Source organism: Microcaecilia unicolor, chromosome 5 (genome assembly GCF_901765095.1).
Source record: "Microcaecilia unicolor chromosome 5, aMicUni1.1, whole genome shotgun sequence".
NCBI classification, from domain to species: domain Eukaryota; kingdom Metazoa; phylum Chordata; class Amphibia; order Gymnophiona; family Siphonopidae; genus Microcaecilia; species Microcaecilia unicolor.
This window is the reverse complement of record NC_044035.1, coordinates 3341463-3466279: the sequence shown is the minus strand read 5'-3', so window position 1 is coordinate 3466279 and position 124817 is coordinate 3341463. Positions and strand designations below refer to the sequence as shown.

Genomic DNA, 124817 nt, shown 5'->3' with positions numbered 1-124817 from the left:
CTTACAGGACATTGCCTTCTGATAGCATTCCACCTAGGTCACTGCTAGTGGGATCCTGGAGCTTCACACAGTATTTTAACAGTTCATGCAGTGCAGTATAAATTGCAAAATTTACTTCATGCAGTGGTGGAAGTTTACTTTAAATAATTTGCAGTGCAGATTGTACATTGTAAAGGACTGAACCATTTGCAGTACTTAACCATAAATCCAGTTAATATTGGACCGGAAACTGGGAAGAGCACAGGTAATTCTTTAAACAGCTCACTCAGGTGTAAAGTCCATGGATTCTTTTGACAAATTTCACAGGGAAAGTAGACACATGCGATTTACAATTTATTTATTCTTATATACTGCTAATGCCACGGGTTCAAAGCAGTTTACAATATGAAAAGAATATCAAGATAATCTCTTGAGAAGTACTGTTAAAACAAATATCCAAAACCCCACTGTTAACAAGAAACATTTTTAAAAAGTGAGGTTTTTAGCAATTTCCGTAAATCTCTGAAAACCTATCAGGAGCTTAACCGAGATTGGATAGCAGAGCCGGTAGTGGGAGGCGGGGCTGGAGGTTGGGAGGCAGGGATAGCGCTGGGCAGACTTGTACGGTCTGTGCCAGAGCCGGTGGTTGGGAGGCGGGGCTAGTGCTGGGCAGACTTATACGGTCTGTGCCCTGAAGAGCACAGGTACAAATCAAAGTAGGGTATACACAAAAAGTAGCACATATGAGTTGGTCTTGTTGGGCAGACTGGATGGACCGTGCAGGTCTTTTTCTGCCGTCATCTACTATGTATGTTACTATCTATTCAAACAAGTATTCCATAATGAGCAATAATTTAAGTATAACACATCACCACTTCAACTATACTCTGATCACTTTCTCGTTATATCTGTTTGCTCAATTTCCACATTGCCATCCATGTATTCCATGCTACACCAATTGTATTTTCTTACTCTGGAATGGCGAATGTCATAATGGAATCATGTAAGCCACATTGAGCCTGCAAATAGGTGGGAAAATGTGGGGTACAAATGCAATAAATAAAATAAAATAAATAAATATTCCTAAAAAGAGAATAGTTAGGGCTATTAATAAAACATAAAGCATAAACAAGCCAAATTTTAGGTGCTTGATATGCAAGAATTCTTTCACAGATCTTAAAAAACATTTAATACCCTTAACCGAAGGAAAAGCAAAAGGGGAGATAGTGAGTCCTCCTTTTTCTAGAGGGAACCAAAAATTTCAAATGAGATAAGAAGTATTCAGCACAGTCGCCAGTTAGAACTCGATATAGAACACAGGAAAAATTAAACGGAAGCCAGTGAAGCTCTGTATAGAACTTAGAGATTTTAAGAGAAAATCAGTCTTACTGCAGTGTTCTGGATAGTCTGCAATTGCTGAAGAATGTGCCTTGGGGGGTGTTAAGATATATCAGATTGTAGTAATCAAGTTTAGACAAAACCAGAGACTGAACAAGCAGTCTAAACTGTTTGAATTCAACGAACTTTGTAATGCTTCTCAATTTTCTTAATATGAAGAAAGAGCTCTTGATCAAAGAATGAACCTGAGGTTGGAGCAAAAACATTTGGACTAGATGGAGAAAATGAATACTTGATCTGATATAGAAGAATATGATCAATCAATGGATCAGGATTATTATCCAAAAGTAAAAATTTAGTTTTATCAGAGTTTAATTTGAGCTCCTAATTCGCCATCCATTCGCCTATAGTTGAAAACCAACGCTGAATGACTGGTGATATTTGCATCAATTGGGATCAAAACAGAAATGTTCTCCACATAACTATGAATAAAAAAAAGCCCTCTTCAGCCAGTTTCCACCCCAAGGTATGTAAAAAAAAAAACATTAAAAAGGGTGGGTGAAAGCGGAGACCTTGTGGAACACCACGGGGATTTTTTCATCTGTCAGATAGAATCACATTTTGCTTCACTCTGTATGATCTGGAGGACAAAAAAACCCTCTGAACCATTCTAAAACCTTATCAGTAATACCAATTTTATCTAATTCGGAGAGTAAGATGTCATGGTCCACCAGGTCGAATGCAGAGGGAAGATTGAACTACAGCATGAGGTCTCTATAATTCGTACACCACAAAGATCTTGTTTTATTACAAATTGACGCCAAGACCGATTCTGTACTGTGCCAAAACCTAAATCCTGACTGAGATGAATGCAAAACATTATGCCTCATTAAACAGTCATTCAATTGTACACAAACCAAGGCCTCCAATAATTTAGTAAACAAAGAAATTGACGCAACCAGTCTATTATAAATTGATCACAGTGTAACAAGATTCCTTCAAATCTTTCCCCTTGAAAACTGCCCTGGATTGCAGACTGCTGAGTTAAATTTGACTCTGTGGTAGCATGCTGACATTTGAAAATGTCATGTACCTGAGCTTTTTCCTAATCCCACCCAAAACGCAACCCCCAGGAATGCTGTGCAACACCAGAGGGGGGAAGGATGGTATATGACACAACAATGAAGGAATTGGGAGAGTAGGTGTAGCCAACAAGACACTTCCCAAGACACGAAGGAGGTGATGAATTGTCACGCACAAGATTTATTCATAAAAAGAGTCGACATGGCCATTGTCAGCATTTACCATTTAGCGATAATGCCAGTATTTGGCTGTTTTACATTTGCTTTTTTTAAAGACTGCGCAATCTCATTGCTTTGTCACATATCAAGATGTCACTTGTAAGGTTCTTTGCAATTATAATCAGACTGCTGAGGCAGGCTCTTTAGCCGAAATGCCGTGCAGTGTCAAGTCTTTTTATGAATAAGCCTTGTGTGTGACAATTCATCATTTTCTTTGAGTCTTTGGAAGTATTGGCCATACTACTCTCCCGATTCCTCCCTTCATTTGCAGTGTTTCACGTTCCTCCACCTTGGTGGCTGACCATGACAGAACAATGGAAATGAAGCAGAGGAAATAGGAAACTTAAGTATAGCACAGCGATAGCGTTCCAAACGCATCAAGATCAAAAAAAGAAAACAGAACAAAAAAAAGGAAGTGGAGGGGAAGATCCTGAAAAGTGACACAAGATTTGCCCAGAGTTTAACCAATAGGAAAAGCCTGGTGAAAGTAAACCAGCTTTAATACCAGTTCTCTCAGAGCAAACATCAACAAGTGAGAAATTCCACAGTGCAGGAGTCTGTGTTGTATTTTGAAGTGTAAAGTTGTGGTGTTCTTGCCAGTAGCATAGCTACTTGGGGCCTGGGGGGCTGGGCCCCCGTAGATTTGGCCCTGCCCCCCCTGCCGACGACCCGCCGTCGCCTACCTTTGCTGGCGAGGGACCCCAACTCCCCACCAGCCGAGGTCCTCCTCGCAAAAGGCTTCCTTCTGTTTCTGACGTCCTGCACGTTGTATGTGCAGGACGTCAGATTCACAGAACGGAGCCTCTATGCAGGTCCCTGGAGTAGTCTAGTGGTGGGTGCAGTGCACTGCAGACAGGTGGACCCAGGCCCAAACCTCCTCCTACCTGTTACACTTGTTGTGGAAACTGTGAGTCCTCCATAACTCACCAGAAACCCACTGTACCCAGATATAGGAGCCCCCATAAGGGCTAATGTAGTATTGTACAATTGGAGGTAGTGGGTTTTGGGGGGGCTCAGCAGACAAGATAAGGGAGCAACAGTGAGATGTGTACCTGGGAGCATTTATTTGAAGTCTACTGTGGTACCCCTAGGGTGCCCCATTGCTCTCCTGGGATGTCTGTGTGGCCAGTCTACTAACAATTCTGGCTCCACCTACATCCCAATGGCTGAATTTTGTGCATTTTTCACTTGGACTTTTTTTTTTTCGAAAATGGATCAAAAAGATAAATGCACAAAGCAGAAAAACATCTACCAAATAGCCAGGGAAGCAGAATGGCCCTTAAGCTAATATCTCCAGAGCAGTGGCATAACAAGGACGGGGTGGTTCCTGTTCCGGGGCAGAGGGAGCAGGGACCCAGTGGAGCCGACAGGCGCGCGGCTGCTCTCCGCACCCTCCAGCAGCCAAGAATGCACCCGGGGGGGCTTGATGCGCCGGGGAGGGGCATGTCATTGCACCAGGGGGGGTGTCGTGCTGCACCCTGGGGGGGACGGACACTGCTGCACCGGGGGGGGGGGGGGGGTGCGCAGTGGCGATCCGCCCCGGGTGGCAGCCGATCTAGGATCGCCACTGTTCCAGAGTCTATGTGGGAAAGACAATCAAGATAGGAAGTTCTGCAATTACCTTGAAGACTCAGAGATTCAAGATGGCGCCCAAGCAGGACGTGTAGCAAAGACGCTCCCCAAAAAATCTTTCTTTTGGATGATTTTTTTCTTCTAAACATGCCGAAAAGGAAAGGAAAGCTAAGGGGACCACCCCTCCCGAAGCAAATCCCTACCTTGCCTGGGCAGCAGTCTCTGACTACATTTCTGGCATCGACCCGGACTCCGGACATATCCGATAGTGGGGCAGGGAAGAGCCCCACTCAGGAGAGCGAATTCTCGCTCAGTCCGTTAGGACCTGCAACCCCGACGCTTTCGCATGCACCCGGAAGGGCTGTACCGAATCCCGGTACTAGCGAGGACTCGAAGGAGTGGCGCTCCCCGGAAGCGATAGCGAAACCCGGAGAGAACTTGGGGCCAGCTGAGGGAGCCCAGCCAACGCTAGAAATGACAACAGGGGAGACGATGGAGGTATTGCCTGTAACAACTACGCCAGAAGAAATCTCTGCTTGCGTATTGGCGATACAACCTCTAGTTAAGCCCCAAGTAGTGTCGCTGGAGTCGATTTGGACAGCATTGGAATCTCTTCACAAGGTCTGTACCTCTTTCATAACGTTATCCTTGAATAATTCTTCCCAGATAAACTCTTTTAAAGGACAAATGGAGGGGGTAATAACAAAGCAAACTAACCTAGAGACACAAATGGGAAAAATATCTCAACAACAAGCCCATATTGTAGGAGATTGCGTTTCTATACAAAGGAAAATTCTCTAATATGGAGAACTTATCAAGAAATCTGAACCTACGATTATTAAACTTTCCGAAATCTCAATTTGTTGCTCCAAAGGATATGTTTGCTAAATTTCTTAAAGAAATATATAATTATTCAGATCAAACACTCCCTCCTCTTCAAAAGATCTATTATTTGGAAATGAAACTTCCCCTATCTCAAGCTAATTCTAAACAGGACATTTCTCCTGAACCGTTGGATTTGACAAACCTTTTGGAGCAGTCTGTGGACAATACAGAGATTAGAGCGACTTTAATTGTGTCTTTTGTTTTTCTACAAGATAAGGAATCTTTATTGAGACTTTATTTCAAAAAAAAAAATTCATCCTGAGTTTAAAGGAAGCAAGGTCTCTGTGTTCCCAGACATTGCTCGTTGGACTCAGCAAAGGCGAAAAAAGTTCCTGGAAATGAGGCAGGAATCTTTGAATGTTGGGGCAGTTTTCCAATTACGATTTCCTTGCAAGTGTATTTTGATATTCAAGGATAAAAAATATATATTCTTCGAGCCTGAACAACTAAGGTCTTTCCTTGTTATGAAGAAAGACCAATGTTAATTCCATTTTGGTTTATGGTTCTGTAAATTAAGGAGTACCACTGTTTGTTTTTCTTAAAACTTTAAGTTAATAGTACCAAACTTCCTTTGGTTTATCAATCTTGAATCCTACTTTTAGTGGACTGTTGTAACCAGACTGAAGAGAACCTTGTATGTTTAGTATATTTTCTTAGTGCATTTGTATTCATATCTGGTGTATCTTTTCAAAGATGTATTCTTTGTATTATCACTTAAAACAATAAACAAATATTAACATACCTTGAAGACTCAGATGTTGTGTGTCCAGGCTGAAGGCAATGTTTGTTTGGAACAGTAACCTTGTATTTAGGGTTTAGAACACAGTTAATAAAAAAATTCTCCTGTTTATCTTCCCCCTTTGTCTGTCAGTGTCTGTGAAATCCTGTAGCCAACCGTCAGTCATACCTTATACTTCCCCAGACTAATACTGACCAGTACGTGCTGTCTTTTTAGAGACTGAATCCCACAGTTCCAAATTTGCCTTTTTGCACCAATCATCGAAGCTGTTGTAGCCTGGAACGAGAACGAGAAGTTTCCTACGAAATCCAAGTATTGGTGCGGGAGGATGGACTATGGCAGGAGTACAAAACAGGACTCCTAACGCAGAACTTTGGACTTTCAAACAGATCCTGCAAAAGCAAGGTAATACTTTATTTCATATGATATGCACTGGGTGAAGGCATAATTGAAAGCATCTAATGCTCATTGCAGCTTTTTTGATTAATCCTGGGTCCAATAAATGTTGTGCATTAGGAGAAACCTAATGATTAGTTCAGTGGACTGAGAACTCAGATGTCCAGGTGAAATTCCCACTGTGGCTCCTTGTAACCCTCCATCTGCCCAAGTAGATATAAAAACTTAGGAGTCCTTTAATTAAGGAGCACTAACGATGACCATGTTAGGAGTCACAGACCAAGAAAGGGATGGAGGTGTCATTGTTGATGATACGTTGCTGCTACGGCTAAGAAAGCAAATAGAATGTTAGGAAAGGAATGGAAAACAAAAATGAGGACGTTATAATGCCTTTGTATCGCTCCATGGTGCGACCGCACCTCGAATATTGTGTTCAATTCTGGTCGCCGCATCTCAAAAAAGATATAGTGGAACTAGAAAACGATCTATGAACAAACCACCTTCCGCAAACTATTGAAGACCCATCTTTTTGAGAAAATTTACAGAAAGAACCAAAACACATAAAGCCCACACTCACTGTTCAGTTATGCATCAATACAACCACTCCTGAATTCTCATCCCCCGGAATCTTACCACACTCATACCGTTACTCACAGAAAATGTATACCAAGTGTTTTCCTGTTATTATATATTGCCCCTTTTTGTCTCCCTTGTTTCCTTCCAATGTTTCAGTGCTTTTTCCATGATTATACTCCTTAACGATACTTTAACTTTGACTCAAACAACTCATCTCAATGTAATCCATAACCAAGTTGTAACAAATTGTATTTCCACGATTCATAATGTATTGTAAGCCACACTGAGCCCGCAAAAAGGTGGGAAAATGTAGGATACAAATGCAATAAATAAATAAATACAGAGAAGGGCAACGAAAATAATAAAGGGGATGGGACGACTTCCCAATGAGGAAAGGCTAAAACAGCTAGGGCTCTTCAGCTTGGAGAAAAGGCAGCTGAGGGGAGATATGATAGAGGTCTATAAAATAATGAGTGGAGTTGAACGGATAGATGTGAAGCGTCTGTTTCCAAAAATACTAGGACTAGGGGGCATGTGATGAAGCTACAATGTAGTAAATTTAAAACAAATCGGAGAAAAGTTTTCTTTACTCAACGTGTAATTAAACTCTGGAATTCGTTGCCAGAGAATGTGGTAAAGGTGGTTAGCTTAGTGGAGTTTAAAAAAGGTTTGGACGTATCAAATGTTTTGTACTTTTTTGGGATCTTGCCAGGTATTTGTGACCTGGATTGGCCACTGTTGGAAACAGGATGTTGGGCTTGATGGACCTTTGGTCTGTCCCAGTGTGGCAATACTTATGTACTTATTATTCCTATGGACGTCTTATCATTTAGTGCATACTACTTGTTAATGCGCACTAAATCTCTTATGGACCCTTTTACTAAGGTACGTGGATGCCTTCACTCATACAATGCACATCAAATTAGAACTACTGTCCAGCTACTCCGGTCACCAGGCGCTAATTCAAATTTTTATGCGTGTCTGATACACACGCCAGAAAATATTTATTTTCTGGCGTGCGGCGCTAACTGGGCGGTAATCGGCAGTGTACGTGCGCTGACTTTTACCACCCAGTTAACGCATGAGACCTTACCCCTAAGTCAATGGGTGGCAGTAAGGTCTCAGACCCAAAATGGATGTGCACCAATTTTAATTTTGCTGCACGTCCATTTTCGGCCTTTTTTGCAGGCACGTTGAAAAATGGAATTGCGCTCATCCAAAACACGCGCCTACACTTGCAAAGACCATTTTTTCAGTGCAGCTTAGCAAAAGGACCCCTTAGCTTGTGAGCCCACCAGGGCCAGAAAACATTTATTTAAAAAAATGTAAAACTGCTTAGTTTGTATCGCAGAAAGGCAGTATATCAAATCCATAAGCCTTTACATAATATGTAAACCAGTTTAGATGTACCACAAAAAAAGGGGATATCAAGAATCTAATAAAACCTAGAAAGAGCTTCTAGCAGGAAGCTGGTTGCAGGGGAGACTTTGGAGAAACTTCTCTGTATCTCAGCCATCCACCCCAGCTGTATGACCCAACTGCCATTTTGCCTTTTAATAAGACATATTGATCTAGTTATGTCACTGTTCCCCCCAGTCTCCGGCTATGTGTTATGGGATCTTTCAGATTTCCAGTGTAACTGGTCTCTGCATGGACCTTGGTGGCATCTCCAAGTGCCTCAGATTGTGGAGGATGAGATCTTTCCTTTCCTTCTTTTGGGGATCTCAACCTGCAGGGGGTAGATCACTTTTCAGCGTAGGTGGTTAGTGACTCAGCTGTTTGGGGAGGCTAAGATAGGGTTGGGATAGCATGGGGCGAGGGTGGAAATAGGGCAGGTTAGGATAGAGTAGGTTGGGGCAAGTAAAAATCCTTAGGGTGAGGAGCCAACGTCTATGTTAGCAGTTTTAAGCAGATGGGTGAATAGGTAAGTTTATAGTTCAGTTTTTGAACACTGATAAGGACTCCTGTAATTGCAAAGACAAAGGGAGAGTGTTCCAGAGAGAGGGGCCTTGAATACTGAAGAAAGCACTCCAGCTTTATCTTCCTGAAAGTAGGGATGTCAAGAAGATGCTGTTGACTAGAACGAAGTGATCGTCTTGGAGAATAAGCTCGCAACAACTGAACTATGCAGGACCTGATGGACTAGGTGCAGAATTTTATAAGAAATTCGGAACATAAGAGGAAACCAATGTGCCTCTCACACTAGTGGTGTTACATGGTCATATTTTCGTGCACCCATAATAAGTTTGATCTCTGCATTTTGTATAATTTGATGAATATCGATAGTTCTTAAGCCCTTAGAAAGAGCATTACAGTTGTCCAGTAGTACAGTATTGAGAAAAGCATGGACAAGGATTTGACAACAATTTGGACTGCAAATAAAATACCCCAGACTGTGACAAGGTTATGCAGCTGTAACCAGGACAATCCTTAGATAATTGATGACAAGGGACATGGCATGAGGTGGAAAGTCATAATTCCCATCCTACATTCCACATTGGGGGTGAGAGCCAAATTAAGGGGGTTGTTTACTAAAGCTTAGCTCGAGTTATCTGCAGCAGGACACAGTAATAAAGTAAATGACGCAAATAAAGACCTGCATGGTCCATCCAGTCTGCCCAACAAGGTGGTGAGAGTTGAATCTTTCACTCTGCTCAGGTTCCACTTCTTCATTCTTTAACACTGGGATACTTAATCTCTGTCTCTCCCTGACAATTTTGGAGCACGGACCCTAGAAGTCTGCCCTGCATTGGTCATACTTCTCAACCTCTGAAGCTGCCATCAAAACTCACTCCAGTTATAAGCTAAAGGAAAAGTCCATAGACAGTTATTAAATGAACTTGGGGAATTTTGTTCACAAATATAACTTTTTATGTGTTAATATTTGACTTTTGGTACACTGGGGTCACTTAAAATTGTCTCTTGGAACGTGGGGGGAGTTTCATCCCCCATAAAGAGGACGAAAGTGATCCAGGCGCTGAAGCGGCAGAAAGTAGATATTGCCCTGCTGCAGGAGACGCATCTATCATCAAAGGAACATATAAAGTTTAAGACAGACTGGGTAGGTTCATTGTTAGAGGCCCCAGCAGTGGGGAGGAAGGCTGGGGTGTTAATTCTCTTCAGGAAAGGTTTACAAATCAAGACTATATCTACAATAAAAAGTTCGGAGGGGCGATATATTGTGGCCTCAATGGAAGTTGAAGGTCAAAATCTGGTGCTCTGTAATGTGTATGCCCCAAATGTGTTTGACAAAAAATTTTTTCAGGGGTTAATTACTCAGTTAACTAAGTTTAAAGGGGGGAACTTTATAGTGGGAGGCGATTTCAACCTCGTGGTTGATCCCCTGCTTGATAGATCTGGTTCTGGTGCTGGGAGTTCGGGAGGGGGTGCCCGGGCCTTGACTCTGCTTTGTGAAGCACTAGACTTAGTGGATGCGTGGCGTGTCTTACATCCGTCAGACAAAGATTTCACCCATCTCTCCAGAGCTCATGCGTCACAGTCTCGAATTGATTATTTATTTGTCTCGAGCTCTCTTTTTTCACAGATAGCACAGGCGGAGATTGGTCCTTATGCAGTCTCGGACCATGCTTTGATCTGGCTGAGATGGGTGGGGCCCATAAAGGGGGGTGGTATGCGTCTCTGGAGATATCCCTTAGAATTGGTGGGGGATCAGAAATTTCAGGCATTCTTAACAGAGAGGATGGCGGATTATGCATTTCACAATGATAGACATAGGCAGCAGCCGCCCTTATTTTGGGAAGCACAAAAAGCTGTATTGCGGGGGGACATTATTTCCTACTGTGCTCGAGCGAGGAAGATTCGGGACAAGGCGATTTTGCGTTTAGACTTGCAGATTCGCAACTATAGGAGGCAATATGGCCGACATGCTACTGATGAGAATAGGACACTACTCTTGGGCGCACAAAAAGAACTGAATGAACTACTACACCAGAGGGCAGTAAAAACCCAATTTTATTATAAATATAAATTATTTCAATATGGTAATAAGGCCGGGAAGTTGCTGGCAAATATGGTGCGGGGCAGGAGTGGAGTTTCTAGAGTTCTACAGTTGAAGGCCTTAAACGGGCAGATGCTGAGAACAGATCAGGAAATAGCGGACTGTTTTGGCCAGTTTTATGAGGCTCTTTATGCTAAGCCGGAAGATGAGGGGCTGAGCGCAGAAATGTTTTTAGATTCTGTAGAGTTACCTAAACTGTCTCCCCAGCAGGTGCAAGGGCTGGATGGCCCAATTGTGGAAGGCGATCTTATGCTAGCATTGCAACAAAGTGCATCTCATAAAACGCCGGGTCCAGATGGCTATCGAATGGAATTTTACAAGCAATTTTATGAAAACATTAAAGACCCGCTTCTGGCACTGTTCAATTTTATGGTGGAGGAGAGGATTATTCCGGATACGATGAAAGAAGCCCAGATTGTAGTTATCCCGAAGGCCGGTAAGAATGTAACAGACCCTGGATCGTATAGGCCAATTTCTCTTCTCAATGCGGATGTCAAGTTGTACGCTAAAATATTGGCAAATAGGTTGGCCAGGGTGCTTCCAGATCTGGTAGAGGAGGCTCAAGTAGGATTCGTGAAAGGGAGAACAGCAGTTCGGAATATCCGTGCCATATTGGCCTCCCTGGAGACAGTGAAATATCAACGTTTGGCTTCTCTGTTAATCAGCTTTGATGCAGAGAAAGCTTTTGACATGGTGAGGTGGCCCTTCTTGTTTGAGACGTTGAAGCAATATGGTATTCAGGGGTCCTTTTTAGATGCCATTAGGGTGCTATATTTGGAGCCTTCAGCTTATGTCTGGGTAAATGGAGTGCACTCCCGTTCATTTAATATCTTTCGAGGTACACGGCAAGGTTGCCCGCTTTCTCCCTTATTATTTGTCCTGTCCCTAGATCCCCTGGTTAGAGCAATACAATCCCATCCAGAGATAAAAGGGGTACCGATAGGACTTTCGCAATTTTTATTGTCTGCCTTTGCGGATGACCTGCTGGTACACCTGACACAGCCCCTAAAGTCACTCCCGGCTCTGTTAGAACTTTTTCAAGAATTTGGTGACTATGCAGGATTTAAGCTTAATTACACAAAATCTTTGGCATTGGCCTCTCAAGAGGAGCAGAAAAGGGAATGGGGACGGGCCTTTCCTCTTAAATGGGCGCAGGAATCTTTTTGCTATTTGGGAATTTGGTTGTCTATGAATTCATTAGATATATATCGCCTAAATGTCAACAGACTGATAGGTGCAACGGAGGTGCGCTTGAATAGCTGGGTGACTCTGCCCCTCACATTATATGGCCGCATTCAGTTGTTTCGGATGGTAGAGTTCCCCAGATGGCTGTATTGTTTGAGATTATTGCCCGTCCTCATACATCAACGAGACCTTAAATTACTATATCGTTTGTTTAGACGGTACTGCTGGGGAAGGAAAAAGGCTAAGTTGCCATTACCCTTGTTGATGGGTCACTAGAAAGAGGGGGGGCTAGGGTTACCAGATTTGAGACGTTATAATAGGGCATGTTTACTGAGGTATTTTGGGGATTGGTTTCTTGACCGAGAAGATTACACGCCTAAAGAAATAGAAGGACAGTTCTTTGCCCCTTGTCATTTCTACTTTCTATTACAGGCACCTAGAGCTTTCGTTCCAGAGCATTTGAGGAATAGCTTGTTGCTGGCATCTTTGCGAACCCTTTGGAAAGATCTGATGGGCATTTGGGGTTTGCACACAGAAACGTCGGACATGTTGCCAATTGGTGGGAATTTATGTTTCATGCCTGGGATAGATAATAAGACATTTCGAACTTGGGGGCAGTTAGGCATTAGCCGTTTGGAACATCTTTTGAATGAGCAGGGGACGTTGTTAAGCTTGGGAGCTTTGGGTATCGGTTATGATATGAACAATATATTTGCCTATAGTCAGGTAACACATTATGTGAGGTCCTTAGATCCGGAGGCTTTAAGATCCAGGCATTGTCACAAGGTGAGACAGTTTTTGGAAGGAGGGGGAACTGCTCGGCTTTCGGTCTCAAGGTTGTACCAGCTGTTGGGGAAACTGCCACTTATGAAGGATAGAGAGTTGATAAGAATGCGCTGGGCTCGAGATTTAGCAAGACCAGGACTGTCCTTAGACTTTGATAAAATGACATCTCGGATACCGGAAATGACAGGCAATGCGGGTCTCCGTGAATGCCAGTACCGAATTCTTCACAGAGCATACCTTACGAAAACTCAGCTTTTTAAGATGGGAGGAGTAGAAAATCCTTTGTGTGAAAAGTGTGGGAGGCTACCAGGATCTTTAATCCATTGTTTGTGGGAGTGTTACCAGGTACAGCATTTTTGGAAGGCGGTCTTGCGTTATTTGTCTTTGTTGCTAGGTTCAAAAATTGTATGTTCACCGGTAGGAATACTGCTGGACAAGTATGAGATCTTTGCCTTGCAGGATACGTCTGGGAAGCATTTGGTTCGTAAAGCCTGCTTGGTTGGTAAGCGACTGCTTCTCAGTCAGTGGGTGGGTAGTTCTCTCCCGGATTTCTGGCACTGGAGAAACAGGTTCCATGAGCTGATGCTTTTTGAGCGCCGGGGTGTAAGGGGCTCTTCTAGGAGGAGGAAGTCATTTTTGGGCATTTGGGGCCCATACATTCAGTCACTACATACAAGAGGTAGAAGTATGGTGCTCAATTCCCTTTGATTCTGGGAGGTGGGAACAGATTGTATGTTAACTTTTGGAGGTCTCCTTAGTTTTGGAGGGGAGGGGTGGGAAGAAAGAGGAGGTAGATAGTAAGGGGAGAGGGGTGGGGGTAGGATAGTAATAGGGGCAATAAAGGGATGGATGAGCTTCTCCTGCTCGGTGGCCAATAAAAATGTTGCTTTGCTGAATCATAATATAAGGTGGGGTGGAGTTGGAGCTTAATGTAGCAGGGTAGTACCAAATAATGCCTAAAGTGTTTGGTTCACTATTCATACTTTTTTTGGGAATGTTGCCAAACAATACATATGTAGTAATTGGGTATATAGGTATATTGGCTGTTGTAATACACTGTATTTCTAAAGGTACAAGAATGGGTCTACCCATAAGTAAGAGGGGGGGAAGGAAGGAATTTAGATACAATATCAATAAATACCCCACAATATGAGTATAAGTTGAATTCACCATTTTATTTTACTGCTCATTTAACAATACAAAAGTAAATATTTTGGTTACAGCGAAATGGTTGGAGAGGAGGGGGGGGGGGGGAAAGGATTAAATATAGAAGAGAGGGTAGGGGGTAGGTTGTTCGGGGATAAAAGATGAAAAAATGATTTGACGTTTGAAGAAAGATCGATAGTTGTCTGTTGTACTAGTAATGTTATTTGTTGAAACACTATGAATGTATATCTCACATAATACGTCAATAAACAGATTTAAAGTAAATGAACTTGGGGAAAATCCACTATTTCTGGGATAAACAGTATAAAATGTTTTGTACATTTTTGGGATCTTGCTGGGTATTTGTGACCTGGATTGGCCACTGTTGGAAACAGGATGCTGGGCTCGATGGACCTTTGGTCTTTCCCAGTATGGCAATACTTATGTACTTATGAGCTAATTTAAGTTTTGCTTTAATTGGACTATCTTCAGTTTCATCAACAACAGTTTTGCAATTTCTCAGGAGATTAGCAAAGAAAATCTGCTCTTTGGACGTTTGCCCTGCTTTTTACTTGGAAACAATACCTCCTGTTAATTTACTGCAAATTGGTTAAATCCTTGCAAATCAACTCAAATAGCAAGCAAACAAAGCGAAGCTGACAACGAATCCACTACTGCCAACTCCAGACTTCGCGCCTTCTGTCTCGCTGCACCCTACGCCTGGAATAAACTTCCTGAGCCCCTACGTCTTGCCCCATCCTTGGCCACCTTTAAATCTAGACTGAAAGCCCACCTCTTTAACATTGCTTTTGACTCGTAACCACTTGTAACCACTCGCCTCCACCTACCCTCCTCTCTTCCTTCCCGTTCACATTAATTGATTTGATTTGCTTACTTTATTTATTTTTTTGTCTATTAGATTGTAAGCTCCTTGAGCAGGGACTGTCTTTCTTCTATGTTTGTGCAGCGCTGCGTATGCCTTGTAGCGCTATAGAAATGCTAAATAGTAGTAGTAGTAGTAGTGCTGAAAAACTTTAATCAAAGCAAGGCACAACTCTACACAGGCCTGTGTTTTGGCCACTTGGCCTGCGTCAGGAGTCCAATGCCACTGTAGTTGTCAAAACAAATACTCAATGCACCATTAATGCTATAGGTAAAAAAAAAGTTAGCGATCCTGTTTTAGGGTCACTTGTCTTGACTGTCGCTTATCGAGCCTCACAGGAACACCATTACTGACTGAGTGGCTTCGTTGCCATCTTTGCTGTGTTTGCTTGATATTTTAAATTGGTTAACTGGTCAACACTGCGTTATCAGAAGGTATTTATCCCAAAGATGTTGCTGGCATTGTACTGACCCCCAATCCTAAAAATATGGCTGTTGATTTCATTCGAGTAGATAATTATAGACTGGTGGGATACAAGTGAAATAAATATTCCATAGATTGCAAAACTTTTAGAATTGATAGTTAAATATTCAATTCTCAGGTTATTTAGCAATATCGATATTTTTGGATATCTCACAGCACAGATTCCGCTCAATGCACAGTACAGAAACTCTGCTGCTTACCCTAGTAACAGAGGTAAGGAGATTTGGGCTTTAGAGAGAGATGTGGTATTCCTCCAAGTTGACATTTCGGTGGCTTTTGAACTGTTGTTGTTAAGTGAAATGGGGATTGGAGGTTCAGTTTTTAGCTGGCTTATGGCTTTCTTGAAGAACCGTTATGAAAAAGGGCATTGAATCAATACGTTGGCAATGTAAATGTGGGGTCCCTCAGGGATTTCCTTTATCCCCTTCGTGAGTTCGTTCCCTCAGAGTCCCGCCTTTTCTGACATCATTTCCTCTTTCTGCGAGGGCGGGACTCTGAGGGAACGAACTCACGAAGGGAAAGCTTGATAGGCAGGGCTTTCAATGACGCAGCCGCTTCGACGGAGGTAAAAACGATTTAAACCAGAGGCTGGCCCCGGTGTAAGTGTTCTTTCTGCTAGGAGGAGATGTTCTGCTGACGAGGCTTGTGGATCCCCTGCCAGCTCAGGTATTTCTTTTGGTTGTATTGGGGGGAGGAGAGAACCAGAGGGGTGCTGAGGAGAGCAGGAGAGCACCGGAGGGGGAGAAGGAGGGCAGGGAGAACACTGGAGAGGGGCTGAGGAGGGCAGGGAAGAGATGAGTTTTCAGGCCCACCTTCTTTGGGCTCAGGCCCACCCTAAATTTGCCAGCTGGCTACGCTCCTGCTTAGGAGACTATGTAATAGATATGAATATTGTAAGAATGTTTGCAAGGGCAGCTCTTGGTCTCTCTCTGAAAGCCTGTTCTTCTGACAAGACTTCCTTTAGTTCCAACGCAGCCTCAACAGTTCCGCATGGGGTTCCCCTCCCCCCCAACGTATAAGCCCAGGACAAACACAGTTCCCAATAATCCTCTCTGGAGCACTTTTTGCCACTTCATAAAGTTTTCCCCTAAGGATTCCCCCCCCCCCAAGGGGCCCCTTAGAGGTCTTGTTAACAGTTCTCCACAATATGCTTGTGCATCAACAGTTCGGACACTTTAACTCAGAAAGTCCCTCTGTGCACTGAAATAGCGACAAAAATTTAAATCACCTTTCTTTCTCCAGTTCAGGTCAATTACCCCTCAGCAAGCAGGGCAGGCAGATCACCTCCCACTTCCACAGCAGGTTGGTTGCTAGCACCCAATTATTGATATTTAAGGGCTTCCTAATAATTTTAATTCCGCCTGGATCATCGGCACGTGCCCATATTTCAGCGCAGAATTCGAGGTGCCATATATAGAGCCAGTACATTTTCAAATAGGCTAATTTGTTAGCAGAACTCTCAAAATTAGGAGCAGAAATGCTCTGAATCTCAGGTCCTTAATTTCTATGGATCAACAGTAATGATGTTTTTTTGTGGGTACACCCTTCCCGACACACAGACCCTCTATGTCACAGTGCTGCAGAAACACTTTCCCAGAAGGAAGATCCAAATCAGTCTCCCATGAAACCACCTTCTCAAGGGGGGAGGGGGCCCCAGTCTTAAACCCACCCGAGTATATGTGCTGTACTGTGCTGGGCAGGGCTCATGTGTGATTTCAGAAATAACCATCTAGAATTCCTTGACGTTTCAGTTTCTTCTCTTTTGGGTTTTCAGGTCCTGAAAGCACACATAACAAACTTTCCCATCTATGTGACCTTCGCCATTCTCTTTCCGCCATCTTGAAAGAGTATAAAGCAGCAGCTGCTACAGAGAAAGAGAGGCCTGAAGACTGCTTAGCCACAATACTGTTTCACAAAGGAAGTCTCAGTGACGGGGCAGCCTGCGGTCCAAAGCACAAAGTTTGGTGTAGAACAGAGAACCGAGAATCTGTACTAATAAAGAGACTCACGTATCTCACAGCTTTAAATTAGCCACACAGTCTAGTACTGGATCTTTTCTTCTGACTCAGAGCAAGACAACAGGGATAGAGAGCCTGTCACCTCTAGGACTTGAGGGATCAGGAGATAGACACAGAGATACAGAACCTGTCACCTCTAGGACTGAAGGGTTTGGGGATGGACACAGGGATACAGAGCCTGTCACCTCTAGCACTAGAAGACTCTGGGGATGGACACAGGGATACAGAACCTGTCACCTCTAGGACTGAAGGGTTTGGGGATGGACACAAGGATACAGAGCCTGTCACCTCTAGGACTGAAGGGTTTGGGGATGGACACAGAGCCTGTCACCTCTAGGACTGGAGGAACCACAGGATGGGCACAGGGATATGGAGCATGTCACCTCTGGGACTGGAGGGCTCAGGGGATGGACACAGGGATACAGAACCTGTCATCTCTAGGACTGAAGGGTTTGGGGATGGACACAGAGTCTGTCACCTCTAGGACTGAAGGGTTTGGGGATGGATACAGGGATACAGAGGGGCTCATTTTCAAAGCATTTAGACTTACAAAGTTCCATAGGTTACTATAGAACTTTGTAAGTCTAAGTGCATTGAAAATGTGCCTCAGAGCCTGTCAGCTCTAGGACTGAAGGGTTTGAGGATGGACACAGGGATACAGAGCCTGTCAGCTCTAGGACTGAAGGGTTTGGGGATGGACACAGGGACACAGAGCCTGTCACCTCTAGGACTGAAGGGTTTGGGGATGGACACAGAGCCTGTCACCTCTAGGACTGAAGGGTTTGGGGATGGACACAGGGACACAGAGCCTGTCACCTCTGGGACTGGCGGGCTCAGGGGATGGGCACAGGGATAGAGAGTCTCTCAGCTCTAGGACTGGAGGACTTAGGATAGACACAGAGATATAGAATATTGACCAGGACCCATATAATTTCCAGGGCTAGTTGGGTAGTTGCCCACTGTGGTCAGCGTTTAAGAAAAATGCTGACCACCGCGGGCTGAATATCGACTGGATAATAAATGCATACAATGAACTTCTGTTTACTACCCTCCAACTTTTTCAACGTATTCAATCTACAGTGATCAAGCTAATGTGTTTTTTTATTTGGATTTAACTCACACCTTTTCAGTAGGAGCTCAAAGTGAGTTTATCTATAATGCCAGTGTTGTTCAAAGTACTGGACCAAAGTACTTAAGTAAAAGTACAGTGAAGAACACATTAAAAAATTTACTTAAGTAAAAGTAAAAAAGTAATTGCCTAATATAATACTTTTTGAGTAAAAAGAAAAAGTACCACACATACACGGAATGCAACAATTATTAACGTTTTTACCCAACAACTTTATTGTTCTACAATTCAATCCACTTTGCTTTTAGTAAAACTACATTTTTGAAAATGACTGTCACTTATGCGAGTGTGCTTGCGAGTCATTAATTCAGCACAGCTTAAAAGGTTCAAGAATTGCACTAGCAGAAAGTGGATTGTTCAGTCTGATAAAAAAGTTCCTTCAAATCAGGTCAGGCTCCAACATTACTGATGTCTTCTGACTGGTTCTGCTGGTTATGATCAAGGGAATCTCTGAAACACTTGACTTTCACATAGCAAAGAATACTTTATCATCAGCATTAGGATTAGTTCTGTCTAATTCATCACTTGCATCTTCATCTTCGTTATCATCCTCATGCTGTCCAATTACAAAGAAGGCTTTCACAAAGTTGGAATCATTGTCTGTTGTTGTTCTAAATTTTTCATCTGATGGCAAACTCAGGGGTCCTTTTACAAAGGGGTGCTGAAAAATGGTTTGCGGTAGTGTAGGCATGGGTTTTGGGCATGCGCAGAATCATTTTTCCGCGCACCTGTAAAAAAGGTCACTTTTTTCACGAAAATGGATGGGCGGCAAAATCAAAATTGCTGCATGTCTATTTTGGGTCTCAGACCTTACCACCAGCCGTAGACCTAGCGGTAAAGAATTTGTGCAGTAATGACCTACGCATGTCAGATGCCACTTGGCACGCGTCCACTACCCGCTCCAGAAAATAAAAAAATATTTTTCAGATGCGCGTACCGGACATGCACCAAAAATGAAATTACCACAAGAGCCACACGGTAGTCGGGCAGTAAGTCCATTTTGGTGCACGTTGAGCGTGCATAGGCACCTACACGGCTTAGTAAAAGGGGCCCTCTATTTGAATATTTTTGCAAGAACGTCAAATATGTGGAAACCCTTCAGTCTTAAGGCTAGACAAGCAAACTTCCTCCCTAAAGACTCCTAGTTATCCCAATGTAAAATTTCCCATGGGAGGACAAGCAGTCTGTTGTGGTAGAGGACAATATGTCTGTTGATCAAGAATTACTCCCAGCTTCAGCTTCATCTCCACGTTAAAGTAACCCAACTCATCACTGTTCTGTTTGGCTGGAGACCTCTAACCAGTTCAACAAACGCTGGCAACTCCACTGTGTGTATTCACTGAATAGCAAAATTTTAAGATGAGACGAGCCACTGTTTGCGTGACAAGGTTTGCTATATCAAAATCCTGTTCTCAGTTTTGCTGTCTCATTTGGAGGGGCATTTTTGAAAGAAACGTCCAAATTGCGATTTGGACGTCTTTGCAAAACGTCCAAATCCAGGGGTGGGGAAACCCGTATTTTCAAAACAAGATGGACGTCCATCTTTCGTTTTGAAAATTCCGTCAGAGACGTCCTTAGATTTGGATGTTTCTGTGACTCACACACAGAAAATGCTTTAAGAAATGACATTCAAAGTGGTTAAAGGGAAAATCCCTTTTTCAAAATTACAATAACAGTAAAATAAAGCTACAAGGCATAGAACGGGATTGTGCATTTACATATTCCAAGGCAATACATGCATGCGTGCATAAACAAGTGTAATACCGGAGACGCCCTTTACTGGGCTCGGGAACAGACGGGTTGGGGGGGGGGGCTCTCTCCACAGAGATATTCAAGGAAGGACGGGTCCTTTGCCCTCTCTCCAGGCAGCTCCCAGACAACCTCAACACAGGGATTCAAGGAGGAAGAAGCTGGTCCGAGATATCAATGTCTCCTAGGGGCTGATGCTCAAAACTAATACCAGTGTTAAAAAGCGGTTAGCGCCTGATTTTCACGCACATTATTGTGCGCAAAATGCTCAACGGGCTCGAGCACACTAAACATCGCTGAAAATACATTGAAACTGATGGAACTGAGGTCAGTTACGATTCCTTCCCAACGCACAAAGGAAAGTGCTGTAAAGCACAGAAGGAAATAATGGACAGTAATGCTGAAAATGTCCTGCCAGGTCAGGGGCAGTGTAGAAGGCTTTTCAGGAGATTTCTTGTCAGTTTCTCATCTTCTTGCCCTTGCAAGTTTGAGCACCGCTAATGAGAACCAAGCCCGACCAAAACCTGGTGCCTGTTTTTCTGCAGTTAAATATGAGCCTTTCAAAAACGTAAAGTGCAAATAATTTTTGAAAGCCTCATTTAAAAGCGCAGACGAACAGCGCCAATGCTGTCTAGGCATGCGTATAAGAGCCACGTTTCCTGCAATGCCTTTTACGGGCATGTCCCAGCCACGATCCTCCCCTTGCTTTCGGTTTGTTAGCACCAAGTAACCACACATATCATTTGCATAAGATTTCTCTTGAGCGTCACTTTGCTATTTTTCTGCGCTGTTGCGCTATGGGCTTTTTTTGCGGGCTTTAGAGCCCAGCTTTGAGCATCGGCCTCCTAGTGCAGCGACAGACAAACCAGAAGAAGCAGACACTCCCCTCCCACTCCGTCCCCATTTAGTATCTCTCCCTCTGTATCTCAAACCCAAATCCCCAGCCTCAATATAGCATCTCTCTTTCATTCTCAAACTCCCCACCCCTGTCCTACGTTCCAAGTAGCTGCACAGGGTGAGAAATCGCAGCCATCCCTGCCCGTCCCCACAAGTAATCTCCATCCCCACCTGGACCCAAAAACTTCAGAGGTAGTTATTTCCTTTAATTATGTTACTGAAATACGTTAGAGGCTCTGGCAGAGACCATTTACAAAGTATGTATTCTTTCTAATTCATGTTTCCAAATAAGCAAAATCCCATTATTAATTTGCAAATATTAACCGGGAAGAATACATACTTCGTAAATGGGTGTCTGCTAGAGCCTGTAATGTATTTTGTACATTAAAGGCATTGGTGTGCTGGTAAATGTTTAACAACAGGCTCTTTCCCCTGTCCACCTCTGCGCCCCCCCAAAAAAATTACAGAGCTGGCTCTAGCCGGGGAGAGAGCCTGGGGGGGGGGGGGGGGCAGCAATGCATTACTCTCTCTAGGAAAAAAAATTTAAATGCTCCCAGGTTCCAATTGAATTCATAAAATGCCATAAATAAGTAAATAAATATAAAGTTTTAATGCTCAGAACCTGATTTTCATAACATGATGTCTGTTTTAGAAGCCCTTTACCAGGAAAAAAAAAAATCTCTATGGTATATCCAAAATGACACAAACCAAATTAGCATACAGACCAGGAATTAGGAGAACAGACAGTCTTGCCAACTCTGAAAAACAATGTGTTATCAAAATTTCAGAACCTAACAAACAGATCCCTATTCAGACACTTGGCCTTGCAGTCACACATGCAGAACAGAGATAGCCCCTCTTCAAATTCTTCAAAAATTAACCTGAAATCCTAAGAAGTTAGACTCTGCATGCAGCACAATACCAGACAAACAGAAAGAAACACATTGCTATACATTGCAAAATAAGACAGCAGATGTAGCAGATGTAAATTCTCAAAGTGGACATATTACAAACACTAAAATGAAAATAAAATGATTTTTTCTACCTTTGTTGTCTGGTGACTTTGTTTTTCTGATCATGCTGGCCCAGTATCTGATTCTGCTGCTCTTTATCTGTCCTCTTAACTCCGTTTCCAGGGCTTCCTTTCCATTTATTTCTTTCCTTTCCTCCTTTCTTCTTCATTTCTTGTCCTACATCTGTAAGTAAAAGCTGGGTCCTCCGCAGACTTGACTGTCCAGTGGATCCAGCATCTGCCTATTTTCTCCATCCATGTGCAGTTTTTCTCCTCTTTTCCTTTTCCCTCATCTCATCTCCTTCTTCTCTCTTCCCTCCCCTCTATCCATGCCCAGCATTTCTTCCCTCTCTCTTCCCTCTCCTTCATCCATGCCCAGCATTTCTTCCCTCTCTCTTCCCTCTCCTTCATCCATGTCCAGTATTTCTCCTCTCCCCTCCATTCGTGTTCATTTTACTTCCTCTCTTCCCTCCCCTCCATCCATGTCCAGCATTTCTTCTCTCTCCTTTTCCCTCAATCCATGTGCATCTCCTTCCTGTCTTCCCTCCCCTCCATCCATGTCCAGAATTTCTCCTGCCCTCCCCTCCATCCATGTCCTGAAACTCTCCTCTCTCCCCTGCCCTGCCCTCCCCTCCATCCATCCATGTCCAGCAACCCTCCTCTCTCCCCTGCCCTTCCCTCCATCCACCCATGTCCAGCAACTCTCCTCTCCCCTCCCCTCCATCCACCTATGTCCAGCAACTCTCCTCTCCCCTGCCCTCCATCCATCTATTCATCCATATCCAGCAATTCTCCTCTCTCCCCTGGCCCCCTCCATCCATCCATACCCAGCAATTCTCCTCTCTCCCCTGCCCTCCTCTCCATGTCCAGCAATTTCTCCTCTCTCCTTTGGCCCTGCCCTCCCTTCCAGTGATTTCTCTTCTCTCTCCTGCCCTCCCCTCCATGTCCAGTGATTCTCCTTTGCCCCTATCATCCACTCCCATCCATGTCCTCTCTCCCCTGCCTTCCCGCTCCCATGTCCACCTGCCCGTCCTCTTCTCCCCCCAACATCCCACTTTTTGTTCTTGCCGCCCTGGGGGGGGGGGGGGTTTAAATCCTTTATTTACCTCCGTCGCAGCGGCCGCAGTGAAATCACTGCCCGTCTCTAGCCTTCCCTTCGTTCTCTGTCAGTGTCCTGCCCTCGCGGAAAGAGGAAATGATGTCAGAAGAAGGCGGGACACTGACAGGGAACGAAGGGAAGGCTAGAGACGGGCAGGGCTTTCAACCCCCAGGGCGGCGCGGGCGCAGGCAAACGAGGGCTGTGGGAGGTGAGGTAAGCAGCGGTAAGCATGGCTTGTGGCACCCTCCTGCCATGCTTACCTCACTTAGCGCCAGGTTGCGCCGCCTCTGGAGAGCCAGTTCGCCTGCCAGAACAACCGGCTTGCAAGATGTTAAAAAATTTAACAACCGGCTCTTGCGAGCCGGTGCGAGCCGGCTCCAGCACACCACTGGGGTAGACCAGATGTATATCCAAACAGAAGGTTTATTCTCACATAAATATCCAAACACTTGACGCAGTCCTGCATTTTGGTGCTTACCACAACTGCTTTTTCTCTCACATCTTCTATGTCAAATGCATGACAGTACCTTGGGGTTATCTTTCTGAATCTGAAGGTTTACCAAGGATTTTCCACGCCTGTCTTTACAGACATATGTTTTATAAGCTAAATACCCAATAGCAGCTGCTCCAGCAGGCGCAGAGATTGCAATGATTCATTCACAATTAGATGATATCCAATGACACTGGGATGAAAAGCTCTCCCAGAGTTCAGAACTAAGTGTATAGTTCTCTGTTTACTGATGTAGAGCTGCCAAGGGGTCCCAATTTTTGAGAGGGAGATTTTAGTACACGCCCCAGCCCCACCCACTCTGCCTTGGCTCCACCCACTCCACATGGCTTCACCCCCTGACACACCTCAATCCCAGGCCATTTCAGAAACTATTTTATTTAATAGCCTAATATCCTTTTTAATTAGCTTTCAGAGGCCAAAACCTCCTGCCTCCGGTCAGGACAGTAGAATGCTGTTATGGTATCCTCTCATGACCTGAAGGAAGTGCTGATCTCTGAAGGCTAATCAAAAATGTTTTAAAATCAGTGAAGCTATCACCTTATTTTCTATTTTGTGTTATATTTGCATTTATTAACCTTTACTAACACAACTACCACATTATCCTAAATTAAACATAAAATTCTTTTTTGTACCTTTGTTGTCTGGCCATTTACTTTTTCTAGTTGTGTTGGTCCCAGTCTCTTGATTCTGTTTTCCTTCGTCTTCTCTTAACTCTTTTGCCAGGGCTTCCTGTCCATTTGTCATTTTTCTCTCCTTTTTGTTTTCTTCTATTTATGTTTCTGCCTCTCTCTCTCTGTCCAGATTTAATTCATTTTTACTATTCATTCTTTAATTTCCCTCTTTTTACTTCATCTACCTATGGCTTTTCATCTATTCTTCACTTTTGTTCTCCCCATGCCCCTTCCACTTATTCTCCAGTCTTTCACTAACTCTATTCTCTCCCCCTTTCCAACCAGCATCTTCCCTCTTTTTCTTCCCATCCTTCCAGTGTCTCCCCCCTTTTTCTCTCTGCATCCTTCCATCCAGTGTCTCCTCTTTCTGTCCCTATCCTTCAATCCAGCACCTTCCCTCTTTCTCTCCTACTCTTCCCATCAGCGTCTTCCCTCTTTCTGTCCCCTACTTCTAGATTGAAGGGGGGCAGACTCAAGAAAAATGTCAGGAAGTATTTTTTCATGGAGAGAGTGGTGGATGCTTGGAATGTCCTCCCGCGGGAGGTGGTGGAGATGAAAACGGTAACGGAATTCAAACATGCATGGGATAAACATAAAGGAATCCTATTCAGAAGAAATGGATCCTCAAGAGCTTAGCCGAGATTGGATAACAAAGCCGGTAGTGGGAGGCGGGGCTGGTGGTTGGGAGGCGGGGATAGTGCCGGGCAGACTTATACGGTCTGTGCCAGAGCCAATGGTGGGAGGCGGGGATAGTGCTGGGCAGTCTTGTACGGTCTGTGCCCTGAAAAAGACAAGTACAAATCAAGGTAAGGTATACACAAAAAAGTGGCACATTTCTTGGGCAGACTGGATGGACCGTGCAGGTCTTTTTCTGCCGTCATCTACTATGTTACTTCTAGAATGTTTCCTCTTTCTCTCCCTCCTTTCATCCAGCATTTCTGGGTCTCCCCTTTGCTCCCCTTCCTCCTCCCCAACAGCTTGTCTCTCCCCTGCCCTATTCCATGTCCCCTCTTTCTCCCTCCATCTTTCCATTCATCTCTCTCTCTCTCTCCCCCTCTTCTATATAGCATTTCCACTCTTCTTTCTTTCCATCCAGCTTCTCCCCACTCCCCACCATACAGCATGTCCTTCTTCTCTCTCTCCCTTCCATCCATCTCCCCTCGCTCTCCCCCTTCTGTCCAGTGTGTCCCTCCTTTCATCCATATCCTCTCTCTTCCTCCTTTCATCCAGTGTCTTCTCCCTTGCTTTTGGCGCCTAACCACCTTCCCTACATAGTTTGTAACCTTTAGATTGTAAGCTCTCTAGAGCAGGGACTGTCCTTCCCCATGCTAAAATTGTACAGCGCTGCGTAACCCTGGCAGCGCTATAGAAATGCTAAGTAGTAGTAGTAGTAGTGTCTCCCCTTTCTCTGTCCCCATCCAACATTTTTGATCTCTCTCTCCCCCCTCCATGAAACATGCACTGACACCACTCTTTCTTCCTTCGCCCCTTCCAAAATATATATATTTTTTTCTATTTTTCTCCACCCCAGAATTTTTTGTTTCCATGTACTCTACCTATGAAAAGTTATTCCTTTATTTTATACTTCCTCTGTGTATATCCGTATACTACTACTACTATTATAAATCATTTCTATAGCGCTACCAGTCGTACGCAGCTGAACATGAAGAAAAATCTAAGTGAGATTAAATAAAAATGCCACCAACAATAAAGAAGGACAAGGTGGATCGGATGCTGCAGCTCATAAGGTTTGCTTGATTTGCTTTGAGAGATGACGGGCAGCAGCTGCGCGGGGAAGGGGAAACTAGACTAGCCTAAGCAGCTTCAACGTTGTGACGTCATGCCGCCTCCTGTTCTTGGTTGGTAGAAAGCAAGTGCGGCTGCGCACAATTATTGAAGGGAGGAGGGAGGAGGAGGAAGCGGAGGCGGTACCCTACTTCCCGGCCTTTCTTTGGTGTCCCGCCCTTCTCAGACGCCACTTCCTGTTTCCGGCAAGGCAGGCGGGATGCGATGCCTCAGAGCAGGGACAGAGCACTTGTGTGATTGATTAGGGGCACCGGAGTTGGATCAGTGTGGGCGACCTCAGGTATGAGCTTGAGGGGGGGGGGGGGGGGCGAGAGGAAGGTAGAGGGACAGGTCGACCCCCCCCCCCCTCGTGACTCGGTGTCACTTTCTTTCTTCCGGGGGGGGGGGGAGGGGGTGGATGACTTCAGCGGCCTGAGAACCAGGGGAAGTGGGTTCCAGTCCCATCCTCCGCTGACCCAGGGACCTTTATAAACTATGCAAACCGCTCTGATTGTAACTGCAGAAAGGGGGGGGGCAGATCAGATCCCCCTCCCCCCCCCCCCCACCAATAAAAGATTTCAACTGCTTTGCTGCGCCTAAGCTACTACATTTCTATGCAGTACCTTAGAACATAAGAATCGGGCCAGTGGGCCACCTAGCCCGGTAGCCTGCTTCCAACAGTGGCCAATCACAAGTACTACTACTTAACATTTCTAGAGCGCTACTAGGGTTACGCAGCGCTGTACAAATTAATGAATAAGGACGGTCCCTGCTCAGAAGAGCTTACAATCTAAAGGACGAAATGTCAAGTTGGGGTAGTTGAGATTTCCTGAGAAGAGGTGTAGTGATTAGGTGCCGAAGGCGACATTGAAGAGGTGGGCTTTGAGCATTGATTTGAAGAAACCCAAATAGTAGCAACATTCCATATAGAACCCCAAAGAGTAGCAACGTTCCATATAGAACCCCAAAGAGTAACAAGATTCTGGAATCCCAAATAGTAGCAACATTCCATATAGAACCCCAAAGAGTAACAAGATTCCGGAATCCCAAAGACTAGCAACATTCCATATAGAACCCCAAAGAGTAGCAACGTTCCATATAGAACCCCAAAGAGTAACAAGATTCCGGAATCCCAAAGAGTAGCAACATTCCGTATAGAACCCCAAAGAGTAACAAGATTCTGGAATCCCAAATAGTAGCAACATTCCATATAGAACCCCAAAGAGTAACAAGATTCCGGAATCCAAAAGACTAGCAACATTCCATATAGAACCCCAAAGAGTAGCAACGTTCCATATAGAACCCCAAAGAGTAACAAGATTCCGGAATCCCAAAGAGTAGCAACATTCCGTATAGAACCCCAAAGAGTAACAAGATTCCAGAATCCCAAAGAGTAGCAACATTCCATAAAGAACCCCAAAGACTAACAAGATTCCGGAATCCCAAAGACTAGCAACATTCCATATAGAACCCCAAAGAGTAGCAACATTCCGTATAGAACCCCAAAGAGTAACAAGATTCTGGAATCCCAAATAGCAACATTCCATATAGAACCCCAAAGAGTAACAAGATTCCGGAATCCCAAAGACTAGCAACATTCCATATAGAACCCCAAAGAGTAGCAACGTTCCATATAGAACCCCAAAGAGTAACAAGATTCTGGAATCCCAAAGACTAGCAACATTCGATATAGAACCCCAAAGACTAACAAGATTCCGGAATCCCAAAGAGTAGCAACATTCCGTATAGAACCCCAAAGAGTAACAAGATTCTGGAATCCCAAAGACTAGCAACATTCGATATAGAACCCCAAAGACTAACAAGATTCCGGAATCCCAAAGAGTAGCAACATTCCGTATAGAACCCCAAAGAGTAACAAGATTCCAGAATCCCAAAGACTAGCAACATTCCATAAAGAACCCCAAAGAGTAACAAGATTCTGGAACCCCAAAGAGTAGCAACATTCCATATAGAACCCCAAATAGTAGCAACATTCCATATAGAACCCCAAAGAGTAACAAGATTCTGGAATCCCAAATAGTAGCAACATTCCATATAGAACCCCAAAGAGTAACAAGATTCCGGAATCCCAAAGACTACCAACATTCCATATAGAACCCCAAAGAGTAGCAACGTTCCATATAGAACCCCAAAGAGTAACAAGATTCCGGAATCCCAAAGAGTAGCAACATTCCGTATAGAACCCCAAAGAGTAACAAGATTCTAGAATCCCAAAGAGTAGCAACATTCCATAAAGAACCCCAAAGAGTAACAAGATTCCGGAATCCCAAAGACTACCAACATTCCATATAGAACCCCAAAGAGTAACAAGATTCCAGAATCCCAAAGAGTAGCAACATTCCATATAGAACCCCAAAGACTAGCAAGATTCCGGAATCCCAATGAGTAGCAACGTTCCATATAGAACCCCAAAGAGTAACAAGATTCCTTGATCCCAAAGAGTAGCAACATTCCATATAGAACCCCAAACAGTAACAAGATTCCGGAATCCCAAGGAGTAGCCACATTCCATGCTACCAATCCCGGGTCAAGCAGGGGCATCCCCCATGTCCATCTCAATAACAGACTATGGACTTTTCCTCCAGGAACTTGTCCAAATCTTTTTTTAAAAACCTGTTTACTTTGACCACGAATTCGAGCTTAACTGTTCGTTGAGTGAAATCATATTTTCCCTTATTTCTTTTAAAAGTAATGTCATTGAGTTTCCCCTGGTCTTTTATTTTTTTTGATAGAGTGAAAAATCAATTCACAATTACCTGTTCTACACCACTCAAGATTTTGTAGACCTCAGTCACACTGGGCAGTGTGTTTTATCTACAGTGACACCTAGATCTTTTTCTTGAGTACTACGTTTTATTTATTTTTGTTACATTTGTATCCCACATTTTCCCACCTATGTGCAGGTTCAATGTGGCTTACATAGTACCAGAGATGCGTTTGCAGACTCCAGTGTGAGCAAATACAAGTGATGTTGTGGCAAAATAAAGTTCATGTGGAGCAGTTAGTGGAAGAGTTGTGTTGTGTCCATTACATACTTTAGTTTTGTTGTGTTGCACACAAACATCAGGTAACTGATTCGGATTATTCCCAATGTGCATCACTTTGCGTTTGTCTACATTAAATTTAATTTGCCATTTGGATGCCTGCTCTTCCAGTTTTGTAAGCTCTTCCTGCAATTTTTCACAGTCCGCATGTGTTTTGACAACTTTAAAAAGTTTCATTGCCCCTGGTACAAAATAAGTACTTGAATATATGTAAACCGCTTTGAATGTAGTTGCAAAAACCTCACAAAGGCAGTATATCAAGTCCCATTTCCCTTTCCCTTTGTGCCATCGAAGAACATAAATGTTGCCATACTAGGACAGTCCAACTACCATCCTGTTTCCACCAGTGGCCAATCCAGGTTATGAATATCTGGCAACATCCCAAAACTGTACAATAAATGTCTTGCTTATCCTAAAAATAAGCATCTCCATCTCCAAGGCCATCTTAATAATGGCTTATGGACTTTTCTTTTAGGAAGTTATCCAAACCTTTTTTAAACCCCGTTAAGCTAACTGGCAGAAACCCAAATCGGGGCAACATTCTAAGCTGCCAATTCCAGGGAAGCAGTTGCTTCCCCATGTCTGCCTCAATAGCAGACTATGGACATTTCCTCCAGGAACTTGTCCAAACCTTTTTCAAACCCAGATATGCTAACCGCTGTTACCACATCCTCCAGCAAAGAGTTCTAGAGCTTAACTATTCATTGAGGGAAAAAAAATATTTCCTCCTATTTGTTTTAAAAGTATTTCCATGTAACTTCCTCGAATGTCCCTTCGTTTTTGTACTGTTGGAACATGTAAAAAATCGATTTACTTCCACTCAGGATTCTGTAGACCTCAATCATATCTTCCCTCATCCATCTCTTTTCCAAGCTGAAGAGTCCTAACCTTGTTAGCCTTTCCTCATACGACCATAATTTTGGTCAATCTTCTTTGAACCTTTTCTAATGCCGCTATATCTTTTTTGAAATATGATGACCAGAACTGAATGCCATACTCAAGGTGCGGCACCATGGATCAATACAGAGGCATTACAGTATTTTTGATTTTGTTCACCATCCCTTTCCTAATAATTCCTAGCATCCTATTTGCATTTTTGGCTGCCGCTGAGCAGAAGATTTCATCGTATTGCCTACAACGACACCTAGATCTTTTTCTTGAGTGCTGACCCCCAATGTGGATCCTAGCATCAAGTAACGGATTCGGATTATTCTTTCCAATGTACATCACCTTGCATTTGTCCACATTAAATTTCATCTGCCATTTGGATGCCCAGTCTTCCAGTTTCCTAAGGTCTTCCTGCAGTATTTCACAGTCTGAGGAAATCCGCTGGCAAGCGGAGAACTCAAACACCCCACGGTAAAGACAACAAAGCACAAAAAAGTGGGAGAGCGACCAAGGATACCAGAAACTGGAAGATGTTCTTTAATTGAAAGTTTATTGGAGGTTTGAAGACTCTGGAAAGCCATGGTCACAGTCCGCACATGTTCTAACAACCTTGAATAGTTGTCATCTGAAAATTTAAGCACCTTACTCGTCTTTCCAATTTCCTTACCATTTATTAATATGTTAAATAGCACCGGTCCCAGTAGTGGAATCCCTGTGGCATTCCACTGTTCACCCTCCTCCATTGAAATGACCATTTAACCTTACCCTTTGTTTTCTGTCCAATAACTAATTCCTAATTCTCACCAGAACCTTGCCTCCTATCCCATGACTCTTAAATTTTCTCAGGAGTCTCTCATGAGGAACTTTATCAAAAGCTTCCTGAAAATCTAGATACACTGCGTGTTTATTCATGCCTTAAAAGAAACAAAGCAGATTGGTTAGGCAATACTTCCCTTGGCTGAACCCATTCTGACTCTGACCCATTATATCATATTTGTGTATGTGTTCCATAATTTTATTCTTTATAATAGCTTCCAGTATTTTGCTCTGTACTGATGTCAGGCTTTCCAGTCTTTAATTACCCAGATCTCCCCTGGAACCCTTTTAAAATATTGGCATCACATTGGCCATCCTCTAGTCTCCAGGTACTGTGTTCGATTTTAACGACAGGTTACATATTACAGCATATCTACAATTTTCATCCTTGAGTTCTTTGTGTACCGTTGGATGTTTGCCATCCGGTCCAGGTGATTTACTACTCTTTAATATGTCGATTTGGCTTGGTACATCTTTCAGGTTCACTAACATAAACTGCTCATACAGCTTCCCACGTCTTCGTCACATTGCCCAAACAGCTATCCAGTGCAATTGTGTTTGAATTGGTAACTCTGCATCAGGGTTACAGATACTGAAACTGGATTAAGGGTCAAGTTTTAATTCATACTCCACAGTATGGCTACAAATCTTTTCAATCAAATTTGAGATGACGCGTGGATTTAAAGAAAGAAACCAAAACCATCCATTCGTTAAGCAGACACATGATCACCCTCGTCAGTCAAAAGAGAAAGTTCTTATTGTGGCTAATTTATGTATTCAGAATTGTTCTTGATATGCTAATAGTCTCCCCTCCCAGTATGAGAGCCAGAAGAACATCTAATTTCCTCTTAAGATCTGTAATCTGATGCTATTGATTTTGCCAGTGCGTTAGCAACCGTATATGTTGTATGCTTTTATAAACCTCCAGAACCAGCTTCAGGAGCACAAAGATTGTGTCATTGAAATTTACACCTGTTCTAAAAAGAGGGGGGGGGGGGAGGTACTTGTACAGATGTTTTATAAAATAAATTCATGCAGGCCCTAGAGCAGTGATGGGCAACCTTTTGAGCTTGGTGTGTCAAAATTCGCCAAAAAACCGAGCATAACTCGGGTGGTGTGTCACTTCGAGAAAAAAAACCATAATTTCGCGATATTTATAGTTTAAATAACAAAAATGTATAATTGTAATATAAACTGTATTTAATAAACCAAAAACTAATTATTTAACTTACCTGCTTAGTGACTTCTTTGTTCATCTGTCAATCGGTTTCTTTTTGTTGTTCTTGATAATATTTAACTTGTGTGGGGTGCCGTGAACTAAGATAAGTGAGGGGGAGGGGGAATTCTTTAACTAATCTGCCTATTAGTGACTTTTTTGTTGCTGAATTTCATTGGCTAAATCTTCAATTGAAGGTTGGTATTTTGTACACTTCAAGCCCAAGCAAGCGCTACTAACTTCATCTGTCAATCTGTTTCTTTTGTTGGTTTTGATATTATTTAACGCTGAGAATAAGGTTTCACAAAAGTACGTAGAGGGAAAAATTGTGAGTAAAGCCATTGCTATATTTTTCAGGGTGCTAAAAGTGTCTGGTAATCAGATCCAGGCACTCCAAATTTCCTGGTAACTCAGATATTCTCTTAATAATTGCATCTTTATTCTGCATATCGTGAAATAGAACTGGTGCACATCTTAGGAGAGTTTCTTTAATAAATCCTCCCTCACTGAGTGCTTTTCCATGCTGAGCTATGGAGTGAGCAATGCTCAAACTTGCAGATGTTAAATTTGTAGAACCTTTTACAAATTTAAGGATGGACTTAGATTGGCTCTTATAAAAGTGTAGCTGCCTGGAAATGTATTCCTTCCTTTCATCCTCACTTTTTTCAAGAGCTGGGAATGATTAGTTTCAAAATGTCTATTTATATTCCACGTTCTGCTTACTACCGTTTCAGTACATAGAACGCAAAATGATCTGCCATTTTTTTCTATAATGCCATACATCTCGGTCCATGTCTCTTGAAAGGGTCGGCTACTGCTACTACCACTTCCTTTACTTAACCTTGGTTTTTTATTTTTTGGGTTCTCCATCAGGGGGGCAGTGACAGAAGATAGAATTATAGATAGCCTGTTAGCCCTGCAGGCAATTAGGGGTTAACTAGCCTAACTGACCACCTTATGTAAATTAAGATGGCTGCCGCTATTTCTAATGGCGGGAAACGGCACCCATAGCACATGCCCTCGCCTCTCCCAGCCTCCCCCTCACCTATCTCAGTAATGATGGTCAATTACAAATCCACGACACCCCAGAACAGTAGATTGGATGATGGTTGCTGTGGTTATGTGGTTGCTGGTAATGGCGATCACAGGGCCTTCAGAGATGCGTCCCCCACGGCATTCCGCTGCTCTCTGCTCCGCCAGCCGGAAGTGAGGTCAAACGGCCGTGCAGGAGCCGGGGCAGAGGGAGCAGCAGGGAGGGAACGAGCGGAGGACTCGGAGGGAGCCAATAGGAGCGCACAAGGGTAAACATGCACCGGGGGGGGGGGGGGGGGTGATTTCGCCGGGTGGGGGGGGGGGGGGGAGGTCGCGCTGCACCTTGGGGGGGGGGGCGCATCTGCGATCCGCCCGGGTGTCAGCAAGGAACGCCGCTGCTTCTCTGTATGTGGCCACATGCGGCCGCGTGTCATCGAAAATGGCTACGCGTGTCAGTACTGACACGCGTGTCATAGGTTTGCCATCAGGGCCCTAGAGCAAAGAAACATTTTCTGAAATATGGCATGCAATACTTGACAGCTATGTCGATGAGAGACCGTTCCACTTTTTTGACTACATTAGAGGTGTAACTATCTACTGATGGCCTGTTCCAGATTCCAAGCTTCTTTTGATTTGTGTATAATTATACTACAGCAAAAATGGTCTAACTTATACTGCATATTGGGAGGGGGGGGGGAGGTGGATTAAGGGTTCAGTTGGCTGAATATGTATAAATCTTATGTTGTAATTGCACAGTACCAATAGTATGTATTGCGGTAGATTTGTGCATCTCTTTGCCTAAGTTGTATCTTTTGTGACTTCAATAATAAAATATATTTAAAAGTTAAAACAATTCATGCAACGTCCCTTCCCCAGTTCCACCCAACATGCAAGGAAGGCCTTTGCATATTCTAATAAAAATAGGTACAATCTTTCTGTACCAGTTCACACATTGGAAAAAGCATTATAAAACCAGTGAAAGTAGTAATAGGTTGGGGAATCCAAGATAGAAACATGGCGGCAGATAAGGACCAAGTGGCCCATCCTCGACATCCACTGTCTCCTCCTCCTTTCCATGCCGTTTTCAGTGCAGCTCCTTGTTGGAGTTTTTCCTTTTCAGATTGGTAAGTGTAAGGGAAGATTATTTATTGGGGGAAACCCGCCCCCCACTTTTTCTGATTCACTCTAGTCTGGATCACTTTGTTCTCTTGGTTGCCAGATCAACAATGTTCTCTTTGGTGCAGCATCTGCAGATTGTCTTTGACCTTGCTAAGCTCGAAGGAACGCTGTGCGTGGCGTGGTCTAGCCGATTTGCCACAGAGTGCTGTTTGTATTGGTCCTTGGAGATTGGAGATTTGTTTCTGGGAGTGCAGGTGGTGTGGACTTGAAGGTGGCTTCCTTGCTTTCCCAGGAGAGCCTCCAATTGTACTTCTGGCCCACTGCCATATAATTGTTGCAATGTAATCAGTGTAGGAGGTGAAATGGGCAAACGGTGTGGACTGCTGTTGCCACACTCGAGAAATCTTTCTCCTAAAATTGATAAGAGTTCTGGTATCTAATGAGCAAATGAAAGCCCAGGTCCAACAGCAGAAGCAAAAGTTGAGTGAACATTTTATTAATTTACTTGTGACATTTATATCCCACATTATCCCAAACAAGTTTGAGTTCAGTGTGGCTTAAAATAAACAGTATAGGATACATAACAAAGAATAATGCATAAGAAAGTAATTTGTTGTAAGAATCCAGTTTTACAATACAGTATCATAAACGTACTGGGATAACTATGGAAGTTTAACATTTAGAAAATCTATTATGAATGAGAAATTGTACATGAAGCAAAGAGAAAGTTAATGGTAAATAGAGTAATAACCAATTCAGGTAATAATTAATTGTGTGAGATGTGGTTGTTCTTTGTGAGGGTTTGTTTGAATAGGAACGATTTGAGGATTTTGCGGAATCTAGTATATTCCTGTATATTTCTTATTTTGGGTGGGAAGGAGTTCCACCATTTGGTTCCTAGGTAAGTGAAGTCTGCAGAGTGGACACTTTTGTAGATCATCTTTTTGCAATTTGGGAGGTGTAGTCTGAGATAGTTGCGCTACACAAATCCAAGATATAAATGTGGCCCTAGTGAAGGACAAATAAATATCCACAGGAAGATTGTGACCCTTGAGAATCAGGGAAGGCACTTGAATTAGAATTTGAGCCTTTACTGATTTCCTTAATCTCGTAGGCGTTTTCAAGCGCCTGTGGAGTGCATTTCTCCAGTTACAAGAGTGTGCTGTCTTGTGGGTGGGGGTGGGAGTGAGGCCTGAGAGGGCTGTCTCATCATTGAAGAGTTTGAACACCAGAGACATCTCTGAATGTGGAAAATACTTGGCCCACCCTACGGAATGTGGTTATAATTGGACTCTTAGGTGTCTTTTTAGTATAAGAATATTTCCTTTTTTTAGGTCATAAAGTGTGGATATGTCCAGATTTAGCTACAGTGACACAGCAAAGATGTGAATAGGAAATAGGCTTGGGAGGAATCTAAGAAAATACTCTTTCACGGAAAGGGTGGTGGAGGTCGTGGAGATGAGGACTGTGTCGGAATTTAAGAAAGTGTGGAACAGGCAAGGAAAGGAGTTAGTGGTTACAGAAGAAGGGAAATGGGACTTGATATACCGCCTTTCTGTGGTTTTTGCAACTACATTCAAAGCGTTTTCAGGTACTTATTTTGTACCAGGGGCAATGGAGGGTTAAGTGACTTGCCCAGAGTCACAAGGAGCTGTAGTAGGAATCGAACCCAGTTCCCCAGGATCAAAGTCCGCTGCACTAACCACTAGGCTACTCCTCCACTCCAGTTTGGCCCTTATCTGTCATCATAATTCAATGTTTCTGTTTCTAGTTTTTATTTGACACACAGCCCTGTGGGCTGACTTTGATCTTGGCAACTTCCTTGTAAATGTGTTGTGATTTGACATATTGTATGAGCTGAAACAGTTCAGTTTCTTTTTGTGGCAGGAGCCAGTTGAGGCTGCTTAGGTCGTTTGGCTAGAGTTTAATTTGTTTTCTTTTGTCTTATACTTGCTTTGTTTTAGCTGTAAAGATGTGAAGCTTCTTTTTCTTTTCTTAGATCCATTTAAATTGCAAGTCCGTTGTGACCGAGTGACAATATCTTTTGCTTCTTGAAATATTCTTCTGCATTATTTCTTCTGTCGTCATGGGCTTGGTTTCCATAGTTGTTTTTTTGAAAAAAAATATTTTAAGTTGGAAATCGGTGCGAGGAAGAGTGCAAATGTGGGTGGAGGGACAGATCCCCTGGGATCCGGCTGTGTTCTTATTTAATAGATCTATTGCCGGGCTTAGTGCTGGAAGAAGCCAGTTGGCTAAACACTGCTTTAATGCAGCTCGGTTGTTGATCGCACGGATGTGGAAGAAGAATGAATGCCCTTCAATACGCCGTTGGTGTAATTTGGTTAGGTATATAAGTGACATGGAAAAGCTAATGGCTAAGGAACATAAAACCCTAGCAAAATGGGAACAGATATATAGTCATTAATGTGAAAATGATGGATAGAATTCCTCTTCATGAAGGGGTAAGGGAGAGGGGAGGGATGAGGGGGATGGAAGGGGGGATTTGGAGGGGAAGGGATAAATCTGAAAAGTTTAAATGTTACAAGAAATATTATTGCTATTGTGTGAAGGTTCTCAGTAGAGAAATGTATGTATACTAGATGTTTAATGGAGAGGAACCTGTATGATTTTTATTTGAACAGCTTCAGTTGTAATACATGGATTCCTTCAATAAAGATTCTTGTTAAAAATTAAAAAATATATATTTTAAGAATAAAATAGAATCAACGTACAGGTGACAATAAGAGCAGTTCCAGGATCCTAGTGCATAGCCCATGAGCAGGTTATATTTCTTGCCTGGTGGCAGGATTCAGCATTTTTTAGTTTTCCTTGGGGTTATACCGAGATTTTACTACTTATTTTCATAGGAAGCCTTTGTGCATTCATTTCTGTAGAAATAGAAACATGGCAACTAACACGCAAGATCAGAAGGCCTGTATTTAGAGCACTAGGCAAACCGTCTAGTATAATTTGCATGGGGGGGGGGGGGGGGAAGGGGAAAGAAGAGGGAGGGAGGAGGTTAGGTATAGTTTTAAGATTGTATAAAATGATGATGTGATAGTATGATGTTTGAAGTTTGATTCAAGACCCATCTGCATTTGGATACTGTACTGTATTATACGCTTAATGATTGATACCATCATCAATAAAAACTTATTTGCAATAATTTGCATGGGAGTTTTCCAGTTCAAAAGTTTTGAGGAAACACATAGGGGCCAAGCAGTTTCCTATGTTCGTTTCTTACATTTTCCTTTGTCCCACAGGGTGATGTTCTGGCCTAGAAATGCCTTATGTAGATCGTCAGAATCGCATCTGTGGCTTCCTGGACATCGAGGAACATGAGCAGAGTGGCAAGTTCCTACGCAGGTATTTCATCCTGGACACGCAAGAGGGCAGCCTGCTTTGGTACATGGACAATCCCCAGGTAACTACCGTTGCTAAAGTAGAAGGGAAAGCGGAATGAGTTCCCTGGTTCTGCTGTTGGTCTTACTCTTTCTGTCTACAGGATGTGCCTTCTTGCTGCTATACCTGCTATTTTTTTCTGTGTCCCCCCAGGATTAGATATTTTTTCCTGCTCGTTTTTCTGTAGGAAGTCTTCAGTATTGAAATGTGACCTGGAAATACTGGGAAGCCAGACTGCATGCAGTGCACTACAGGAGGAATAAAAACAGCAGCGGGCTTTCTCTTGCACTGAGCAAGATGCAAAGACAGAGAACAGCTGGAAATACGTTTGTTTCTATTTCCCCCGTGTTTCACTTTAGGTGGAATCTGGCTTTTTGGTTTTCTGGTTCAGTTTTCATCTGCATGTTTCTGTTTCTAACTTGTCACTTATTCTGTATTTGAGGGTTTCTCTATAGATGCCAAGTGTCTGTCTTTATTTCACAGATTATAGAGAATCCACAAAGCGTGGAGAACTCAAAGAAGACCCACGGATACTTTGTAAAACAAACAGAAAAGTGAGCACAAAACCAGGAGTCCCAGAGACTGGATCACAGTAAAGCTAAAACCAAATTTTATTAATTAGTATATTTGATAGACCATTTATACACTATTCGCCAGTATTTCTTATTCTGGATCATCATTAGCTGTCTACCTTAGTATTTAGGTTAGTCCTTTTTCGTATTTTTAAATTACGCCACATACATATATATATTTTTTTCCTTTTTTTCCTATTTATTTTTTCCTTTTTTCTTTTTTGTTTTTTCCTTTTTTATACATTTTCTTCTGTTTTATACTGTTGAATAATGTTTTAAGAATTATTTCCCCACTGACACATTTTTCATTTTGTTTTTGTTTTATTTGGTTTATTCGTTTTATTTATTCTCTCACACATATCTACATTCTTAATTGTTACGCATATATTGTTATTATTATGATTTTGCTGTTGTTCTGATCATTTGATATATATTTTGCATTTGAATTTGCATTTTTATTAATATTCTACATATTATTATAATGTTTTTATGTTGTTTTATATACATGTCTTATTTAGATTTATATATCAATTCATTTTTATGTTATGTTAAATGTCTATTTTTACTGTTTTTATTTGTAGACTCCTGATGCAGGCCTTTTGGCCGAAACACAACGGTTGTGTCGAGTCAAATATACTAATTAATAAAATTTGGTTTTAGCTTTACTGTGATCCAGTCTCTGGGACTCCTGGTTTTGTGCCCACTTTTCTGTTTGTTTTATTTCACAGATTGCCATTTGTGTCACTGTTACTGAGGTGACGTCGTAATTTGAATGTTCTGTATTCAGGGCGAGTAGTAAGAGGAAGTGTCCTAGTTCTGCTCTGTATCTGTCGATGAGGGACTTTCTGTAGGCGCAGGTTTCCTTTTCCATATTCCATATTCCAGATCTGAATAATTTAACCAGAGGAACTTGAGTGGTGGCCTTGGAGCTTTTTCCTCTCGTGTCTCAGATGCACTAGGAGAAGGTGTTGCTCAGCCTAAGGTGCTGGTTCTGAAATGTAGCTGCCAATGGTGGCAGGTGTTAATCTTGACAAGAGCTCGAGGCCTCCAAAAGTCTTGTTCTGAAATTTTCTGGTCTAGGAGATTATCTACATCTTGTCAAATTTGAACTTGTGTTGCAGATGTGTTGAATTTTCTCTTTGGCATCTCATTTTATCTCCAGAGTCAACCTGTTAAATCTGTTTGATATCTTATGCAAATCATGGGGTTAAGTGTGGAGATGAAAACGGTAATGGAATTCAAACATGCGTGGGATAAACACAAAGGAATCCTGTTTAGAAGGAATGGCTCCATGGAATCTTAGCGGAGGTTGGATGGCGACACCAGTAATTGGAAAGCAAAACCAGTGCTGGGCAAATTTCTACGGTCTACACCCTGATCGTGACTGAATAGATATGGATGTAAATTTTAAGGGGCTTCGACGTTAGCTTCAGAACTTAGTACAAGGAGAGTGCTGGGCAGACTTCTACGGTCTGTGCCCTGAGAAAGGCAAGGACAAATCAAACTCAGGTATACATAGAAAGTATCACATACCATGTAAAGTGAGTTTATCTTGTTGGGCAGACTGGATGGACCGTTCAGGTCTTTATCTGCTGTCATTTACTATGTTACTAAGTAAAAACACTCTAAGATAGGGGATAAATGACCACATTGTTATAAGAACACAAGAACTACCCTACTCGATCAGACCAAGGTCTGTAAAGCCCAGAATCCTGTTTCCAGCAGTGACAATCCAGGCCACAAGGCCCTAGCACGATCCCAAAACGCTAACAGAAAAAATGTTCCCTGATTAATTTGAAGTGGAACTTCATTGGTGTGTCCCCTAGTCTTTATACTTTTTTTTTGGAAGCGTAAACAGTTGATTTTGCTGTGACCCATTCTACACCACTTGTATTTTTTTAGGCCTCTATCATATCTCTCCAGGATGAAGAACCCTAAGATTTTAAGCCTTTTGTTTTGGGTCACCCTGTTCTGTACCTTTCTAGTTCTGTTTTTATTTATTTACTTGAGATGTGTGCCATTCTGGCTGCCACAGTATTCAAGGCAGTCGCAGCATGAAGTGGTCGAGACATGATGATCCATTTTATTCTCCATTCTGTTTCTTAATAATTAACATTGTTTGCTTTTTTGGCTGGTTCCATACAGTAAACGTGACAATTTCAATAGATCACAATGATGCTTAAGTTCAACACCCAGGAAAAGAATCTAACGTGACACTATAGTTTGGATTGTTCTTCTCTGTGTACGTCAATTTGCCTTCCTGGCCAGACCAAAGGTCCATCGAGCCTAGTATCCTCCTTCCAGCAGTGGCTAAACCAGGTCACAGTACCTGGCAGAATCTCAAAAAGTTGATAATTTCCTTACTCCTGGGATAGGCAGTGGATTTCCCTAGTTCACTTTGATTGCTTTTAAGATATGTACGTCAAAGGAAAAAAAGTTGAACAAAATACAAAGTCATAATAATGAAAATACAAATTAAGGAATATAACCATAAACAGATATTCCTTAGCACCTGCACCAGATGAATCCAGAGACTTGTGGGTTGTGACCATCTACCAGCAGGTGGAGATAGAGAGCACTGAACTCTGTCTTATAGGACAATATGCTCCTTGGGTAAGTCAGTATGTCTCTATCTCCCACAGGCGGTGGATGGTCTGTCGCAAGCTCTTGGTTTCATCAGTTGTGGCTCCTGTTCTGGATTTCCCTGTTCAGTTGAGCCTGGTGGTGCTTAGGCTAAGTGGTGCCGGCTTTAGGGAGTACACCAAGTTCACCCCCCCCCCCCCCCCCCAATACAGCCACTTTCTCCTTCCTCACAGAGTTAAAAAAAAAAAAGAGAGATAGAGGATTACAGCAGCTTTGCTGCTTATGTGGCTACTTGGATATTGGATGGGGTTGATTCTGTTGCAACCAGTATACCCTGGGCCACAGAGGTAAGTCAGAACTTGTTCCTGGAGATTTGGTGAGTGCGAACTGTCAGCTGGGTGTTCCAAGGGCATATTGTCAGAGCAACCTTTTTGGCGGGTGAACTATTGTCTTCCTGCACTGTGCAATCACAGCCTCTCCTCAAATGACGTTTTCCAACGTGTTTTTTTCGGACATTGGAATAAACTTGTCTTCCGCAGCTGTGCAAGCTGGGCATATTTCTGTGTGTGTTTTTTTTTTACATAAGAACGTAAGAGTAGCCACACTGGGTGAGACCAGTGGTCCATCTAGCCCAGTATCCTATTTTCCAAAACAGTGGCCAAGCCAGGTCACAGGTACCTTGCAGAAGCCCAAATCGTGGCAACATTCCGTGTAGAACCCCAAAGAATAGCAAGATTCTGGGATCCTAAAGAATGACAAGATTCCATGTAGAACCCCAAACAATAGCAAGATTCTAGAATCCTAAAGAATGACAAGATTCCATGTAGAACCCCAAACAATAGCAAGATTCTAGAATCCTAAAGAGTGACAAGATTCCATGCAGAATCTCAGAGTAGCAACATTCCACGTAGAACCCCAAAGAATAGCAAGATTCTGGAATCCTAAAGAGTGACAAGATAATGTATTAAGTTATGTCCAATAAAAAAGGTATCATCTTATTTTCTTTTCCATGTTTTATTTTGTTTGATTTCTATTGATAACCTTTAAGAGTGGACTAACACGGCTACCACACCTCTCTACATGTAGAACCCCAAAGAATAGCAAGATTCTGGAATCCTAAAGAGTGACAAGATTCCATGCAGAATCTCAGAGTAGCACCATTCTATATAGAAACCCAAAGAATAGCAAGATTCTGGAATCCTAAAGAGTGACAAGATTCCATGCAGAACCCCAAACGATAGCAAGATTCTGGAATCCTAAAGAGTGACAAGATTGCATGCAGAATCTCAGAGTAGCACCATCCTATATAGAAACCCAAAGAATAGCAAGATTCTGGAATCCTAAAGAGTGACAAGATTCCATGCAGAACCCCAAACGATAGCAAGATTCTGGAATCCTAAAGAGTGACAAGATAATGTATTAAGTTATGTCCAATAAAAAAGGTATCATCTTATTTTCTTTTCCATGTTTTATTTTGTTTGATTTCTATTGATAACCTTTAAGAGTGGACTAACACGGCTACCACACCTCTCTACATGTAGAACCCCAAAGAATAGCAAGATTCTGGAATCCTAAAGAGTGACAAGATTCCATGCAGAATCTCAGAGTAGCACCATTCTATATAGAAACCCAAAGAATAGCAAGATTCTGGAATCCTAAAGAGTGACAAGATTCCATGCAGAACCCCAAACGATAGCAAGATTCTGGAATCCTAAAGAGTGACAAGATTCCATGCAGAATCTCAGAGTAGCAACATTCCATGTAGAACCCCAAAGAATAGCAAGATTCTGGAATCCTAAAGAGTGACAAGATTCCATGCAGAATCTCAAAGAGTAGCAACATTCCATGTAGAACCCAAAGAATAGCAAGATTCTGGAATCCTAAAGAGTGACAAGATTCCATGCAGAATCTCAGAGTAGCAACATTCTATGTACAGCCCCAAAGAATAGCAAGATTCTGGAATCCTAAAGGGTGACAAGATTCCATGTAGAACCCCAAAGAATAGCAAGATTCTGGAATCCTAAAGATTGACAAGATTCCATGCAGAAAGAATCTCAAAGAGGAGAAACATTCCATGTAGAACCCCAAAGAATAGCAAGATTCTGGAATCCTAAAGAGTGACAAGATTCCATGCAGAATCTCAAAGAGTAGCAACATTCCATGTAGAACCCAAAGAATAGCAAGATTCTGGAATCCTAAAGAATGACAAGATTCCATGCAGAATCTCAGAGTAGCAACATTCTATGTACAGCCCCAAAGAATAGCAAGATTCTGGAATCCTAAAGGGTGACAAGATTCCATGTAGAACCCCAAAGAATAGCAAGATTCTGGAATCCTAAAGATTGACAAGATTCCATGCAGAAAGAATCTCAAAGAGTAGAAACATTCCATGTAGAACCCCAAAGAATAGCAAGATTCTGGAATCCTAAAGAATGACAAGATTCCATGCAGAATCTGAGTAGCAACATTCCATACTACAAATCCCAGGGCAAGCAGTTGCTTCCCATGTCTGTTTCAATTTTCAGACTATGGACTTTTACTCCAGGAATTTGTCCAAACCTTTTTTAAACCCAGATACTCTAACCGCTGTTACCATCTCCTCTGGCAAAGAGTTTTGGAGCTTAGCTATTCGTTGAGTGAAAAATTATTTCCTCCTATTTATTTTTAAAGTATTTCCATGTAACTTCCTTAAGTGTCCCCTAGTCTTTGTACTTTTGGAACGAGTGAAAAATCGATTTACTTCTCATTCTTCAAAGTTTATAAAAAAAGTATAAAAATTTGTTAGAGGCTGGAGTTCTACTTCTTTCTATTAACAGCTTATTCTTGGCTATCCGAATACTGATTGGAACCTAGTGCACAGTAGCCTTAGGTGGCAAAGTTCTAATTTGCTCACTCTCTTTCCACTTGCTGGTAGATGGGCACAACCCACAAGTATGGACTAATCCTATGGGACTAAAGAAAAGAAAATTATCATTTAAGAATAAATTTTTCCATGGCTCCAAGCGAATTGGCACCTCTCCTTCCTATCCTGTGCAAGGGACTCCCTCTCAGAAAAGGCCCACGGTCCAACCACCCCAGGGGCGGGTTGTGCAGATGGGACTCCAAACACCATCTCATCTCTAGGTCCCTGGGAAGACCTCTGTTCTGGAGTGGGTTTTCTTCACCCCAACCTGGGCTTCCTCACTACATAGGAAAGATAGAGAGATTCCCACCCATGAAAGTTATCAGTGGGTCTGAAGAAAAAACACAGTAGAGCCTCTCTATCCTGTTTAAAAACAAAAGTCATTAACAGGGTGTTTGTAATGTTGATGTATCTTGTCAGCTGGTCCCTCTTCCACTCTCCAGCCAGGGTCAACCCTGCTTAGCCTGTAGGATTCAATGTAGGGCCGGACCTTCAGACTACGAGCTTTTCCTTATTCCAAACCCCTAGCTTCTGCAGCTCCTTCGGATAACTGTTTCTCAAGCTGTCTTTATGGCAGTAGTTCAACAAACGTGCAGCAACTTCGATACTTTATAGGTTAAGGGTTTTTATTTACACAGGCTTAGTCACACAGACTTATTGCTATTCCAACTTCATCGTTACATGATAGTTCTTCACCTCAAGTTTTTTTACATTTATTCCACCTCAACAATATAGTTCAAGTTCTTGTCTCAAGACGTTTTAACCACAGTCCAGTTTCTCTTGTCACTACCTTCTGTTCTCAGGTAGTTTACTGGCTACTTTCACTTTTCACAAACAGTTCGTTTCATCAACACAGCTTCAAGCTCCTCTCCTACGGAGATTTTAGTCACAGTCCAGCCTTGCAAGGCAACCCCTTCTGTATACAGCAAATCTGCTGAGTTACTTTCCTCCATAGGTTCCTCCCCAACTGCACCAGTTTTGTTTCCCCAATTTTAAACAGTTGAGGTAATACTGTAGCCAGGAAACCTCTCACCTTGCCATCTGGAGCCTGTGCTAATGCCGACACCTCCATGCGCTTTCCCTCTATCTCCTCCCCTGCCTCCATTTTATCCCATTCCATATCCTCCTCTTGCCCACAGAGTTCTCCCAGCTGCTCCCCATCTCCCTGATCAGAAACCATCTCCCAGTTCGCCCCCCCCCCCCCTATTTCCTGTGAGTCCTACATAGGGTGGTGGGTTGTGGGAATGGTAGTCCCTATCCTTAGTATTCTGGTTGGCCTTTTGGCCACTAGGGGGCGAATTCCATGTCTATAGGGAACCTGTGAATGACATTTGCTCTTCCTCCTGAGCACACCTCCCTCCTGTCTCTGCCTTTGCCCTCCTTGAAGCAGTCTTCTCTCAAACCCCTTACAATCTTCTGATAGTCTGAATAAGTGGCTGTTCAGTGGTGAACTTCCATGTCAGCTGGGTATTGGGAGGTAATAAATCTTCTGTTGGGTAGCTTCCTACTATTCCAGAACCTGTGGAATAGTTGTGTCCATCAACCATCAGGTGGAGATAGAAAACACTGAGGAGCTTGACTGGATGCCACGAGATGTTTCAGCTCAGTTTCAGTTCTCTATCTCCAGCAAGTGGATGGACACACTTTTTTCAGCCTCTGGTCCTGAGCAATTTGCTCCTGGTCCAGTTGGTCAGCTGATCCCTAGATGACCTTTGCTTTGGTGACTTGAGTCTGCAGAGTCATATCTGGAAGTCTTCAGATCCCTGTCTGGTGCCCTGCGAATTTACTTCTTCCCATCCTTCACCTCGCCCTTGTTTTCCATGGAGCTCTCTTTTTCCAACCCAACAACGTAAAAAAAAGTTTACTGGAGGGTGTATGAGAGAGAGCATCAGTCCTGACTTGTGGAGACTGTGAGCTTGGGAGGAGCAGGCGGCAGTGGCTCAGAACCTCTTGGAGGGCTGCAAGTTCTACTTAGTGCAGGGAAGGGATCCTGGCTCATGGCTTGGGACTGCATTCTGCTACGCTGGTGACTGTCTGGGTAAATAGTGGCTCCCACAGAGACAGTTAAGCATGAGGAAGGATCTAGCGAAGCTTGAAGACTGGTCTGAAAACTGGCAACTAAGATTTAATGCTAAGAAATGAAAGGTGATACACTTGGGTTACAATAATTCAAGAGAATGGTACAGTATAGAGGGTGAAGTGCTTCTGTGTATGGAAGAAGAGTGGGGATTTGGGGGTGATTGTGTCTGAAGACCTTAAGGTGGCTAAACAGGTAGAAAAGGCGACGGTCAAAGACAGAAGGATGCTCTAGTGCATAAGGAGAGGGATGACCAGCAGGAAAAAAGAGGTGATAGTGCCCTTGTATAGGTCTCTGGTGAGGCCCCATTTAGAATACTGTGTGCAGTTCCGAAGGCCTTACCTACAGAAAGATATAAACAGGATGGAGTCGGTCCAGAGGGCGGCTACAAAACTGGTAAGCGGTCTTGGACATAAAACATATAAGGACAGGCTTATTAACATGTATACGCTGGAAGAGAGGAGGGAAAGAGGAGATATGATAGAGACGTTTAAATACCTCAGTGGCGTTAATGTACAGGAGGTGAGCCTTTTTCAAATGAAGGAAAACTGGAATGAGAGGGCATAGGATGAAGTTAAGAGGAAATAGGCTTTCACAGAAAGAGTGGTGGATGTGTTGAATGGCCTCCTGGTGGAGACAAGGACTGAGTCAGAATTTAAGAAAGTGTGGGACAGGTACATGGGATCTCTTAGGAAAAGGAGAAATTAGGGGTTACTGGGGATGGGTAGACTGGATGGGCCATTTGGCCCTTATCTGCCGTCATGTTTCTAGGAGGGGGATTATCCAAAAGTACTGAGGTGGTTTCATAAAGAGGAGAGGAGCCTTCTGCTTTGGTTCCATCTTTGTCGATCGTGAGGGGGCTTAGAGGTCCTAAGGCCTTCCCGATTCATCCAGACATTCAGGACTTGATTACAGCAGAATGGAACTCTTCAGCTTGGAAAAAAGACAGCTGAGGGAAGATATGATTGAACTCTATAAAATCTTGAGTGGTGTAGAACAAGTAGAAATGAATGGTTTTTTTTTTTTGTACTTTCAGAAAGTACAAAGACCAGGGCACTCAATGAAGTTACATGGAAATAATTTTAAAACAGATAGGTGGAAATATTTTTTTCACTTAACGAATAGTTAATTTGTTAGAGGCAGGAATTCATTGCCAGAGGATGTGGTGACGACTGTTAGCAGATCTAGACTAAAAAGAGGTTTGGACAAGTTCCTGGAGGAATGATGCTACTAATTGGGTTTCTGCCAGGTACTTGTGACCTGGATTGACCACTGTTGGGCTAGAGGAACCATTTGTCTGACCCAGTATGGCTGTTCTTACGTTCTCTTTATCATTTTGGTCAACCTTCTCTGTACCTTTTCTAATGTCACTGTAACTCTTGTTGAGATGCTGTGACACGAATTGCACATAATAGTAAAGTGTGGATAAACTATGGCATGATGGAGGCATTTTTTTTAAATTTGTACCCCGCGCTTTCCCACTCAAGGCAGGCTCAATGCGGCTTACATGGGGCAATGGAGGGTTAAGTGACTTGCCCAGAGTCACAAGGAGCTGCCTGTGCCTGCAGTGGGAATCGAACCCAGTTCACCAGGACCAAAGTCCACCACTCTAACCACTAGGCCACTCCTCCACTCTTGATATTCTCTCACTATCCATTGTTCCTAGTAATTCTTAACATTGCTTCCTTGGCCTCCACTGCACACCTAAGCAGAGGATTTTAAGTATCATCAAGATGACACCTAGATCCTTTTCCTAGGTGGTGACTTCTAATGTGGAACCTAGAATCATGTAGCTATAGTTGAGGTTGCTTTTATCTTGCAAGATTCATTTGGAGTTTCTCACCATCTTCTTGTAATTTTATATAGTAACATAGTAGATGACAGCATATAAAGATCTGTATAGTCCATCCGGTCTGCCTAACAAGATACAGCATAAGGCATGATGTAATACTACACATGCATACTTGATCTTGATTTGTCCTTGCCACTTTTAGGGCACAGACTGTAGAAGTCTGGCCGACACTGACCTTGTTCTGTCACTACTGAAGCCCTACTCTATCCCATCCAAATCTGTACAGCCACAATCGGGGTACAGACCATAGAAGTCTGTCTGGCACTGGCTTTGTTTCTCAGTTACCAGTGTTGCCATATAATCACCCCGCTTGGGGTACAGAAATCCAAAAGAGATGTACCAGATAGGAGGGGAGAGATTGATAAGCTTGACTGAGAAGAGGGACCTTGTGGTGATGATGTCTGAGGATCTCAAGGTGATGACACAATGCGACAAGGCGGTGGCCACAGCCAGAAGGATGCTGGGCTGCATAGAGAGGGGCGTAACCAGCAGAAGAAAGGAGGTGTTGATGCCCCTCTACAAGTCGCTGGTGAGGCTTCACTTGGAGTATTGTGTTCAGTTTTGGAGGCCGTATTTTGCTAAGGATGTAAAAAGACTTGAAGACTTATGAAGAGAGACTTGCTGACCTGAGCATGTATACTCTGGAGAAAAGGAGAAACAGGGGTGATATGATACAGATGTTCAAATATTTGAAAGGTATTAATCTGCAGACAAATCTTTTCCAGAGACGGGAAGGCACTAGAACTAGAGGACATGAATTGAGGTTGAAAGGGGGCTGACTTGGGAATAATGTTGGGAAGTATTTTTTCACTGAGAGGGTGTTAGATACCTGGAATGCCCTCCTGTGGGAGGTGGTGGAGATGTGGGATAAACACAAATGAATCCTGTATAGAAGATATGGAACCAAACAAGCTTAGCAGAGGTTAGGTGGCAATACTGGTAATTTTGAAGCAAAGCCAGTGCTGGGCAGACTTCTGCGGTCTCTGACCTGATAGTGGCTGAATAGATTTGAATGGGCTGGTGGAGCTTTTCAGGGGCTTCGACGACAACTTCAGAAATTTTAGAAGAAATACAGTGCTGGGCAGACTCTTATGGTCTATGCCCTGAAAATGGCAAGGACAAATGAAGATCAGGTATACATATGAAGTATCACATCATACCGTATGTAATGAGTCTATCTTGTTGGGCAGACTGGATGGACCGTACAGGTCTTTATCTACCGTCATCTACTGTGTTACTATGCTCCTAACTTATCGTAATCTGTAAATTAGTCACATAAAAGGGAGTTCTGCTCCTGTGTACACAGCCCTTACAAATTTGTCTTATGTAAGTTTACCGGCTGAAGAATACTGCTTAGGTAGATTGGAGAAAGTCCCCACGTAAAAGGTAGTGCGAAGTCCCTTTTACTGTCCTTCGAGAGCTGGTGGAAGAACCTGCAGACTAAGTTCCCTGTGTTTGTTTTCCAGAACCTGCCTGCCGGATCTCCACCCGTGGGTTCACTGAAGCTTTCTTACATTTCTAAGGTACAGTAAGAAACCATTTCCTCTTCATCCTTTAGGGTTTGAAGTCTTCAGCATCAGATTTTCATACAACACAAGAGTGAGAACATGAGGTGGGAATCTTTCTCAGGAAGTGATGTAGCTGTCCATGTGTGGCCATAGCAGCAGACTGATATCCTGTGCGGGTGTCCAAAGAGCAAAAGAGGCTAATGGGTAGTTGGGGTAAACACTACAGATGAGGGGTTGCGAGGCACCAAAAAAAGGTCAGAAAACACAGGGCCCAAAGAGAGACGGGTACCGGGGTACACAGCATGGAAAAGGGGAGCAGACCCCCCGATGTGGGTAATGGTATTACGTTTCTTTTTCTCTAGGTCAGCGATGCAACCAAGCTCAGGCCAAAGGCAGAGTTCTGCTTTGGTGAGTATTTATTACTTCTAGAAGCAGGTAGTAGGGACTGACTGCTCATCCTTTCAAGTCTAGAACCATTTCCCTTCTTTTCTTTGTTGGGTTATTTGGCTGAGAAAAAGAGTGCAGATTTTTAGAAGCCATCCAAAAAAAGACGTATAATACCACAAAGTAAATAACACATTTAGAGTAAGGAATATATTGACCGATTAGCTTTTAAAGGGGGAAGAGTTGAGCTGGGTATTCCAGCTTTGCTTCTTCAGTCTGGGCTGTCCATGGAACCGGTTGTTGCAATATTGGGGCTCCTTGCAAGAGAACTAGTGTAAAGAGTCGATTTAAATTTTAACTTAGGACTACACTTGCATCCTGTTTATATGTAAATAATGCACCATAGAAGTGTAACTGATGTAATAAGTTACTGGTTAATGGTAGCAAACTGGTTTGAGCATTTCAGATCATCTCAAGTTCTGGAACCACTCTTACAATTCATGCAAACTGTGCAATGTGTACATAGACTTCTCTCTGTGTATATTGCGCATGCATAATGTGTAAATTTAAATGCTAGATAGAAGTTGACAGATGGAAAGCCTTGTAACTAAAGGCAGACCAAGTTGCTTTTGGTTTCGGCACCAAAAACCAGTCCAAAATCTGGGCTTGGCTTTTGTCTGAAACCCAAACTCCTGCCCTACCGTTAGGAATCCTTGGTGGTCTAGTGGCATCTTCAAGGGCAGGACCCCCCCCCCCCCCCCCGCCCCTGCTGGAGCTCTCACAATGGCTGCCGAGACTTCCCACAGCAGCCTCATGGAGGTCCTAGTAGCCATTTTGCAATTAGAACCAGCTGTGGAGCAGTGGCATGGGGCAGAAGCGAGTGGGGTTTCTTGTTGCCCCCGAGTAGGCCACTAGACCACCAGGGATTCCTAAGGTAGGACCAGGGAGGGCTTACAGGTGGTTGGGTGGGATAGGGTGGTGGTGGTGGAGTGTGAGGAGGAGGCTGCTGCAGAGGAGGAGAGGAGTGCCGGGGGGGGGGGGGGGGGCTGTTTTCAGTTTCTGCTGAAACAGTGACCAATTTCCGTTGTAAATTCGGTTTTGGCAGAAGATCCTGGGTTTTATACTGTGTTTTCTATTATGAGGTTGTTGCAAAAACATGAAACAGTTGCAGGAGCGGCTGATAACTTAAATCATTGTAGTTGGTTTATAAGCATCAGCTGTTCACGGTGCACAAACAAGTTTCAATAAACGAATGTCAAAGCACAAAGCAAAGCGGACTGAACTCCAGGCCACAGAAACGTATTATTTTTGGAGAATGCTGCTTTTATGTTTAAATCATTTTTATTGACATTGAATGAAAACGTTACATTTAGTGTTTATAGAGAAGACATTATTCAATATCAGAACTTTCAACTTTTATCCCCTTGATCTCTAACCCTACCCTCCCCCTCCTTCCTCTATCGGCAGGCTATACCGCAGAGCCAACAGCCATGTGAGCTTGTGCAATATATTTGCTCATCTTACAATTATATGGAGAAGCCTTGTTTCTGGTTTCCCTGCGGGAGTCTACACTCCTGTTCCCCACCCCCACCCCTTGTGGCCTTGCTTCCTGGGCACAGTGGCTTTATTTTATTTGTATCCAATTCAGCACTCTTTAGTCCATTCTGTCCTTTATTTATTGCCTTAGATATTCAGTAAATGTCCTCTAGCTGCTGGCGTTAGGGTCTGCCAAAAGGCTGTCCATCTATGTTGGAAACTATTGGCCGCTCTTTGTGTCCATCTTAGGGGTCTCCACTCTCTCCATTCTCATTAGTTGTATCATCTGCGCTCTCCACTGTATTATTGTAGGAGGTTTCCAAGATGACCTTCTTTGCTACTGCGGTGGAACGTTTGGCGCCGCTGCAGTTATCTTGAAGTGGTCAAAGAGTAATTTGCAATCTGGCCTCCACTGCACTCCCCACCTCTGCGAAATTCTTTGTAGCAGCGTTTTCCAGAATTTGTTTATTTGAGGGCAAAGCCAGAACATGTGTCCCAGTGTTGCACCCACCATGTTACATTTTGGGCATTCTCCTGCCGGGGACAGTCCCATCTGGGTGGTATATGCATTCTCAATGCTGTCTTGTACTGAACTTCCCAACTCCATGTGAAGTTTGTCGTAGTCCTTATTCTTTTGATATGTTTCTGGAATAGTTCTGTGGGCAGACTGATGCCTAAGTCAATTGACCACGCCTTTGCTAACTGCGCAAAGTGTAATTCTGCTGCCCTATCTCTAATGTGTCTATGATGGGCTGCCAGCGAGTATGCTGTTGCTAATTCCTCTTGCATGTCTTCTGTTAAGTTTTGCCACTTCAAGCTAGTCACATAGTGCTTCAGTTGCTGGTAGTGGAAAAGATCTGAACTTGGTATGGAATAAGAGCGCTGCAACTCTTGAAATGTCGAATGCTGCTTTTATATTGCAGATTTCTTTCACAGAGAAGTGATCCACACCAGCCAATGTCTCGGATCCAGAGAATATAACGGTGCGATGCACCTCCTGTTAATTTAGGCAGCGGAGCTGGACTTGCCCATAAGTTGTTTAGCGATGCAAAACTTAGAACCAACCACCGGCCTCTTTGACTGGCTTTAGAATATCCCTCCTACCCTGGCCAAGATAATGTTCAAGTGCCCTTGACCAACGGATCCCTTATTTATCTGTTTGTATGTTCCATCTTTGCTTACACCCTGTGCTGTCAAGATGGGGATTGTGTTAGCATTATAATGGAGTATGCTATGCCATACTTTATATTTCTATTGCTTATGTTTGACATATTCTTGCTGTACACCGCCTTGAGTGAATTCCTTCAAAAAGGCGGTAAGTAAATCCTAATAAATAAATAAATGAATGTGGCCAATCTAATACCAGTACATTGCATAAATTACCTCCAGTATAATTTCAAATATACCGCAGACCTCAGCGGTGCCACTCACTGGATATTGATTTTAGGCTAGTGAGAATTATCACCCACCTCCTCATTGGTCCTTAGTGTAAAATTTATTTCAATTTTTACCAGTCAACTCTGTTATGACTTATTCATATGTCCAGACAATTCAATCAATTATAATAAAGTTAACATAGTTGGAATACTTGAATTGGTGTATTTGAATTATATTGCAGATAATTTATGCAATGGATTAGTAAAGACCTCCTAAAAGATTGTTGCAGTTGCGTTTTGGTACAAATAATTACATATTGCTTTTCAACTTCAGTTGAGATGGAATCATTATTCCAATTGGAATTGCATTCACCAATTTACCCCTGACCTTTCTGCAAAATCTATTCAGCTTTATATGATACATCAACCTCTGGATTAGATAATTTGGCCACACCCTTGTCACCTCTCGCTTAGACTACTGCAATCTGCTTCTTGCTGGCCTCCCACTTAGTCACCTCTCCCCTCTCCAATCGGTTCAAAACTCTGCTGCCCGTCTCGTCTTCCGCCAGGGTCGCTTTACTCATACTACCCCTCTCCTCAGGTTGCTTCACTGGCTCCCTATCCGTTTTCGCATCCTGTTCAAACTTCTTCTACTAACCTATAAATGTACTCACTCTGCTGCTCCCCAGTATCTCTCCACACTCGTCCTTCCCTACACCCCTTCCCGTGCACTCCGCTCCATGGATAAATCCTTCTTATCTGTTCCCTTCTCCACTACTGCCAACTCCAGACTTCGCGCCTTCTGTCTCGCTGCACCCTACGCCTGGAATAAACTTCCTGAGCCCCTACGTCTTGCCCCATCCTTGGCCACCTTTAAATCTAGACTGAAAGCCCACCTCTTTAACATTGCTTTTGACTCGTAACCACTCGCCTCCACCTACCCTCCTCTCCTTCCTGTACACATTAATTGATTTGATTTGCTTACTTTATTTTTGTCTATTAGATTGTAAGCTCTTTGAGCAGGGACTGTCTTTCTTCTATGTTTGTGCAGCGCTGCGTACGCCTTGTAGCACTATAGAAATGCTAAATAATAGTAGTAGTAGTAGCACTCTCAAATGGGCTAGGAATTGCCGCTTGGAGAGTAGAAGAGATGGCTTTGTAGTTCATGCTTTGTTCGTTTTGGTACCTTTACTGCCCACAAATCCTCATGTTCTGGAGATACTGGCCATCTCACACCCTTGTCCCCTGCTCCTCTGTTGCTTCTGGTTATTCCTTCCCTGCCCCTACTGCTTGACCCCACTGCATGGCAACTGCTCATTCATAAGAAGTTTAGTGCGGAAAGGATTGGCCCCAAGGAAAAACAGTTCTTCTCCCCACCTCCCAGTTTTTTCAATTCAATTTCAGTCGTATATACTGCTAATATCCCTTGTGTAGGGTTCAGTGCGGTTTATATTAGTGGAACAACAGTTACATTTTTATAAGTAGGTTAATGGGTGAACTCAATTCTTATTGGAATGATGTGATGTTATCTATAACATTATGCGATGTTACTATAGTCTGTTTAAAATTTGGTATTTCTAGTTTATTTGGGGATCGGTGAGTATTATGTAGCAGTCTTTGAGAAGCAGGTTTTTAGCAGCATGGTCCATCCAGTCTGCCCAGAAAGGTGCCAGAGTCCTGCACATTACGACCAAACCTTCAGCTCCAGTTCCTCTAATTTTCTACTGTCCGACTCAGACTCTGACTAATATCAGGCTTTAATTGTTTTGTTCTGATAGCCCCTCCTGCTTTAAAGTTACACCGTCCTCTAGGTGAACAGAGCAGTGAGCCTTGATGATTTAGGCAGCCAAACTCCTGTAAAAATCCCCTTCTCCGAGGTCAAATGGAGGGTATCCAGGGTCCCCACACCTGGACACTAAAAACAAGCCAGCACCCCTCTGTGCGACACTGCTCCTGTAGCAGCTGCCTAGAGGGGACTAACTGCTGAGAATATAGTCTGGCTGTAGGCTTAGCATGTAGGGGTCTCCCTTAGGACCTGTTGCTCTTCCATCTTATCCCAGTGTGTACTAGTTAACAGTTTCATCCACGGATGCAGTGATGTAAGAAACACCACCCAATAATCGATTCCCACTTCAGGCACAGGCAGCTCCTTGTGACTCTGGGCAAGTCACTTAACCCTCCATTGCCCCATGTAAGCCGCATTGAGCCTGCCATGAGTGGGAAAGCGCGAGGTACAAATGTAACAAAAAAAAAAAAATGTGTCCCTGATTGTAGATTGAAGTGGTACATCTGAAGATGGAAAAAATGTTATTCTATACTCTTGTAGTACCTGAATAGTATTAATAAACGTGCATTTTCAAATTTAGAATAGGGCCCGGTGTTTACAAAATCATATAGTTAATTAAGCAACAAAGAGCCAGAATCAAATTCTGGCAAGAATGGCAAGAATAAAATTAAGCTTCTTGATAAAATTGGTGAAAACAGGAATGTGTTTACATTTCTCCAAAATGGAAGATAGGAATTTCAGTACTAGACACAACCACGAAAGAGTATTCCAAGCTGAAGCTCCTCTATATGAGAAAGATTGCTGTAGTTCTTAAAAAGATGTAAACAGGGAAACATCAACATGTAAACTTGACTTTGTTTATGAGTTCACCTTTCCTGTAAAAAGAATACTAATGAAAGGAACTCCTCTGGAATCAAGCCATGGAAAAATATAAAAATAAAACACGGGCTCTTAAACTCAATCCTTGTATGTAGCAGGAGCCAATGAAGTTTCCCAAAAAGCAGGGAAACGATCACATTTTGATCTTCTAAATATCAGTTGAGCTGCTGTGCTTCATTGTCATACATCCATAAAGAGAGTTTCAGTAGTCAAGTTGCGATATTGTAATCTGAACTAAAATAGCAAAGTGTGTAATGGAGAAGAAACAGATCTCAGTTTTCGCAATTTGAAAAAAACACTTTAACCAAGCTGTTTACCTGAGGTTGGAAAGTCGACGAGAAGTCTAAAATGACTCCAAGTACTTTTGATGAATTGTCAACAAAGAGTGATTCAGTTGCATTTGAGGCTGAACTGCTAGGTAAAGATGAAATTGGGGTTCCAAACCAAAGCAACTTGGTCTTTGAGGAATTCAACTTCAACTGACAACAAGTCGTCCAGAGTTCAATTTTAGAAATACAAGTGCGAAGGGAAAAGGGGATGGGATTTGAAATACCACCTTTCTGTGGTTACAGTCAAAGTGGTTTACAGGTACGTTTTTTGTACCTGGGGCAATGGACTTTAAAAGTCTTCCTTTAGCTGTTTATAAGGACTCCCTGTGAAAACCATAGAATGTGTCCTATATAAATTCTCCCCCCTCCCCCTCCCCCTCCCCCCTTGGAATCAGAACTGTTAAAACAAATTTCCTGCCAAACTTTAAATTTGTGACAGACTTTTCCTGCTGAAATCTTCCACCTCCTTGAGGAGATCACCCATCTGAAATCCACTATGTAAAAATCAGACTACTAACCTCACAGCATCCCCTGAAGAAAGACACAGCACAATGCCCGAAACATCAGTACCGCTTACTCAGGTGTGGCAAGATCTAGACAGCCTCGACAATCAAGCCAGACATTGACAATCCTAAGCACATTTCACAGGGTAAACATTTGGACCCAACGTAAGTGCAGGGTTGCCAATTCCTTAATCTGACCCTGTCTGTTACAACAGAGATTAGTTGGTAGTACAACAATATGATATTATTATCCATCCAATCTCCTCCTGCACTGGAGACGCTGGATTCTGACCACTTCAGACGGTTAAGGCTTTGGTGGGAGTTTCCCAGTTCACCATAGACTTGACTGTAGCCTGTTTACTTTGTGTTGACTTCTACAAGTTCTACCTGGGGTGCTATTATATAATGGCCCCCTGATGGCTCGTGGCCTGCACCACTGCCTCACTGCCAGAGCTAACCAGAGCTTCATTTCTAAGAAAGGGCTCAGGGTCAGCTTGCTCTTCTAGGCAGCTAATGCTATTGGAATCAATGTTAGGGCCCTTCTTCCACCTTAGGGTGACTTTTGTCCACCTCTGTTTTTTCACTCCCCAACTTTTCTAGGAAGGTTATTCAAGGGTTTTATAACACAGTTCTGGTACCATCTCTTGGTCATCAGGCTTCTTTCATTTTCTTTAAGATACTGATTATCAGCCTGAAAGTACTATGCAAATTAGCATCCACAAATATCCAAATTAACTTCCAGTAGCATTTTAATGACAGTTACTTTATGGGGGAATGACTTCTTCACATCAATAAGTCATCAAAGACCTCTACACCTGAGCACTCCTTGGGAAGAATTGGATTCTCAGTAAAACAGCCTCCACCCCTGGACAGGACTTTCAACTTTTCCTTCAACTTTACAGTCCTGTCCTCTTCCCCCGGCTGTTAGTCCAATTCTTAATTCACACCACCCAATTCTACCTCACACTGGGTTCTACTACAGTTATTTACTTATTCAGTCTATCATTATGGTAAGTACCTTCTTTGGTTTTGGGGTGTGACAACTTGCCTCAACATCCTCAGGCATCTGGTAGAGATCCTGTCCTCTGGCCCTCTTGGTCTGGCTTCTTCTTAGGGGTCCGTGCACTGGGGTTTACAGCCCATTCCAACCGGTCTCTCAGGTTACCAGGTGCTCTGCATACCTCCTTCCTCCTTAGCTCCTCCTGGACGGTGCTCTTTATAGGGCTGCTAATAGCCCACCACACCCCTTCTGGGCCCCTTTTGGTTCCGGAAGGGTCCAGTACCTTCTCCAGGGTGTTTCCTTTTTAAAGGGAATCACTGCTATGGGCCTTCCCCGGCTCCCATGTTCCTGGCCTTTGCTGTAGCTCCTTCTAGTGGCCTTTTTACAGCATTTTACCAGTTTTTCACCATGAGAGCCCCCTCTGGTGGCCTCTTCAGGGTAGGGCATGTCATGTGTTTATCACACTGTGTATATGGAGTGTTTGTATGTTTGCATGTGTTGTGCCTTTTGAGGTGTTGCTTGGGGGTGCTGGAATAGTTGTATGTGGTACTTTTGGGGATAGGGCAGTTGTGAGCCAGTAGTGTTTGGGTGATAATGGAGAATGGGGAGGGCAGTTTAAAAGGAGGAATTCCCTAATTGCTGTGTTTCACTCTGTAAGTTTGTTTGCTGTAGAAGCTAGAGAGTGTCCCATTGAAATGCATGGGGCCATATTTTAGGGGGGGGGAAGGGGACTTCTCTGGAGCCCCTGGTGCATCTGAACTCGATGTATCTTTTTCATCACACTTCTCCTATATCAAGTTTCATCCCATTTCTTTTGCTTTTTTCAAAGTTGTTTTGCTGATGGACGGATAGTCTCAACCCCTTAATTATTTCTATCCTCAGTTGGGTTGGGAAGAATAAAAAACTGCAAAGATGTTGACTATTTTACTAGAACAAACGGTCTCTTCACCTGCACAAGCTTTAAGCTTATTATATCCTTTTCTTTACCTTTATTCTACTCTTTTGCGAAAACGAGAGGATAGAAGTAATTTTGATAGTGAAATGAGAAAATCACAAAACTACGTCTCTTGATACCTGTCAACACCACCGACTACGCAAAACTCCTTGATTGTCTAGACCCAAACCCTGGTGAATACCCAGCGGACAGAACCTGGACCAACTTCGAGATGCTATCGGAAGACAACATCTCCCAAAAGCTCAAAAGGTTCGCCAAGTCTCACTGCAAATTAGACATTTGCTCTAATAACCTAATAAAGTCTGCCCCTCAACAACTCATATCAGACCTCACGCAACTGAACTATATGCTACAAAACGGACTTTTCCCAAAGGATAAAGGAAATATTTTACTCACCCCCATACCCAAAGATGCAAAGAAAAGCACAAGCGACTTAACCAACTACCGCCCAGTTGCATCTATTCCTCTGATAACCAAATTAACGGAAGGAATGGTGATCAATCAACTCACCAACTACTTAAATAAATTCTCCATACTGCATGACTCCCAATCAGGATTCCGGGCTAACCACAGCACCAAAACAGTACTAGTCACTCTCCTGACTAAATTTAAACAAGCGATCGCAACTGGATATAACATACTTCTACAATTCAATATGTCCAGTGCCTTTGACATGGCTGATCATGAAATATTACTACACATCCTTGAATACTTCGGAATTGGAGGCAACGTCCTCAAGTGGTTCAAAGGCTTCCTAACCACACGATCTTACCAAGTAATTTCTAACTCGGCCACCTCAGACACATGGACACCTGAATGTGGAGTTCCCCAAGGATCCCCCCTCTCGCTGACTCTCTTCAACCTAATGATGACACCATTAACCAAATTATTATCCAATCAAAACCTAAATCCATACATATACGCAGATGACGTAACGATTTACATCCCGTTCAAACATGATTTAATGGAAATCACCAACGGACATCAACCAAAATTTCCATATCATGTATTCATGGGTGGATGCTTTTCAGCTGAAACTTAATGCAGAAAAAACACAATGCCTTATACTCACCTCACAACATAACATGAGCAAATTCACCACCATAAACACACCAAAATTATCCCTTCCCGTCTTGGACACCCTGAAAATTCTTGGAGTTACCATTGACTGACATCTCACACTTGAAAGTCATGCGAAAAATACAACCAAGAAGATGTTTCACTCAATGTGGAAACTAAAAAGAGTAAGACCTTTCTTCCCAAGGACCATCTTTCGCAACCTGGTACAGTCAATAGTGCTTGGTCACCTAGATTACTGCAATGCACTTTACGCTGGCTGTAAAGAGCAAATCATCAAGAAACTTCAAACCCCCCAGAACACCACAGCTAGACTCATATTCGGAAAAACAAAATGTGAAAGTGCTAAACCCCTAAGGGAAAAATTACATTGGCTTCCACTTAAAGAACGCATCACGTTCAAGGTATGTTCTCTAGTTCATAAAATCATTCACGGAGATGCCCCAGCCTACATGTCGGATCTGGTAGACCTACCACCCAGGAACGCTAAAAGCTCATCCCGCACATTCCTTAATCTTCATTTCCCCAGTTGTAAAGGACTGAAATACAAACTAAACGTATGCATCAAACTTCTCTTACCTGAGTACACAGTTATGGAACGCATTGCCGCGCAACTTAAAAACTATTTATGAACTAACTAACTTTCGTAAATCTCTGAAGATTCACCTCTTCAACAAGGCATACCAATAAGGTCAACAACTATAAATGTAATACACCTCCACCTTAACTATTATCAGCTCTACTTTTGTTTATATCTGCTTGTTTAAATTTTGATTACCTTATTCTTTATGTAACACTAATTGTTTTTCTTCCAATCTATTATCTATCAGTAACGATACATTGTAAGCCATATTGAGCCTGCAAAGAGGTGGGAAAATGTGGGATACAAATGCAATAAATAAATTGATGCTTTAGTTGATTTTAGGTAGGCTGTGTTAGAGCCCTGAAGAGTGTTTATGAATCAACTTGGGGTTTGCTGCTTATTTCGCTTATTGATTCCTCCCTATACTGCAGCTCATCATTTTAAAGCAAGTGTTTGCTTTCTGAAAGAAGCAGAAAGAGAAGTAACTTGAACTAAGAATTGTCTTGGCAGTTTCCCAAAAAATAAAAGACTAGGCCCCTTATCATAATTAAGCTCCTGGGCGTGATCCAGCTATGATCTGAAATCAGAATGGAACCGATGTGACAGGCTGTTCGGATAGTCAGCAGCTTAGAAGTTACTCCAAAGAATTGTGTATGGTAGAAAAGAAAAAGCAGTCCGATTTTGTTCCCTGGGTGATTCTTAGCTTGCGCATTTCATAGTCCAAGCTACTGCAGATATAAGAAAACTCGACTGCTAACACTACATGACTCCGTGAAGCTTCAGACCTGTCTGACTCCAGCTTCTTCCTTCCTTCCTTCCAGTTATGAACGCTGGCATGAGGAAGTACTTTCTACAGGCCAATGACCAGCAGGACCTGGTGGAATGGATAAATGTGCTCAACAAAGCAACCAAGATCACAGTAAGTACCAACAGCCCTCACCCTGCCATAAATAGTTATTGCCCAGACATCTGACTCAAGGGCCCTTTAAAATCAGACTTGCAGTTTCAAATACATTGGAAAACACTTCCTGGAGAGGGCTTCCCAAGTCAGTTCAGATTTTAGGATACTCCCTATGAATATACATGAGAAAAATCTGAATGCAATGCAGGTTATCTCGTGGATATGCTGAAAACCTGACTGGCTGTGAAGCTCCCAGTACAAGTTTGGAAAGTTCTGGGTTATGGTGAAGGGAAGCAATGTCTAGATAAGGAGACGACCAAAGCAGTTTCAAAATGCTTTTAAATTTCAGGTACCAAAGGCAAGCGACCAGCAATCCTTGCCCGATAACCATACCCGACTTCTGGAGAGCTCAGGGAGCAAGAAGCAAGTATCATATCGAACAGACATTGTGGGAGGGGTTCCCATCATTACGCCTACGCAGGTAAGACTGGGGGAAGCGCAAACACAGGACTGAGTTCCCCTTAATCATGAAGAGGACTTTAAGAGAGGGAGAGCTCTTCACTGTTAAGAACTTGCTGGGAAATTGTTTTTAAACTTGGGAAAAAGAAGACCAAGAATTGTAACCTCAGGGACTTGATTTTAAGTTGCTCTGCTCACTTAGCAAAGGAGTTTCATAGGCAGCCTGCATTTAAGGGGGCTATTGTACAGTTAATATAGTATCAGCATCATTATGAGCCCACACAAGCTGGGAAAATTTGGGATACAAGTGAACCAAATAAATAAATAAATTTATAGTAGGCACAGAAAGCCTCAATTTAGACTTTTAGGGGTCTTTTTACTAAGCCGCGTAAGCATCTGTGTGCGCCCAACACCTGCCAAAATGGAGTTACTGCCCGACTACTTCATGGCTCTTGCTGTAATTTCATTTTTGGCACGCTCGTAACGGACGCACACGGTTGCATTTGACACACATAGGTCATTACTGCTTGGATTCTTTACCTCTAGGTCAATGGCTGGCGGTAAGGTCTCAGACCCAAAATGGACGCACAGCAATTTTGATTTTGTTGCACGTCCATTTTTGGCCAAAAAAAGGGACCTTTTTTACAGGCGTGATGAAAAATGGATAAGCACGTGCCCAAAACCAGCACCTACACTACCGCAAGCCATTTTTCAGTGCACCTTAGTAAAAGAACCCCTTAATTTCCTCCCTCCCCCTCCCCCCCCCCAAGCCTGATCTGATTTATAGGCCCTTGAACCAATTAGGAGGCTACTGAGTTAATTAGGACATCACTATTAGCCAGTAATTAGCTATTAGAAGTATGGTCTACTTAGATCCATAGAGGGGAACCTATTAATAAAATTAAAAAAAAAATAATAATAATGAAAACTAAATATTACCAGAGCCTAGCATATGACTAGCAATCTTAGGGGACTTTAGTTAATATATTCGTGTTCCATTAGCAACTTAATTAAGAAATCACCAATAAAATACAGGCAGCAGTCCAGCAGCGAGATGGGGGCTATCTAGTCTCTTGCACAGTGTGTCACATGTTTGATTATCTCCCGGTTGGTGAGAATTTGTAATTCTGTACTCGGTGCAGAGAGTTCTTGCACTCGGGGAACGGGTCCGATCTCTGGAGGCTAGAATAGCAGAGAGGTTTATAGAGGAGGCCTACAGGGACATAGTAGAGAAGACATAAGAGCATAAGAATAGCCGTACTGGGTCAGACCAATGGTCCATATAGCCCAGTATCCTGCTTCCATCAGTGGACAATCCAGGTCACAAGTACCTGGCAGAAACCCAATTAGTAGCAACATTCCATGCTACCAATCCCAGGGCAAGCACTGACGTCCCCCTTGTTCATCTCAATAACAGACTATGGACTTTTCCTCCAGGAAATTGTCCAATCCTTTTTTAAATCCAGATATGCTGTTACAACAGCCTCCAGCAACGCGTTCCAAACCTTAACTATTCTTTGAGTGAAAAAATATTTCCTCCTATTTGTTTTAAAAGTATTTCCATGTACCTTCCTTGCGTGTCCCCTGGTCTTTGTACTTTTGGAACAAGTAAAAACTCGAGTTACTTCTACTCCTTCTATTCCACTCAGGATTTTGTAGACCTCAATCATATCTCTCCTCGACCATATCTTTTCCAAGCTGAAGAGCCCTAACCTCTTTAGCCTTTCCTCATACGAGAGGAGTTCCATCCCCTTTAGCATTTTGGTCGCTCTTCTTTGAATCTTTTCTAATTCTGCTATATCTTTTTTGAGATACGGCGACCAGAACTGAACGCAATACTCAAGGTGCAGATGAACCATGGAGCGATACAAAGGCATTATAGTATTTTCGATCTTATTCACCATCATAAGAAGTGCACCACCTGCTATGTGATTCATTCACTTTCTCGGAATGGCTCTTATTAGCCATCCATCCAAATAAGGGTGAACTAAAATTCCCTGTGTGCAAGATGGCGGCTGCCGCTGCTGCTGCCACAACAACCACATTTGCAGACATATGTGGTGGCATGGCCAGTCCAAAAGAGCACAAAACTGGAAATGCTGTCCCAAGATTGTAAACCTCAGGTAAGGTTGAGACTTCCTTATGGATATGTAGGTAAGCTAAGGAACACTCCTTACTGTCTGCCACAATTACTGATCTTAAGTTTTCGTTCAAAAACTTGGAACTTTGAGGAATTTTTTGACTACTTTGAGATCAAGAGTTAGATGAAAGTTACCTTCTTTGGAACTACAAAATAAATTGGGACTGGAACAACTGCAGACTGAAAGACGATTCCAGAAAGAGACCAAAGAAAATTCTAGTGTAACTGCCAAAATAAATAATCCCATATTATATTTGGCTACTAGATATCTGGGTCAGCTTCTGGTAAAAAGACTTTAGTTGACTTCTGCTGAAGGCACCAGAGAGAAGGCCTGCAAACTGTGCCGAGTCCTGGTCCATATCTCCTGGACTCCCTAAAGTATCCTCTAGATGAAAAACCTCTAAAAGAAGGTTTGGAATGATCTTCTAGATGCCTGGGAACCTTAGATTCACTTAACTAATTATTTTTTCTAAATCACTCACTGAAAAGTGTTAGAAGTAAGTTCTGTAGACCAATTTCTGAGCTAGAGACAATGCCAAGCAGCTAGGAGAACCACATTTTGCCAAACATTGATTTAAATGATGTAAAGTATCCACTAAATAAGCTGTGACCAGATCTAAAAAGGTGGAACCTGGATCATCTTCTGGTGACAGGTGCAAAGCTTTTTCCTCCAGTTGCTCTGACCACCTAAAGCACACCTGAGCTGCAGATTTCTAACAGTTTCTTCAAAAGAGAATCCATATTCGGTCTTGCCAATCTTTCCGCTCTGCACCCTGTTAACTGGTTGAGTAGTCGTTATCACAGCTGAAATCACCATATCTACCTTAGGCAGCTTGAATCTTTCAGATTGCTGAGATGCTACTCGCTAAAGCCTAATAATAGACCACTTAACACACAAACTGACTTCTAGAACCTTTCATTCTGCAGAAATGTCTGTCGAAGGATAGGGAACACCTTGGAAGGTTTTCTGATACTAAAAGGGAGTGGGCTTACCCACAAAATCTTTAAAGTGGACACAACTTAAGAAATTGAAGTAGCCAAGAACCGCTTTCCAAAAATATGGACCACAGAAGGATCCTCTCCTGGTGGAACTTCATTCCCCTCGGAGAGGATGTCGTCTAGCCCGAACTGCTGTTCCGCCAAATTTCAGATCTAGCTCCTCCTCTGTTCCAGAGACTACAGAAAGCCCATCATCTTGATCAACCTTAGGTAAAGCAAAAGAAGCAGAAGGTAAATCTCTGCCCATACAAAAGTCTCTGTACAACAAATTCAGATGAAATATTTTGTGTCCTATGACCTACCCTCAAGAAGAAGGATTCATCACTGCAAGCAAGGAGGGAATCCGAGGAGGCTCATCTCTAGCAGCAACCACTGCAGGCTGTACAAACATGGCAGGTAGGGTCTGCAGCTGCTTCAGCTGCATTAACTACTGGCTATACTTGACCGAGGAACCAGAGCGCCTGCCCATCCAATGGTCCTTCGGTACCAAGAGGAAGTAAACTGCAGCTTTCTGCTCACACTGCTGGCATTTCCCCCTTGCTGCAATAGCTGACCTTCATGCCCCACCGACAGAACAGGGCTGCCATAGTGAAAGCCAATAAGAGTCAAAAACAGGAGACTTTCCAGAGCAGCCTTTTAGATGTAAACCACAGTGGGTAAATAAAGACCCAAGAAGCACTAATACAGTATGTTTGGACACTCCAGACTCCCCCCCGCCAAAGGGGAAAGTCCGGGGGACAAGAAAAAATAACCCCTTTAAGAAAAGGTTGGTCAGGGAGGTGGGAGAAGGACATGGAGCTTCCAGACGTTACAAATTTAAAATCTTTTTAGAAAGCCAGACCCCCCTCCCCCCCACCTTCCTCCCAAGACTTGTGACAGACTATGGAAATGGAAATAAAGTCCAAGCAGGCCACCAGAAGTTACACGGGACGCCCTGCCGTCTGTTGCAGACAGAGAGGTATTGACTGGCCAAGGGAGATGAAGCATTGTTGGGTAGGGGAGATGTGTGAGGAGGATGGTGGGTACAAAGGGTAGAAATGTAATAGGGGAGAGGAGGAAGTGACGTCACGGTGCTTGATGGCCGCTTGAATTCTTAACTCCTCACTCTTCCCCCAGAATTTCGCTAACTTTGGCCGCTTTCCAGCGAGATAAAGCGAGTGCCCGATAAGGGAACAGCAGCGGGAGCCATGAGCAAATCAGGGGCTGCATCCAGAAGGGATGGTGAGCGCCACTCCGCTCGACAACAGGGAAGGGGCTCGCAGCGCCACGTGTCGCCGGCGGGGCCTTCAGGGTCCGATTCGGAGTCGGCACTTTCTCATGCAGAACAGCGGGAGCAGAGTCCCAAACAGCGAGCTTCCCATAACTTAGCGAAAAGTTTGGAAGCAATCCGGGCAGAAATACAATCGTCTAAGGAGGAGATCCTGGAAAGGATCGATGCCATGAATGTGGATATTCGCGAGCTTGGAGGCAGAGTGGAAGAACTGGAGGCCCGCGTCGACGACCAAGGAGAGCAGCTTAGCACTGTGGAAACAAGGCTTACCCAGGTGTTTGCAGCTTGCGATGATCTACAGTACAAGATCGATGATTTGGAGAATCGTGGCCGCCGTAAGAATCTCCGTTTCAGAGGAGTTCCGGAGGCGCGAGATGGCGAAGACGTTCCCGCCATTGTGAATCTTTTGTGTGGCAAGCTGATGGGAGCCGAGTTGGACCCTCGTGAAATCGCTATAGAACGGGCACATAGGGCTTTGAAAAAACAACAGGATAATCGCCCTCGGGATATCATTGCCAGATTTGCTTCATATCCTTTAAAAGAAAAAGTTTTGCAAAGTGCTCGTCAGGCGGGCACAGTGGAATACAACGAGGCTCGTGTGGGGGTGTTCCAGGACCTCTCGTTATTCACGCTGGCACAAAGAAGAGCTATGAAGCCAGCACTTGACATTCTAATTAAAGAAAAGATTTCCTATCGCTGGGCTTTCCCCTTCGCGCTTTGTTTTACTGTTAAAGGGGCAGCATGTCGGGTGAGACAGGTGGCAGAGGCTTGGAAGAAGCTACATGAAGCAGGTTTGACGCAGCATGCCTCGCCTCCTGTGGAACTCGCGTCTGATACTAGGGAGAAATTGCAGCGATGGAAGCGTGTTTCTCGTAGGGGGAAGTGAACAGTACTATCAATCTGAAGTCCTTTACTCTGTGACTTTTCAGTTAGCAAGGCCTGTGGGCGCTCTAACATTTGGACTTATCATATGTTGTTTCTCCCCTTTTCCCCCCCCCCCCCCCTTTTTTTTGTAGCTTTGCTTGATGTTTTCATAATCTGTTTTAGAAAATGTGTTTGGGGTAGGGGGGAGAAGGGATATGGAAATCGTTTAAACAGCTTCATAGGAGGGAGGGGGCTTGTGTGGAGTGAGTGGGGGTTTCAATGCTATGTATGATTGCTGTTATAGAATGGGCTTGAAGTATACATAATGGGGATGATGTTGAGTTAGACTTTAAGGCTGGGTCAGCGTAAATGCTAGGAGTGGTGTGTGTGAGGCGGTTAAGTGTTGTGAGATGTGGGGGTGAGTGGGGGGGGTGGTTTGAGTGTGCCGTGGGGTACTGTGGCTCCTTGCTCCATTTTCCTAGGCAGAAGGACAAGTTGGGTTCTCTGCCTGGTGGTAGCGGTCAAGGGGGGGGGGACTTGGGGGGAGGGGAGGGGGGAGGGGGTACGGCAGATAGCAGGGGGGGGGGATCCTCCCTCGTCGGAGGCTTTGGTTTTGGCTGGGTCCGGGGGGCTCTCACTGTTTATGTTGCTCTCACTTTGCTAGTTCCACATGTTCTTTGCAGTTGCTTTGCTTGGCAGCGAGTAGACCATACTCATGAGTAAAGCCTTAAAGTTTTTGTCTTACAACGTCAAAGGCCTTAACTCGCCTCAAAAACGCCAAAAAGTTTTCAGGGAATTGGTGCATCTGGGATCCCATGTGGTGTTCCTCCAGGAGACGCACTTGCGAAGGGATCATGAGCGGTACCTGACCTCACCTTATTACCCGACGGTTTTTTGCGCTTCTGCATCTGATGGCTCTAAAAAAAGGGGAGTTGCGATATTGTTACACTCGTCTTTGCAGGTCCAAGTGGGCAAGGTGCAGAGGGATACAGAGGGGCGATATTTGTCTGTACATCTTACAATTGATAATGAGGCTCTTAATCTGGTTTCCTTATATGCTCCGAACGAGGGTCAGGGGGGTTTTTTCAAGAGGATAGTGGGTCGTATCAGTTCATGTCCTTCGGGTAAGCTGATTGTCGGGGGGGACTTTAATGCTACGTTACATCCAGACCTTGATAGGTCGGGTAAGTCATCTGCAGTGGATAGTCAATTATCTAACGCCTTTAATCAGTTTGTGCGAGATATTGGAGTAGTTGATGCATGGCGGGTTATACATCCACGAGTTCGGGATTATTCGTTTTTTTCCCACTCCCACGACACTTACTCGCGAATTGACTATGTGTTGCTGGACATCTCATTAACTCATGCTGGATGGGAGGCGGACATTGGTACTTGCACTCTCTCGGACCACGCTCCAGTTTGGACCTGCTTACCCTCCCTTGGGAAGGAGGACAGGGATAGGAGGTGGACCTTAAATACCACCCTATTGAAGGATGAAGAGATACTTGGGGGCTACAGACGGCTCTTCAAGGAGTATATAGAGTTTAACATTAATTCGGGCCCGGCCTTGGGAGTGGTCTGGGATGCCCTGAAGGCTGTTTCACGGGGGTATTTCTTACAGAAGGCTGGCTCTAGGGCTAGGCAACAGCGGGCTGAGGTGGCGGGGTGCCTGTCCCGTTTATCAACTCTTTCAGACCAGCATAAGACTTCACATTCGGTGGACACATTAAGAGAGATTCAGGGTCTTCGGTTAAAATTAGATCACATTTATTCCACTCAATTGCAATTTGTTAATGCCAGGTATCAGTGCTCCCAATACGTTCAGGCTAACAAACCCAGTAGGGCTTTAGCAATCAAGTTGGCACAGCGAAAAACCGATCGCACTATTTTGAAAGTTGGGGATGGCAGGGGTGGATATGTGTCTTCCTCGGGAAAGATACGTCAGCGCTTCCAGGAGTTCTACCAAGAGCTGTACTCTCCTGATATTAATCCGTCTATGGAGGAGATGAGTAACTTTCTCTTGGCCCACTCCCTTCCGCAACTATCTGTGGCTCAGCAAGAAGGATTGGACGGTCAGGTCACCGTGGAGGAAGTGTCGCGGGTTATTAAAGCTTTGCCATCTGGGAAATCACCGGGTCTTGATGGCCTGCCTAACGAATTTTACAAGACCTTCAGGGGGGAGATGGCTCCTCTGCTGACCGAGCTAATTAATGCAGCTTTATCGGGAGAGGACTTTCCCTCTTCCATGCGGGAAGCTTGGATTGCGGTGCTCCCAAAGCCTGGCAAGGACAAGACGGAGTGTGCATCCTACCGTCCAATTTCTATATTAAACTCCGATGTAAAGATCATAGCGAAGGTGTTAGCCAACCGACTAGCAAAGGTCCTGCCCTATTTAATACATCCAGATCAGGTTGGCTTTGTCCCTGGTAGACAAGCTATGGATAATGTTCGTCGTATGGTCCATCTGATCCATATATCAAAGAAGAATAAACTCCCGGTCTGTTTGTTGGGCTTGGATGCAGAGAAGGCCTTTGACCGCGTTCACTGGCCTTTCATGCTCCAGGTTTTAGATAGGTTTGGGGTGGGGCCGGGGTTTCGCAGGTGGGTGGAGGCTCTTTATCATCTCCCGAGCGCGTGTGTCCGTATAAACGGTGGCAATTCGCAGGGGTTTTCACTTTACCGTGGTACTCGACAGGGATGCCCGCTATCCCCGATGCTGTTTGCCTTGGTGATGGAGCCTCTGGCGGTCTCTATCCGTTTGGATCCCGATATAACAGGAATTGTGGTGGGTCATCAGGAGTATAAATTGGCCCTTTTCGCGGATGACGTCATGCTCTCTTTGACTAGGCCTTTGCTTTCCCTCCCGAACCTTATGCAGAAGTTGAGTGCCTACTCTAAGGTTTCGGGGTTTAAACTAAATATGAGTAAAACTGAGGCCTTGGCTATGGGGATTGCGTCTCCGGTCTTGGACTCTTTAAAAGCAAATTTTTCTTTTCGTTGGGTTACAAAAGGCCTCAAATATTTGGGGGTTACCATTACGCCTGGTCTCGAGAACTTGTTTTCGGCCAACTACCCTCCTTTGTTAACATCCATCTATAGGGACTTGGATAGGTGGGAGAACACTGATTTATCCTGGCTAGGCAGGATTGCTTCGCTAAAGATGAATGTTTTGCCTAGATTATTATATATCTTTCAGGTATTACCGTTGCGGATTTCCAGGAGCTACTTATCCAAGTTGCAGGATCGGTTGATTAGGTTCGTCTGGTCTAATAAGCGTCCACGCCTGCCTAGGGCGTTGTTGTATGGGGCACGGAAGAAGGGAGGGTTGGGCGTTCCTAACATCTTGTGGTATTACAAGGCTGCTCAGGCACGATCGGCCCTAGAGTGGTTTCAGGCTCACCCTCAAAAGTTGTGGGTACATATGGAACAGGCCGAGATAGGACCTCGCTCTCTTCGCTCCTTGATATGGCTTCCTAACAGGTTTAGAGGCTTGGGTGGCGATCTGAGTCCTTCCATCGCGTCCACCTTTTATTACTGGGATGGCCTTTTCACTAAGTCTGAGGGGAGGCTCTCTCGGTTTTCGCCTATAGCTAATAACCCGCTTTTTTCCCCCGGGCTTCAGCCCGGGCCTTTTACTCGTTGGGCCTCCCTGGGATTGGTGTCTTGGGGCCAGCTTTTTGAAGATGATCGCTTGATTTCATTTGACTCACTCAGGGAACAGTTTTCGCTTCTGCCCCAAGACCAGTTTGCGTATACGCAGCTACGGCATTTTCTGTCCTCTCGAGAGATTCGCTCGATAGTTTTGCGAGATGATTCTTTTCTTGAAGATCTTTGCGAAGATTCTCGGACTACCAGAGGTCTCATTACTTGCCTTTATTCTCACCTGAGCCAGCAACTTCGCCCCAGCTTACTTCATAGGGAGCGCTGGCATCAAGAGCTAGGGGTTACCTTTGACGAGGCTGATTGGGCGGAATGGGAGAACGGCTGGGCGAGGGTATCGATTGCTGTTCCCTTTCAGGAAAATGTGCTAAAAGTGCTTTATAGATGGTACTTGACACCTGCGAGGCTGTGCCACATGTTCCCGGATGCATCCCCCCTGTGTTGGCGAGGATGTGGCCAGAGAGGCACCATGGGGCATATTTGGTGGTCTTGCCCAAAAATTAGGGCATATTGGAAATCCATCCAATATAGATTACAACGCTGGTTCCGGAGGCCGGTTAAGTGGTCTCCGGAGTACTTTCTCTTTTCTAAAAAACCACCAGGCCTCACCAAATCTCAGGGGCTATTGACCAGGCAGGCCATGTTGGCGGCGAGAGTGGTACTGGCAGCACACTGGAAGGCTCCCGAGGTCCCTTCAAAAGTGCGTTGGCTGAATAAGCTGTGGTATATCTGTGAGCGGGAGAGACTTCGTGCCGAGCAAAGTCGTACTGTGGCGAAGTGGGAGAGCCTGTGGGAGCCCTTCTTGAAGAACTGTTCTTGTTAATAGGCCCGGCGGGGTGGGGGGAACGAGGAGACGACAAGGTTAGTGGGGTTCTGATGCTCTGAGGGGTGTGGGGTGTTGAGGGGGGGGGGGTGGATTTTGTGGGTAAGGGTTGTAGGGATATTTCTAAAACTGTTGAAAAAGTTGAAGATACTGACTGCTCAGGGTATCTTGTTGACATTTGGCACCAAATACTTTCCTCGGGCTGAGGAGATAAGCTCTCGTTGGATTTTATGTGCTGAATTTGTTCGATAGTTTTTGCTGATGTTTGTACATTTGTCAATGTTCAATAAAATCTTCCAGAAATTAAAAAAAAAGAAATGTAATAGGGGAGTGGATAAAGAGAATAGGAGGCAGGAGATGGAGGACTGGAGAGTGAAAGATGGCAAAACTTGTAGACAGGCAGGCAGAAAAAAAAGGAGGAATGATCTAAAAGGGAAAAATCAAGATGTCAGACGGAGTGAGGAAACAGAAGAATGTATTGTGTTCTGCATAGTGGTATATGGCAAGAGAAGTGCAATAAATAAGACAGGAAAAATTATGGACAGAGAGTAAGGTGAGAGTGTGTGTGTGGGGGGGGGGGGGGGGGGGGGGGAGCGGGGGTAGCAAGCTGGAACCTGAGAGGTGCATCAAGCTTGCAAGCCGATTGGAGGGGAGGGGGTAAGTGGGGTGGGGGAGAGCTGACTAGGGATATGAGAGGTGGGGGACTAGTGAGGACCAGCTACAGTCTGCTCTTTCACTTGCCAGACAAGACTATTACATCCATGGAGTGAGGAAGGGTTCCAGAGGCGATCCTACCCGGGGGATTTATGATGCCTGTAAATTGGTTTAAAAGATTAGTATTTTTCCCTTTCTGATGAAGACTTTTGAAACTCGGCCAGAGTTAAAGGGAGCAGTTATTTTGATGGCAAGATTGGAATGGATGAATGATATGTGATTTTAATGAAGCACAAGCACGAGCACAATATACCTCAAGGGAAGTGAAATAATTATGTGAATATGTGTGTATATCGCATTGTGGGTTGGTTTATGTAAGATATGTGGGGGAAGTGAGATCAGGGTGTCATGAATTAACATTTACCTCCTTTAGGTTCAAACAAATGTTGAATGGTATGTTTTATTATCCATGTATTAGATGGTAATAAGGAAAGCACCATAATTTATGGGCGGAGGTTTGAGCTCAAGTCTAGCAATATTCAATGTGAGTAGTTCATGACCTATACATATGTATTATAGATATACACATACACCGGTGATTAAGATCTACTTGGGCTCAGCTGTATGTACATACACAAATATTAGGAGGGGGAACATCATATGTGCAATGATGGTTCCATTGTGACACCACCACATATTCCTCTTGGGGATATAATGGGTGTAAACGGTATGGTCTGAGCACATTTAAATTAATTTAAAACACTTTATAGTATTTTTTTAAAGTGCATACATAAAAATAAAAAAAGATAAATTATTTTGAACCCAAGTTTAATATAGTGAGTTTAAGGTTTAACTTGGTTTGTGGATTTGTTCTTCCTGATTTTTTGTGATTTATTACATCCATTTGACAAACTCTTGGCTCCACTGCCTCTTTCTCACACTGAACTTGCTCCTCAAAGTACCTCCAGCTTCAACCCCCTTCACCTTTCCCCCCCAACCCAAACTGTGGCTAGGTACTTCCATGACAAGATTCACAAGATTGAGTTCTCCACCAAGTCACCATCTCTCTTTCCCCAACTCGTTCTCTCAACCTTCCTTCAACCTCCTGCCAGGTTTTCTTCCTTTTGTAAAACCACTGAAAGGAAACTACTCATCTTTCCTCCTCCAAACTCACTACCTGCTCCTCTAATCCCATTCCCACCCATCTACTAAACACTTTCTCTCCTATTATCATCCCTTCTGTTATACCCTATTATTAAAAACAAATTACAGAGCACATCCGAGGACATGGATTACTGAGACCGAGTCAGCATGGCTTTTGTGTGGGGAAATCTTGCCTGACCAATTTACTTCAATTCTTTGAAGGAGTAAACAGACATGTGGACAAAGGGGAGTCGGTTGATATTGTGTATCTGGATTTTCAAAAGGCGTTTGACATGGTACCTCATGAAAGGCTACAGAGGAAATTGGAGAGTCAAGGGATAGGAGGAAATGTCCTATTGTGGATTAAAAACTGGTTGAAGGATAGGAAACAGAGAGTGGGGTTAAATGGGCAGTATTCACAATGGAGAAGAGTAGTTAGTGGGGTTCCTCAGGAGTCTGTGCTAGGACCGCTGCTTTTTAATATATTTATAAATGATTTAGAGATGGGAGTAACTAGCGAGGTAATTAAATTTGCTGATGACACAAAGTTATTCAAAGTCATAAGTACATAAGTACATAAGTAGTGCCATACTGGGAAAGACCAAAGGTCCATCTAGCCCAGCATCCTGTCACCGACAGTGGCCAATCCAGGTCAAGGGCACCTGGCACGCTCCCCAAACGTAAAAACATTCCAGACAAGTTATACCTAAAAATGCGGAATTTTTCCAAGTCCATTTAATAGCGGTCTATGGACTTGTCCTTTAGGAATCTATCTAACCCCTTTTTAAACTCCGTCAAGCTAACCGCCCGTACCACGTTCTCCGGCAACGAATTCCAGAGTCTAATTACACGTTGGGTGAAGAAAAATTTTCTCCGATTCGTTTTAAATTTACCACACTGTAGCTTCAACTCATGCCCTCTAGTCCTAGTATTTTTGGATAGCGTGAACAGTCGCTTCACATCCACCCGATCCATTCCACTCATTATTTTATACACTTCTATCATATCTCCCCTCAGCCGTCTCTTCTCCAAGCTGAAAAGCCCTAGCCTTCTCAGCCTCTCTTCGTAGGAAAGTCGTCCCATCCCCACTATCATTTTCGTCGCCCTTCGCTGTACCTTTTCCAATTCTACTATATCTTTTTTGAGATACGGAGACCAGTACTGAACACAATACTCCAGGTGCGGTCGCACCATGGAGCGATACAACGGCATTATAACATCCGCACACCTGGACTCCATACCCTTCCTAATAACACCCAACATTCTATTCGCTTTCCTAGCCGCAGCAGCACACTGAGCAGAAGGTTTCAGCGTATCATCGACGACGACACCCAGATCCCTTTCTTGATCCGTAACTCCTAACGCGGAACCTTGCAAGACGTAGCTATAATTCGGGTTCCTCTTACCCACATGCATCACTTTGCACTTGTCAACATTGAACTTCATCTGCCACTTGCACGCCCATTCTCCCAGTCTCGCAAGGTCCTCCTGTAATCGTTCACATTCCTCCTGCGACTTGACGACCCTGAATAATTTTGTGTCATCGGCGAATTTAATTACCTCACTAGTTATTCCCATCTCTAGGTCATTTATAAATACATTAAAAAGCAACGGACCCAGCACAGACCCCTGCGGGACCCCACTAACTACCCTCCTCCACTGAGAATACTGGCCACGCAATCCTACTCTCTGCTTCCTATCTTTCAACCAGTTCTTAATCCATAATAATACCCTACCTCCGATTCCATGACTCTGCAATTTCTTCAGGAGTCTTTCGTGCGGCACTTTGTCAAACGCCTTCTGAAAATCCAGATATACAATATCAACCGGCTCCCCATTGTCCACATGTTTGCTTACCCCCTCAAAAAAATGCATTAGATTGGTGAGGCAAGACTTCCCTTCACTAAATCCGTGCTGACTTTGTCTCATCAGTCCATGTTTTTGTATATGCTCTGCAATTTTATTCTTAATAATAGCCTCCACCATCTTGCCCGGCACCGACGTCAGACTAACCGGTCTATAATTTCCCGGATCTCCTCTGGAACCCTTCTTAAAAATCGGAGTAACATTGGCTACCCTCCAGTCTTCCGGTACTACACTCGATTTTAGGGACAGATTGCATATTTCTAACAGTAGCTCCGCAAGTTCATTTTTTAGTTCTATTAATACTCTGGGATGAATACCATCAGGTCCCGGTGATTTACTACTCTTCAGCTTGCTGAACTGACCCATTACATCCTCCAAGGTTACAGAGAATTTGTTTAGTTTCTCCGACTCCCCCGCTTCAAATATTCTTTCCGGCACCGGTGTCCCCCCCAAATCCTCCTCGGTGAAGACCGAAGCAAAGAATTCATTTAATTTCTCCGCTACGGCTTTGTCCTCCTTGATCGCCCCTTTAACACCATTTTCGTCCAGCGGCCCAACCGACTCTTTGGCCGGTTTCCTGCTTTTAATGTATCTAAAAAAATTTTTACTATGTATTTTTGCTTCCAACGCTAATTTCTTCTCAAAGTCCTTTTTTGCCCTCCTTATCTCCGCTTTGCATTTGGCTTGGCATTCCTTATGATCTATCCTGTTACTTTCAGTTGGTTCTCTTCTCCACTTTCTGAAGGATTGTTTTTTGGCTCTAATGATTTCCTTTATCTTACTGTTTAGCCACGCCGGCTGACGTTTAGTCTTTTTTCCCTTTTTTCTAATACGTGGAATATATTTGTCCTGAACCTCCAGGATGGTGTTTTTAAACAGCATCCACGCCTGATGCAAGTTTTTTACTCTGCGAGCTGCTCCTTTCAGTCTTTTTTTCACCATTTTTCTCATTTTGTCGTAATCACCTTTTCTATAGTTAAACGCGACAGGATTGTGAAAAATTACAAGAGGACCTTACGAGACTGGGAGACTGGGCGGCTAAATGGCAGATGACGTTTAATGTGAGCAAGTGCAAGGTGATGCATGTGGGAAAAAAGAACCCGAATTATAGCTACGTCATGCAAGGTTCGACGTTAGGAGTTACGGACCAAGAAAGGGATCTGGGTGTCGTCGTCGATAACACACTGAAACCTTCTGCTCAGTGTGCTGCTGCGGCTAGGAAAGCGAATAGAATGTTGGGTATTATTAGGAAAGGTATGGAAAACAGGTGTGAGGATGTTATAATGCCGTTGTATCGCTCCATGGTGCGACTTCACCTTGAGTATTGTGTTCAATTCTGGTCGCCGCATCTCAAGAAAGATATAGTAGAATTGGAAAAGGTGCAGCGAAGGGCAACTAAAATGATAGCGGGGATGGGACGACTTCCCTATGAAGAAAGACTAAGGAGGCTAGGGCTATTCAGCTTGGAGAAGAGACGGCTGAGGGGAGACATGATAGAGGTATATAAAATAATGAGTGGAGTGGAACAGGTGGATGTGAAGTGTCTGTTCACGCTTTCCAAAAATACTAGGACTAGGGGGCATGTGATTAAACTACAGGGTAGTAAATTTAAAACAAATCTGAGAAAAGTTTTCTTCACCCAACGTGTAATTAAACTCTGGAATTCATTGCCGGAAAATGTGGTGAAGGCAATTAGCTTAGCAGAGTTTAAAAAGGGGTTGGACGGTTTCCTAAAGGACAAGTCCATAAACCGTTACTAAACGGACTTGGAAAAATCCAAAATTCCAGGAATAACATGTATAGAATGTTTGTACATTTGGGAAGCTTGCCAGGTGCCCTTGGCCTGGATTGGCCGCTGTCGTGGACAAGATGCTGGGCTCGATGGACCCTTGGTCTTTTCCCAGTATGGCATTACTTATGTACTTATGTACCCTCAATCTTCTACTTTTCATTACAAACTGTTACTGTTGCCTTCAAACATGCTGTGATTACACCACTCCTTAAAAAGCCTTCACTAGACCCTACCTGCCCTTCCAATTATCACCCCATCTCCCTCCTCCCTTTCTTATCCAGATTACTTGAGGGTGCTGTTCACTGCTGTTGTCTTGACTTGATTTCATCTCAAGCTATTTTTGATTCACTACAATCTGGCTTTCGCCCTCTACATTCAACAGAAACAGCCCTTGCTAAAGTCTCCAGTGACATGTTCCTGGCCAAATGAAGGGTCTCTACTCATTCCTTATGCTTCTCACTTTATCTGCTGTTTTGACATACTTGATCACCACCTACTTCTTGATACGCTGTCCTCACTTGGATTTCGAGGCTCTGTTCTGCCTTGGTTTTCTTCTTCTCTTCCATTGCACTTTTGGTGTAAACTCTGGTAGATTCTCCTCCACTGGAGTCCCACTTATCAGTCAGGCCCTGTCTTGGGACCTCATCTTTTCTCCCTTGGTGCTCTGATCTCCTCCCATGGTTTTCAGTATTATCTTTATGCTGATGATTTTGAGATCTACCTCTCCACACCAGAAATTTCAGCAGGAATCCAGGTCTGAGTCTCAGCCAAAACTGAACTGATCTCCCCCCTCCAACCCACCTCTCCTCTTCCCTGATTTTCTATTTCTGTGGTTGAACACTCTCATTCTCCCCGTCTCATCAGCTCAAAACCTTGAGGTCATCTTTGACTCCTCTCTGCACATATCCAGCAGACTGCTAAAACCTGCCGCTTATTTTTCTATAACTTCTCCAAAATCCGTCCCTTCCTTTCTGAACACACTACCAAAAACCTTATCCACACACATCACCTCATGCTTAGATTACTGCAAGTTGCTTCTCATAGGTCTCCTACCAAACCATCTTTCTCCCCTTCAAAATTCTGCTGCATGACTTATCTTCTGCCAGTGTTGCTACATTCACATAACCCCTCCTCAGGTCACTTCATTGGCTCCTTATCTGCTGCTGTATACAGCAGGACTGCCGGGGGGGGGGGGGGGGGCAGGGGGACAAAATTCCCCGGGCTTCCAAGGGGGGCCCAGCGCCGCAGTCCCCGGTCTCACCCGCCTGCCCTCAGCAGCCCCCCTCCGTCCGCCGCCGGACCCCTACATTCAAATCACAGCTCCTCACCTCCGTGTGAAAGCGCAGAGGCAGATCGCCTCCCTTTGGGCCTTCCCTCCCTGTGTCCCGCCCTCGTGGAAACAGGAAGTTACATCAGACGAGGGCGGGACACAGGGAGAGAAGGCCCGAAGGGAGGTGATCTGCTGCTGCGCTTTCACATGGAGGTGAGGCGCTGTGATTTGAATGCAGGGGGCTCGGTGGCAGGCGGAGGGGGGCTGTTGACGGGGGTGGGCGGGTGGAAACTGGGGACTGTGGAGCGGTGGCCTGGGGGGGGGGGGGGGGGGGCGGCCTTGCCCCGGGCCCGGCCTGGCCCAGTCTCTTGGCAGCCCTGGTATACAGTTCAGACTTGTCTTACTGACTTATATGTGGATTCATTCTGCAGCTCCTCAGTATCTTTCCACTCTGATCTCTCCTGGGGAACTGTAACTCTAATATGTCCTCTTCTCTTCCACTGCCAACTCCAGACTCTGTTCCTTTTTATCTTGCTGCTCTATATGCCTGGAATAGTCTTCCTGAGTTAGTACGTCAAGCTCCGTTTCTGGCCGTATTCAAATCTAGGCTAAAAGCTCACCTTTTTGAGATTGCTTTTAACTCTTGACCCCATCCACCTGTTCAGTACCCTGTCAGTTTTTCCCAAATCCCTTATTCTGAATAGATTGTAAGCTCTGGGCAAGGACTGTCTCGTTCGTGTTTTATGTACAGCGCCGCATATGTCTAGTAGCACTGTACTACTACTACTACTATTTAGCATTTCTATAGCGCTACAAGGCATACGCAGCGCTGCACAAACATAAAAGAAAGACAGTCCCTGCTCAAAGAGCTTACAATCTAATAGACAAAAAAATAAATAAAGTAAGCAAATCAAATCAATTAATGTGAACGGGAAGGAAGAGAGGAGGGTAGGTGGAGGCGAGTGGTTACAAGTGGTTACGAGTCAAAAGCAATGTTAAAGAGGTGGGCTTTCAGTCTAGATTTAAAGGTGGCCAAGGATGGGGCAAGACGTAGGGGCTCAGGAAGTAGCCCCTGTAGAAATGATTTAGTAGTTGTAGGTGCAGATGTGGGGTGGGGGTGTCAGCACGGCTCACAGTATTATGCTGTGGTCTATTAAGGGACCTTTACTCGTATAGAGAATTGGAAAACATTCTTACTTAGCTGGGCTCTTAGGGTTGTGGCAGACCTCAGAGGTAAGAATTCCCATATCCCCCCCCCCCCCCCCCCCCCCCCCCGTTAAACGTTGGCAGGTGGAGGGGAAGAAGGTGCAAGAGGTCTCTGGAATCAGTACTTGTCAAGGCACGTGTAAACACATTGCAAGCTTGGTATCAGAGAAGTATTGGGATAACTCAATAGCAGAGAAGGAACACATTTTGATCATGGGGATTAAACGTTTTACATTTGACCTGCTTCATGAACCAAAAACTCAGGATGATGTACAATTTTTAAAACCAAATGTAAATACCGATAAAGCTTGGTGCCTGAAAACAAGACTAATTGGCAGAGATCCGAGGTGCTTCTAGAGGTATCAGTGCCATGTGATTATTGTGCACTGAACCTGGAGAGAGACAGGATCATTCAGTACCAAGAGGGATAGAGACTAGGAAGAAGTGCCAGAAAGATAGTCTCCCAGTTGCAGTGGCAAAGCTGGCTTCCTTATAAAGTATTTCCTTCAGTTTGTTCCCTTCTGTAGCGCATTAGAAGCAAATGCAAGACTCAGATGGGACTGGACCTGCCCTGATTTGTAAGTGAATATTGTTCTTGTTACAGTATGCAGAAAATTAACCCTTTATTAGTGTCCCACCTGCTAATGTTGTGGGATTCCCATAATTAGAATTAACAGGGCAGTGATTCCTCCCTTGGGATGTACCATTAAAAAAAAATTTTCTTTCCTATGATTTCTTTAGCAAGAGCTAAATGAATGCGCAGATGGGAATGATCGAATCACTGTGAAATGGTCCCAGAGCCAAGCTTCAAACTTCCCAGCCAAAGTCATACCTGACAATGCAGTGATAAAAGCTGGCTATTGTGTAAAGCAGGGTGCAGTGGTGAGTAATGCTTTAAATAGTTCATAGAGAGCTTAAGAATGCTGTAAGAAATTTTGGCTGTAGTGGAGACGTCATCGTTAGTCAGCTAACATAACTGTCTAAGCAACGCTGTAGTACTGTCCTTTCTATCCAGACTTACATAGCTGAATTCTGATTGAGGGTTTGTCCAGAAATCAGCAAAGCTCTTTAAGTCATTCTCACGCCTGAATCATGCCAGCTTGGTTTTGTCAGTCCTGGTGCCACCATGGTAGATTATAATCTCCAAGGGCAGCATATCCGCACATTCCTGAATCTCTGCTTCCTCAGCTTCAAAGGACTAAAATACAAATTAACATATGCATGCAGCTTCTCCTACATCTATGGAACGCATTACCACTCGCAGTGAAAAAAATACGCGACCTAACTAACTTTCGGAGAACACTGAAGACCAACCTGTTCAACAAGGCATACCACAACGATCCATCCTAATCACTAAACAACGAAACCCAAGCCTGAACTGGATAAAACCTAACTCTCTATACTCAACTACTTTAATGCAATACCACTCTTATTCCGAATTCGAATTCTTTATACTTGACTGCTTAATCTACTATGTCAATCATAATCTTTAATGTAATACCACATATATCTCTCACTCTGGAAATGGCGATCGCCATGATGGAACAATGTAAGCCACATTGAGCCTGCAAATAGGTGGGAAAATGTGGGATACAAAAGCAATAAATAAATAAATATAGGTGATGTCATTCGACGGAGCCTGGCGTGGAGACTCTCTGCCCACTGTTCAGTTTTATCAGAAGCTTTTGGCAGTGTCCATCCAACATGTCTTCCTGCCTGCTGCCGTCATGCAGGACCACAGAGCTGGAAAGACGCACTGTCCTTCCCTCAGCTTGTGCCATTTTACCTCATTGGGGTTTTCTTCTCCAGCAGCACTGCCATTTTGTTGTTAATTTGAGCAACATTCTTGGTACCCTCTTGTTCAACTTGCATCAATTGTGATTGTAATACAGTGAATGAAGAGGAGTTCACTTGGATATTAGAATTTACCGTCACAATTTGTGCCGAGAGGGCCTTACTCATTTCTGCCGCTGCCGTCCAAATGGTCTCTAAAGAAAACACAGGAGGCTTCTGGAGTGAAAACTCAGCAATCTTGGTGGTCTTTGGTCCGTTTCCGAAGCTGCAGCTCCACCCGACACTACTCCCAGCAACAGTTGACCCAAAGAAGCTGAAACTTCTTTTTGTGACGCTGAGTCCATCCCCTCGCAGGTTGGAAAAAGTGACATCTTGCGTTGAGCTCCGAGCTCTGGAAACAGCGACTCGTCAAGAAGCGGTTGTGGCTAGTCCAGGTCACAAGTATCTGGCAGAAACCCAAATAGTAGCTACAAATCCCAGGGCAAGTAGTTACTTCCCTATGTCTGTCTCAATAGCAGACTTTTCCTCCAAAAACTTGTCCAAACCTTTTTTAAACCCAGATACGCTAACCGCTGTTACTACATCCTCCAGCAAAGAGTTCCAGAGCTTAACTATTTGTTGAGTGAAAAAATATTTCCTGCTATTTGTTTTAAAAGTATTTTCATGTAACTCCCTTGAGTGTCCCCTAGTCTTTGTACTTTTGGATCAAGTAAACACTTGATTTACCTCTACTCATTCTGCACCACTTAGAAATTTGTAGACCTCAATCATATCTCCCCTCATCCATCTCTTTTCCAAGCTGAAGAGCCCTAAATTCTTTAGCTTTTCCTCATATGAGAGGAGTTTCATCCTCTTTATCATTTTGGTTGCTCTTCTTGCCAAGCAACCACACAACCAAATTTTAACCCTAAGCAAAGGAAACTTGTGTGACAATAGGTAAACTGGTGCTGTTCAGAAGAATGAACTTGTTTACCTGAAATAGCCATTTCCCCATGGAGGAGAGTTTCATTCAAAGCTTTTATACGGTTGCTGTGGTGCAAGGCTTTTCCCTTATTTGTTGCTGGGAATATCCGCATAACCAACTTTGGTATCTGTCTTCAGAGGACACCTGTTACAGGTAAGAAACTTCGCCTTTTCTTGCTTGCTTCCCCTCTGAGGCCTGCTGAATAGGGTACAGATTCTGCTGTCTTGGCGTATTGATGCTTGACATGTGTAGGCCGCTGAATGAATTCTTGATAGTGTTTTGTGACAGTGATCTTCTGATGCAATAATCATCCCCAGGACAGCATTAGATTCAGGATACTCTAGATATGTTCATCTGTATGATCTGCTTTATTACAGATGAGAAACTGGAAGCGAAGATACTTTCAACTAGATGAGAATACAATAGTCTATTTCAAATCCAATATGGTACAGTATACTTACTTTTTCTTATGTATTTAGTTCTAACAATTGACAACGCCTATCAACCAGACCCGAAGTGATTTACAAAAGGATAAATAAATGTTTTTGTATTTGTAATGTTTTATTTGTTAATTTGTACAGCGCTGCGTAACCCTAGTAGCGCTCTAGAAATGTTAAGTAGTAGTAGTAATGTTTTATCCATTTTATAATATTCCAGTGCAACGCCAGTTCTCACCCACATCCCTTAAAAGCCTCCCTACCTTTCCTTCCACCCCTCTCAATGCATACTGTTCCCTATGTCTGAATATGCTTCTGAAACAAACACGTCCATTGCCTTCTAAAAGATCCTCTGGCAGACTATTCCAGATCGGTGGTCCCACTGTCTGTCTATCAAAAGATGTTCTTGCCTGCGTCACATCAGAAAACAGTCCCTGCCCTCCTGAATGCAACACCCTCCCCAAAACATAACTGTCTCTTTTCTTGCAGCTAAGCCTGCCCTGACTTCTTAATGTCTTTAAAAAGAGAATCGTGCCATGTACTCCTAATCCAGGGTTTGTGGAGTATCTTTTCCCCTCAAGTTGGTCTTTGCTCTCTCTCTTTACCACTTCCTCCCTTTCATATTCTCCTTTTTCAGAGTTTCATTGTGATTTTCTCTTTCATCCCACTCTGTTTTCTTTTCTGTTATATTTTTTTACTTTGTAGCTTCATCACATGCCCCCTAGTCCTAGAATTTTTGGAAAGAGTAAACAAGAGATTCATATCTACCTGTTCCACTCCACTCATTATTTTATAGACCTCTATCATATCTCCCCTCAGCCGTCTTTTCTCCAAGCAGAAGAGCCCTAGTCGCTTTAGTCTTTCCTGATAGGGAAATAGTATGTTAGGTACTAATAGGAAAGGAATGAAAAACAAAATGAGGACGTTATAATGTACATTGCACCATGGTGCGATCGCATCATGAATACTGTTTGCAGTTCTGGTCACTGCATCTTAAAAAAGATATACTGGAATTAGAAAAGGTGCAGAGAAGGGCGATGAAAGGGGATAGGATGACTTCCCTATGAGGAAAAGCTGAAGCAGCTAGGGCTCTTGAGCTTGGAGAAAAGACGGATGAGGGGAGATATGATAGAGGTCTATAAAATATTGGAACAGGTAGATGTGAATCGATTGTTTACTCTTTCTAAATACACTAAGACTAGGAGGCATGCGATGAAGCTACAAAGCAGTAAGTTTAAAACAAATCAGAGAAAATATTTCTTCACTCAACGTGTAATTAAACTCTTTAATTCATTGCCAGAGAACATAGTAAAAAATTAGCTTGGCGGTGTTTAAAAAAGGTTTGGATAGTTTCATAAAAGAAAAGTCCATAAGCCATTATTAAAATGGACTTGAGGAAAATCCACTTCTTATTTCTGGGATAAGCAGTATAAATGTTTTGTACTTTTTGGGGAGCTTGCCAGGTACTTGCGACCTGGATTGGCCACTGTTGGAAACAGGATGCTGGGCTTGATGGACCTTCGGTCTGTCCCAGTATGTCAACAGTTATCCCCTTGGCCCCTTCCCCAGCTTCACCTACCTTCCTCTGCGTCTTATCCTCTCGCCAACTTCCCAGTCACTCATCCAATCTCCACCTCCAGGTGCGTTGTTTTACCTCCTTTCCAAGCATCCATTCCCCTTTATCTCTCCTTTTCCACCTTCTTATTTTTTTCCAAAACCTGTTCCTTTCTTTTTTTACCCTCCCTGCCCCTTTCCCAGTATCCATCTGCCTATCTTCTCCTTCTGTATTCGCCTTGTAATGTGATTTCGCTCACTCAGCCATAGTCTTTATCAGGAAAGACATTTTAGTTCCATTAGAGGAAATCTGCAGGAACGTTGTCAAGATGGCCGCCAGGTAGGAAGCTCTGTGGTGGGACCTCCAAAGGTCTTAGGAAACGGACCTACCTGCGCTGTTCTGGGCCATCCTAGGCTCGACCGGACCGGACCGAGGCTTCGTGGGAACCGACTAGGGGGCCACGAGTTGACTGCGACCGCCCTGGTGAGCGCCAGCGAAGGCGAGCGAACCTGGGGTCCGTGCAAGGCGAGTTTCCCCGGTCTGAGGTTCGCTTCCTCGGCGCTTCCGCTGCAGTGCGACCCCCCGGGAGAGCCCGAATCGCGGGTTGACGCCGAGTTCGCCGATCCGTGAGCTCCGTGTGCTCACCTCGGCCGTCGCGCTCCCCGGCAGTAACTGCCCGGGACCGTGTCGGCTAGGAGTTGGAGGGAGTTCGCCTGTGGCCTGTAGTGCGGGCCCGGCCTCGTGGCGCGAGCCCGGTCCGGGCGGCGTGTGGGCCTCTTCAGTGGGTGTTCGCGGATCTGCCGGCCCAGCGATCTGGGGACCCACCACACCACCGCAGCGATCCCTGGCCCAGCAGCCCGACGCCCATGTTGCCCTTCCCGCCGCGTGGCGCGGCCAGCCTCCACCGCGAATCTTCCACACTGGGCTGTCGGTGCACAACGAAGCAGTCCACAGGCACCACAGGCACCACGGATCAGCAAATCTCCCTGCATCAGGAGGAAGTATTAACGCTCCAGCAAAACTCGTTTGCTGATTGAGGGCAGCCCAGCTCAGTTGCTCGGTTGCTCTGAGAACACCCCAGCTACTCCAGCTTTCCCTGGTCCACCCGAACCTGCCTCTCTCCGCTTGCCTGCTACAGTCTGACGGTTCCAGCTTCTTCCAGTCCGCTGATCCAGCTCCCCCCTGCTTGCTGCAATCCAGCCGGTCTACCGTGTTCCAGTCCGCCTGATCCCAGCTTGGCTTGTTCCGATCCGGTCCGCCTGACCCCAGATTGTTCCGGCCCTCCAGTTTCCCAGCTTGTTCCAGTCCGCCTGAGCCCATCCTGTTCCAGTTCGCCGATCCAGCGTCCCCCTTGTTTGTTCCAGTCCATCTACTCCAGCCTGCTTGTTCCAGTCCAAACGCTCTAGTGTGTTCCAGTCCGCCTGCTCCAAGCTCGTTCCAGTCTGCATGATCCCATCTTGTTCCAGTCCACCAATCCAGCTTCCCTGTTTGCTCCAGCGTTCCAGCTTCTCCCTTCTTGTTCCAGCCCATCTGCTTCAGCCTACTTGCTCCGGTACACCTGCTCCAATCCCAGCTTGTTCCAGTCCACCGATCCAGCTTCCCTGTTTGCTCCAGCATTCCAGTCCGACTGTTCCAGCTTCTCCTTGCTTGCTTCAGCCTACTTGCTCCGGTACACCTGCTCCAGCCTACCTACTCCAGCACATCTGCTCCAGCGTGTTCCAGTCCGCCTGAACCAGCTTCTCCCTACTTATTCCAGTACCTGCTCCAGCCTGCCTGCTCCAGCTCATCTGCTCCAGCGTGTTCCAATCCACCTGAACCAGCTTCTCCCTGCCTGTCTCAGTCCATCTGCTCCAGACTGCCTGCTCCAGCTTCTCCATGCTCGTTCCTATTCATCCGCACCAGCTGCTCCAGCCAACCTGCTAGCTTGTCAGCCATTGACTTACTTGCCTACTAGCTTACTAGCTCGCTAACTCACCAGCCATTGACATACCTGCTCTCCAGTTTCTCCCTGCTCACTCCTGTCCTCCTGCATCAGTATGCTCCAGCCCGCCTGCTAACTTGTCAGCCCTTAACTTACCTGCTCTCCAGCGTCTCCCTGCTCATTCCTATCCATCGGCACCAGCATGCCCCAACCCGCCCGCTAACCTGTCTCCCACTGATTTACCTGCTGACCTGCTAACTTGTCAACCTACCTGCCTCACTGCTTGTTCCAGCCCACCTGCCTCTCCCTGCTCGTTCCTGTCCATCCGCACCAGCCTGCTTCACCCCGCCTACAAGCTTGCAGCCACTGCCACACTTGCCTGCCTCCTAACCTGCCAGCCACGCACTTACCCACTCTCCAGTACATCAATCCCACCAATTCCAAGCCTCCGGCTCTTCGCTCTGTCACTACACTTACACCTGTCACACTGTAACCACTACTTATGGCCCCTGTCCACATCTTCTTCCTTGCCCTGTCCCTTCCTAATCTTTTTCCCCTCCCCTTACCGCTGTCTACCGCTGGAACCCATTGCCCTCCTGTGTTCCCTCCCATCCTGCCCGCTACGGCATCCCTCACCACCTCACCATCTCTCCTGTCCCCCTCCTCCTTCCTAGCCCTTAATCTCCAACATCTCCTTCCTACCATTAACCCTTCACCATTCCTCCTATGTGCACCCCGTCTTCGTCGCCTTCGTCGCCCGACCTCCCCCACCCTCCTCCGCACTCTCTTGCTCCTCCTCCTGCTATCCGCGGGAGACATTAACCCTAATCCAGGCCCCCCCCACCTGTCCTCCTCCTTTCCATTCAAACGCTTCCGTGATGTCTCCAACCTCGTCCCTATTCCCCTCCTCCCCCCCTCTTCCCTCCCCTTCTCATGTGCCTTGTGGAATGCCCACTCGATCGGCAACAAACTGCCCTTCACCCACGATCTCTTCATCTCTCGTTCCCTCCAACTGCTCGCCCTAACTGAAACCTGGCTCTCCCCTGACGACTCTGCCTCAGTCGCGGCCCTCTGTCATGGAGGCTATCTCTTCTCCCACACTCCCCGACCAGATGGCCGCGGTGGAGGCGTCGGGCTACTTCTCTCACCCTCCTGTAGTTTCCAACCCCTCCTCCTACCGCAGTCTCACTGCTTCTCGTCCTTCGAAGCTCACTCCATCCGGCTATTCCATCCATTACCACTCAGAGTTGCAGTCATCTACCGCCCCCCCTGACAAACCCCTCTCTTCATTCCTTACTGACTTCGACGCTTGGCTCACCGTCTTTCTTGATCCCGCATCTCCTTCCCTCATTCTTGGTGATTTTAACATTCACGTTGACAACCCATCCAATGCCTACGCTTCTAAATTCCTTACTCTGATATCCTCCTTTAACCTCCGACTATGCTCTACCACCCCTACTCACCGTGATGGCCATTGTCTCGACCTCGTTCTCGTCTCTTCCTGCTCACCTTCCAATTTCTGCACCTCAGTCCTTCCTATCTCAGATCATCACCTAATTACCCTCACACTTCATCACCCTCCCCCTCAACCTCGCCCAACTATAACCACGCCTTTCAGGAATCTCCAAGCTGTCGACCCCCCAACCCTATCCTCCCACATCTCCAATCTCTTCCCTTCCATCTCGTCTTCTGAATCTGTCGACACGGCTGTCTCTACCTACAATGAAACTCTCTCCACCGCTCTGGATACCCTAGCACCATCTGTCTCTCGCCCCACTAAGCGCACTAATCCGCAGCCCTGGTTAACCCCCTGCATCCGTTACCTTCGCTCCTGCACCCGATCTGCTGAACGACTCTGGAGGAAATCTCGCACCCTATCAGACTTCACCCATTACAAATTCATGCTATCCTCCTTCCAATCCTCCCTATTCCTTGCCAAACAGGAATATTATTCTCAATTAACCAATTCTCTTGGCTCCAACCCTCGTCGCCTCTTTGCCACTCTCAACTCCCTACTTAAAGTACCCTCCGCTCCCACCCCTCCCTCACTCTCTCCTCAATCACTAGCTGACCACTTCCGCGATAAAGTGCAGAAGATCACCTTGAATTCACTTCCAAGCCTTCTCCTCCCTGTGACTTCTTACCCACTCCCTCAACCAACCTAACCCGGCCTCCTTTTCCTCCTTCCCTGAGATCACCGAAGAGGAAACTGCTCGCCTTCTTTCTTCCTCCAAGTGCACCACCTGTTCCTCGGATCCCATTCCCACCAATCTGCTTACCAACATCTCTCCTACAGTTATCCCCTCAATCTGTCACATCCTCAACCTCTCTCTCTCCACTGCTACTGTCCCTGACACCTTCAAGCACGCAGTAGTCACACCACTTCTCAAAAAACCATCACTTGACCCCACCTGTCCCTCCAACTACCGCCCCATTTCTCTTCTACCCTTCCTCTCCAAATTACTTGAGCGTGCTGTCCACAGCCGTTGCTTTGACTTCCTCTCCTCTCAGGCTGTCCTCGACCCGCTTCAATCTGGCTTTCGCCCACTACACTCGACAGAAACAGCACTCTCTAAAGTCTGCAATGACCTGTTCCTCGCCAAATCCAAAGGCCATTACTCCATCCTCATCCTCCTCGACCTATCCGCCGCCTTTGACACCGTCAATCATAATTTACTTCTTGACACACTGTCCTCATTTGGGTTCCAGGGCTCCGTCCTCTCCTGGTTCTCCTCGTATCTTTCCCAACGCACCTTCAGAGTATCTTCTAATGGCTCCTCTTCCACCCCCATCCCGCTCTCTGTTGGGGTTCCCCAAGGATCTGTCCTTGGACCGCTTCTCTTCTCGATATACACCTCTTCCTTGGCTCGTTGATCTCATGTCACGGTTTCCAGTACCATCTCTATGCCGATGACACCCAGCTTTACCTCTCCACTCCCGACATCACAGTTGAAACCCAGGCCAAAGTTCAGCCTGCCTTTCCGACATCGCTGCCTGGATGTCCAACCGGCATCTGAAACTGAACATGGCAAAGACTGAGCTCCTTATCTTTCCACCCAAACCCTCTTCTCCTCTTCCCCCACTTTCCGTCTCTGTTGACAACACCCTCATCCTCCCCGTCTCTTCAGCACGCAATCTCGGAGTCATCTTCGATTCCTCCCTCTCCTTCTCTGCCCATATCCAACAGACAGCTAAGACCTGTCGCTTCTTCCTCTATAATATTAGCAAAATTCGCCCCTTCCTCTCTGAACAGACCACCCGCACCCTCGTCCACTCACTCGTTACCTCTCGTCTTGACTATTGCAACCTTCTCCTCGCTGGCCTCCCGCTTAGCCACCTATCCCCCCTTCAATCTGTCCAAAATTCCGCCGCACGTCTTATCTACCGCGTGAACCGATACTCTCATATCACCCCCCTCCTTAAGTCGCTTCACTGGCTCCCAATCCACTACCGTATACAGTTCAAGCTTCTTCTATTGACCTTCAAGTGCACTCAATCTGCTGCCCCCCATTACCTCTCTACCCTCCTCTCCCCGTATGTTCCCACCCGTAACCTCCGCTCTCAGGACAAATCACTCCTATCTGTACCCTTCTCCACCACCGCTAACTCCAGACTCCGCCCCTTCTGCCTCGCAGCACCTTATGCCTGGAACAGACTTCCTGAGCCCTTACGCCATGCGCCCTCCCTGCCCATCTTCAAGTCCTTACTCAAGGCCATCTCTTCTCCCCTTGCTTTTGGCGCCTAACCACCTTCCCCATTCCTGTTACCTACACTGACTGCGTAGTCTATTACCGTTAGATTGTAAGCTTCTCTTGAGCAGGGACTGTCCCTCCCCGTGTTTAAACTTGTACAGCGCTGCGTAACCCTGGCAGCGCTATAGAAATGCTAAGTAGTAGTAGTAGTAGTAGTTAGCTCAGAATTTCTCTATATTCACCTGCATATTCCATTGTTTCTCTTTTATTCCCCCCCCCCCCCATATAAAAGCTGTGTTAAGTGTGCACTGAAGCTTGGATGCACATTGTTCTAATGCATGTATTAAAAACTTTTATCTTGATGTGATAAACTGATGTGATGCAGTTTACTATGATTGAAAAATGTGCAGTGACAGAAAAACTATGCAGACTGCTGGTTTAATATGCATTGGCTATTTCTCCCATCCTGTCAAAGCTAGAGAAAGGATTGGCTTCTGCACTGACAGGGTGGAAGCCAAAAAAAACCCTCCAGTAAAACATTCCTGGTGGCCCAGTGGACAGGCTTTGGGGGTCAGAGGCAGGTGTGATAATGTGCTTGTAAAATGGTGCTACTCAACTTCTTCCATTGTATTGGTATATACTGTTAGGGTCAGAATGCCAAATAATGGAGAAAAAGGACTCCCTACCCCCCCCCCCCCCCCCACACACACACACACACACCCTCTTCCTGGGGCTCTGCACTTGAGAGTACCTAGGGTTCAGGCACTGGAACACAAGCTTTCTATTTATCCGTGTGCTTACTGTACCAATCTTAACAATGAAAATCAACGTGGCTTACAGAGAAAATTAAGTAGTTTATAACTTTGTAGTAGAAAGGAAGAAACACCAAAGAATTGCCATTACTTCATGTCAGTCTTGCCTGTCATCTTCAACCAGAGATTTGGAAAATTGACATTTAGATGTCACTGTCAAGAGATTTCCGGCAATGTCTCTATGCTCATATTAGCCCTCTCCTCAAGTCACTTCATTGGCTCTCTATCCGTTTCTGCATACAGTTCCAACTCCTCTTATTGACTTACAAGTGCTTTCACTCTGCAGCTCCTCAGTACTTCACTACCCTTATCTCTCCCGACACTCCTCCCTGGGAACTCCGTTCATTGGGTAAATCCCTGCACTTTTCTCCTCCACCGCTAACTCCAGACTCCGTTCCTTTTATCTTGCTGCGCCATATGACTGGAAAAGACTTCCTGAGCTGGCATGTCAAGCGCCATCTCTGGCCGTCTTCAAATCTAGGCTAAAAGCTCACCTTTTTGATGCTGCTTTTAACTCTTAACCCTTACTGACTTGTTTAATATCCATGTTTTATCATTCCCACCTTATTAATTCCCTTGTCCCGTTTGTCTGTCCTAATTAGATTGTAAGCTCTGTTGAGCAGGGACTGTCTCTTCATGTTCAAGTGTACAGTGCTGTGTACGTCTAGTAGCGCTATAGAAACGATAAGTAGTAGTAGTAGTAGCCTTTGGGATTCTGGAATCTTGCTACTCTTTGGGATTCTAGAATCTTGCTACTCTGTGGGATTCTGGAATCTTGCTACTCTTTGGGATTCTGGAATCTTGTTACTCTTTGGGATTCTGAATGGAATCTTGCTACTCTTTGTCCTTATCCCTTATTTGTCCTGTTTGTCTGTCCTAATTAGATTATAAGCTCTGTTGAGCAGGGACTGTCTCTTCATGTTCAAGTGTACAGTGCTGCGTACGTCTAGTAGCGCTATAGGAATGATAAGTAGTAGTAGTGAGGCAAAAAAAAAAAAGTAACCCCTAGTTATTTTTACTGTGTTATCAGCAACTGTTTTGAATTTCAGTGAGAAATTTTGTGTGCATAGTCATCATACTTACATATTACTATTAAACAATATTTAATTATCTTAAGCTGTGTTGATGTTACTGGCATTTTAGTGTTACTACCTAGTGATTTTTGAGTGTGAAAAATGTTTGAGGTTAAGCACAGTAAAATAACGTCATTCAAACGATACTATTAAAAGAAGTGTTAGAATTTTGCAGTCAGTGCTCAGTGTCCCCAGCTTTAACACAGGCCTTCAGTCACTTTGGGGAGTTAACAGCCTCGTCGATTGGTCCCTGTGCCAAATTTGTCCCAGATCATCTGCAGCGCTTCCTTGAGTTCAGCGATTGTTTGCGGCTATGGGTGGAGCTTGTGATCGGCCTCCAGCATTGCTCCCCAGACAGAAGTCTATGTCAGTGTGACATCGTTAACAATGAGCTAGTACCCAAGGTACTTTTTACAATGCAAACATTTTTCAACATTCGAAAATTGCAGGGTGCTCACGTTAAAGTCTGTAACTTTGCCATTTGTAAAGGTAATCTTATTCCCCTCAGCACATAAACTTAGATGTTGAAATTTCAAGCAGTTCCTGAGAAAACAGCAAAAAGAAACCCCTAGGGGGTGTATATAGTAACTAGTAGCAAATATATACTTCAGCCACTAGGTGTCACTGTACACAGTAGCTGTTAAAGAAGCTTCTTGGGCAAATCTCTTAACCCTCCATTGCCTCAGGTACAAACTTAGATTGTGAACCCTCCAGGGACAGGGAAATAACTACTGGACTTAAGTATAACTCACTTTGAACAACTGCTGAAAAGGCTTGATAAATCCATATCCCCTTTCCTTCCATATATGGTTCAGTCACTAGAATTTACACCAAAGAAAATGAAATTCTTCTCTGGCTCACTAAGAATCACCCCATTAGGGATGTGGCAGCAATGGGAGGGGGGTTGGTGGGGGAAGAGATGTGTAGTTGTGAATGCATGCAGAGCATGCCTCCTTAAATTTCCAACCCCAATTGCCTGAGAGGCGATTTAAAAGGAGCAGGTTCCTAAGAACTTATGCTTAAATGCACCACTGTGTCTGTAATACCTGTAGCCATTTTGGGAGGGTGGGGACTTAATTTCTCTGGGACTCCCTGCCCATTTTTGAACTCTGTTTTTCCTCCCTTCCAAATTTAAGAAAATTATTTTGTCCCAGCCCGACATTCTCAACCCCTTTATTTAACAAGAGTTATAAAGAGTAAGAAGTTATTAACATTTTAATGGAGCATTGTTTTTTTTTGTAGGGGTTCAGTAATTCCTCCTTTTTCCTTTTGCAGCTGAGTTAAGCCAAGGGTAGGATCCTGACATGAGCCTTCAGGGGGAACTATGCAGGAACGTTTTCTCTTACTGTAGTGTGATCAGGAATTCCCGTAGGTCGGCCCGCTCGTACCTCAACCTCCACTACCCTGCCCCTCATGGCCTCAAATATAAGACCACCTATGGCTCCTCTTTTCCTTACCTCAGCACTCAATTGTGGAACGGGTTGCCTCGAGAGGTCAAATTCACTTCTGATCACCCGACCTTCAAGAAGCGGCTCAAGACCTTCCTCTTTGGCAGTGCATACGCTACAGGTGCCGTACCCTTTTAGCCCACGACTCCTTCCTTGCTGATTTATCTCCTTCCCTCTCTTCCTCTTCCTCCTTCGTTGTTTCTCTTCTCTCCTGTGACCTTGTCTACTGTACTTTGTACTATTGTTGCTTATTAATTATTGTACGCCACATTGAGCCTGCCTATAACATAGTAAATGACAGCAGACAAAGACCTGTACGGTCCATCCAGTCTGCCCAACAAGATAAACTCATTTATATGGTATGTGATACTTTATACCTGAGTTTGATTTGTCCTTGTCATTCTCAGGGCACAGACCATAGAAGTCTGCCCAGCACTGTTCTTGTACTAAAAGTTCTGAAGATTCTGGAATCCTAAAGAGTTACAAGATTCCGGAATCCCAGTTAGTAGCAACATTCCATGTAGAACCTCAAAGAGTAAAATAGCAACATAGTAAATGACAGCAGATAAAGACCCAAGACCTGAACGGTCCATCCAGTCTTCCCAACAAAATAAACTCATTTTACATGGTATGTGATACTTTATACCTGAGTTTGATTTGTCCTTGCCATTCTCAGGGCACAGACCGTAGAAGTCTGCCCAGCACTGTTCTTGTACTAAAAGTTCTGAAGATTCTGGAATCCTAAAGAGTTACAAGATTCCGGAATCCCAATTAGTAGCAACATTCCATATAGAACCCCAAAGAGTAACATAATAAATGACGGCAGATAAAGACCTTACGGTCCATCCAATCTGCCCAACAAGATAAACTCATTTACATGGTATGTGATACTTTATACCTGAGTTTGATTTGTCCTTGCCATTCTCAGGGCACAGACCATAGAAGTCTGCCCAGCTCTGTTCTTGTACTAAAAGTTCTGAAGATTCTGGAATCCTAAAGAGTTACAAGATTCCGGAATCCCAGTTAGTAGCAACATTCCATGTAGAACCCCAAAGAGTAACATAGTAAATGACGGCAGATAAAGACCTTACGGTCCATCCAATCTGCCCAACAAGATAAACTCATTTACATGGTATGTGATACTTTATACCTGAGTTTGATTTGTCCTTGCCATTCTCAGGGCACAGACCGTAGAAGTCTGCCCAGCTCTGTTCTTGTACTAAAAGTTCTGAAGATTCTGGAATCCTAAAGAGTTACAAGATTCCGGAATCCCAGTTAGTAGCAACATTCCATGTAGAACCCCAAAGAGTAACATAGTAAATGACGGCAGATAAAGACCTGAATGGTCCATCCAGTCTGCCCAACAAGATAAACTCACTTTACATGGTATGTGATACTTTATATGTATAGTGGGAATACTGTGGGATATAAATGTCATCTATATACAGTGGGGGAAATAAGTATTTGATCCCTTGCTGATTTTGTAAGTTTGCCCACTGACAAAGACATGAGCAGCCCATAATTGAAGGGTAGGTTATTGGTAACAGTGAGAGATAGCACATCACAAATTAAATCCGGAAAATCACATTGTGGAAAGTATATGAATTTATTTGCATTCTGCAGAGGGAAATAAGTATTTGATCCCCCACCAACCAGTAAGAGATCTGGCCCCTACAGACCAGGTAGATGCTCCAAATCAACTCGTTACCTGCATGACAGACAGCTGTCGGCAATGGTCACCTGTATGAAAGACACCTGTCCACAGACTCAGTGAATCAGTCAGACTCTAACCTCTACAAAATGGCCAAGAGCAAGGAGCTGTCTAAGGATGTCAGGGACAAGATCATACACCTGCACAAGGCTGGAATGGGCTACAAAACCATCAGTAAGACGCTGGGCGAGAAGGAGACAACTGTTGGTGCCATAGTAAGAAAATGGAAGAAGTACAAAATGACTGTCAATCGACAAAGATCTGGGGCTCCACGCAAAATCTCACCTCGTGGGGTATCCTTGATCATGAGGAAGGTTAGAAATCAGCCTACAACTACAAGGGGGGAACTTGTCAATGATCTCAAGGCAGCTGGGACCACTGTCACCACGAAAACCATTGGTAACACATTACGACATAACGGATTGCAATCCTGCAGTGCCCGCAAGGTCCCCCTGCTCCGGAAGGCACATGTGACGGCCCGTCTGAAGTTTGCCAGTGAACACCTGGATGATGCCGAGAGTGATTGGGAGAAGGTGCTGTGGTCAGATGAGACAAAAATTGAGCTCTATGGCATGAACTCAACTCGCCGTGTTTGGAGGAAGAGAAATGCTGCCTATGACCCAAAGAACACCGTCCCCACTGTCAAGCATGGAGGTGGAAATGTTATGTTTTTGGGGTGTTTCTCTGCTAAGGGCACAGGACTACTTCACCGCATCAATGGGAGAATGGATGGGGCCATGTACCGTACAATTCTGAGTGACAACCTCCTTCCCTCCGCCAGGGCCTTAAAAATGGGTCGTGGCTGGGTCTTCCAGCACGACAATGACCCAAAACATACAGCCAAGGCAACAAAGGAGTGGCTCAGGAAGAAGCACATTAGGGTCATGGAGTGGCCTAGCCAGTCACCAGACCTTAATCCCATTGAAAACTTATGGAGGGAGCTGAAGCTGCGAGTTGCCAAGCGACAGCCCAGAACTCTTAATGATTTAGAGATGATCTGCAAAGAGGAGTGGACCAAAATTCCTCCTGACATGTGTGCAAACCTCATCATCAACTACAGAAGACGTCTGACCGCTGTGCTTGCCAACAAGGGTTTTGCCACCAAGTATTAGGTCTTGTTTGCCAGAGGGATTAAATACTTATTTCCCTCTGCAGAATGCAAATAAATTCATATACTTTCCACAATGTGATTTTCCGGATTTAATTTGTGATGTGCTATCTCTCACTGTTACCAATAACCTACCCTTCAATTATGGGCTGCTCATGTCTTTGTCAGTGGGCAAACTTACAAAATCAGCAAGGGATCAAATACTTATTTCCCCCACTGTATATAAAACTCACCCTCAATGTTCTATTGGCTGCTGACGTCACTGAAGCCAAGGTTTGTATGTTCGAAGCTCTGATGCCTCGAAAATCACAGTCTCTGGGCCCCGCCCTCGCGTCAAACGTCACCAACATCGACGACGGGTGGGGGGGGGGGGGGCCACAGGAAAGCCTTGGAAGCGCCCGTTTCATTGGCTCCAGAAACGGGCCTTTTTTTACTAGTAAATAAATAAAATAAATCCCTGTAGCAACATGAACCTGTATCATAGGCTCTATTGATGGCCACAGTCTTGCAGCTTTCTTGACATATAGAAGACCTAGGAATGACCCAACGATGGTAATGATAAAACTGGACTTGTATCCCGCTAATACCTTGACAGTTCAAAGCAGGTAACAAAATCATAACGAGCCAGAGACAGCCCTATGGGAATAACTATAAAGAGACATTATATCAATTAGGTGTTGGAAACGAAAACATACATTTGAAAATATAAAGTTTTATCTTTGTTTCTAAAATCAAAATAGGATGAAGCAGAATTAAGTAAACTCTTTAGCACCTTCCAGTTCTTGGCTGCCTGAAATGCCAAAGACAATTCTAATAAATGCAGTTTTCTTTTTCCTTTAAGTGATGGAAAAGCAAAAAAAAACCTCCATTCCGTCTTACTCTATGCAGCATGGGACACTGAAAATGATCATATAAATATTTGATAAATATTTGGGTGCCAGACCATACATAACCTTAAATAAAAACAGGCCTTGAACTCAATTTTAGCCTCAACTGGGAGCCAATCTAGCTTTATAGAACTTGATGTAGTACGATCAAACTTAGGCCAAAGATCAGGCGCACTGCAGTATTTTGCATGGTCTGAATCCTTCTAAGAACATTTTTGTTATGACCCAAGTATATGAGGTTACAATATTCCAGTTGGGACTACTTGTATTAGGCTCCCAACATTTGGGCTCCCCCTCCCCTGTGGCTTGTTTGTGCATCTTCTCTCCCCACACGTCAGCAGAAACAGGCTGCTTCAGCCAATCCTGGGGGCCTTCCTTCAGCCCTGGAGGGCAGGGAAGGACAGTCTGAAGGAAAACCCCTGGCATTGGCTGAAGTGTGCCAGCACTGCTTTAAAAGAAATTAAATGTGGCAGAACAAGTAGAAGCAAGGAGCAGTGGTGCGACTTGAGTTGCTCTGTCCACATTGGCGTTCTTTATTGTTGGTAGCATTTTTATTTGGTCTCACGATTAAAACATTTTAAACATACAGGCTTATGCAGCATAGGGATGTACACAGAGGAAGTATTGGTTTCATTGGTTAGAGTAAATCAGTGTGTCATTGGGAGAAGCTGGTTATAGGGACTCCCCTGTATTTGTGCAGAGCTGTTAACAGACATTAATGTTATGAGAATCAGGAAATGAGATTGAAGGGGGGCAGACTCAAGAAGAATGTCAGGAAGTATTTTTTCACGGAGAGAGTAGTGGATGCTTGGAATGCCCTCCCGCGGGAGGTGGTGGAGATGAAAACGGTAACGGAATTCAAACATGCATGGGATAAACATAAAGGAATCTTATGCAGAAGAAAGGGATCCTCAGGAGCTTAGCCTAGAATGGGTGGCAGAGCTGGTGGTTGGGAAGCGGGGCTAGTGCTGGGCAGACTTATATGGTCTGTGCCAGAGCCGGTGGTGGGAGGCGGGGATAGTGCTGGGCAGACTTATACGGTCTGTGCCAGAGCTGGTGGTGGGAGGCGGGACTGGTAGTTGGGAGGCAGGGATAGTGCTGGGCAGACTTATACGGTCTGTGCCAGAGCTGGTGGTGGGAGGCGGGGTTGGTGGTTGGGAGGCGGGGATAGTGCTGGGCAGACTTATATGGTCTGTGCCAGAGCCGGTGGTGGGAGGCAGGGATAGTGCTGGGCAGACTTATACGGTCTGTGCCCTGAAGAGCACAGGTACAAATCAAAGTAGGATATACACAAAAAGTAGCACATATAAGTTGTCTTGTTGGGCAGACTGGATGGATCGTGCAGGTCTTTTTCTGCCGTCATCTACTATGTTACTATGTTAACAATTCAACACTATTTATAAGTACAGTTAAAAAAAATTCATTAGGTTGAAACCTGGGAGGCATAACATCTTTTTTTCCTGTGCTTACATCAAAAGAAAAAGATAGCATGTGGGAACTTGCTCCTTCTGTTTTATGGATTGCAGTGGTATATTATAATTCAAAAAGGTAATAAAGCAAACTAAACTCTCCTTACTGCAATTCTACTGCGTTATAATTACAAAGGAAAAGACTTCAGAGCCCCGCCTTCACTTTCGAATTTCTGGGGGGCTTCTTCATAAGTCAAAAAACATCTGATTTATTCTAATTTTTATTTTCTTATATTTTCTTTTATATATATATTTCCATCAATTGCGTTGTAAATACTCTTCTGTCAAATTCAAGATACATAATCCGGGGGTACTTATCTTATTCAGTAGCATGAGCTGTTGGGCATGCTCTACAGCGAGCTCTTGTTTCACCGTTGCTTCTTCAGGAGCTGTGCCCTTATTTCCTGTAACTACCCTATAAGAAAGGTTTACAACAGAATGATCTTACTAAGAAGGAAGGAGAGATATAAAAGTCAATGGAGTAGCTTTAGTTCTTCCACTCTTACCTTATGTTATACCCCATCAGATTTCCCAGAGTAATAGTAACATAGTAGATGATGGCAGAAAAAGACCTGCACAGTCCATCCAGTCTGCCCAACAAGATAAACTCATATGTGCTACTTTTTGTATATACCATACTTTGATTTGTACCTGTCCTCTTCAGGGCACAGACCGTATAAGTCTGCCCAGCACTATCCCCGCCTCCCAACCACCAGTCCCGCCTCCCACCACTGGCTCTGGCACAAACCGTATAAGTCTGCCCAGCACTATCCCCGCCTCCCAACCATCGGCTCTGCCACCCAATCTCAGCTAAGCTCCTGAGGATCCATTCCTTCTGAACAGGATTCCTTTATGTTTATCCCACGCATGTTTGAATTCCGTTACCGTTTTCATTTCCAGAGCCTTCCGCGGGAGGGCATTCCAAGCATCCACCACTCTCTCCGTGAAAAAATACTTCCTGACATTTTTCTTGAGTTTGCCCCCCTTCAATCTCATTTCATGTCCTCTCGTTCTACTACTACTACTATTTAGCATTTCTATAGCGCTACAAGGCATACGCAGCGCCTTCGCATCTCCGGAAAAGGTTTGTTTGCAGATTAATACCTTTCAAATATTTGAACGTGTGTATCATATCACCCCTGTTTCTCCTTATCCGAGATTGGATAACAGAGCCGGTAGTGGGAGGCGGGGCTAGTGGTTGGGAGGCAGGGATAGTGCTGGGCAGACTTGTACGATCTGTGCCCTGAAAAAGACAGGTACAAATCAAGGTAAGGTATACACAAAAAAGTGGCACATTTCTTGGGCAGACTGGATGGACCGTGCAGGTCTTTTTCTGCCGTCATCTACTATGTTTTCCTCCAGCGTATACATGTTCAGGTCAGCAAGTCTCTCCTCATACGTCTTGTAACGCAAATCCCGTACCATTCTCGTAGCTTTTCTTTGCACCGCTTCAATTCTTTTTACATCCTTAGCAAGATACGGCCTCCAAAACTGAACACAATACTCCAGGTGGGGCCTCACCAACGACTTATACAGGGTCATCAACACCCCCTTCCTTCTTCTGGTCACACCTCTCTCTATACAGCCTAACAACCTTCTAGCTATGGCCACCGCCTTGTCACACTGTTTTGTCGCCTTCAAATCCTCAAATACTATCACTCCAAGATCCCTCTCCCCGTCCGTACCTATCAGACTCTCACCACCTAACACATACGTCTCCCGTGGATTTCTATTCCCTAAGTGCATTACTTTGCATTTTTTCGCATTGAATTTTAATTGCCAAACCTTAGACCATTCTTCTAGCTTCCTCAGATCCTTTTTCATGTTTTCCACTCCCTCCCGGGTGTCCACTCTGTTACAGATCTTAGTATCATCCGCAAATAGGCAAACTTTACCTTCTAACCCTTCGGCAATGTCACTCACAAATATATTGAACAGAATTGGCCCCAGCACCGATCCCTGAGGCACTCCACTACTCACCTTTCCCTCTTCCGAGTGAATTCCATTAATCACCATCCTCTGGTGTCTGTCCGTCAACCAGTTCCTAATCCAGTTCACCACTTCGGGTCCTATCCTCAGCCCATCCAGTTTATTTAAGAGCCTCCTGTGGGGAACCGCGTCAAAAGCTTTGCTGAAATCTAAGTAGATTACATCTATAGCTCGTCTCTGATTCAATTCTTCTGTCACCCAATCAAAGAATTGAATGAGATTTGTTTGGCACGATTTCCCTTTGGTAAAACCATGTTGTCTCGGATCTTGCAACTTATTGGCTTCCAGGAAATTCACTATCCTTTCCTTCAGCATTGCTTCCATTACTTTTCCAATAACCGAAGTGAGGGTTACCGGCCTGTAGTTTCCAGCTTCTTCCCTATCACCACTTTTGTGATACTGTTGCCAGCGGACGCCCTCAAGCTGCTCCATTCAAGCCGCCTCAAAAATGTAAAGGGACTGACTCCCAATCCTTTACCCTTCATAGAAAGGCTTTCCACTCTATTCGGCTATTTAAACCTTTAGGTTTTAATGTGTCAAGCCTATTAATCCAGCGTTGTTCACGCTGGACTAGTCTACGATCCCTATTTCCTCCTATTATGCCTGCTGGAACATGATCAATTATGAAACATTTATAGTCCCAATAAGTGTGTGTTGTTTCAATACTGTGTACAACCAACGGAGCTTCCAGTTTTTGTATTCTCTAGCAAACTCCAAGTGATTACTGAATTAGTGGTATATTATAAAAAAATGCACTTGCCTTTTTTATTACTGCTATTTCAAAGACGGGTATTGAATAATGAGTGAAGGGCTTTTCTCATGCAGACGTTCTGTCCAGAGTCAGTCTAAATAAGTACATAAGTACATAAGTAATGCCATACTGAAGAAAGACCAAGGGTCCATCGAGCCCAGCATCCTGTCCACGACAGCGGCCAATCCAGGCCAAGGGCACCTGGCAAGCTTCCCAAACGTACAAACATTCTATACTTGTTATTCCTGGAATTTTGGATTTTTCCAAGTCCGTTTAGTAGCAGTTTATGGACTTGTCCTTTAGGAAACCGTCCAACCCCTTTTTAAACTCTGCTAAGCTAACCGCCTTCACCACTTTCTCCGGCAACGAATTCCAGAGTTTAATTACACGTTAGGTGAAGAAACATTTTCTCCGATTTGTTTTAAATTTACTACACTGTAGTTTCATCGCATGCCCCCTAGTCCTAGTATTTTTGGAATGTGTGAACAGACGCTTCACATCCACCTGTTCCACTCCACTCATTATTTTATATACCTCTATCATGTCTCCCCTCAGCCGTCTCTTCAAGCTGTATAGCCCTAGCCTCCTTAGTCTTTCTTCATAGGGAAGTCGTCCCATCCCCGCTATCATTTTAGTCGCCCTTCGCTGCACCTTTTCCAATTCTACTATATCTTTCTTGAGATGTGGCGACCAGAATTGAACACAGTACTCAAGGTGCGGTCGCACCATGGAGTGATACAAAGGCATTATAACATCCTCACACCTGTTTTCCATACCTTTCCTAATAATACCCAACATTCTATTCGCTTTCTTAGCCGCAGCAGCACACTGAGCAGAAGGGTTCAGTGTGTTATCGACGACGACATCCAGATCCCTTTCTTGGTCCGTAACTCCTAACGTGGAACCTTGCATGACGTAGCTATAATTCGGGTTCTTTTTTCCCACATGCATCACCTTGCACTTGCTCACATTAAACATCATCTGCCATTTAGCCGCCCAGTCTCCCAGTCTCGTAAGGTCCTCTTGTAATTTTTCACAATCCTGTCGCGATTTAATGACTTTGAATAACTTTGTGTCATCAGCAAATTTAATTACCTCGCTAGTTACTCCCATCTCTAAATCATTTATAAATATATTAAAAAGCAGCGGTCCTAGCACGGACACTGTTCAGTTCAGCACACTATTAGCTGCCAAGTTCATACAAAGTTAATTATGTTCAATGGAAAATAAATCTGTTGGCTCAGGCCGCTTGCTATGTGAATATTCTATCATTGTTTCATTATTGCTACCAATAATTACATATTAAGGGCATTTGCTTTAAACTTTGTTTTAATTTCTTTATCCAGTCCTTACATACTTTTTAAACCCAAAGGTGAATCCTAAGAGTGGTAGAATAATTAGGTGTAAACTCTGTTTCTGACTTTACTTGTGTTGGAGTGCTTTGGGTCCTGCTGATCTGTACATCTGCTGTCTGGAATTTTGGAAGATGGAAATGAGAAGATAATAATTTAAGTTTTGGATGTATTATGTTTTTGAACGTACGTCTGCCAGAACTGGTTTTAGACATGGCTGGAGCCCACAAGAAAAACCTCACTCGTTGGCCTTCAATCTCCAGAATAGCAGCTTTGAGATGGGCCACCCTTGGCGTCTCTGAACTCCTTTACCTTTGCTGGCAGGAATACCGAGCCCCGCCAGCCAAATAATAGGAATGCCACTGCTCTTCGCTGCTTGTTTCTGTCTCTGAACAGCATGCCAGGACTTCTTTCCAAGTATGCATGAGAATTCCTGACATACTGCTCAGATCCAGAAATGAGCAGCGGGAAGTGGCATTACTCCATTTATTTGGCTGATGGGGCTCAGCATCCCTGCCGGCATGCCTGCATGGGGAGAGAGAGGAATGTGTTGCTTCCTTAGTCCACCTTTGGCCCCCCCCAAATTACAGGCTGGCTATGCCCAGAGAGAGGGCATAGTCAATCTGTTGTTAAAAATTTCCCAGCACCCCACTGGTTATGTTGGTCTCTCCCTATTATCTTTGAATAATAATCTTTCCTTGCATTTTTAATGGCTTCTTGTAATCTCATATTTTTCCCTCCAGGATAGTTTTAGGTGACTTTATTTTTCTGCAGGAACAGTTCTAATAGTTTCTAGCGTTTATCACTTTGTCTTAACCACCTCTTCTTTGGTGACAGAGGGGCAGTACTTCCTAAGATGTACTAAGTTGAGACCAGCCTTTAAGGAAGGTATTCTCATCTTTCAAAAGTGCCTTGTGTTGACACCTCTTCCCAGAACCTAGAAGAATCAGTTTTACCTCTGGAAATATAACTTGTCATTTGGGATTTTGAAAAGAACAACCGTAAGGGTCAGATCACAAAGAACTCTTTCAAATAATATCTGCTATCTTAATATTTTGCTGAACCTTTTGGGCGTTATCAGCAAAGGAAATCAGGTCCAGCTGGTGACCTGTTTCATGATTTTAAGGTGGTGGGATTCCTCCATGGGGAGGGGCTGTTTTCATGAAGATTTGAGGAAGGCAAACAAATGCTATGAAAACATCGTCTTCCTACGCCCAAAAGTGGTGGCATATTCTGTCCTGGGTCCAGTACTTTTGCCTGAAGGTCTAATTAGAGTTTGTTATCCGAAACGTCTTCAGTTTGCTTTTCGCCTGCTTTATCGGTTTGCCATGTGTGCTAAATGCAGGTTGAGCTTGTGGAGCAAAAGGAATAGGGGAGTAACTTTTCCAAAGTGCAGTTTTGTTCCCAGGGACACTTTTTTGATAAGATGCTGTTAATAAACCTAAAATCCTACAGTCATCTAGAACAAACCGAGTCTTAAGCTACGAATTGGCAGAATCCATTTTCTACTGGGCAGGCTAAGCTGCTTCCCCAGTATAGATGCCCCAACTTTGTGGGGGTTTTTTTTCTAGAGGTCTTGTAGTTACTACTGACTCCTTCACAAATGTGATATAGTCCTGAGCTTTTCTTAGGATATTCTCTTAACAGTGTTCAAAAGCAAACTTTCAACATATGTATATTCTCCAGGTTTCTTTTGGAGCATCTTACCCTGGTGTGGTGACTGATTACTTGATATTGGGTCCTTTCCACCCCATTACTGCTGCGTTTTGCTTTTGTGGAGAGTGTGAACCCCATTTGGCTTTTTGACATTCAAGAAGCACATTTATTTTCCTGGTCATAATTTTACTGTAAATATTTGTGATAATTTAAGGCAGACTGCCTGTCAAAAGGTTTGTTGCCAATCCATATCACAGGAAAGAACTCTCTTACTTTTATTTTTCCATTAGCTGGAAATATCCAACCCCTTATTTATTAAGTTGATATACAGCCTCTTTCGAGCCTTATAGCGCTAATGGGCCAATGCAGAAAGGTACTGTGACAGAAGTGCAGTTAACCAGCGGTCTTGGCACTTGTTAAAGGCCCCAGGATGTAGAAAGGGTTTTTTTGTGCTATTTATTCTCGTGTGGTAGATATCGGAGCACAGCATGTTAAAATGCACGGTAAAGAGGCTGTTATTTACTGTGTGAGAAATAGACTGCCAGGTCTGAGCCCCCCCCCCCCCCTCAGTTTTCTGCATGGTTTTCTACAGTCCTAATCAGTTCAGGACTAGGGTATAGCGTGATCGTCATCTTGCCTTGACAGGTACGTAAATACTCATTGCCTTACCATCATTTTGGGTGACTTAGCATAAGTGCTATGTGTCTGATTTAAACTGTTCCTACTGCTGCCAAATATAATAAATTAGCTTTTGTATTTTTATAATATCTGAGCCTTATGTCCTGTTCTTTTCAGTTTGGGCTCTAAGAGCTTGGGTCTAAAGTTAGAGGAATGTTTGTGACCTGATCAAAAATCAAGAGTGCTACCTTACCTTATTTGTACGTTCCCTCATTGCCTGCCCTCTACCTGGGGTAAGGTAATTGGGTTAGCCCCACAGAGCTGAGGCAGGGACACCTCCCGTTCCTCTTTCCAAATGTTCTCACTCCTCCCATAAGATCCCAGAACCTGCCTTGCTTTATTTTCTTTCCCCCTCGTCTCTTCTCTCTTCCTGTTTGTTCTGTTCCCATCCTCCCTTTCCACTTCCCAACCCTGATTCCCCCAGTCTCCCAAAAGAGCAGAATAACATTTTCAGCCACAAAGGAAGATTTATGCGTAATATGCATTGTATTTTTTCAAAGAAACCGCCTTTATGCATGATTTCAGGAACTGGTATGGAATGTGTCCCTGAGTTGCTGCAGGAATCCTGAAGGCAGTAGTTAAAGTATGCCAGCACCCTCCAAACTAATGGAATTGCAGAGAAGCACTGTGCTACGTTGTACATTTCTTTTTCTGTGTGTTTATTTTCCAGGACAAAGATCCGCTTAGGATAATTCCTCTGAAAGATGTTCATAAAGTGCAGGAGTGTAAGCAGAGGTGAGAACGGGAGGGCCTGGTGTTCCCGCATATGGTAGTCAATTCCTCCTTATTGTTTGAAGTTTTGTTTTTAATAAAGTGGTGTAACCATGTCAGTCCACTTTTAAAGGTGATAAATAGAAAGAAAAGAAAGCGAGATGATACCTTTTTTATTGGACTAAGTTATACATTTTTTTGGTTAGCTTTCAAAGGCAAGATCACCTTCTTCAGATCAATTGCAGTTTACCCTGAAGCTGGTGGTTTTCTATATATACATATACTGCCTTATATGCACTGTTTGTGTCCCGCGTGGATTACTGTGATCTATGCCAGTTTACCAAATCCCAGTTAAAAAGAGTCCAAACGCTCCAGAACTGTGCTGCACGCTTTCTTTGTAAAGCGAACAGGCGAGAACACACCTCCCTTTTATTGTACCAGTTACACAAGCTTCCAATTAAATTTCGACACTGATCAAAACACAGTCAAATATGACGTAACTGGAGAGAAGACACTAAGGAAAAGTACGTCACTAGCTCGGAGAAGAGGCAGAGCAGGGAGAGGATATGATAGACGTACAGAAATCCTGAGTAGGATAGATTGGGTGATTTAGGCCTTTGATTTCTACTATGGTCTTCTTTTTTTCTTGTGTTTCCCCCCCCCCCCCCCCCTCGTGCATTTATAATTGTAAAATGCTTAGATACTGATTTTGCAGTATATCAAAAATGAAGTGTGAAAAGTGAATCAATTATTTACTCTTCTAAAAGGTTGAAGGATAGGAAACAGAGAGTGGGGTTAAATGGGCAGTATTCACAATGGAGAAGGGTAGTTAGTGGGGTTCCTCAGGGGTCTGTGCTAGGACCGCTGCTTTTTAATATATTTATAAATGATTTAGAGATGGGAGTAACTAGCGAGGTAATTAAATTTGCTGATGACACAAAGTTATTCAAAGTCGTTAAATCGCGACAGGATTGTGAAAAATTACAAGAGGACCTTACGAGACTGGGAGACTGGGCGGCTAAATGGCAGATGACGTTTAATGTGAGCAAGTGCAAGGTGATGCATGTGGGAAAAAAGAACCCGAATTATAGCTACGTCATGCAAGGTTCCACGTTAGGAGTTACGGACCAAGAAAGGGATCTGGGTGTCGTCGTCGATAACACACTGAAACCTTCTGCTCAGTGTGCTGCTGCGGCTAAGAAAGCAAATAGAATGTTGGGTATTATTAGGAAAGGTATGGAAAACAGGTGTGAGGATGTTATAATGCCGTTGTATCGCTCCATGGTGCGACCGCACCTTGAGTATTGTGTTCAATTCTGGTCGCCACATCTCTAGAAAGATATAGTAGAATTGGAAAAGGTGCAGCGAAGGGCGACTAAAATGATAACGGGGATGGGACGACTTCCCTATGAAGAAAGACTAAGGAGGCTAGGGCTATACAGCTTGGAGAAGAGACGGCTGAGGGGAGACATGATAGAGGTATATAAAATAATGAGTGGAGTGGAACAGGTGGATGTGAAGCGTCTGTTCACGCTTTCCAAAAATACTAGGACTAGGGGGCATGCGATGAAACTACAGTGTAGTAAATTTAAAACAAATCGGAGAAAATTTTTCTTCACCCAACGTGTAATTAAACTCTGGAATTCGTTGCCGGAGAAAGTGGTGAAGGCGGTTAGCTTAGCAGAGCTTAAAAAGGGGTTGGACGGATTCCTAAAGGTCAAGTCCATAAACCTTGTCTACTAAACGGACTTGGAAAAATCCAAAATTCCAGGAATAACATGTACAGAATGTTTGTACGTTTGGGAAGCTTGCCAGGTGCCCTTGGCCTGGATTGGCCGCTGTCGTGGACAGGATGCTGGGCTCGATGGACCCTTGGTCTTTTCCCAGTGTGGCATTACTTATGTACTTATGTAAAGACTATTGGATACACCATGAAGGTACATAGTAATACTTTTAGAACAAATAGACAATATTTTTTCCACAATTAAGCTCTGAAATTAGTTGCCAGAGGATGTGGTAATGTTGCTGGGTTTAAAAAAAGGTTTGGACTAATTCCTGGGTGTAAAGTCCATAAACTGTTAAAGTGGACCTAGGAGAGAAGCCACTGTGTATCCCTGGGAGGTAGGTAGGATGGAATCTTGCTACTTTGGGGGATTTTGCCAGATACTTGTGACCTGGATCGGCCACTGTTAGAAGCAGGATACTGAATCTTTGGTCTGACCCAGTACAGCTGTTCTTGCGTCATTTTTAACTTTCAAAAGGGAATTCAGTGTAAGGATACTGGTTGGCATGGAGTAAATAGATCTGCAGCTTGGGCTTAATACCCTGCAAAACATGGTCCGTGTAGGCAGCGGATCTGGGGATCTATCACAAAGCTAAGTAGCTGAATAAGTTTTAACATATAACTGAATATGTGAGTAATAAAGAGAGGGATTACATAGAGCCTACCAATGAAGAGGCAGGCGAGCCGTGAGCTTATAGCCCATGTGAAAAGAGTGGCTGCTGAGGTCAGTGAGATATAAGAAGTACATCTTGTTGGAAAAGTTTGAAGCGTGCTGAGCTTGTGTGTGGTCAGTGTTTAAAAGGTGGCTCAGACCAGATGTATTTCATATGTTAAAGGGGAAGGAAGGCCAAACAATTGCCAGCATGGTTTAAAAAAACAGCTAGGTGGAAGAGCTACTATAGCTAAAAGGACAAGTAGATTCAAATGAAGAAGATAGGAAAAAAAGCATAAGCACAGGCATCTTAGATACAAAGCAAAATAGAGAATTTGAAAAGAAACTTTCCAAAAGAGGCAAAAAGTTATAAAACTTTTCCTAAATACTTCATTTATTTTACAAACTTGAACTCCGCATTATCTACCATTCTGAGCAGGGGACAAAAAAAACGTACATAATTCACTCAAGCAACATAAAACAAAACTCCACTTAAAACAACCAGCAATAAAACTGCATCAGCTCTCACCATCTAACAGCTTAACCCCTGCACTCAAATATATAGTAACATATATACATATATACATATATACATAGAGTAGATGACGGCAGGAAAAAAGACCTGCACAGTCCATCCAGTCTGCCTAACAAGACAACTCATGTGTGCTACTTTTTGTGTATACCCTACTTTGACCTGTACCTATGCTCTTCAGGGCACAGACCGTATAAGTCTGCCCAGCACTATCCCCGCCTCCCACCACCGGCTCTGGCACAGACCGTATAAGTCTGCCCAGCACTATCCCTGCCTCCCAACCTCCAGTCCCGCCTCCCAACCACCGGCTCTGGCACAGACCGTATAACTCTGCCCAGCACTGTCCCCGCTGCCCACCACCGGCTCTGGCACAGACCGTATAAATCAGCCCAGCACTATCCCTGGTTCCCAACCTCCAGTCACGCCTCCCACCACCGGCTCTGGCACAGACCGTATAACTCTGCCCAGCACTATCCCCGCCTCCCAACCACCAGTCTCGCCTCCCACCACCAGCTCTGGCACAGACCGTATAAGTCTGCCCAGCACTATCCCCGCCTCCCAACCACCAGTCTCTCCTCCCAACCACCGGCTCTGGCACAGACCGTATAACTCTGCCCAGCACTATCCCTGCCTCCCAACCACCAGTCCCACCTCCCACCACCGGCTCTGGCACAGACTGTATAAGTCAGCCCAGCACTATCCCTGCCTCCCAACCTCCATTCCCTCCTCCCACCACCGGCTCTGGCACAGACCGTATAAGTCAGCCCAGCACTATCCCCGCCTCCCACCACCAGCTCTGGCACAGACCGTATAACTCTGCCCAGCACTATCCCTGCCTCCCAACCACCAGTCCCGCCTCCCACCACCAGCTCTGGCACAGACCGTATAAGTCTGCCCAGCACTATCCCCGCCTCCCAACCACCAGTCCCGCCTCCCAACCACCGGCTCTGGCACAGACCGTATAACTCTGCCCAGCACTATCCCTGCCTCCCAACCATCAGTCCCGCCTCCCACCACCAGCTCTGGCACAGACCGTATAAGTCTGCCCAGCACTATCCCTGCCTCCCAACCACCAGTCCCGCCTCCCACCACCGGCTCTGGCACAGACCGTATAACTCAGCCCAGCACTATCCCCGCCTCCCAACCACCGGCTCTGGCACAGACCGTATAACTCTGCCCAGCACTATCCCTACCTCCCACCACCGGCTCTTAAATAATCCTTAAGATGTTTCTTAAAACTGAAATAAGAAGACTGTATATGCAACTCCAGGGGCACCTGCTATTAAAAAAAAAAAAATAGAAGCCCTAGAGCTAATTCTCGCTTCATGAAATGAGAGGACAGACAATATATGATTCTCCGCTGACTGCAGCACACAAAGTGAGCAGTAAGGATGAAATAAAAAATACAAAAACTGAAGGTGCCTCCTTATTCAAAACTCTATAAACCAAATAACAACATTTTGAAATGAACCCTTCAAAGAATTGATACCCAGTTCAACAGCTGTAATTTGCTTAAATATGGACAAAACAGAACCATAAGTGTTGCCATACAGGGACAGACTGAAGTTCTATGAAGCCCAATATCCCGTTTTCAGCAGTGGCCAATCCAGGTCACAAGTACCTGGCAAAATCTCAGAACAGTAAAACAGATTTTTTTGCGGCTTCTCCTAGAAATAAGCAGTAGATTTTCCCAAGTCCATCCTAACAATGGCTTATGGACTTTTCTTGTAGGAAATTATCCAAGCCTTTTTAAAACCCTGCTAAGCTAACTGCTTTTACCACATTCTCTGGCAACAAATTCCAGAGTTTAATTGCACAAATCGCAAGATGGGCATCCTTCTCACAGGGTCGCCCAAATCGGCATAATCGAAAGCCGATTTTGGGCATCCTCAACTGCTTTCCGTCACGGGGACGACCTAAGTTCACAGGGACACGTCAGAAGCGTAGCGAAGGCGGGACTGGGGCGTGCTCGACTGATAATGGAAAAAAGAAGGGCGTCCCTGACGAACACTTGGACGACTTTACTTGGTCCTTTTTTTTTTTTTTTTTAACGACCAAGCCACAAAAGTGTGCCCTAAATGACCAGATGACCACCGGAGGGAATTGGGGATGACCTCCCCTTACTCCCCCAGTGGTCACTAACCCCCTCCCACCCTCAAAAAAATGTTTAAAAAATATTTTTCCAGCCTCTATGCCAGTCTCAAATGTCATACCCAGCTCCATCACAGCACTATGCAGGTCCCTGTAGCAGTTTTTAGTGGGTACTGCAGTGCACTTCAGGCAGGCAGACCCAGGCCCATCCCCCCCTACCTGTTACACTTGTGGTGGTAAATGTGAGCCCTCCAAAACCCACCAGAAACCCACTGTACCCACATGTATGTGCCCCCCCCTTCACCCCTAAGGGCTATGGTAGTGGTGTACAGTTCTGGAGAGTGGGTTTTGGGTGGGGGGGGGGGGAGGTTGGGGGGCTCAGCACACAAGGTAAGGGAGCTATGCACCTGGGAGCTTTTTCTGAAGTCTACTGCAGTGCCCCCTAGGGTGCCCGGTTGGGGGGACCAGTGCACTACGAATGCTAGCTCCTCCCATGACCAAATGGCTTGGATTTGGTTGTTTCTGAGATGGTCGTCCTCGGTTTCCATTATTGTCGAAAATCGGGGATGACCATCTCTAAGGATAAACTAAATTTCGCGATTTGGGCGTCCCCAACCATATTATCGAAACGAAAGATGGGTGTCCATCTTGTTTCAATAATACGGGTTTCCCCGCCCCTGTCTGGGGACGTCCTGCGAGGACATCCTCAGGAAAACTTGGGCATCCCTTTCGATTATGCCCCTCCATGTATATTATGATCCACAGTGTCGAAGGCTGCCGAGAAATCGAGCAACACTGGTATCACGGCAGATCCCCGTCACAGTTCTGTGCAGAACATCAAGAAGGGACACAAGAATTGTATCTGTTATATACCCAGGTCTGAAGCCTAGATTGACCTGGGTCTAGCCAATTAATTTTAATAAGCCAGTCGTTGAGTTGAATGCAGATTGGTCGGTAGTTTTGCAGCTTGTCCTGGTCAAGGGAACTCTTTTTCTGGAGAGGGCATACCACAGCTCATTTTAGTGTTGTTTCAGCTGCCCTTCCTTCCACAAGAGATGAGTTAACAATTTTAGTCACCCATTCAGTGAGGCCTATGCTCACGTGTTGTACTATCTTTGCTGGGCAAAGGTCAAGAGGGCAGGTTGTAGGCCGTAGACCTTTCAGGAATTTTTCAAGAGCTTCCTCTGTGACCTGGTTGAATGAGTCCAGAAAATGGTGACTGTTATAACAACGCTGACAAGCAATGCTGTTAAAAAGAAAAGAACCCAGAAATGATGTCACACATGCAACTTTATTACACAGAACAACTTACAAAATACTGTTCCACTCAGTGTAGTCATTAAGCCCTTTTGATTCCACTGCTTTTAACTCAAAAATCCAGTATTGCTCACAGTATGTCAAGTGAGCTTCTTTATCACCCTGAAAATATAGAGGAATTTTATGAATGATAAGCCAACGGAGATCATCAAATATGTGATTCATGGAAATACAGTGGGAGACCATAGGGACTGAAAGTTCTTTTCTTTTTAACAGCGTTGCTTGTCGGCGTTGTTCCAGTCGCCATTTTGTGCTTCAGCGGTGTTCCATGCGTCCTTGAAAACTACATACTTTACCAACAAAATTAAAGGTCTCCATCATGCTTCCAGTATTTATTTATTTTCAACATTTTATTTATAGCACTTACATCCTGCATGATATAAAATTCTCAGTGGATAACAAATATACAGTGGGGGAAATAAGTATTTGATCCCTTGCTGATTTTGTAAGTTTGCCCACTGACAAAGACATGAGCAGCCCATAATTGAAGGGTAGGTTATTGGTAACAGTGAGAGATAGCACATCACAAATTAAATCCGGAAAATCACATTGTGGAAAGTATATGAATTTATTTGCATTCTGCAGAGGGAAATAAGTATTTGATCCCTCTGGCAAACAAGACCTAATACTTGGTGGCAAAACCCTTGTTGGCAAGCACAGCGGTCAGACGTCTTCTGTAGTTGATGATGAGGTTTGCACACATGTCAGGAGGAATTTTGGTCCACTCCTCTTTGCAGATCATCTCTAAATCATTAAGAGTTCTGGGCTGTCGCTTGGCAACTCGCAGCTTCAGCTCCCTCCATAAGTTTTCAATGGGATTAAGGTCTGGTGACTGGCTAGGCCACTCCATGACCCTAATGTGCTTCTTCCTGAGCCACTCCTTTGTTGCCTTGGCTGTATGTTTTGGGTCATTGTCGTGCTGGAAGACCCAGCCACGACCCATTTTTAAGGCCCTGGCGGAGGGAAGGAGGTTGTCACTCAGAATTGTACGGTACATGGCCCCATCCATTCTCCCATTGATGCGGTGAAGTAGTCCTGTGCCCTTAGCAGAGAAACACCCCCAAAACATAACATTTCCACCTCCATGCTTGACAGTGGGGACGGTGTTCTTTGGGTCATAGGCAGCATTTCTCTTCCTCCAAACACGGCGAGTTGAGTTCATGCCATAGAGCTCAATTTTTGTCTCATCTGACCACAGCACCTTCTCCCAATCACTCTCGGCATCATCCAGGTGTTCACTGGCAAACTTCAGACGGGCCGTCACATGTGCCTTCCGGAGCAGGGGGACCTTGCGGGCACTGCAGGATTGCAATCCGTTATGTCGTAATGTGTTACCAATGGTTTTCGTGGTGACAGTGGTCCCAGCTGCCTTGAGATCATTGACAAGTTCCCCCCTTGTAGTTGTAGGCTGATTTCTAACCTTCCTCATGATCAAGGATACCCCACGAGGTGAGATTTTGCGTGGAGCCCCAGATCTTTGTCGATTGACAGTCATTTTGTACTTCTTCCATTTTCTTACTATGGCACCAACAGTTGTCTCCTTCTCGCCCAGCGTCTTACTGATGGTTTTGTAGCCCATTCCAGCCTTGTGCAGGTGTATGATCTTGTCCCTGACATCCTTAGACAGCTCCTTGCTCTTGGCCATTTTGTAGAGGTTAGAGTCTGACTGATTCACTGAGTCTGTGGACAGGTGTCTTTCATACAGGTGACCATTGCCGACAGCTGTCTGTCATGCAGGTAACGAGTTGATTTGGAGCATCTACCTGGTCTGTAGGGGCCAGATCTCTTACTGGTTGGTGGGGGATCAAATACTTATTTCCCTCTGCAGAATGCAAATAAATTCATATACTTTCCACAATGTGATTTTCCGGATTTAATTTGTGATGTGCTATCTCTCACTGTTACCAATAACCTACCCTTCAATTATGGGCTGCTCATGTCTTTGTCAGTGGGCAAACTTACAAAATCAGCAAGGGATCAAATACTTATTTCCCCCACTGTATTCTCAATGCAAAAACATACCCCAAATCCATCAGTTCATTGTATAAGTTGAACGATTAATACAGGTATACAAACACTTCAGACAGTGGTTTTGGTTTCTGTTAATTTGCTCAGCAGTTGACTGTGATAATTTGCTACCTGTGAAGTCTGTCTTCCCTTTGTTTTAAATGTACCTGGTTACTTTTGCTTTTATTGCAACCTCACTATCAGGATGTCCTAACTTCCCTATTTTGCTATCAGCCATGCGCTGTGGAACCTTCCACTCTCCGCTTTCTCCCAGATTCTAGTTTAAAAGCTGCTCTGTCTCCTTTTTAAATGTTGATACCAGGAGCCTGGCCTTCCAAAATAGGTCCTACCTTCGCCACAGTATTGTCCAGTTCCTAAAAAAAAAAATCTAAATCCCTTCCTGTGCACCATCATCTCATTCACATATTCAGACTCGGGAGCTCTGCCTCTCCCGTCTCTTGGGTCCTATATGTGGAATGGGAAGCATTTGAGACTGCTCTGCTTCAAAAGCTTTCCTGTTTCATTGGTACAGGCAAGTTACCAAATAATCCTCATGTCCACTACTAGACTGGTATTCCGTGTCCACTGATTAGTGGGGTTATTGTGCTGATTGTGGCTGTTTGGTCTTTTTTGCAGTGATAACATGTTGAGAGACAATCTTTTTGAAATTGTAACGACCTCTCGAACATTCTACGTTCAGGTAAGCCTCCACTTAGAGCTGTCGCAAGGTAGGTGGACATTTTGGTGGGATGGAGTTTCCGTGAATCATTAAAAAAAATTCACAAAGTCAGCTAGATAATAGCGGCTTAAAACTTCTTACCGATTAGTAGAGCATCTGAACTGGTAATATGTTCAGCAGGCTGCCCCTGAAGTTTTGCGTATGTGATATAAATCCTGCAGGTGATTGACTGTTGCCTCCTTTCTCTCTGCAGGCAGACAGTCCCGAGGACATGCACTGTTGGATCAAAGCAATTTCTGGGGCCATTGTGGCCCAGCGTGGGCCAGGCCGATCAGCTGCTTCTGTAGGTGTTTCCTTCCATGACTTCCTGCCGTGCTCTCTGTACGTCAGGTGCAGCGCTGCCTGGGTGTAACATTTCTTCTCTTAGGTCCCTGGTTTTAGTTCTGAATTAGGGTCAAATGGAAACCTTTTTTGCATCTGACCCAGTGTTTTGGGGAGGGATGGGTTGCAGGGACTAGATGTTGTGTAACAGAGTTCAGTAAACGCTCTGCCCACAGGGAGTTTCATAACAGTATTGATACATTGCTGAATGGTTTTACAGATGGGTTACAGAATCCCCTACGTAGTATTAGGGGTGAGGACTGGGTGGACCATAAAATTACTTGGTGATAGTGGAGTGGGAAGGGTATTGAGCGAGGCTTGGATGATGGCTAGAAAGGTTGGATCACTACATTAATGTCCTAAAAAGAACTTCACTTGCTACTTGTAGGATTTGTGCAATATATAGCAACCCAACAAGGTCTGTGTTTTGTGGGCACTGCCTCTGAATATATTATTTAAAAAGATACTGTGTTAAATGCATTTATTTAACTCTTTGAATAAGCACCTGCCTACCTTTTACTTGCTTGCGCTGTTCTTGACTCAGTGCTTGCAAAATGGCCGCCTCGTTTGTTTGAGCTGTTACGTAACCCTTTCACATGGACCATTTTGTTTGCCAGTCCCTTGACAATTGATAGTTTATAAGACATTTAGCTGCATTTTGCCCTTTAAAAATATTCCCATATATTAGGATATGGACAAATAGGGGCTGGGATAGAGGTGTGGCAGGCACGGTCTCTTGAATTTACCCACATAATGCTGTACAGTGATACCTCGGTTTTCCTTGATAATCCGTCCGAAAACAATCAACGAAAACCGAAACAGACGAAAACCGAGGCAATTATTTCCATATGAATCAATGTAAATCCAATGAGCAGGAGAACGTGTGGGTTGCCCTTTGTTTTCACAAAATTAGCAGCGAAAACCGAGGCAACCAACGAAATCCGAGACAAATTTTTCACTGAAAAAAATCAATGAAAACCGAAACTGACGATAACCGAAGTCAACGAAAACCTGTATTTGGTGCTTTCTGGCTAAATTTGAATAACCAGAACTTGGTCCTCAGCCAACCCTGCGCTCACTGGCATCCCCAAGCATCTCCCTCCTTTAATACAGGGCTAAATTTAAAATTCTATGTCTGATCTTCAAGGCCCTTAAAGAAATGGCCCAGAGTACTTGAAGAACAGGAGATCTCCCTCTACACACCTCCAAGGTCAATAAGGTCCTCCCAAGGAGTATCCCAAACCGCACCCTCTCCAAAGGACATCACATGATGTGATACAGTACAATACAATAAAAATTTATATTCTGCTACATACCATTACTGGATCCGTGTGGATTAGAATAATTAAAAAGACTAGGTAATAGAGAGCTGCACAGAAACAGGGTTAGTGGGGATCCCCTCCAGGTCCGCAGGGATGGACCCAGGTCCTGTGGGGTTCTCGTGGAAGTGCAGGTAAGCCTTCCCTCCCTCCACCCTCCATCCCTCCCACCCCACCCCGAGCCTCAGGGCACTCTCCCCGAACGTACCTCAGTGCACCCTAGTGGTCTAGTGGCCTCTTCGGGGCAGGAAAGATTTCCAGTCTTCCTGCCCGTTGACACTGATCCACTCGCTGCTGAGACTTCAAGTGGCAGCCTCACGACACTTCCTTTTGAAGTCTCGGCAGCCATTTAAAACAAGAAGCAGCGAGAGGATCAGTGGCAGGGTGCATTGAGGTATGTTCAGAGAGGGCACCCTGACCTCAGTGCTGGAGGAGAGGGGAGATAGATGGATTGGTGGGAGGGGCTTTAAAAAGGTGGTTGAAGTATGGGTGCAGGGAGGGAGAGGGGCTGGGAAAAAAAGGTTGGTAAGGGGTACATACATGGGAGGGAAGGGAAAAGGGGGAAATAGAGCATATGTGTAGTAGTAGTAGTATATGGGATGGAGAGTAGAAGAGAGAGGGACATGCTTCTCATGGAAGGAAAAGAAAGGGGGACATGCTCATGGATGTTTGCTTTTTTGAAAATGTACATTTAAAAAAAAATTTGTATATAGCAGAGTATGGAAAAAATGCATTTGTTAATTTTACCAGTATTTTCAGTGCTTATAGAATCTGGCTTTCTTGGGTGAAAGGGGGGGTCAAGGTGATTATGCGGCAGGGTATGATACGATACGGGGCTAGGTGGGCCGGGGTGGGGATGGAAAGTTTACTTGTGGTGGGGGCGGGTTAGATTTCTGTTCCCGTGCAGCTTTCTACTAAATGGATACCTCATACATATAACTATAAATGTAATCTAAGCAAATGGGTTTTTAGCAGTTTACGAAAACGTAAATAATTATGAGTTAATCTTAACTCCAGCATTGTGCTGAAATATAAGCAAAACCCATAACATGGATTGATTTATATCTAATTCCTTTGGTTGTAGGAAAGTACAATAAACCTTGGTCTCACAACCCAATTTCCCCAGCATAAGGATATCTGTCAAATAATCAGTAACAAACCCATAAAATGCCTTATGTACTAAAGTAGATAAACCGACAGCGAGCCTCCAGTGAAAGGTAATGGAGGCTTCTCAATAAAGGTAAAACATGATCTTATCATGAATTTGTAGACCGCAGTTGTCCCAATGAGATGTTCAAGGCAGTTAACCGAAGAGTGACTCAAACAATATGAGGAATTACAGCAAAGTAAATACAAATGGTACAAGTAAGAAGTTATCATACAAAAAAGCCTTAACGTTTTTTACGTAAATTCATGTAATATGTCTCGGAACGAATTTGCAGGGCAAGAGTGTTCCAAATGGAGCTTATACGATACCAAAACAATGCCTCGAACTGGCACTTAAGATGAATTTCCTTGATTGCTGGAAATTTCAATAGAAAGTAATTACATAATCTTGAAGAAAAGTACATATTAGGAAATGTTTGAATGAGTAAAATAGATGTATTAACTAATTCAAAACAGTGCGAATGAGGAAGAAGAATCTAAATACCAAAAACAATGCTTGTTAAGCATTAGATTAAACTGCTTTAAGGTGTGAGGAAAAGCCTCAAAGAGCTCCAGGCAAAAACACCCTCAGAGCTATAGGACTCTCCATCATCGGCAGCAAAACCTCTCCACCTCTTTTGCAAATTATTCTTTAAATTTTTAAATTATTTAAACAGCTATCTTTAAATAATTATTTCTTAAGGAAGACCATACTTCCAGTTCAATAATATTGCATCTTAACTACTCAATCTACTGTTAAATAAATCATAATGCACTTCTCTGGCTGTCTTTTGCCGCCCACATACTACTCGGACCGACGCTGGCCAGCGTTTCGCTCTTGCTGTTTCAGAGTCGGGTTTTTTTTCCCAACTGAAGTGGACAGAGTCAGTTGGCAAAGAGCGTACCCTGACAGAGTAAAGCCACTTGACTCTGTCCACTAGTTGAAAGAAAACCTCGACTTTGAAACAGCAAAAGTGAAACACTGGCCAACATCGGTCCGGGTAGTAGATGGATGGCAAAAGACAGCCAGATAAGTGCGTTGTGATTTATTTAACAGCAGATTGAGTAGTTAAGATGCAATATTATTGAACTGGAAGCATGGTCTTCCTTAAGAAATAATTATTTAAAGATAGCTGTTTAAATAATTTAAAAATGTAAAGAATAATTTGCAGACGAGGTGGAGAGCTTTTGCTTCCAATGATGGAGAGTCGTATAGCTCTGAGGGTGTTTTTGCCTGGAGTTCTTTGAGGCTTTTCCTCCCACCTTAAAGCTGTTTAATCTACTACTACTACTACTTATCATTTCTATAGCTAACGCTGTTTGAATTGTTTGGGGTATTAAAATAGATGTATTACAATATAAAACTTGAAACATCAGAACAATGCGAGCCTTTAGAGGAAGCCAGTGGAAGTTTTGGTAGTAAGAGGAGATTTCGTCAAATTTTCTCAAGCATACTGCTGTTTATTGACAATCAGCTGCATTTTGTATAACAGTTTGGCATTCAGCCGAATATACAAAGAATTACAATAGTCCAGATGAGATATCACCAACTTCAGAACAATTACAGCAAAATGTGATCCTGAAAAACATGAACTCAATAAGTGCAGTTGCCTTATGCGAAAAAAAGTACGCTTCCAGAAACTTTAAGTCTGTGAATCATAAGTAAGAGCAGAATCAAGTATCACTCTCAAAAGTCTCGATTCTTTCTCTGGCCATTGCATACTGCTGCGTTGTACAAACTCTGTAAACGCTGTATTAAGATTAGAAACAGCCAGAATAGAAACGATCACAAATCAAGCTGAGACAGTACCGGCGCATGGACAGTAACTTGAAAATGTTCCTGTGTAATGAACATATTTATGAGCTGTAACTGTCTCAGCTTGACAAAGTCACTGTTGGCAAGTTGCTTAATGTGATTCTTCATAGACAATTGATTATGTAAAATAATCTCTAATACCCTCAGGAATGAGTCTAGTACAAAATGAGAACCCATAATTGTTAATGAAATAATAGCCAGTTCTATCGAAGGAGGAGAAAGCAATGAACCTTTGTTTTGTTGGTGTTTAATTTCATTTTCCGGAGGAGCCCCCACACTCTGGAGTGCACTCTCTGAAAGGCTTTGCAGGACGTTTATCCACTTCTACTCTAGCTAAGATCATTTTCAAGCACTTTTCCGACCTCATGTGCAACTTTCTTTAAATTAGTCCCCTTTGGCTTATCTATCTACATGTTCCATCTTTCTTTACACCCTATGCTGTCTATTAAAATGTTTTATTATGTATTGTGTTGACGTTGTAGCATATTGTGCCATATTGTGTATTGTTGTTTGGATATTTTTACTGCTGTAATTGGCTATTGCTTATGTTTGACTTATTCTTGCTGTACAGCGCCTTGAGTGAATTCCTTCAAAAAGGCGGTGAATAAATCCCAATAAATAAATAATAATGAACGTGTTATTTCCTATATATATATATATATATATATATAAGTAAAAAAATAAACAATGAAGTTTTATTTGATAAAGTTATGAATTAAGGTACAGTAGCCAGATGAAGAGAGGTGAGTCATGAGCTGTTGAGTTGCTCATGTGGAACGTGGCATAAATACAAGATTGTAAGCTCTTTGAGCAGGGACTGTCTTTCTTCTATGTTTGTACAGCGCTGCGTATGCCTTGTAGCGCTATAGAAATGCTAAATAGTAGTAGTAGTAGTAGTAGCGTTATGTATGGACCATGCACAAATCGTCCAAACAGCATGTGAAGCTTTTATTATAAGATTGTTTAGTGCTGGGGCATTAATGTAGTGATTTATTTCCCCCACTATTTAAATATTTGGACCATCATAAGTGATTTATTAGAATAGTAGCATTAGGAGTGTGTGTGTGTGGGGGGGGGGGGGGGGTAGGGTATTAGAATGACTGTATGAATAATTAGAAAATTCTTAATGTAAGAAATGACTTTCTGGATCAGACCAATGGCTTTTCCTGAAGGTGTTGGAGCAGATATCCATTCAGTACAGAGTAGTTGGCATGACCCGCTTGAGAGAATCCTGAACTATTGTCCGAGAAGCTTTTTACAGCTTAGTTTTGTTTCATTACTGCACTATTAAACTGGAAACATTTTTCCAAAATAGACTAGTGGTTAGAAACACAAGGGTTTCTCTTTTCTTTGAGCTATTGTCAGGACCTCCCCTGGGGACAGATTAGATGGAGCAGCAAGGCCCAAGTCAGGGGGAGTAGTGCAGATGTGGAGAGCAGGAGCAGCCACCAAGCACAGCTGGTAAACACAGGGCAGGCCCACCGTGAGCTGGGGGTCTCTGCTGGGCTCTTATGAAGTCATTACACACGCCTCTTGCTGGTCCAAGAGGTGGCCAATTCCTTCTGCCATCAGCTGTAAATTGTCTCTGGTACTCAGGGTCACGAGTTGAATCCTGGAAAATCCCCTAAAATAATGCATTTGACATTGTGTCAGTCTTAAATATTTTGAATGTGTCTACTCGAGTGTTAGACTGCTCAGTGTTGAGAGATCTGGGTCTGTTAGAATCTCTCTGGTACGTACGGGATTTAGAGAGAAAGTTGATGGCAGACAGTTGTTCTGGACGATTTTTACTACGCTTGCAACTGTTTTGCCTGAGAGTTGCTCGTGGGTTAGTTATAAATGAAAGAAAAGGTAAAAATTTGAGACCCCCTTGTAGAAGTGGTACATGGATCCTCTTATCTAAGTGTATTCGTTATGCTTGTAGTCCTGTGACAGATATGAGAAGAATTTGGTTTGGGCTTTTAAAGCATTAACAACTGGGAGCAGGGGTGCCAAACAGAATAGAAATGACCCTTTCCTGGACACAGTGAAGGAGTTTGTTCAATGTCAGGGGTGCTCAGCACCCAGGATTCTTTTTGTATCCTACACATGTGCTCCATTGGGGTTGCCTTTGGTATGAATCCAGAAAACCTGCAGACTGGAGTTCAGGGCTCATTGAAATATGTAAGCTGTGGGAAATTGGGTTTAACACATCGTATCATGGTATGGTTGTTACAGCAGACTTTTGCGTAAAGTGAAGCCTATGTGTGATCAAAACACCCTGCAGTTACTGTTAAAGTGAATGCATTTAACATGATTATGGAGAATCGCGTTACCCCCCAGAGCCTACCCTCTTCCCTTGGCACCTACCAGGTGTCTCTGGTGGTATAGTATTTGTGGAGGGAGCAATCCCATTTCAATGTAGCCTGGGTTCAAAATGGCAGCCATGGCCCCTAGCAATTTAATACTAGAAGTCAGGCTACCAGATAAAGGCAGTTGTTCCAGTAGATCCCAGGAGAATTGGGGGAGGGGTGGTCTTTGGGAATTTTGGATACGATTTGTGGGGGAGGAGTTATAAGACCAGTGGGAACATGATTTGGCACACATCCGTTCCGCCCCCCCTCCCCCCAGCAGAAGGCAGATCTTGATGGTTTGTATCCAGTAATATCAAAGTTTGTATAACATGGCATTGATGAATGCTGGGGAGAATAGGGGGAAGTATCACCAGTGGGACCAAAGGAAGAGGTTAGGCCTCGTGCGGAATAATCGCTAGAGAAAGGATAGAGAAGAGCTGCCATAAATCTTTGCCAAAAGTGGTTGAGTATTTAATGAATTCCTATTGTAATCCATTTTGCACAATCTGCAGAAAAAGCAGAATATCTTGAAATTACTTTTAAATGCCAGAAAGTATAAATGCAGCAAAATGGAAGCCCTAAAAGAAGGATTGTGAATGAAGCTCTTAGATATTTAGGTGTAATGTGTGAAGATATTTGTTACCCAAATCAACAAATTACCAGCAATATTAAAGCTTTAGAGCGAACAACTCTCAATATGCCTTCGGCTGCTCTTCCCTGTTGTCAGCTAAAAAACTTCCTTAGAATATTCTGAATCTAAGCTGGAGCTTTCAAAAATTGCAAGCATTAATATCTCAAAAACAAAACACTGCTCGATATTTTAAATGATTTAACCTGCCAGAAACAGCCGCTGACCAGTTAAATCGGTTGCTTGGGACTATCCTCTAATTTTCAGCAACAATTAACTGGTTATCATCGCTGGAAATTAGTGGTTATCACCCAAGTGAAAACCGGCTATTTTGGGGGCAGACTCGGCACTTAGCCGGTTAACAGCGAAAAACACAGTCCTATCTTTATGTGGCAGCCTGTGGCCGGTTAAGGTCTGAATATTGTCTTGCGATATGTTAGCTGTCGCCGTATAAACTGGATATTCAGGTCTGAAGCTCCGACATGGCCTTGAATATCCAGGAATAATGTTGGGGGCAGTCAACCAAGCATTTAGCACATAATAAGCTTTGAAAGTGCAGACACGCAGGAGGCTTTTACCAGTGTCTGGTACAGGTTTGTGTGCTGTGACTGGAAAGTCAGTGGGCAGGTGGTGTGGTTTTGCTACTGATTGCAAGCGCTGACCCAGACTGGAATATGTGTAGTGCCAGGGCGTGTGTGAAGCATTGGAGATGGGGCTTCTGAGTGGGATGCATTGCTGGGGGGTGCTGCTTACTCCCTGCATGTGCTGACACTTATTGCTTCCCACGTTGGCAATAAGGAATTTGCTTGTTGTGCCTCAGTGACACTGCTGAACAGGGAGTCACTTGTTGCTCAGGATAGAGAGCTGCTTGTCACTGCCTTTATGCGCTGCCAGGGACAGGGAGCTGCTTGTTTCTGCTTTTAGCTGATGGCTCTGCCTCTTTTTTTCCCCCCTCTCTGACTTTTTGTCTTTCAGAGAGTAAAGACTGACCCAGAGTTACTAACATGCCACTAATGACTTGCGTGTGTCTCTGACCAGCACTCCTCTTTACAGGAGCACTTTGGCTCTCCCTTCGAGCTTCACTCTGCTTTCCGCCCTGGCAGGCCCCCAGCACCCAGGGTTGCCAGCTGTACCCCAGTTTCGGGCCCGGATCCCCGACCGCTGGCTTCAGAGAAGCGAGGATTTCACCAATCTAGAGCCAAAACTCAGTCAAGTCAAGTTAAGATGCCGTCTGGTTCTCCAGCAGAGACTACTTGTCAAGTAAGTGAGCAGGACACGGCCCGGTCCTTGCCTCAGGACCCAGCATGTCTCCCACTGGATCTGGATGACGAAAGCCTTCCGGTCAGCGATGTGTGATTGCTACCTTGAAGGGACATGTGGCTGGTGACTCTCTTCCTCTTTGTTATTCCCAGCTCTGTGCAGATGTGCAATCCAGTTCATTTTTAACCACTTTCCTGTGTCAGTCCTCTGGGCGTATTCTGGCTTCTAATGTTTTGGACTTCCCATATTCACTGCCCCTAATTTATCCTGCCTGAAGCAGTAGCTAGTGGTTTATTAACAGCTACTGGAGGCAGGGTCACCAAAACCATATAGGATGTAGTGTAGGCAAAGAGGGGCAGGCAGAGCAATGCTTACATGAGGTAAAAACACATATCAACATGTAGGCAGAACATTTAAAACAGGCACTTAATAAAGGGACGTGTTTCTTCCACATAGTAATGGCTTCTGAAGCACAATCTGTCTTACAGGTTTGGCAAGGATTAGATGGTAAAAGTAGAAAACCAGGTAGGTGACTGATACCGAAGTTTATGTAGTTCTGAAGTGTGCAATAAACCTCACATGGATAGAACAAATCTGCTGTTTCCCTAAGCAAGGACGAGTTGTCACTCCCAAAACTGCCACAATAGAAAGACTCGGGGGACAGCTTTTGTCATCTGCTTGGTACCCCTGTGAGAGGAAGATTGAAAATCACAGTGTTGTGACTCCAAAAGAAGTTTCCCCTTGAGTAATACTCTACACAGACAGACAGACCCACCTTTCTTATACGTCACAACAAAGACAGTGTCTAGCTGTCTGTAATCACAGCGTCATGACGTCCACGTTGAAGAGAAGTGTGGAAGCCATGCAGAAGCAGTGCCCGTTTTCCCTGCTGACTTCAGTGCTCCTTGTTGATGCCCTGCCCTTCTCTCTTTCAGAGTGGCAGAGCCACGTTCAATTTGACTGTATCCATAATGACTGTAGTTTATGCCTTCAGTACAGTATGAACACATGAGAGCTGTCATCTGTGGTGAGGCGTGTGCTGCCCCTTGCAGTGACCACTGAGCTATCCTCTAGATGCTGCTATTGTGAGACATTTAGTGCTTTCTTTCAGGGGATTGAGGGGGAGGGGGGCTGCATTCACTGTGCAGCAGTCCAAGCTGAAGAAGCCTTCATGTCTTTGCAACCTTCCCAGATTCAGAGCCAGAATCCATTTTACACAGTCCAGTCTGACTGTAGCTGCTGCATTTGTTTTGGTGGAAAGTCGTTGGTAGTTTGCAGCTTTTCCTGTGGGTTACTGAAGATAGATGGACTGTTATGTTTTCAATTCATTTTTTTTAATTGATTATCAGTTTAATAATAAAGCAACCAAACATGTGAAAGGTGTGTGTTATAAAATCTCCCAAATGTCTTGTACCCGTTCCATAACTAACAGCAGTGGTTCCTCCGTCTGCAATCCTCCACCTCTGCTGACTGTCACAGAGCAAGGATGGAGGAGCTGTTTCTGAGAAGGATGTGATTCAGTCTCTGGGTCTCAGGAACCCTCCATAGCACAAGGGATACTGCAAGTCCCACTTCTGGGGAGCACATTGAAAGGTGTACTAGCAATGAAACGCCAGAATTCAGTTTGAGACTGTTTGCTTAATCAGGTGTTATTGATTTTATTAGAAACAGAGAAACATGACGGCAGGTAAGATCCAAATGGCCCATCCACAACAACCACTCTCTCCTCCTTTTCCTAAGAGATCCCACGTGCCTGTCCCACACTTTCTTAAATTCAGAGTTTTCGTCTCCACCACTTCCATGGGGAAGTGATTCCACGCAACTACCACCCTTTCTGTGAAAAAATATTTCCTTAGATTACTCCTCAGCCTATAACCTCTCAACTTCATCCTATGTCTTCTCGTTCCAGAGATTTCTTTCATTTGAAAGAGACTCTCCTCCTGTACCTTAATGCCACAGAGGTATTTAAACGTCTCTATCATATCCCCTCTGTCCCACCTTTACATATTGAGAGCCTTAGGTCTGTCCCCATAAGCTTTTCAACAGAGACCGCTGACCAGTTTTGTAGCCATCCTCTGGACCTACTCCATTCTGTTTATATCTTTTCATAGGTGCGGTCTCCAGAATTCCACAAAAGATTCTTCATGGGACTTCACCAGAGACTTATACAAGGGCACTATCACCTTATTTTTCCTGCTGGCCATTCCTCTCCCTGTGCAT

General features: G+C 44.1%; 1 protein-coding gene across 4 annotated transcripts; it reads left to right on the top strand.

Moving 5' to 3' along the window:
* The first annotated feature begins 26361 nt into the window (after nucleotides 1-26361).
* Nucleotides 26362-122925, top strand: PLEKHA1 (pleckstrin homology domain containing A1). 4 transcript variants are annotated; one of them, XM_030202582.1, is made up of 12 exons: nucleotides 26362-26459; nucleotides 37558-37718; nucleotides 49149-49205; nucleotides 49553-49598; nucleotides 60420-60517; nucleotides 60849-60980; nucleotides 79387-79527; nucleotides 81781-81849; nucleotides 104613-104677; nucleotides 113672-113735; nucleotides 113968-114057; nucleotides 122391-122925. In XM_030202582.1, exons 2-12 carry the CDS (start codon nucleotides 37578-37580, stop codon nucleotides 122691-122693), a joined length of 1206 nt encoding a protein of 401 aa, XP_030058442.1. In that variant the 5' UTR covers nucleotides 26362-26459; nucleotides 37558-37577; the 3' UTR covers nucleotides 122694-122925. The 4 variants fall into 4 exon arrangements, with proteins under 4 accessions (XP_030058442.1, XP_030058441.1, XP_030058445.1 ...); XM_030202581.1 differs by having other exon boundaries at nucleotides 122376-122925; XM_030202585.1 differs by having other exon boundaries at nucleotides 113968-114095.
* The last annotated feature ends 1892 nt before the right edge of the window (nucleotides 122926-124817 follow it).

Coding starts and splice junctions, on each gene's coding strand:
- PLEKHA1 (XM_030202581.1), top strand. CDS start 37,578: ATGCCTTATGTAGATCGTCAGAATCGCATCTGTGGCTTCCTGGACATC. Junction 81,850..104,612: donor TCTATTTCAAATCCAATATG/GTACAGTATACT, acceptor TTTATTTTCCAG/GACAAAGATCCGCTTAGGAT. Junction 113,736..113,967: donor CTCGAACATTCTACGTTCAG/GTAAGCCTCCAC, acceptor TTCTCTCTGCAG/GCAGACAGTCCCGAGGACAT.